The 138,643-nt window shown below is 37.9% G+C and overlaps 2 protein-coding genes across 2 annotated transcripts; both read right to left on the bottom strand.

Annotated features, from left to right (window-relative positions):
- Nucleotides 1-15,069: 15,069 nt before the first annotated feature.
- Nucleotides 15,070-113,846, bottom strand: CWF19L2 (CWF19 like cell cycle control factor 2). The gene is made up of 18 exons (XM_039322126.1): nt 113,702-113,846; nt 99,528-99,638; nt 85,968-86,075; nt 84,604-84,726; nt 79,911-80,030; nt 78,889-78,973; nt 77,641-77,756; nt 75,646-76,316; nt 74,035-74,131; nt 73,294-73,383; nt 47,628-47,753; nt 46,303-46,440; nt 34,508-34,720; nt 33,480-33,596; nt 21,084-21,239; nt 19,641-19,721; nt 16,300-16,401; nt 15,070-15,716 (listed from the first exon to the last, which is right to left on the bottom strand). The coding sequence occupies exons 1-18, from the start codon at nt 113,783-113,785 to the stop codon at nt 15,576-15,578; spliced, it is 2,679 nt and encodes an 892-aa protein (XP_039178060.1). The 5' UTR covers nt 113,786-113,846; the 3' UTR covers nt 15,070-15,575.
- Nucleotides 92,723-99,521, bottom strand: LOC120298392. Its single transcript, XM_039322135.1, has 2 exons — nt 94,804-99,521; nt 92,723-94,252 (listed from the first exon to the last, which is right to left on the bottom strand). Exon 1 carries the CDS (start codon nt 96,476-96,478, stop codon nt 95,309-95,311), a length of 1,170 nt encoding a protein of 389 aa, XP_039178069.1. The 5' UTR covers nt 96,479-99,521; the 3' UTR covers nt 92,723-94,252; nt 94,804-95,308.
- Nucleotides 113,847-138,643: the final 24,797 nt, after the last annotated feature.

The following is a 138,643-nucleotide window of genomic DNA, read 5'->3' on the forward strand; positions in this document are numbered from 1 at the left end:
AGTATTTTTTTAAAAAAAATAAGGGATAATTACAATCTACATACTATTACATACTAGTCACATCTTCTCACATTTCACAGGCAGTTTTAAAATAATGCATAGCCCAAGGATTCCTGCATCTACAATTATGTAGGAAATGTAGCCCACACTGCCCCATTCTGCCTGACCGTTAGCTAGCAAGAACATTGAAAAGCCACCTTTACACATGTCCTAGCACAAATTATAAAACTGACAGCAAATGAAATCAGCATTACAATTAAATGTCATATCTACCATTCATTCTGCTGCACCATTATGCTAAATGGTAATGACATTAGCAATCCATGTATCATATTAAAACACCAGCTGCCAGCTATTTGCTAACACCTGCTCTCTTCGCTCTTCTCTGCTGTCAAGGAACCAGAGGGGAAGAAAAACTTAACTTCCATTCAAAAACATCCAGCAAAATGGAACCTGAAACACTTCCATTACTTTTGACATTAATGTATATCCTTGTTAGGGCCACAGGGTTATTTGCAAAAAAAAAAAAAAATCCAGATAACCACTGGAGAGAAGCAAAAGAGATACAAAACTTAATCTTTACTTCTAGCTGACATCTTGGTTTTTGAAGTCCAGATGTAATACCTGTACTTTTCTTTGATCAATTTCTTAAATAGAGATGGTTTTCTGGAATTCAACATATGTAGCACTATGGATGGATATGTTGCAGAAAAGAAAGACAATAAATGTAATCAAAAGATATAAAGATAGAGGATATCCTCAGTTCAGACAATAATTAGAGAATTCCCATTCTTCCTAGCTGATGTTTAGGGCTGAATCGGCGGAACTGTATGCAGTGGTGGGATTTAAATATGTGACCAACCGGTTCTCTATGTGGATGCCACTTCCAGAAGTCCATTCTGGGCCTGGACAAGAAAAATTTAGCTACTGGTTCTGATGCAAACTGGCTGAATCCCACCACTGACTGTATGCTACGTGTCTGTCTTGTTTCGTAGTTTAAAGCTAAGGTAATTTTGTACAAGTGGGTTACAAGTCTAGAAACCAGGAGAATGTGTTTTCTGATTCCACCTTGGATACAAAGCCAGCAGGATAATCCTGGGCCAGTCAGTCTCTCTCAATCTAGGAAAGAACCAATGGCAAATCACTTTCAAAAAACCTTTCCAAGAAAACTGCAGGACCTTATCCAGATAGTCACCAGAAGTCAACATTGACTCAAAGGCAAAAATAGTAATAATTGATGACAAGTCTCTTTTTTGTATTCCACCTGAGATTTTTTTTTGATAATCAAAAGCAAATAACAAATTGGTTCTGATGATGATGAAAATAAATATAGTGCTGTCCAAATAATGTCATTTGTGATTGCTGCCACATTCCTTTCAATGGTCTTGAAACGTTGCTTGGTTCAATAATAGCTCTAGACAAATGCATTTCCTTAGACAAAATCTTTTCTACAATACTGGTTGAGACATTTCAATTTATCAGCAAAAGAGGGGAAAAAACTCCCTTGAAAAAGAGAATGCAAATTCATGTATTTCCTATAACTGCTGTTGTATCTTCTTAAAAATGGGGAGAAGGAACTGGGATGGGAAAATTAGTATTCATGTATGAAACTCCTGTCCTCCATTTTCTTCTAAGTTAGAAAAATCCATTAAATTGAGAACTTGCTAGCATCAGATAAAGCATGCTGGTTGAATTCTGGGAATTGAAGTCCACACATCTTAAAAATGGCTAATGTTGAGAAAAACTATAATCCTCTTTAGATGTTTAAAATAAGCACATGCCATCTTGCTTCTTCAAAATTATTGTATGGCAATCAAGAGCAAAGTAACATTTGAAAGTCTGTGAAAAATTTTCACATTTCCAAATGCTATATTTCTTGGTGAAGCATCCCAAAGGAAATATGCCACTCAAACTCCAGTTAGTATGTCAAAGCAAAAACAAAAAACAAAACATGTCCATCTCTTTATCATAAAACATCTGGATTGGATTACTGGCAATTTTTTAAAAGTATTTTAGTAATTTATATGATAAAAAATAATAATTGCAAAGCAGCAAGATAGGCTTGTTTGTATTAATTTGAAGAAGACCTTGATTGGACTTAAGTACTAGTCAGTATAGTTCCTCAAATGCATAGAATATATTGAATATAGGTAGAATAATGTAAGTTAATATTAAGCTTCAAAGTAATATAAATGGAAATGTGCCCAATTCTAACTATAATCAACGACTGATTTTCATATTACAGCTTGTCAATCCTATATTTACCATGCACACATAGAAGTCAAGCTACTTTCTGAGTCCACTAACTAGAGTGCCAGCAATTATCTCATAGGATTTTGCAGAACTGTCAAGAGAGGCCCATCCCATCAAAGTGTTCCTCAGATATGTTGGAACTGTATTCCCCCACTGTCCAGCCAGCATGACCAGTGAGATTTTCTTACTCTTTCTCTGGCTCCACTTAAGTGATCCTTTCTTAACATATTCTGTCATACAGCATCACAGTCTGGTTTAGAAGCATCACTGTTTCAGATAGGAAGGCAGTGCAGAGAGTGGTGAGGATCGCTGAAAAAATTATTGGCAGTTCCCTCCCTTCCATCCAGGACATAGCACATTGTCTGGGACACTACACGTCCTCTTCACAACCTGTTTTCCTTGTTACCTTCTGGGAGGAGGCTTTGTGGTATCCGAAGCAGAACATCCAGATTCAGTCACAGTTTTGTTCCATACAGTATTAACCTTGCGAACTCTCAAGCTTCCTCCTTCCGTTATGTATTCAAGATGGACAGTGATTAATATTGATATGTTACTTATATGTAAGGATGTAGGTCTATACATATGTTGCATATAGCATGTTTTAAATATGTGTTATGTATGTGTACACTTTGAGAGGAAGCAACTAAATTTCATTTTTAATGTGTGCCATTGTGCCCACAGGAAAAAATGACAATAAAGGTTATCTTTAAAAAACATATCATATTCTAGCAGCCATGAGGATGACTAATGCAGATTTACTGTTATTCCCTTGCTGAAAAATTACAGGTATAGGGAAACATATTGATTTTCAAAATTCAGAAGGAATCTGGCAGATATTTTGAGTTTTCAGGAATCTATGTCATATTAACCAATGATTCTGATTTGGGCATCACCAGCTTATTTTCTGTGGCACAGACTCAATAATTAAAGGGTTTGGGTAATTCTCATACTCCGGTTCCCTGCACTCTTGGTGAGGGAGAAAGATACGTGGGCCAAAAGCTGTCAAGACCATAGCAGGCTTCCTTTCTTCTTCAGCTGCTGCACTATTGAGGGTGTGTGTTCAACTAGAGCTTCTGTTTCAATTGCGTCAAAGCTTTCTGGTATTTGTCCTCAGGTGGAAAGCAGCCAGCAGGTCATCTTGCAAAAGAGGTGTTTACAAAGTGCCAGAAGGTCCAGTGTCACTCAAAATTTGGTTCCTAGCTTTAAATCAGAAGTGAAGGAAGAACCCTTTCATAGAAGACAGCAAGTTATTTTTAGAAAATATTTCAGGAGAGGCAATTCCCAGCCAGAATACGATTTTCTTTTCTAAAAAAAAAAAAACCAAAGAATTGACATTAAGCTTCTTTCTTAGATAATGTTTTATTTTCAGATCTGCATTACTGATAGAAGCCAGGCAAAGGCACCAAGATGCTAAATTCATTTCCTCTTATTCTGCAGAAAGTAGGTGGGGTAATAAAACAATTCAGGAAAAACTGAATATTAATTTGTGAAAGTACTGTTGATGAGACCCAACTGGGAAATGCAAGCAGTTTTAAATACTTGAGAAGCATCATCTTGAGGGTTTTGGATAGATTTGGAGAGGGCTGTGAGAATGGGTTGCATTCTTGCATCCTTTGGAAATCTCATTCTCCAAATCATGTAAAGTTTGCAGAGGGCTGTGAAGTGACTTCAGGAAAGAAGGCCTGGTGCAAAACATCTTAAGGTGAGAGGCACACAGCAGATTCTGGGGTGCCAGGATGCCAGAGGCAATTGCACAGTTTCTCAGTTTGTGCACCTTGGAGAACAGCACAAGGCAGCATTCCTAAGTGGCAGTGGTGCTCTATGGCTAAAGTTGAGGCTTGGGGGCAGTGGCCACGAGCTGAGACTGCTGAAGCTCTGGGCTTCTATTTCAGATTCATCCCAGTGCTGTGGCCAAGTGCTGCTCTGCAGGGTGGCCTAGATCAAGAGTGCGAAAAGCTGTGCACATTTCTCAGTGACTTCAGCCCTAGTGCTGCCTCTTCTTCAGTCCCAAGTCTGGCACTGTGGCCAAGTGCCACTATGCAGGGCAGCCTAGGTAGAGCAGAAAAAAGGGGTGGGAGGGGTTGAAGCATCTAAATTTTTATTACATGATGATGGGGGGGTGCTGCAACGGCCATAACTTCAGGCACAGGTCATAAGTCCCTTCGTTCAGCATCATCCTGCTTGCAAACAAATGGTCATAACTTGAAGATTACTTGTAGAATTACCATGCACGGTGTCACAGAATAACATACACAGTTATTATGATAATGGACTTCAAGTGGCTCTACTGTGCTAGACTTTAGTAGTTTTACAGCAGCATAATTTGCCATTTATTTTATTTATTTAATTATATTCTGCCTCTAAATAACTCAAAGTGGCTAACATATCTAATATTCCTCTCACCTCCTATCTTCCCAAAAACAACAACCCTGTCAGGTGAGTTGGCTGAAAGACAGTAGCTGGCCCAAAGTCACCTGACTAGCTTTCATGGCTTAAAGCAGGAATAGAGCTTAGGGTCTCTGGGTTTCTAGTCCTGTGCCTTAACCACTAGACCAGTGGTTCTCAACCTTTTTAATGCTGTGACCCCCAACCGGTCGTAAGTCGAGGACTACCCAACTGGTCGTAAGTTGAGGACTACCCAACCGGTCATAAGTCAAGGACTTTCCCTGCCCAGGAGCGCCACGCATGTGTGGTGCCGCCCCCTGCGCCGGCCGAGGCGTAGCTGGCAAGCGGCAGAGACGGCGCAGGCCGACCACCGGCTGGGCCACCAGCTGGCCCAGCCCAAGGGAGGTAAGGCACCTGCCGGGCCCCACACGTGCCAGCAACCCTCCCTGCACCCGCCAGCCTCCCACCTCCCACCCCTGGCCCTCTTTTATTTACATTTTTAGTAGTTGCTCAGCAGGGAGGGGTGGAAGATTCCAGACAGCTCGCCTTCGCTGCAGACAACTTGCAGCACCGTTTGCAGAATGGGACTTTTGGTGGGCTTAGCAGGGCAGAGACAGCCTGGACAATTCCTATTGGCTTTTGAAAGCCAATAGAATTAGACTCTATTCAAGAGAGTCTATTCTATTGGCTTTCAAAAGACAATAGAATAAAAGGGAGTAGCACAGCTAAGGAAAAGGGGGAAAAAATGGCGGACTGCGTTGTTTGGCGACCCCCGTGAAATGGTCGTTCGACCCCAAATGGGGTCCCGACCCACAGGTTGAGAACCACTGCACTAGACCAAAGTGGCTCTCTATAATGCTGAATGATAGTTGCAGAGAGTCAATATGATACTAACTCTCATTCAATTGACTTTTTATTTGGCTGAGGGAAGACACTTCCCACAATTACAAACACTACTTTCTTATTTATAACATAATAGCTGTATTTTATTTATTGTTCACATTTTTGACCCACCTGTCTCCCTCAGAGAGGGATCCTGAGCGATGTCCAATCAAATGTTAAATATAAAAATGGGATATAAAAATTAAAAATTTAGAAAATTTAAATTCAGGAGGCAATGGTGATTAAAAATTAATTTAAAAGGTGAAGGGAGGGGTCTCAGAGCACCAACCAGCCCCCTTCCCCACCCCCTTCGGCCTGACTGCCTGGTCCTCTGGGCTCACAAGGCCACAGAGCCATGTAGGAGTGAATAATAACTATATATTCATTAAATGTGTATGCTACTGGGTCTATTAAAATTATGGCTATCATACAATCCAAAATACAATACCATAACAATTGAGCCTAATAATAAATTATAATAAACATTTGATAAGCAAAAGTGAAAGCAAAAACAACAATAAATTACAGTAGTCAACACTAATTGGTTCATTTAAAGCAGTGTTTCTCAACCTTGACAATTTTAAGGCATGTGGACTTCAACTCCCAGAATTCCACAGCCAGAAATGCTGGCTGTGGAATTCTAGGAGTTGAAGACCACATGCCTTAAAATTGTCAAGGTTGAGAAACACTGATTTAAAGCCAATTATTAATGTCTTCTTTAAGTCTCGGAACTATTCCTCTGTGGTTTGAGAAGCAGAATGTGTGAAAACAAGGGAGACAAGAACAATAAATAAATGTTAGAAGAAAAAGTGTGCTGACAGGCCCAGCACATTGTATAAACCATGTCCCCTTTCTTGATCCTGACATCTTGATAGGTTTCCTGTGTCCTGCCCATAAGCCATTCTTTTTCCATCATAGACAGCTTCATACCGGCATCTCTCCTTTGCTCACTCTGTTTCTACAAGAAGATATGTCATAAAACAACTGTCTATATATTTGATTTCCTAGCTTTTCTAATATTGCTTGTCTGTTTTATAGAGATTTGCCAAAATGCTACTCTGTCATTTGTGATAGCATAATAGGCGTTAAAATCATTTGTGTGTCATCCCGTTGATTCTACACGGACAGGTTCAATCCTTTACCTAAACTGATGCCATAAACAGTGTTCTCTCTGTTTGAGACTTTCTTGTTGCTATTGGTTTCCCAAAATATTTACAAGCTAGTTCCTGAGATAACAGGTGATGAAATGTGCTTAGAAGGAGACATAAAAATTTCTGATATTCTCAACTTCTGAGAGATTCTAGAAATAGTTTCAGCAGCAGCTTGAGACCATTAATAAAGACAACATATTAAAACTGCATGAAAATTAAAACTATATTTTACTGACAATATTCTCTTTCTTTCTTTCTTTCTTTCTTTCTTTCTTTCTTTCTTTCTTTCTTTCTTTCTTTCTTTCTTTCTGGAATCCATGATTCAAGAAATATTGCTTTATGTTTTGAAAATTAATCTTTGTTGGAAAAGAGCGCAAAGGATGCATAGGTAATCATTTATTTATAAATATACAAAGAAAGCAGGCACTGTGGGTCTTTGCTGCTTGATGACTTCAAACATCAACACCCCTTTAGCTTGCATTCTCCATTATCTTCTGTCCTGTACATCATTTCTTATTTAGAAATACTTTTTAAATCTTAAAATAAGAGACAGGATCACACAGGGAAGCAAAGCGTGTTTGGCATCTCAGCCTATTGAAGTGACTCAGGATTGATCTCCAAACCACAGGATCTATGAAGGAAGCCTGGTGCTAGCACATCATCTCATTATCAGCCTTGCAATTTTTTAATTTCCATATAGCTGATTCTTTTCAGAATCTGTGGAGAGATAATATGCTGAAGCTTTAAACAGGAAGTTTACTTAGATGGAAACATTTTTGTATAATAAACAAGAAAAAAAAAGAAAATCTTCCAGAGAGCTAGGAGGGAATAAAGATTTGTTAGCAGCATATAGTATAGACAATTTCTAACAAAAATAATTGGCAGACAGCAGGCAAGTGTGTGGAGAAATAAAAAGAACTGCCAAGAAAAAAAGGATCATTTCAACGATGAACCTTAGTTTCCCCTTCTTGGACAAGGCAATATGATATTGGCCATATAGTTCCTGCAGCTAAGTCTTGATGTTCCATCAACAGGAATATCAACACCATGATTCTTTCCTTCTCTGTCTCCCAGTATGAAATCTACTCACCACTTTCTATAGTTCCCTGGAGTCATATTCTGTCAGGAACATTGAGGAAATCTGACACCAGAGAAGCTCTCAGACAACCAATGTAGAAGAGGACCAATCAGAATTAATTCTGGCCACTGAGCTCCCCTTAGACCTAGAGTCAATCCTTCTCGACATTGAAAAACACACATGCACACTTCCAAGCCAATCCATTGTGCAACTTTTTAGAAAAGCGTAGAGTGGATGCTGGTTAGTATTAATCTTTTTCAAGCCAAAAACAAACAAATCCGAACACTCTGATTTGGGGTTTTTAGATAAATGATTATAGCTCTTAATAGCTCTAGTTGCATGTACTTTTAGAGACTAGGACAAAATGTTGCATTCATCAGAGCTCCAATAAGGGCTGGTTTTAGGTAGTGGTCTTTCAACTGCTGTGAAAAAAATCAGATATTAAACAGGATCAATAGAAAATATAAAACAGAAGGATGTATTAAGACATTGGAAGGTCAATTTATTTGGATGAGTTTTATAGAATCAGTTCTGATGGGCTGCTGTTCAGTTTGTTATGCTTTAGTTATTTTGTACTGTCTTCTTAATTTACTGTTCCCTGCTCCAAATCTTCAGGATGAATTGTATTTATTGTTTAAAATAGTTATTTTTAAGTGTAGGGGATATATAGTCCTGGAGTTTTCCTCCATTCAGGCAGAAGGCCCTGTGGTGATACTGCAGGATCAGTGACTGCTGTGTTCAATTACTATGCTTTAACAACTTATTTAGGCCCTACCTGAGAAGCAGTGAAGTTCAAAATAGAATTACTGCAGGGTTTCAGATCTGCAGCTTCAAAAGTCTCCATCATGTGGATAGAGAAGAAATAAGAGATTACTTACCCACAACTATAATTCTCAGAGTGGCATTTTTACATTCACACATCTATTTTAAAGCTTAGTATGACCTACAACTGAAAGAAGAGCAAGACAGAAAGTTTAGAATACCTTTAAGCATCTGAGGTAAGAGGAATATAAGGTGAATTTAACTCCCACATCACTTTCAATGAATCTGTAGGAGACTGAATCCCTTCCTTTATCAAGGGCATCTGATGACATTTGCCTTGCACTGTTATAAATATCTTTTGCGAAAGTAGGCTTACTTTCCCACACATTCAAGCTTATCCTTGGACATTTATTTCAGTTAAGTTTTTCCCATAGCAATTGCATTCATGCAGCACAATCTTGGTTTATATTAATTTTGTGGTTTAAAGTGTTATGCAAACCCAGTGCAGCATGTTCTATAAACCCCCCAAAACAATTAATTCAGTAATGAATTTAAGACATTGTATGAACATAGCCAATACTTTTCCTCTCCTTAACTAACTGAAGTATTGGTTTTATTGCCATATCTGCTCATATGGGGTGGGTCTTATCATGAGAGAGAAGGCAAAGCAGATTCAAATTCCCAAAATCTGTCCAGTATCGTATTCCAAACTGGTCAATTAGATGCAACTGGGACACCCATAAACAAGATATGAATGCATTATTGCTCTCATTTGTATTTGCCAGTGGCTGCATTCCCACATTTATCTTGATTCCTGAATTAACATATTTTCTAACTTTGTTCAAGGCATTGACCCCTGGACTAACCAATGTAAACTACCACAACTAAATATTTAACTAAAATGTTTCAGTAAGGGGTGTGAGACAGTCAGTTTAGTGTGGTGATCGAAGCACCAGATTTGAAAGGGATAGCATAAGTTCTAATCCCATCTTAGGCCGAAAGTCACTTGAGTGACTTTGAGCCAGTGACTCTCTTTCAACTCTTGGAAGGGAGCAATGGCAAACCACTTCTAGGAAACCTTGCCAAGGAAACTGCAGGGACTTTTCTAGGCAGTTTCCAGAAGTCAAGACTGACTCAAAGGGACACACACACACAGTGATTTTAGAGTTGTTATGTACTGTATACTTATAAGAGATCTATAATTGGCCCATAAAACCTACTGAGATATATGAGTCCATTCATTGTAACATAATGTTGAAAATAGGTCACTCTGAGTTTTTTTTAATCAAGGTTTAAAAAATCCCAGCTGATTATGTGTAATGTTAGCCACTGTGGTTTGCAAAACATAGTGCTAAGCATATCCTGGGAACCTGACTGTGATTATCTCATACAATATTTTAAAGCAGGGATGTCAAACTTGCAACGTTACATGACATGTTGTGACATATTGTGACTTTTTTGCCATTGCCGGCAATGGGGTGGGTGCAGTTTCGCTATTATGCATCCGGCCCATGGACCGGCAGTTTGACACCCCTGCTTTAAAGCAACCACTCTTTAGAGGGATGTGTGAATCTTAGCCTAGTGCATTGACTAATTGCCTATGACCTCTGCTAGGATGTTAAGCATACTTTCTCAATCTAGACTTCACCAGAATATGTAGAACTATAATTAATACAACAGGAACTCCCAGTGTATCATGTGATCAAAATTTGGACATTTAGTAACTGACTCATAATTATGATGGTTGCAGAGTCCTGGGGACCTGTGATCATCTTTTGTGACCTGACAAGCAAAGTCAATGGAGAAGCCCGATTTACTTAACAACTGTGTTAATCAACTTTAAAACTGCATTGATTAACTTCACAACTGTGACAAGAAAAATTATAAAATGAGGCAAAACTCACTAAACAACTATCTTAGCAATGTAAATCTTGGGCTCAATTGTGGTTGTAAGTCCAGGATAACCTGCATTTGTAACAAAACTTGTAAAATGTTCCCACAACTCCCTTTATTATTCAATTTTCCTTTGAGTATTTTTTTTCTTAATTGGAAAAAAAAGAACATTTGTTTTTCACACACAGTTCAGCAGCCAGCTCCTCCAAGATCAGCGGCCATTTATTCCTACAGGTGTTAGATGAACACATAAAGATCTATTATTTTAATTCGCTACAAGATCATGCTCTCCTGAGAAATAAATGATTCAAATAGCAGAAGATGCTTTCTAATAGCAATCAAGAAAATGAGGAAGTTACTTGAGAAAAAAAGCAATCCTAGAATAGAATAGAATAGAATAGAATAGAATAGAATAGAATAGAATAGAATAGAATAGAATAGAATAGACCTTGGAGGTCTAATCCAGCCCCCTGCTCAAGCAGGAGAAACTTATACCATCTCAGACAGGTGATTGTCCAGTCTCTTCTTGAAAATTTCCAGTGATGGAGCATCCGCAATTTCTGGGAGTAAGCTGTTCCACTGGTTGATTGTCCTCACTCTCAGGAAGTTTCTCCTTAACTCCAGGTTGCTTCTCTCTTTGATCAGTTTCCAACCATTGTTTCTCATTCTTCCTTCTGGTGCTCTGGTGAACAACCTGGCCCCCTCTTCCTTGTGGCAGCCCTCACATACTGGAATACTGCTATCATGTCTCCCCTATTTCTTCTTTTTCTTTAGACTAGCCAAACCCAAATTCTACAGCTGTTCTTCGTATGTTTTGGTCTTCAGGCCTTTGATCATCTTAGTTGCTCTTCTCTGAATTTTTTCCAAACTCTCAACATCTTTTTTGTGATATGGTGACCAAAATTGGCTGCAGTATTCGAGGTGTGGTCTTACTAAGGGTTTATAAAGTGGTACTAATACTTCACATGATCTTGATTGTTTGTTTATACAACAAACAATTTATTGCCTGTTTATACAACCCAGGATTGTATTAGCTTTTTTGGTTGCTGCTGCACACTGCTGGCTCATAGTTAAGTGATCGTCCACTAGGACTCCAAGGTCTGTCTCACGATTACTGTTTTTAAGGCCAATCTGTATTTGTCCTTTGTTTTTTCCTGCCTAAGTGTAAGACTTTGCTTTTCGCCACATTGAAATTCATTTTGTTGGATAGGACCCATTGTTCAAGTTTGTCAAGATCTTTTTGGATCCCGAGTTTCTCTTCCGGGGTGTTGGCTACTCCTGTCAGTTTGGTGTCATCTGTGAATTTGATGAGTTCCCGTTCAATTCCCTCGTCTAAGTCATTTATGAAGATGTTGAAGAGTACTGGGCCTAAGACGGAATCTTGTGGTACCCCACTGCTTACTTCTCTCCATGTGGATGTAGTGCCCTTGAGGACTACTCATTGAGTATAGTTTGTTAGCCAGCTCCAGATCCATCTGGTGGTGATGTTGTCTATTCCACCTTTTTCTAGCTTACCAAGGAGTAGGTTGTGGTCCACTTTGTCAAATGCCTTACTGAAATCTAGGTATATTACGTCCACTGAGTTTTCCTGGTCTACTAGTTTGGTCACTATCAAAGAATGAGATAAGATTGGTTTGGCATGATCTGTTTTATACAAATTCGTGCTGGCTGCTAGTTATGACTGTTTGCTTCTAGTTGTTTGTATATTTGTTTTTTGATTATCTTTTCTAGGCTCTTCCCAGGTATTGATATTAAACTGATTGTTCTGTAGTTTCCTGAGTCTGTTTTTTTCCTTTTCTTGAAGATGGGAACATCAGCCCTTTTCCAGTCCTCCAGGATTTGTGAAAGATGTTGTGCAACAGTTCTGAGATAACATCTGCCAGCTCTTTCAGAACTCTGGGATGTAATCTGGTGATTTATATCCTCTGGAGGCAGAGCCCTCCAAAAATTCCAAGAAGAAATGCTGTTTTTACAGTTTCTATAGAGTATACACTGGTGTATCTCTTCAGAAGTTATTGTAATAATTGAGACTTAATTCCAAATAAGTATATGCAGAGGAATCCAAGTGCCTGTGTATGTAAGGACTGAATTAGATATAAAGGTTTCCAGGAAGATCTAATGATTTTGTGATGAGCTGCCTTCAGAAGTTGAAACCCAACCCAAAATATTCAGTTTCTCACCAGCTTTCCTATCTAATATTGAATTACATTTTTTGTTTTCTTTCCACACATCATTCCAAACAGGGCTACTCTGATTTACAATTTCACCATTCTGACTATGCCATCAGCATTAGCCACAGCATTGTTCCTGGTATTCACTCCATTACATTCCTTCAATCTTTTTATTCTTCTTCCTGGTCTCTCCATCAAGGCCATTCCATGGTCACAGAGTATGTTCAGTCTAAATTTAAGTTTAATTAAATTTGCACCTCACTTGGCGCTTACCAGGTGTACTTTCTGTACAAATGGGGCATAGTATTCACTCCTTAGTGTAACTACGGGATCCCATGTCAAATTGTAGATCACATTGTGACCAGCTGTAAGCTGAGAGCATTTACCGATCCAGTATCTGATATAAATGATGCTGTGCGTCAATGGATAGATGACCTAGACACTGGTAATCGAATATAGATCTTTTTAACATTTATATTTTATTGTGTTTTTAATCTAGATAAAATGTTAATATATATTGCAAATCCAGGTATAATAAGCCATATGCTAAATAAAATAAATTCTGTGCAAAGAATTGGCCTGCTATTCTCTGAGTCCATCATCAGAAATGTTATCTTATACTGTACATAATTAAGGCCAATTATCTCTGAAGCATCTAAAATCTTTTAGGGCATTTAGAAATGTGATGGATAAATTTGTTTTTTGCACACTTTAGAGCCCAAATATTAGAGCTCAATATTACATGTTCAGATCAAATCAGATTATGCATCTCACTGAAAAACTTTGCAGCATGTCTGGGTGCATATATACAAAACAGTGAAACGTGGAAGCTTACCAATCAAAAACTAGATGGTATAACAGAGACACAATACAGACTTTCTATGTAAAAGTCACTGGATCCCAAGCCCAAAGACGACGACAACAACAACAACAACAACAATAATAATATCTTCAGGAGGAACCTAAGAAAGATCTATCTCTTAAGTTCCTGGAGAAATATAGTTGGTACATATTGAACAACTAATGTGACTCACTTTTGTGCAGTGAAACTCAAAATGTAAATTCATATCATCATTAAAGGCAACCAGGATGTAACCTTAAAGCCAAATAGGAATGAAAAGGAACTAAAGCTTTTGGAGTAGATTCTATTAATATATACTATAGTAACAATCTATGAACAATCTATAGTAACAATTTATGAACCAGTTGCATGCAGGAGAAACAGGTATCTGTTAAAGTCAAATGGCCATTAAATCTGAATGTATGTAAAATTTACTAGCTTTATCCAGATTTATTACTAAACAGTGAGGATTATCCATTGTTTGGAGAAATATTCCACATTCAGATTTTATCTGTTTCATCTAAAGTCCATTGACTGTGTTTACTTGTGCAAAATTGAGGTTCTAGTATATATTTCTTTAGAGTTAGGTTAACTGCTTATTCATCTGGTAGACTTTAATTAGTGACTGCCTTGGGCAATGACTGTTCAGTTACATGATGGAAAAGTAACTTTCCATTTCCAGTCCAGATTTTCCTAGTAAAGACATAAATTTCATAAAAAAGGAGAAAAACTGCAAGTCATCAGACTGTAGCCAGTGTATAGGCCAAATGTAATGTAAATGAAGACGCAATGTATTTGAGCTCAGATGATCATTTAATGCAGACTATACATTAGAACAGGGGTCTTCAAACTTGGCAACTTTTAAGACTTGTGACTTCAACTCCCAGAATTCCTCAGCCAGCCTTAGCAACTGACTCATATTTATGATGGTTGCAGTGTCCTGGGATCATGTAATCACTTTTTGTGACCTTCTGACAAGCAAAATCAATGAGGAACCCAGATTCAGCTAGCAACCGTGTTACTAACTTAACAACTCCAATGATTGACTTAATAATTGTGGCAAGAAAAGTCATAAAAAATGGGGCAAAACTCACTTAACAAATGTTTCACCTAGCAACATAAATTTTGGGCTCAATTGTGATAGTAATTTGAGACTACTTGTATTCTATTGATTAGCTGTTCTCATTCTTAGAAAATTTCTTCTTAGGTTTATCTCTCTTTAACAAGCTTTCTTGTCTTGTCCTCTGGTGCTTTGGAGAATGAGTCAATCCCCTCCTCTCTGTGAGAGCCCCTCAACTACTGGAGGACAGTTATCATGTCCCCCCTAATTCTTTTCTTCAATAGGCTAGACCAGTGTTTCCCAAACTTGACAATTTTAAGGCATGAGGACTTCAACTCCCAGAATTCCACAGCCAGCAACGCTGGCTGTGGAATTCTGGGAGTTGAAGTCCACATGCCTTAAAATTGTCAAGTTTGGGAAACACTGGGCTAGACATTACCTAGCTCCCTCAACCATTCATTATGCTTTTATACTATCATACAATAATCTTTCTAAAAGTCTGTGGTTATGGGTCCATTTTAGGAGAGAAAATGCTACTTTTAATAATTACTCCCTTATTTGTTTAAAAAAAAAATAGGAAACAAGATTCCATACAAATGTAAACACAAATCTTTAGTAACCCTGACATTTTTAAGAAACAGTACTTTAGAAATATTGTCTTCCTTTGTGTTTAAGGGTTGGGATACATTTATTCAAAAGTTACACCATTATTTTCAAAAGAATTTACATTACATCAGTTTTCTTTTAAACTGCAATTGTGTACATTAGGCTTATATATAATGTAAAACAGAGAAATATTAAAGAATACACAGCAGGAATATTGCTAACAAGATACACTCATTATCCATTAAAATAAGGGCTTCACATTTTCTTCAAACACATATCTACATATTGTACATTGGACATGATTTATACATGACTCAAATATTTTAGCTTCTATCCATTTTTTGTCTTCCTTAAGATATTATTATCCCTTCCAGTATTCACTTTATAAAACATGTTTACTATTTTCAGCAGTTTTTCCATAAAAGGATTTTCGTAAATTGTGATGCCTCGTTAACTTTTCAGGATCGAAAATATCAGCATCTGCAGTATATTTTCATTCTTTACTTTTAGTGAAGTCATACAATTTCCACTTCTGAGCAAAATGCAACACTTTCTTCCTCTGGTCTTCAAAGTTTTCTCGTAGTCCTTTCCTCCAAAGCCGTGGTTCCAGATCTAGCATGCCACCAATTATTTCCTTTCAAAAAAAGGAAAGAATATTATTTTTCTTTAAATAACCAGAAAAACCCACACCTGTTCGAACAAAGAGTGTCAAGCAGAAGAAAATCATTCTAGCTTTTCATGTTAAGAAGAGATGAGTCATCTAACTGGCTACCACATTAAAATGTTTTATGCATGCTAGATCTCCCAAAGGCCATGGGAAGTTGGGGGTGGAATATAGATTTGAACTAAAATAATTCCCAGTTCATCACCTGCAGAACTAGGTAACATACCTGGAGTTATTCTATGAATCTATTCCTGACGCTTGTAGGAATAGAATATATTAGCTTTTTTAAAAAAAATAACAAACCCATATTAAAAAAAATTTTTTAAGGAAATACTTAACAGTTTTCACTTTGCTCAATTGGTTTGCTCAATTGCTTTAACAACCAATTAAACCCCAGATACAAGAAACAATGTTTGTATCCTCAGGTAATTCTAAAGAATATAGTTATAAAACTGTGGGGTGTAATCCTCCTGGCCCATATATACAGCAAATATCTTAAATAAATACATAGGAAACACTAATCTTAAGAAACAGAAACTGAACATTTTAATACCTTTCCGAAGTAATGAGGGAACTTGAATTGATTTTCAATGACATGAGCGAAACCACCTTGGAGGCCAAAATCTACACAGAAGTAAGGCAAACCTTTTGGCACCTAAATACAAAAAAATAAAACAAAAATCAGACAGCGTATTAGTTATTTCATTCAAACATATTCAGTTCCAAATCCTTAAAATGTTTAAATTAATGGCTGGCTTATTTATTTATGTGATTTATACATGACTCAAATATCTTAGCTTCTATCCACTTTTTGTCTTCCTTAAGATATTATTATCCCTTCCAGTATTCACTTTATAAAACATGTTTACTATTTTCAGTAGGAGTTTTTCCATAAAAGGACTTTCGTAGATTGTGATGATTCGTTAACTTTTCAGGATCAGCATCTGCAGTATATTTTCATTCTTTACTTTTAGTGAAGTCATACAATTTCCACTTCTGAGCAAAATGCAACACTTTCTTCCTCTGGTCTTCAAAATTTTCTCGTAGTCCTTTTCTCCAAAGCCATTTCCAAAGTTCTAAAGTTTCCAAATTTATTCAAGCTAAATCCCAAATGGGCAGGGCTTTTTATGAGTTTGCATGGGATGCCAGAGAAACTTTGGTTTTTGTCCATAAAAACATAATTTGTCATATAAACATTTAAAATACTGTATATTTTTGGAATATTGTTTTTAAATGTTCTTTATTGCACATAGTGTTCTATATAGCTGTGTTTGGCCTGTATTCCAACTATTCTTTGATGGAGTCAGGTAAGCAAAAATGTTGGACTCTCTGATAAAACTTGTGAGTAGAAGGAGGTCAATGTAGGATAGAGATTCCAGCCTAGCTTGCTAAAGCTAAAATTTTTCACTGTGGGCTTGGTCTCCTTAACAATCCATGACAAATGGGAGACACGGTGGAAGAAACCCCCAGTGGGCAAATTGCTCCTACATGGTCTATCATCAGAGCTTTCATCAGACAAATTTTTAAAAAAGAAGCTGTCTAGAATTATAATATAAAAAAATTCCAGAGTATTTCAGAAAATGTTGGGAACCAACAGCAAATAAAAATTGATTAATTCTTGAGTACTTCTAAACCTCTACCTATTTCAAAAATACAGGATGTCTTATCTATGGCCATCCTGTATTCTCAAGCAGTGCAAACATCCAATATTTATTTTTAAAGCAGGCTTAATGATATCAATAATCTGGGGAGGGTGTTCTAAGAATTCATCAACACTTTTAAGCACACACTCCCATTGCTGTACAAACAAAAGACATGTGCTTCTATTTTAAAGCTATGTTAGCTAGACATGTTACCATGCCTTCATTTCTTTTCCAAACCTTGAGTTTAAATTTGCTTTGCAAAATTCACCTTCCCATAGTCAATTTAATGTTGAAGAATAACCAGAGAAAGTAAATGGTAATATCAAACAAAGAAAAAAGAAACACAAATGATTTTATGGTAGAAGCATTAACCCCTGAAATTTAGTTCTGCAACTATAAAATGAAATGAAGGTTGATACTTTACTTTTTATTCTGAAAATAAATGAGCCTACCATTACTACATGCTTTTATGATTTAAGAGGTTAAATAACCCATTACATAACTCACCCATTTTTCTTCTATATAAAGTCAAATAACACAGGAGAACGTGCCAATAAAAATATTTTTAAAAATTTGCAGTAGATAGGACTCTGTATACTAAACTGGGAATAAGTAACATTTTTGCCCATCTTAATCTTGTACCTTTAATTTCTGTGATATTATTAATTGCTCCTTTCCCAGCCTAAGGTTGCTTAGTATGAAAGATAACAATAGAAATAAAGATACACTGCAAAGGAAAACATCTCCAGTATTATTTTTAATGATGTTTAATGATGTTTTTGTGACCAACATAAAGTATTATAAAAATAAAATCAGCACAGGAAAAAAAAGATAAAAGGTATGCTGGAATGAGAGGAGAGCATTCTATGGCTTGTAACACAATGATTCAGGTGGCAACCTCATTAATTTGCCTGCTAATAAACCGGTGGCTTTTTGGCAGACCTGTCAGCTATGAGGGCTTGTTGTAAATAGGCAAGTTCTGCGCATGTAAAAGTATCCGTGACATGCTTCCAAAATTACAAAATGTTGTTTAATCCTGAACTAGAAAGTCTGCTCTTTGTATGATTTCGAATCTTCTATTTTCTCAAAACCTCAAGACCATTGTATAGGGAGAGAGGGAGAGAAAGAGAGGAAGGGAGGGAGGGGGGGAGAGAAAGAATATGACTGATTGATTTTGGAGACCTCTGAATATTTAGTTGCCCTGAAGAAGAACTATGAATTAGGAGCTACAGAAAGATAAATAATAGCTGCTAGGTCTGTACAAACACTGGATGAGACATTTCAATTGACAGATTGCCATGGATCTAGTAATTAGATTTCCCTACCTAGTGAACTCCCAACAATGAATTCCCAACATAGTGGTTTAGGTGTTTGGACTAGATTTATTTATCCAATTTCTACATTGCCCATCTCACCTAAATGACTTTGGACAGTTTACAAATAAAAAAACATATAGCAATGTAAAAACAGAATTAAAAACAGAGTAAAAAATGAATTAAAACCAAGTTAAAATTAGAGGTTATAGATTTAAAGGTTACAAAGTTAAAGAGGCTTTGAAAAGTTAAAGATTCAAGGCCAGCCTCCACCATGGAAGCTAAGTAAGTGACTTTGGGCTAATCATTATTTCTTGATCCCAAATACCTCACAGAGTAGCTATTTAGAAAATAAAAATGAAAGATGTTCTCTATATAAGCAGCACTGAACCCCCGGAAGAAAGGCAGGATAATAAAGTTAAATAAAATAGCCTCTCTTCCCAATTCTGCATCATAGCTCTTCTGAAGGAAACAAACCATACAGCTGAAAATTTCAGCTAGAAAATTTTAAATTATTTCAACATATAACATATAACCCAATTCAAGTTCCCATAAGCCATTGCATATAAATGCAAGCCATACATCTTTCTCTAAACTCTTAGTGAACTTAATGGGACTTGATAGAGTAATTACATATGTTAAGACACATGGAATTGAAACAGTGAAAATCTGCCAATAAAGCTGATACCTTCAAGAACTTACAAGATAATTAAAAAGTATTCCCACTAATATATCTCAGAGTTTCCTTGAAATATACAAGTTACTATGGTTAGATTTAGCCTTGGAATTCAGATATGTTTTTTTCATCAATTTAATTTAATGTATTTTTCTATGTAGTCTTTTTATATATATATAAAAACACAGTCTTTTAAAGCATTGCTCACATTCACATGTAGAAATCAGCTTTGCATGACAAGAGACGAGCCTGGAATACATACCGATTTACGAACATCTTTTGAACCTAGATTAATTAGCTTTTTATTCATGGCCCATTCTTCATCTGATTCCATTATAGCTTTCTGGAAAAAAAAATATTGCAAGAATATATAAAACTTTCACAAAATGGCAAAGTATGACATAAAGTAGAATTCTATTTGGACCTCTCCCAATTCCCCAAATTGCAATCAGAAGGGAGACTGCAAGTTCTTTTTTTTTTTTTCCCCTGTTCAATTGTGTCAGATTCTCAGAGACTACAGGTTTTTTAGCAAGGTTTTACAGAAGTGGTTTGCCACGGCCTCCTCCATAACAGTGCGAGAGAAAATAACTGGGCCAAGGTCACCCAGCTGGCTTTGTGCTGACAGTGTCCTAATTTCTAGCTTGATACCTTAACCACTACACCAAACTGGCTCTCAGAAATTTCATTTGTACATATTAAATATATAATTCAATTTATGTATTAGATTAAAGCATAATGAAGACTGATGTAGTAATAACTTTACTCTGTACTTTTCTCTTTTTATTTTACAGTTTCAGAACTGCATTTTAACTTTAATCTGACATAAATGGTTTCAAAATAAGGTTCACTTTATGGAATTATAAATGCTATTGATCCTTAGTAATTGTGACAATTATGTGAACTCTACTTATGTGTATGCACACTCACACTCACCACTACTATCATCTCAAAAAAAAAAAAAGTAAATTCAGGCCAAAGAATCATAACATCAGTAAAAGCTCCCATATTTACTAATATCTTTACATGCAGTTTAAACTGCTTCAAAATGCACAGTATATAAAGACATTGTGGGTTTAACATGGCTGTTTGAACAAACATAACCAAAGCAACCATCTTTAAAAAAAATTGGTTTCCATTTTAAAACATCCTATATTTCACTTCTGCTGGTGGGTCTCATTCATGAAAAAAAAGTTTGCTTTTCATCTTTGTCCTGGGCAGTGGACCAAAGCAGATAATACCAACTCCACAGCTAGTTCAATATGACTATTTCCAGGTAGTGGCATACTTTAAAAATACTATATTGCCAAAAGAAAATGCTAATTATCATCAGCGAGCCATAATCTTTTTGCTGGTAGAAGGTCTTGTAAAAAATAAATAAATACAGTTTCTGGGAAGTACAATAAAGGGAAGTACAATAAAATGAGATATGCCTGTACTAGTTTTGGCTAACTTTCTTATAAAAACAAATCATTTAAGAACCTGAATACAATATTATCATGAGTAATTTCATACAATTCATTTTAGGGTTACTATTGCTTTAGCAGTAGGAGTGAGCTTAAATGGACTCCAGAAGATGGTAGAGGACAGAACGACCTGGAGGAACATTGTCCATGGGGTTGTGATGGGTCGGACACGACTTTGCAACTAACAACAACAACATTGCTTTAGGACTGAAAGAAAACTAAAGATGATAAAAAAAGATTACCTTGAAATAGATGGGAGCCATATCCCCCACTTCCTTTGGGAGAGGAATACATTCATATACCATGTGATATTGTTTGCTTATACTTAAATTTGTCTCCAAAAAGACACAATCTAGTTCTTCATCTTCAAACATCTTTACCAAGGTTTTTCTGAATACCTGGTACAAGAAAAAGTGGGATGGAGGGGAGGAAGCGTGTGAGAGAGAAGAAAACAACAGTTTCCAACCTTAACATTTTTAGGCAATGTGACTCTGCAAATGTCTGCAGTGAACTGAGAAGTCTTACGCTTTTCATAGGTTCATCTTGTTGCATGCAAAATAAGATATAATGAACTGATAATTGAACATAATGGATAATTTTAAATATTTATACAATATACAGAATGTCAAGAGGATCTTCTTGCGGATTTCCTTGATGCAGAGGGACTTCTTATATGTCAAAGGAAAGCCATACTGCAGTTCATTTATTGGGTAACATAAATGAAGGTAGAAACAACAGGAGGTCCTTTTAGGCACATTTATACAGAGGTTAATTTCTTGTCTTATACTGACTCCAAATGCCACCATTCTTCCACTCTGCCTTCCATTTACATAATTTGTCAAAATGTGATATTTTCATCAGACTTTATTGACCTTTAAGTGCAATAATAAAACTTCCTTAAAGAAAAGCAATCATCTTTCATTCATCTCTGTTCGGCAGACATTTATCCAACCTGTTAATTGTAACAGACTTGACCTTTGTTCACGTTCACTCATTCTCCTACATAGGATGGGATGTCACAAATCATTATGGCAGGGGTAGGCAACCCAAAACACTCAAAGAGCCACTTGAACCCGTTTCCCACCAAAAACAAAACACCGGGAGCCGCAAAACCCTTTTGATATCTAAAATGAAGATAACACTGCATATATCCTTTTTTATCTTTATTATAGGTGTGTGTGTGTGTGTGTGTGTGTGTGTGTGTGTGAGAGAGAGAGAGAGAGAGAGAGAGAGAGTGTGTTTGTGTATGTGTGTGTGTATACACACACACACACACACACACACATTAAAAATAAAAGTAAAAATATGACTCTTGGGAATATCCATACTATTAAAACAATGCTCACCGAGAGAATGCTTTAAGAGAATAAAATTACATACACACATAGGTAAAAAAAGGATATATGCAGTGTTATCTTCATTTTAGATGTCAAAAGGATCTCTCTCTCTCTGTCTCTCTCCCTCCCTCCCTCTCTGCCCTTGGTCTGCCACTCCTCTTCCCCCACTCTCTTTCTTTCTCTCTCTTTCCTCTCTCTCTCCCCCTCCCTCTCTCTCTCTCTCTTTCTCTCTCTCTCTTTCTCCCCCCCCCCCATCTGCTGCTCACCTGGCAAGCTTCAAGTTGTTCTCCAACAATCTCAGGGTAGGCAACCTCGTCTCTTTTATGACTCATGGACTTCAACTCCCAGAATTCCTGAGTCAGCCTAGCTGGGCTAGCTAGCTCTCTCCTGCCCTTCCTGCTTCCTGCAGAGACGCAACAAAGGGAGGAGCTCCGCCCAGTAAGCTTTTCAGCTCCTCGGAGAACAATGTGAGTGCACTCTCTTTTACACATACACACACACACACACACACACACACACACACACACACACACACAGAAGCAAGGAAGCGCAATTGCCTCTCTCTGTCTCTGTCTCTCTCTGCAAAGGCAGAGGAGGCAGGGAGCCACAGGGGAAGGCTCAAAGAGCCGCATGCGGCTCCGGAGCCGCAGGTTGCCGACCTGTGCATTATGGAGAGAATCAGTTTGTATCTGCCCTGGTGTTTGGAAACTGGGACTTTTTAGAAATAAATGGAAAAGGCGGAAATCACAGTCCAGATTTCCAGTAAATGAAAGATGAGTCTATAATCCAAACTTGAAATGTTGTAATAATATTCAGTAAAGAAGATGAAAGTGCTGAGAACTTGAGGTCTTCAAAATAATAACCATAAGTCTGTATCTGCTTGAATCACTGGCCAATTGTACAGCATCATATATTATAAAACTCACATTTCATAATATAAATAAGCCAAGTAAGATGAGGAAACGTACTATACTAACTCATGAAATACAGTTTCAAACTTTATTATTTAATTATAAAAGTAACTATTTATTGTGTAATACCAGATATGCAATGAGACGCAAATGAAACTTTTCGTACTTGCTGCTTAGGCCAAAACATCAATACAGAATAAAAGAAAAAATGAAAAGCAGTACATTCTTATAAAAAAATCAAATACTAATACATCTGATAAAGCCTAACCACAGAAGGTTGCATTGTTTATTTTCTTGCTAACAATTATGTAAATGTCTGAACTGCCTTATAATAAATCAGACCACTTGTCCTTCCAGAAAAACATTACATAGTTTGAAGGGCAGAAACGCTCCAGAGCCTTATGCAGAGTTCCCCCTAACATCCATTATTTGTTATTTGAACTATTATTATCTAGAGATGCCAGTTTGAACCTAGGACTTGCATATGTTCTGCCATAAGTTATGGTCACAAGAATCCCAGGATGAAAGGTGTCAGATCTTTTGTTTTCATAAAACACCAGAAACAATGACAAACCAAATAATTTAATAGCCTGATGCTGGCTGCCAAGATGCTTGGTGCTCCAATAAAGTAATACAGTGTTAGTGGCAGTGTTGAAAGAAAACAAAATACGACAAAAACCTAAGTAAGGCATGCTTTAAAAAGGAGACTGATGCAAAGTTTAGACTATATGCCAAGGCAAATCTCTGCAAAAAAAATATTTGGAGAAAATCTGAAGACAGCCAACCAACTTCCATTTCAGATTTTTGTTTCACTGTGCTTTGTCTTGAGAATTCTAATCAGCCTCAAGATTGTTGCAGAGATGGGCAAAGGCCGTCAAACAAAAATCCTGGCTTCAGAATGTTTGACTTTCAATGACAATTAAATGCAAAATAAACAGAAACAACCCCCTAGCCAGCATCTTCGAGAACCATTTAAAATTCCGCTTTGTCACAGCAGTTACTAGAACGAGGCTAGGTTATCATCCAGCACTATAGTAACAAGTACCAAGTTTAATTCTATAGAAGATTTAGGAGACAATTTTGATAGTTTTATAAATATTGCTTGAAGTTAGCAAAGCTGAAGTTGCCTAGATTCCCAGAGACTACTAAAAGTTGTTACTTATGTATTTTGTTTATGTATTTTGTATGGCTGCCACCTCACCAAATGACTCTGAGCAACAAACAAAACTTAAAGAATAAAGACAATTAAAATAATACAAATATTAAAATACATAGCAGCCGAGAATAAAGCATCCATCATAATGACTAAATTAATGACTTAAAATTGCTTGGCAAAGGAATCAATGTTCACCTGAAAAGCCCAGTAACATTAGCCATAGAGTAATATTTTAAATCAGATCGTCCTGTCAATATTTTTGAACTTAAGAACCAAACTGGAAACAAGAAATCCTGTCTCCCAAAATGTCATTTCCAAAGAGAAGTACACTCAGTGCAAGCAGAGACCAACCAGTGTAATTTTTAATTTTTACCAATTTCCCTTCCCTGTAGCCTTATCTGCCATTACCCAGACCAACATGTCTGGGAACACAGAGACAGCAAGAGTAAGAACAACAAACATTACATCTCCCAATTTACCAGCATCAATGTCACACAAGCCAAGTTTCTCCCTTGGGAAACTGACAAAATCCACAGCATAACAACATGACTGATGGAACGAGAGACTTAAGACTAAAATAGATCAAAGAGTAAAGCTTGACTTTTCAAAAGACATGGCTCGGCTCAGCTCTGAGGCAAAGACCTTTGCTAGGACTATCTGAGCTTAAAAAATCTGGATGACCTTTTGAAGGCGAGACAAAAAGCTATTTTATATTTCTTTCCTGCTACAGAGTGATCATCAAGATTTCTGCAACCAAGATCCAATAGCCCTCACTTGTTATAGATTTCATTAAACTTTCTCTGAGATTTTGTATTTCATACCTGTGATCAGAGTGCAATTGTTTATGGCTCAACTGCAAACTTCATATATTTCAGACTGAAATCAATAATGGCAGCATTCCAAAGGATATGTCTGACACCCATTTTTAATATTGCTTTTCCTATTTGTTTGACTACAACTAAAGAAAAAAAAACTACTGTCTTTCTTATTGTCTGCAATACATTAGAATCTGTTGGGCAAGCCGAGTACAAGAGGTGATTTTAAAAGATCTTTATTTTGTAAATAATATGGTTCTTGAATATTGCAGTTGACAAAACCAGGCTTTATTAACAGCAAGCTAATAAAGATTAAATAGTTACATGTCCAGTTTCTATGCCAAGTAAATGTGTCCGTTTCAAGCAAGAGGCGAAGGATGAACAGGGATTTGAGATTGAGAGAAATGCTCAGGATTCCCAGTTTTATGAAATTATTCAGTGCTCTCTCTACACTGGGGATGGATAACTTAATATAGATCAATTCGCATTGATCTGGAAATTGAAATATTATGTCATAACCCAGCCATGGCCGTGCCAATAATCATTTTGTAAGTGCTGTCCAAGATATTTTGGCATGGCACCAGGGGCACCCCTGGTTATACTATTAAAAACCAAATGTACAGGTATAGTATAGGGGGTACCTTGCTCAATAGTAGTAACTGTGAGAGGTACCTTGGAGTCCTAGTGGACAATCACTTAAATATGAGCCAGCAGTGTGCTGCAGCTGCCAAAAAGGCCAACACAGTACTAGGCTGCATTAACAGAGGGATAGAATCAAGATCACATGAAGTGTTAATACCACTTTACAAGGCCTTGGTAAGGCCACACTTGGAATACTGCATCCAGTTTTGGTCACCAAGATGTAAAAAAGATGCTGAGACTCTAGAAAGAGTACAGAGAAGAACAACAAAGATGATTAGGGGACTGGAGGCTAAAGCATATAAGGAAAGGCTGCTGGAATTGGGCATGTCTAGTTTAATGAAGAGAAGGATGAGGGGGGACATGATAACAGTACTACAGTATCTCCAGGGGCTGCCACAAAGAAGAGGGAGTCAAGCTATTTTCCAAGGAGCCTGAAGGCAGGACAAGAAGTAATAGATGGAAACTAATCAAGGACAGAAGCAACCTAGAACTAAGGAGAAACTTCCTGACAATTAGAACAATTAACCAATGGAACAACCTTCCTCCAGAAGCAGTGAATGCTCCAACACTGGAAGTTTTTAAAAAGAGACTGGACAGCTATTTGTCTGAAATGGTATAGGGTTTCCTGCCTGAGCAGGGGGTTGGACAAGATGACCTCAAAGGTCCCTTCCAACTTTTTATTATTATTATTATGGATCATCGCACAGTCAGCCAGATGTTCAGACTGGGTTTGGCATTTTGTCTACCTATCGAGTCCTTACCCAGGACCTGGGATAGGCAGATGTGGATGTTTCATGGTATTACAGATATCGTCGCAGGATGGAAGCAGTTCCTAGTAAGGCCGCCTTTTGCAATTGACTAATAGCAAATTTGTCAATGCCAATGGTGTTCAAGTGGTGCTCCAGTTGTTTTGGGATTGCACCCAAGGAGCCTATCACTATTGGTACTACCCTTGCTCGCTTTTGCCACAGTCTTTCTATTATTATTATGGATCATCGCACAGTCAGCCAGATGTTCAGACTGGATTTGGCATTTTGTCTACCTATCGAGCCCTTACCCAGGACCTGGGATAGGCAGATGTGGATGTTTGATGATGATGATGATGATGATGATGATGATGATGATGATTATTATTATTATTATTATTATTATTATCATTATCATTATTATTATTATTATATGTTGGATAGCACTTACAAAACCTGTGCACTGACAAAATTTCCATCTGTCAATTAAAAAGGCCACACTGCTTGGATCTGCACATATATTACATGCCAATAAGTTAGAACATCCTAGGTTCATCTACAGGAAGGCCAATATCAGCTAAAGAACTGGCAACTGTAATTTCATATTTTTCTGTATATGTGTGTAAAGCCGAAGAAACAGTGGAACACTTATTTAAGTGCTGCAACAAGATCAAACAGACTGATTAGAAACATGACAAAGAAGCAACAATGGTACATTGGAATATCAGGGACTGGTGGGACCACAAAATAGACAAAGTAATAGAAAATCAACACCACAGAGTTAACAATTGTTGATAAGAAAGACAAAAAAAAAAGGCTGGATAGGAGACATTGCAATACCTGGAAACAGCAGAATAGAAGAGAAACAACTGGAGAAAATCACAAAATATAAAGACTTGAAAATAGAAATAGAATGACTACGCCAAAATAAAGCAAAAATAGTACAATACAGGTGGTTCTCAACTTATAACCATCCTCACACTTACAACCATCACAGCAACATACAGTCACATCATGTCATCAAAATTTGGGCTCTTAGCAACTGGCATGTTACCTTAACAGCTCTTAGGTCATTGGTTAGGATTTGAACTGTTAAGATTGTGAATTGAATTGAATTGAAGATCAAATCAAAGGAAGGGAGGGAGGGATGGGGAGGGGGAGGAGGAGAAATCAATAATTAAAATCACAGAATATTTTAATCAAAAGATACATTTTTGGTCATCTAGTCCACCATCATACATGTGACAATCCAGCCCTTTAGAACATCTCAGATAAAGGGAAGACATGATATATCACACACTATCAAATATTTCCCAAATTAATTTGAGTCGACAATAGAATATTGTACTGAAACATGTTCAGCGTGCAAGTTGGATAGCTTGTTTTTCACATCTAAACACTTCTTTACCCCAATAAGAACAATGAAAGTATGTATTTGCTCAATGAATCCATAATTGGTGACACAACTTTGATAAAATTTCCTTGGTGGAATGGATAGATCTTTCAGTATATATGTAAATATTCAAGGGTTGCTACCATATTTGAGTATTTATATTTAGCTTTTCACTGAATTTCAGTTTCCTCTATCTGAGGAATATGAGGATTCTTTGAAGGCTCTTAAGGGCTTAAATGATCTCTAGTAAACACCATTAATCATCCCAAATAAATATTATCTCCAAAGATAAACTGTCTATTTTTTCAGTTCAATAAAAATAGATATCTGACTTGGTCCCTAGAACTATTACAAATCATCATTAGCAAGGTTATCATTGTGGCTTGTTTTGCCAAGGCCTTAAACTGAAAGATTTAAATTCTGAAACATTTTTATTTCAGTAACAGTGAGATTGTCAACAAATGCATTGTGATTTCTTTTGAGAAAACTGGTCTTCACAGAAGTCTGAAAAACTCCAGTAAAATACTTTTTTTTTGTCAAAAGCATTTTGGAAGAAAACAGACACACTACATATTTTACAGACCATATTCATGTTTTATTTATTATGTTTTCTCTCTTCTTCTAGAAGGGGCGTTGTCTTACCTGAATGCCGTTTCTCAGTACGGAGATGGAGAATCCACCAATGGGTTTTCTCTGTCTGCCTGCTCTTGAGACCAAATAGCCATACTTGACACACCCCCTCTTGCTAGGAGATCCAGTCTTGACGAGGGCGAAAGTGGCTGATACTAGTCGAGGTGTTGGCTCTCAACCCCTAATGCCAGCCTAACTGACCTTAAGGGCGGGTGTGGATTCTCCATCTCCGTACTGAGAAACGGCATTCAGGTAAGACAACGCCCCTTCTCCAGTACAGGAGATGGAGAATCCACCAATGGGACATACCAAAGCCTCACTGTCCCGATGGGTGGGAAACAAGGCCGGATCCACGTCCCCAGAGACCACCTGCTAGAGGACCCTCCGACCAAAGGAGGTGTCCGCTGAAGCGAAGCAGTCAATCCTATAGTGACGTATAAAAGGTGAGGGCGAAAACCATGTCACAGCCCTGCAAATCTCCTTGATGGAAGCCTGAGTGGCCCATGCCGCAGATGTCGCAGCGCTGCGAGTGGAATGGGCTGTGATATGACTTGGAGTCAGCAGGGAGGCAGAACGGTATGCCTCTGCTATACAGGCCCTGAACCACCTGCCTATAGTGCCAGTGGACACCTTCTGTCCCAGGGACCATCTTTCCCAGAAGCTGGGAGACTAAGACCAGTGGAACGGTGCGGTCCTTGTACACCCGGCAAGCCAGGTCCCTGATGCTGATCAACCACTCCTGGGAGAGATAGACTATGCAGTTTGTGGTGTCTATGATGGCTCCCAGGTGCAGAAGCCTGGATGAGGGAACCGTCTGGCTTTTTTGGAAGTTCACCAAGAACCTGTGCTGTTGGAGGATCTGAATAGTTAGTTCCAGGTCTGACTGGGCTGCCCGGAAGGAGGACGCTTGGATCAAGATGTCATCCAGGTAACACTGGACGCATACCGGTACCTTCCGTAAGTGGGCAGCTAGCACAGCCAGGATCTTGGTGAATACCCTGGGTGCCGAGGAGAGGCCAAACGGAAGGGCCTTGTACTGGAAGTGACGGCCCCTGTAACAGAACCTGAGGAACCGCCGGTGATCTGGATGGATAGGGATGTGGAGATACGCTTCTGTGACGTCTACTGACGCCAGGAAGTCTCCTTGTCTGATGCCTCCTAGGATGGAATGGAATGATTGCATTTTGAAATTTTGTATGTGATGTAATAGTTCAGACTCTTGAGGTCTAGGATTGCCCTCCCTCCCCCCCCCCCGAGGTCTTGGGGACCACGAAGAGGATGGAGTAGAATCCCCTTCCCCTGTGGTCCTGCGGTACCGGTTCTATGGCCTGAATCTCCAGAAGATGTTGAATGGCCTCCTGCATAAGTCCCTGTTTGGTTGGATCCCGAGAAGTGGGACAGGTGATGAAGCAACCCGGGGGGTTGGTCAGAAACTCCAGAGACAGGCCAAACTGGATTGTTTGTAAGACCCAAGCGTCCGTGGATGTGAGTTCCCACTGATGGAAGAAGTGGGCAAGTCTTCCCCCTATGGGAAGTGCGGTGTAAGAGTCACTTGGACCTCCTGTAGGGGCGTCCTGCCCCTCGAAATGGCCTCTTGGATTGGTTCTGCTGCCTGGGCCGAAAGGCCGACTTGTCATACAGAGGTTCATATGGCCTGTGCTGCCTGGGTGTGTATGAACGGGAGGGCTGGGTGGCTGTCGAATCTGCTGCCGGCCTAAAGGACTACCTGCGGAAATAGGGAGTGGCATGTTTGTCGGACCGTTTATTAAGATGAGCCATGAACCTCCGCTTGTCCTTGTTTTCCACAAGGTAGGGAGTCAGGGCCTCCCCAAAGAGATTGTTGCCCAGATATGGGGCATTTGCGAGATGCCATTTGCCCTTGGCGTCGGCCTGTCAGTGTTTCAGCCATAACATCCTTCTAGCTGTACTGTTGGAGGCTAGAGACCTGGAAGCAAAGGTGGCCTACTGAAGCGTCGCGTCCGCAGCATACTCAGGTGCCACCACCATTTTGCTTAGGTCCTGGTGAGTCCGAATGTCCTCAGAAGGGACTCTGGCCTGAAGCTGACGAAGCCATAAAAGGGTGATTCGGACAAAGAAGGACGCACAAGTGGCCGTTTTACTTGATGGGCCTTTCGGAAAGTTTGGTCCCATTTCCTGTCGTCCGCTTTAAGCGCCTCAGACACGTCCCCAGCGACCACAGTCTGGGACACCAGCGGGGTCCAGGCCTCGTCCACCTTGGGGACCTCTAGGGCCTCACTTAGGTCTGTAGAGATACTAAAAATCTTTTTATCTGTCCCACTTACAGAAGGAAATGAGGAAGGGGAGACCCATTGCTTTTTGATCCCTTTGAGAAATATAGAAGGGCAGGGAATGTGGTGCTGGGCTGCCACCGTTTCAAAGAATATCGGATTTGGACTGGAATCTGATGTGGCTTGCATCTGAGGGAACTGATCTGACCCAATGTTTGTTGTTGAGGTGGCCTTGCGAAGCAAGGGGAGAAACAGGGCTGGATTGAATAGACCTCCAGATGGGGAGGGTTCAGGGGGGAGTTCCTCTGATAGATTGAAATCTGGCTGATCCTCACCCTGCGGAGATGAGTATCCGCTTACTGAGGAGTGTGCAAGAGATGTGGGCTCCTAAAATAAAGGGATCCCCATAGGAGGGACATAAGGTGGCATAGCTGATGTGGAAGCCCCCTGTCCAGGTGCATGGAAAGATCGTTCTGTTAGAGCACAGCCCACAACCTTGGATAACAGGGCCAAGTCGGCTGTCAGAGAAAATGTCTCCAAGGTCTGGACCCCTGAGCCCTGCTGCAGGTGGTGTGAAGGTGGCCTCAGGAGCTGAACCCGAGGGAAGGGGTGGTAGACTGGTTGCTGTGCGCTGAAGTAGTCATAAGGGGGACAATGTGTGGCGGGGGTTTCTGTCAGGGACCACACGCCCTGAGCTGAGGTTGAAGGACCTAAAGGAAGGTCAAACTCAGGGGCCACCATTTGATCCGTCTCTAATCCTGCCTGTCTCTGCGCTCTGGAGAACTCCTTCTCCAAAGCCTGGTGCCTACGGCTGGCTTGCTTTTCTGCCAACTTGGAAGGCTTCTTGAGAGTGGCCTTAGCCTTGGTTTGAGCTTGCCTGCTGCCTCCTGTTTGGAGGTTTTGTGCCGGCCATAACTGGAGGATGGGGAGGCAGTGCTCACGGGTTGAGGCACCGTGGAGTCCTCCATTCTGGGTTGAGCTGTCTCAGGGAAACTGAGGTGGAGCTCTGGCAGGCAAGCGGTTGGCGGAAGCGAAATTGGAGCAAGTAACAAGGACTGCTTCCCTGACCACCTGACCGGAAAATCAAATCTATCTGGGCTTGGTCACGGCAATTGAGGCTGATGCCAAAGGCATGGTTGGGGACCCACTATGGGCTCCGCCCGGAGGCCTTAGGTGGCCAGTCAAGTTGCACCAGATAGCCCAATGAAGGGTGCAGAGGGCCTGAGGCAAGGCCTGGCAAGGAAAGGATGAGGACAAAGGTGGTCGAGCAATTTGGCGCAGTCTGTATCAAATAATATAGAACAAACGCTCCTCCAATGCAGCCTAGGCCTGTATGACTATAAGGCCCTGGCTTGATGAGGCCTAAAGAAGTGACCACGTGGCAATCAAAATGGTGGCCATCAGAGTTGGAAGAAATAATTAGAGTCCCTAGGGCTGTGTGCCCTAAGCAGGGACTTAAGTCCTGAAGGAATGGGGGTGATTGAGCCACAGGAGTAAGAATAAATGACTAGATCATACAAAGGAACCGTTTAACTCTTTGTTGCCTTAGGCGGCAACAAAATGGCGGCCGCAACTCGTTCTGCCGTCAAAAAATGGCCGCACCCACACAAGGGAAGTTTTGGCAACACTGAGGTAGCCGTGGCCGCAGCGCTAAGCGCTAAGCCGGGGGATAGTCCCCAAAATTGGCCTCCAATCGAAGAATGAAAACAGAGCCCTGGAATCAGTCTTTTAAACTTTGTTGCCTTAAACGGCAACCAAAATGGCGCCCGTGGCTCGCAAACGGCTCCGGAGGCCTGGGAATTGAAATTGTGCAGACCAAGGTGGAAGCACTGAATGCAGCTCCTCAGGTCCTAAGAGGGGAGGTGAAGACTGTTTTTAAGGTAGCTCTGTGAGCTACCCAAGAAATATTTTCCCCCAGAGCCCTGGGGAAAACAAAACGAATAAGAAGCAGTTGCCTCCCCCCCCCCCACCTCCCACAGTTCAAATCCTCCGATTTGAGGCAGTGCTGAACCCAGCACTGCAGGGGAACAGTAGGGAAGGATTCCTAGGCTGTGGTAAATTATCAAAATTATTGAGGGATATTGTTAAATAAGGGAGAATTCACCAATGGGTCTCTACCTGCTAATCTGCTGACACATCTTCAAGAGCTTAAGACCAAGTCAAGACTGGGTCTCTAGGAAGAGGGGGCGTGTCAAGTTTGGCTACTTGGTCTCAAGAGCAGGCAGACAGAGAAAACCCATTGGTGGATTCTTCATCTCCTGTACTGGAGAAGAGATAAGGATTCTTTATACACAGCTTTCAAGAAATGTCTAAACTTGCAGTCCTCATCTAGTGGACTACAAACTCTTAATCCTAAGAACGTAAGTTTCTTGCCAAACTTTCATAATTCAAAAAACTAATTCCACAATTTGGCAGAATATGAACTACAATACTACATCCATAGAAATTCAGAAGAAAGGGCACGTCAGCTCTTGTGTAAAGCAGCGGTCCCCAACCTTTCTGGCTTGGCAGAACGGCGGAGGCAGCAGGGCGGAACGGATGGTTTAGCACACGCATGTGCCACTTTCACAAATGCAGTTTCCCATGTGTTTGCCCACCACTTCTGCAACCCAGTTCCAAACAGGCTACGGCCCAGAATTGGGCCATGGCACAGGGGTTGGAGACCCCTGGCGTAAAGTACATACCAAAACCAAGCTTGGTACCATGATACATCTACAGCACATCATAAAAAGCTGGCTCAAACTAGAAGCTGAGCTCACCTGAATTTCCTCCCAAATGTCTTCATCTAGAAGTGTGGCAGCAGTGTAATGCTGCATAGGAATGATCAGGCAATGACCTTCGGTAAGAGACTGGTACCTTGGCACAGATAAGTACACCTAGAAAAGAAAATGCAACATTTTATCATTATTGCATATTGACCTTATGATTTCCATGAATCATTCTTGCCGAACTAGACATGATATAAAACTTGCTTAGAGGGACTCTCGTTTTAAAGGAACTAAAAGTTCCAACAGTGGGGAATCTGCTAAACAGTTTCCATATTCCACGGTTTTATATATCCATATAGGATAAGATCCATCTGGGTCAGGTTCCTGATGAGAAAAAGTGGCAAAACAGGAAACATTATTATTTCTCAGCTATAAGATTGTTCTGTTTGTATATAGAATCTGAAAAGATACGAAAGATTGCCATATCATCTAATTTGGACTGGAATCCCTTCATTGAATATATTCAAGCACAAGCTGAACGTCATTTGTCAAGGATGCTGGATTTGTCCAAGGACCAGAAGATTGAATGTGATGGCTTAAAATGGTTTCTTTCAACTCTTTGAAATTAATTCCAAATACATTTTATAAGGAGGATAGACTATAACCATTTTTTTAACATCCAAATGACTTTGTTTGTCTTTGTGCTTTTGTTTTTTCTACCAATTATAATTTCACCTTTCCTCTATAACTCTTCTCTTGCAACTCAACTCTGCTGTGGCCTCCTAATTATTTACTCTCCTTGTGCCACCTAAATATTCAGAACTTGTGTATCATTGCAAGAAGGTCATCAACAAATCTGAAGTACTGAAAATTAACTATTATCATTCAAGACATATTCGTATTTGCTGCATCCTTGAAGAGGTTTTTTCCTCTTAATGGAAGAGCCAGGGTTATTCAAAAGCAATCAGTCATGTCATAAGAAGCAATCTTAATTTTAATTTCATAATATCATGCACAAAAAGCAGCCCCCTTTTGGTTCGTCCATTTATATGTCAAAATAACTGATGCTGCTCCCTTACCTTGTTACCAATTGCAATGATTAGGTGTTTAGGAAGTTCAGAGCTACCAAAACAATGAGGGCATTTTTCCATGCATGCAGCAAGCCGTTGATGCTCACGGATCGCTTGGTTTCTCTCCCTTTCGTCCGCTTTTCCACTTTCCTCTCTCTTCGCTGCTTTGGAAACAAACATGTCATCCAGAGTGTAATAATCTCTATCAGTTTTGTCTGAAAACTAAGCAAAAGATAGTTCAAGTGAGCTGGAAAACTAAACTTGGATTATAAAATTTATTTGATGACTTCTAGACACTCACTACCTCTAAACATAACAACTAGCACTGTGGTGTTTTGCCAAGGGCAAAGGCACAAAGTGGAGTGGTGCTATGTGCACAACCTCCAAGTACTCAGACGATGCTGGGATTGCCATGAGGTGGCTGTATGTGCACTCACATACAAAGACAACATATGAAAACTCCAAAAGCAGTCATACTGAATGTTCAGGAAGATGCAATTGCTTCCAAGCTCAAAGGAATGTTTTTCAACCAGTAAACTCTATGAAGCTCCATTGGAGATATTTGCACAACCCCAATAAAAACAAAATCTCATTTCATTTTTATTAAGGCACTCTTCTTTTCATCAGTGGGAGTTGCTGCCTTAGATAAAGCCCATAGCTTGTCTTTATTCTTGTAATCTTCATTAGATGAAGGATCGGGGATAATGCAAATTTCAAGTAATGACAACAGCAGCAACTGGTTAAGCAACAGACACGATAGCTGCTCCAGTAATGGGAAAAATGAGTTCTTAGATGAGTGGAATCTATTAAATCAAATTTATATAGGGATATACAAGGCCAAACTCTGTTATGTTATTAGAACCATCCTATAGATTTGATAAGAAAGGCTGAGCATCAAAGAATTGAAGCCTTTGAACTATGGTGCTGGAGAAGACTCCTGCGAGTCCCTTGGACTGCAAGGCGATCAAACCAGTCAGTCCTAGAAGAGATCAACCCCGACTGCTCTTTAGAAAGCCAGATCCTGAAGTTGAAACTCAAATACTTTGGCCACCTAATGAGAAGGAAGGACTCACTGGAGAAGGACCTAATGCTGGGAAAGATTGAGGGCAATAGAAGAAAGGGAAGACAGAGAATGAGGTGACTGGATGGAGTCACTGAAGCAGCAGGTGTAAACTTAAATGGACTCCAGAAGATGGTAGAGGACAGGAAGACCTGGAGGAACGTTGTCCATGGGGTCGCGATGGGTCGGACACGACTTCGCAATTAACAACAACAACAACATAGATTTGAAATAGGAAATCTTTTTCTTTTCGTGTTTGGCATTCACAGCCCCCTCTCCTCTTGAGGAGGCCACCCAGCTGGCTTCATGCCCAAAATTGGACAAGAACTCACAATCTTCCAGTTTCTATCTTGATGCCTTAATCACTATAGTAAACTGGTCCTTTTATAAAACAAAAAAATATTTTTGTTATTGTGTGGTAATCTGAAGTATTTATGAAGCTAAGCTTGTAATTTCATGAACTGATTTTTTAAGTAGCGTTTTTGTAAAAGTTTAATTCTGGCATCATTTAGAATTCTACAAGTCACTGTCTTTTAATATATACTGACAGCATAACACTCGGTGACACTGAAAGTTAATATAAAACAATTGACAAAAGTCTTTGACAATATATCATACACAGAATGCTTTCTGTATTTTTTTCCTTGTACTAATTAATCTGAATAACACTGAATTTTAAATTAACTCACCTTATAAATTATTTTAAAAGAACATACAAAGGAAGAGAGCAGGTTTTAAACCTGGGTTTTCTTGTATATGCATTATGTTTTCATTCTGTTTATTTTACTTTTTTGTGCCTTTCAGGTTTCAGAAGTGGGTTTTTTGTTGTTGTTTTTGTTTGCCTCTTCGTTTTGTGTCTTTGAATCAGTACTGACTCCTAGCAACAGCATAGACAATTCTTTGCAGTATTCTTGGCAAGATTCTGGAAATGGTTTGCCATTACCTCCTTCCTCCTAGTGCTGAGACAGTGATTGGCCCAAAGTCACCCAATTGCCTTTGTGTCTAATGGGGGACTAGAATTCATGGTCTCCTGGTTTTGAATCCAGGGCCTTAACTGCTGCACTAAAGTAGCTCTCTTTTGTACACTAAAGCAACTTAAGAAACAGCAGTATTACTATTCCAACAATGAAATACTAGAAATCAAATATTCCTTGCACCCATCTGGTGAAAAAGCAATCACATGAAAAGTACTTTGCTTATTAATATACAAGACCCCTGCTGGATTAAAATATAGGCCTAGAGTAGCACCTTGTTTTTATGGTGACTAAACAGATACTTCTGGAAGTCCTATGAGGATATGGAATAAATCAGTAATATCACCGTAATAGATATGAAGAGGCATATAGCCATAACAGTTAATAGCCTCCAACTATTTTATCCTTCGTGAATTTCTTTAATCCCCTTTAAAGACTATCCAAATTACTATCATCATTTTAACACCATTCTGTTATGGAAGAAGAAAATCTCTCTCTTTTTTAATACTATGTATTATGCCCTCTCTCCATCCTATATTCTTTTCACCTTTCTCTTTTTTTAATGTGAACTATCTTTATTGAAAGTTACTGTTCTATCTACCTGTATTTCTATAGAAACCACACTCAATATTCCCAAGTTACAGTTCTGCAGTCTGGACAAGAACAGGACAAAGCTTCCACATTAATGGAGCCCAATTATAGGAAAAGTGCTGAATTCAAAGGCTCAGATCCAATTCTCAGAGGCTCATTATCCACTAGGAGAATGTATCTTACATGTCTTGAGGAATATATGCTGTGGAAAATTCCTAATGAACACTCACTGAACAATGTATACAGACTGCAAATGCTCCCTTTTTTCACAAGATCACTTGATGTTTGCCATCAAATCAGTGTCAACTCTTAGCAACATACAGATCCTTTCTAGGGTGAAATGTTGTACATAAATCCAACATTATTTTATAGGTGATGTCTTGCTGCCCAAATATGCTAATTATGACTATATCATATAGTGTGCTTGGCTTCTTCTGCCTCATTGATCCAGACTCAGGGCAGTGTTTCTCTCCATGTTCAATACAACCAGAATAAATCATGCAAACTAAGCAAAATATATACTATCTATTGGCTTGTAAGGCAATTTGAATATGAGTTACAGAATTCAAACTTTCTTAACATAGAATATTAAGTCTTATATTTAAAGCACAAATTATGACGAAACCATATTGCAGGATAGGTCAATTAGACTCAACATCTATCACTAACATCAGTTTTTTTCCTTACCAATACCATCTGTAACTGGAAAAAGAACCCCAAAACATACTTTAATAGGTCTGTAATGATGTGTGGGTTTAAAGAATTATAATTTTTGAGACAAAATATATTATCAATTTATTGTTTATTTCCCACTAGTGCTTGCTTTTGATACGGCAGTATAGTTTGACAGTATTTTTATACTATACTATTACTATAATTCGAATAGCATTATTTTTCAGGTCTTTAAGGTGATGCCGCCCCTTTTCATTTTCCTTAAAGTATCCAATATTCACTTTTCTTTAAAAAAAGTGTATGTTTTCAAACATTCATTCAGTCATTCATTTACAGGAAATATGAAAAGGTGGCTAACATAAAGAATTGTGTGTTTCCTAGAAATTCACCAGCCCATTAACATTGCTGCGGTTCATCTCTCAGAGGAAGATTTCTGCAATTCAATGCTATGTTTATGTTTGAAAGAAGAAAAATCTCAACTAAGTCACCCATAAAATTATTTCCACCAATATTGATAAGAAGCAGTCCTGAAGAAAGCTCATTAGAAGGTTCCCAAAATACATCGTCTTTTCACCAGGTTTTAATTTTATGTGAGAGGGTGTTGTTTATCTTCCTTTATTCCATTTGTTTCCAGCATTTTACAGATTGCAGGATGGCTTGGAAACACTATATTAGAGAATGACATGAGTGTGGTCAGTGTCTACAAAATGAACGTAAACCAGCACTAGTGAGATAGCTGCCAGAAGGACTAACGTGTTCTGGGATGCATTAGAAGAAGTATGGTAACAGGCATGTGAAGTCTGCACTGCACTGATATGATCACACCTGGACTTTAAACAATTCTATGTACTTCATTTCCAGAATATTGACAAGCTACAATGGTTTCAGAAGAGGATGATTAAGATGAAATAGACACTTTTAAAAATGCTCTGTGAAAGCAGGGTTGAGGAGGTCAGGGTGGAAGTACTTGAGATATTCAGCTTGGAGAAAATACACACACATACAAACACAAAGAGTAAAAAACAGAATCAATAATACCATTTAGATTTCCCTTCAGTTGCAAATTTTGTTTCTCCTCTCTGTGCAAAAATAAGATTCTAATTATGTCATGCTGACATATTTTATTCTACATTTATTGAGTTTTGAAAATAATTATGTAGGAAGAAGAGTTTTGAATTCCAGTGAGGAAATAGTTCAAAGTGGCGAGAATTGAAAGTACATTTCATTTTCTTGATTTTTCAGTCATCTATTACAGTTTATTATTTTGAAGCATCAGATAACACCTTAAAGCAAATTCTAGACTTGTTGAGACCGATCTATAAACAATGTCTGCTTTCAGAACAGACATAAGCAACTCAAAAACCAAACGTAAGGAGTCTCCATCAATCATAAACTATATGTGAATTTCCAAATGACACATGTGCACACCAAAAAACACACAGTGTCAGAATATGACTGATTTTCTACTGCAGCAATTGCATCTGTCAGAGACAAAGCTTTGAAAATTCTGGATTATCTTTATGCAGTCAATAATGCAATTATATGCGGTATTCTTTAAATACATCACAGTACACAGTGCTGAAAAATGTCTTCAGAGATCCCCAAAACAAAATAAAAGAGATCACCCTAAAACTGAGATAAATCTAATAGGAATGAGGAAGAACATTGTTATTTCAAGGAGTTTAGTGATGTATTTTGATTTCTCCTTTATATAAAGAAAAGTCTAAAAGTTTAGAGCTCATTGTGAGGTAATCTGCTTGTTTTTCAAAATGACAATCGTATTAGTTTATTGCAATGAGAAGGATAAACAGTTCTATAGCATTTTAAGGAAATCCAAAAAAATATATTATGGAATAGGCCTAGGATGACAATGTGCTTGCCAAAAAAGTACGTAAGTGTCTGCCCAACTCCCTACTCTATTTAATTATATTTGTTTAGATTCTTTTAATTAAAAATAAAAAATGAGAAGCTAACATGCTGAAACAAAGAAATAACATCAAGCACATCATGCATTTCTATCAAAGCCTTTGAGGACTATTTCCGTACCTGAGGAAATTGTTAGGAAAAAAAGGAAAGATGACTCTAGCTCAGTACTTTTGTTAGGCTTCAAGGTCATACTCTCCAAGCATCCATTTCAAGACAATGCCCTCAACTCTCAAAATGTCAGATCTGCTCACTGGTCCAAAAGTGTTGAGGACACCTGGCCTAAACTTTTAAAAAACACATTTCATTTTGTGAGAGTATCTGAAGCTGAAGATTTCCACTCTGAATCTCCAGTAAATCATTATTTGAGTTTTTTGTGAATTGTTTGAGGAACTGCTATCTTTAGGAGTTAATGGGAAAGAAAGCCTTGAGTGACAAGCAATTGCCTTGCAAAGGCCAAGTTCAATTATGTTAAGAGGGAAGGAGAGAGGGAGAGAACACTACTAAAATGTCTACTTTGGCAAAGTGTCTCAACATAGAAAAGGGAACAGTCAACAGAATTGTACAATCAAAATGTTGTCACAACATAAACTTCAGTAGTTAGTCTTTGCTTAACAACATACATTCAGCGACCATTGGAAGTTACGATGGTGCCGAACAAATGGCACTTATGCCCATCCCTTAAAGTTACAGCCAATGTAGGCACTCCCAGTCATATGATCAAAATTTGGGCACTTGGCAGCCTGTCCAAATGGGAACCTTTCAACTTCCCCCATTGGCCTATTTCACCCCCTCTCTGTCTTTTTGGCCTCCTGCCCTCCATGCCTCCAACTGACATTTGCTGTCTTTTTACTCCTGTTGCCGATGAGGCATGCCCAGCTTGGAAGCTCCTGGTTATGCAGGGCTTTCTTCCCAAGTCATACTCAGCAGTTTTCTCATGAGACCTGAGGAAGAAGGCTTTGCATATCCAGTGGCAGAGCAGAAGGCAGCAAAAAGACAGCAAAGGTCTTTTTGAGGATGAGCCCTGGAGCATAGGAGCGACTGTAGCTGTTTGCTGTTAGACAGGACTGGCATTAATGCAGTTTCATATGGTGCTGCTGTGGCAGCTATGGCTTTTTGATGCATGCAGCTCAAGGCCTTCTTGTAGCCCCAGAACCGTGGGACACCAAGAAGTCCCTGAGCTATAGTATCGCCAGCAACCCAAAACCCATATGGTTCCGGGGCTGCTTGGTGCCCCACAAGGCAGGGTGCATGACAGTCAAAAGGCCAGCGATTGCAGGGGAGTTGAAGGGGAGGCAGTCTCTTACCTTAGAAGAACTGAAGGTCAGGGCTGGGAGGGACCAAGCTGGGAATGGCTTGGATCAGGTGCTTAGCTAACAACCAATGGATTCTGTTAATGATGGCAACAGGGATTGGCAGGATTGCCATTGCTAAGCAATGAAGTTACATGATGTCAATCTACATAACCACACAGTTTAGCGATGAATGTTCTGATCCAAATTGATGTCATAATTTGCGGACTATTTATATTTGACTCTAAATATATTAGCAGTTTTTAAAATCATCTTCTGTGGGCTGTTTCCGTTCTTTCTTGTATTCATCTGGTGAACTAACATTTGTTCTGGTAATAACACTAATGCAATACCAATTCAAGATGCTCCTTCCACATGAATGCAAGAGTTACAGCTGCCGTGAAAAACTGCCAGAACAAAAAAGGTATACAGATTGTGTAAACTGTATCAATACGATTTTAAATTGCCATGGCAACACTGACATCATCCAATCTCAGAATATGTATTCCAAGAATGTTAGATTCCAAATATATTACAGAAAATAGGACATATGTGAAACAAAAGATTTTAGACAAATGGACCGTAAAAGCAAAAAAAGGAGTTTAAATGTACTTAATGTTATTTCATTCACATTAATAAAACAGAATATTTATCTTAATTAAATATTGCTTAATTTCATTACTCAAATCTCTTTATTAGTTTAAATCCTATCATACCTGTATGCACCTGAATTTGAATGAATAATGTCCATCAATAATTTGAAACAAAGTCAGAGAATTAATTTAATTTAATTAGAGCTATGGTGGCGCAGTGGTTAGAATGCAGTATTGCACGCTAGTTCTGCGGACTGCCAGCAGTTCAATTTTCACGGGCTCAAGGTTGACTCAGCCTTCCATCCCTCCAGGGTGGGTAAAATGAGGACCCAGATTGTTGGGAGCAATATTCTGATTCTGTAAACCACTTAGAGAGGGCCATAAAGCACTGTGAAATGGTATATAAGTCTAAGTGCTGTTGCTATTTTTAGATTATTATTAGATTATTTTGCATGATGATCATCTATAAACTGCTGGATCCAAATTACCAACAATAGAAAGAAAACAGATATTCCCAAATTATTTATAAAGAGCTCAGTTGATACTACATTGTACAGAATAAAATCTATAGGAGTTCTTTTATACGAGAAAAACTATTTCAATTTAATTTCACTTCTCTCACACGATAGAAGCAGAATAAATTTTCTGCATGGGACATCAGTATTTTTAAATGAACCTCAATATTATTAAATGAATTTATCACACAAATATATAAAATCAGTATCTTTGCAGAAATGAAATGAAACCAATAATCAAAAAATTAGATTATGTGGTTAAAGTTTATTGATTTCTTTCAGAAGTCTTTGTTCCTGCTTAGATGCTGACATACTGCTAAGAAATAGATTGAAAAAAATCAATTATTTTGGAGGATTTGCTATAGATGTCTTAGAAAAGACTATTTTTGAAAGGCTAATAGTTCAGTTGTCAGTACTGAAATATAGCACTCCCATACAAAATGTAGTTAAGACTGCTACTGGAAAATATTCCCAAAAGAAAACCTATAGCCCAGGGAGCCCCAAACCCTGGGCCATGGCCCACTACCAGGCTGTGGCCCACTAGGAACCAGGCTGTGTGCTGGGCACTGGCACTCACAGTCTCACTCATGTGAGCAGCAGGCATGCGCACCTGCTGCTCACACAAATGAAACTGATCATGTGTATGTGCGCACCTGCCCCTCGCACAAAAACATCCCCCTCTCTCTCCCCAGAAGGCCGCCACCCTGGAAACGTTGGGGAACGCTGCTATAGCCAACGGTGATTTACTTTTTAAAAAGGAGGATTAATTGAAATCACATAATGTGCAATAGCCAGTATGCACCTTCACAAAAAACTAAAAAAACTGAAATGGAAGCCAGAAATGAATAAAAATCTCCCAGAAAACTAGCTAATGGTGATCATCATATTTTACTTTTATTCTTTTTAAATAAGCTGTTAAATAATTACAGATAAACCTTCCGAAGGACAAGTTGTCCATCATTCCAATGTTCACATTCATTATGCAAAGAAAATCTATTCACTTGGAAAGGTTAACAGTTCCTAATAAATATGGCCAGTGGCTCCTACAAACTAAGGTTTTCAAATAGTTCTGTGACAGAGTTTCTGGAAAGAGAAGTAAAATTTCCTGAAGGCAGAAAAACTAAAATAATTAGCAATTGATAACTTTGGGGAGATTTGGCATTTTAAAGATTTGTCATGATTCCCAACAGAAAAATGGCCTTGGCTATTGACACTAGCCTACTAAAGGATGGCGAGGAGAAAAAAATTAAACAAACAATCTTGCTTGTTATTCCCACTTCATTTTTTCATTTATCATTTAGAACTAATTATTTTAAGATTATTTTCCCTGTGTGCCTTTGCCATTTTTATTCTAACATCCGTTTTTGAAGAGTCACTTTTCTCACTATCTAAGCCAGGGCTGGTTCAGGAATTCTGGGTATTGAAGTCCACAAGTCATAAAAGCGCCAAGGTTGCCTACCCCTGAACTAAGCAAAATATTATTTTCTGGCTTTTAACAATTTTTTATCTTTTTTAATCAACAAAGGTATTTTTTATTTCTCCCTCAAATGAAGATATCAAACAAGAAGTCATCCTGATCAGTCAATTCTGTACACATCATTAATAAAAATGAGGAAAAAAATTGAAGCAAAAATCCTTAAAATTAAACTATGAATACAGATTTCATATATTGTTATATATCATATAAATATAACTATATAACTATCTCTGTTTGTGTGTGTGTGTGCGCGCGCGCACAGATACACACACACAGACATATGCTGAAAGTCAATCTATTATACAGTATAGAATATTGGGGCTACTCTAAGAAATTCAATTCTTTATACAAAAGAAGAAGCCAATTCTTTGGATTAATCATCTTTCTCTAAGATGTTGTAAGGATTAAGAAGGCTTAATGGTTTTTACAGGGTTCAAAATTTTTAACCTTTTTCAAATATTGAACTAAATGTAAAATTAATCCATTCCTAAATTGTAAAAAAAAATTGGGACCAGTGGAAAAATTACTTTTCAGACCACTCTTTCATAAAAATGAAATTGTACTTTTAAAGTCAGATGAAAAACCTGTGGCCTACATATGGCCAAATTACCTTCAATGGTACCCATCCCCCTTGGAACTCAGACCATTTATTTATAACTGCAAACCTTGAAGAAACAGGAATTCAATTTTCATTTGCTTTGCTTTTGGCAGAACAGCAAATGAAACAGCACAAGACTCTAAAAAAAAAAAAAATCACACTATGACAGGTAACAGGAGGCCTTGCCTCTGTGTGAATCTGTCAGCAACACAAAGGCAGCCCAAATATCTAAATACACACTATATTCTAGCAAGTGGCTAACAGAATTAGTGAATAGCAGTTTGGTTTAGTTTCCCATAAGAAGATTGTCTCATGGGAAGGAGAAAGGTGTTAGAAAAGGATGATGGAATCTTTAAAACTAGGAGGAATATTGGGAAGAGAAAGTATATCTTAGAACAGTGGTTCTCAACCTTTTTAATGCCGCGATCCCCCAACCGGTCGTAAGTCGAGGACTACTCAACCGGTCGTAAGTCGAGGACTACTCAACTGGTGCAGCACCGTTTGCAGAATGGGACTTTTGGCGGGCTCAGCAGGGCAGAGACAGCCTGGACAATTCCTATTGGCTTTTGAAAGCCAATAGAATTAGACTCTATTCAAGAGAGTCTATTCTATTGGCTTTCAAAAGCCAATAGAATAAAAGGGAGTAGCACAGCTAAGGAAAAGGGGGAAAAAATGGCGGACTGCGTTGTTTGGCGACCCCCGTGAAATGGTCGTTCGACCCCAAATGGGGTCCCGACCCACAGGTTGTCTTAGGAGGAAGAGGTGGAGTGGCTGTTCAACAGACAACATTGGGCATTGAAAAAAAATATTATTTTTATTAAAGAGCAAGTTGTCTGGAGATGTGAAATGGGCTCTGCAGTTCTGATCTTCATTAGGAGTGCTAGTTCAAGGGGAGCCAGAAGACTGCTGAAGTGGAGCAGTGAACAGTTCAGACAGGTGTGCTGAAGAAAGGTGCAGACTAGTGTGGGAGAGCATTTACTCAGTGGATGGTGTCAAAGGAGGGAGAAACGTCATGTTCCACCAACCAAAATGTACTGCTGCTAGACCAAGAGACCAATGGTCAGTATCACAGTATCGTTGTTCAGTATCTTTAATCTTTTCTGAAGTTTACTTAAAGTCTTCAGAAATAGAACAGTATACTTATAAATTAAACCAACATTATAGTGTGCACACATAAACTATTAGAGAACATTTAAGCTGCGAGTTTAAGACACAAAAAAGTTCCCCCTGTTGTGCTTTTCAAACCTTGAGACGTGGCTTCAATGCTTTTCTGTTGGTTATCATTTAAACAGGCAAGACAAGCCATGAGAGCCCCAGTTGACATATCTAGTTGTAAATTACACTTGAGAAACTAGGTTGGAATAACCAAAAAGAAACACCTAATTGGAACACTTATATTGATTTTTCAACAAATCATTAGAACTCATAAAAGAACCATTACAGATGTTCCAACAATAACAAAGCTCAAAGCAGGAAATAAAAAAGAAGAAAGTGTAAGTCCACAAAGGCAAGGATAGATAAAGGAAAAAGAAGTGCTAGAACACATCTCCTTTGTATTTATGTTGGTATGTTGCAACATAAGAGGTGGATCTTGTATTATGACATCACAATGCATATTTCATCATTTTGACAAACCATACAACTGCTGAGATTTATGCAAATAGGTGTCATTTATCTGTCTGTAATCTGTAAATCAGTATTAACAATCCTAATTTTATAGCAACAGGGTTGTGATTTAACAATGCTATTGAGTTTAGTACCGTAACAAACTGAAAACTTTTTTTTCTGAGCCTAGCTTAGCATTGAAATTTTAGGAATCTATTATAAATCTATTGAAAATTAAAAGTATGGGCATAAGGAATATAAATACCACAATGGAACAGAAGCAATTGATATGCTTGCTCTTAAAAATGAAATTTTCTTACAGAATCTATTAAATGAAAGCCCTGTATCTAAAATATTACACTACTAAGCTAATTTCCTCAAAATTAAATTCTAACATAAGTCTAAAAACATGTTAGAATATATGAAATAATTATACTTAAAAAAAATAAAATATTGAAAATGTCCTTTTAATTTTTAGTAAGAATTCGGACTGTCAAGTCTTACCTTTGATGCCATTCTCATGAAAAGCTTATTTTGATCCTCTGATGTACTCATTTTTTCATTCCTGATCAAATCCTTCAGGTCCAAATTATCATCATCTTGAAAATATCGGACTCTTTCCTTATCCACATGAGTACGTATCTAATAAACAGTACCAAAAAAAATCAAGATTGTTGATATGATTGCCAACTTATTTTAAAACAAACCCATGAAAAATGTTATGAATCATGCTACCACAACCAACATCTGAAATTACAAGTAGTCTTTGACTTATGATCATTCAGGTCAGAACTTTTGATGGTGCTGAAAAAATTGACTTATAACCCATCCTCAAAGTTATGACTATTACAACACTCTCACAGTCATATGATCATGATTTAGCCACTTGGTAACTGGACCACTTTTACAACAGTTGCAGCATCCTGTGATAACACAATTGCAATTTGCAACCTTTCCAAGCCATTTTCCAACAAGCAAAGTCAATGGAGAAGCCAGCAGGAAATGTCTCACTTAATAATCATGGTAATTCACTTAACAACCATGGGGGGAAAAGTCATAAAATTGGGTGTAGTTCCATGATGTCTTAACTATCGCACTGTTTAATAATGAATTTTCTGGTCCCACTACAATCATAAGTTAAGGACTTCCTGTATAGAAAATCAGTTTCAAGAAAATGTAAATTGATAGAATGCATGGAGTAATATAATTTTCTTTTTGGTATGAGCAACAAAATAGGCATCTTGAAAAGGCTGTTCAAAATTATAGAAAAGCATCTTAAAGATGGCTTTTTTTTCTTAGAACATTTTTACAAATCATCATTCCTTCAAAGGGAAAACAAAAACAGGGACATATAAAGCATTCTATTCTATTCAAAATGGGACTATTCCAACCATTTCAAAAACCTTGTTCCTTCCCAAAACAGCTCAAGAAAATGTTTCAAGTTTGAAACAGGCATTTCAAATCTTGATCCTTTTCAAATTGGAATGTTTTGAAAGTTCCTAGAAAAAAGCAGATGAAATCTTAATTCCTATTGATGAGCTGGTGTGAACTCTACTATTCCACAGAGGTCATAATAAAAGAGACAAATGAAATAGCTAAGAATTTGCTTTTTATGGTACATGGACTTCAAGGTCACTATTGCTCTAATGCCACCTCACATAAGACAGGTTTAGGAGGTGTGAACTAATAAGACGTAGTCTACATATTACTTATTTTATTAATATATGTATGTATTAATAATGTATGTATGTATGTATGTATGTATGTATGTACGTACGTATGTATGTATGTATGTATGTATGTATGTATGTATGTATAAAAACACCCACCATTTGATTCTTCCGCCTTCTGCCTACATGATCCAATGTTTCTTCTGGAATATTAACAGGCCATGCTCTTCCAGATTTATCAGTTCTGACCAAGATCGCTTCGTGGTCTTCTTGAAAACCAGTTGTCTATTAAGATTTAAAAAATAAAACAGGGAGAGTTAACAAAATAGAAAACATTAAAGCAGGTGTTGCACCTTAATTTATAAACCCAACAACTGTTATATACTAAATATGCCATTTAAACAGAACTGATGAAATCCAGAAAATTCAAAACAATTTTTTTCTACTAAAATAAGCATAGAATTAAGATTCTTCCAAGAGCAAAATCTATACTCTACACATACAAAGACCTGTTTTATATAATTTCTCTCACTAAATGCTGATATTATAAGTAGACTTGAAAATATTTTAAAATTAATGGACATGCATACATTAAAAGATCGAACAGAATTTCACCACACTTCAAAGTTACAGACCAGTTAATATAGGTCAGGTTTTTTTTTGTTACTAACATGAAATGTTACCTTGAGCTGACAGGAAAGTGTCATGGAAAACCAAAATTACATGCCCATCAGAGCCCATTCAATCTTGGTAATATATGCCAGATTTTTGTGTTTATCCACTACCATGTGATCTTTACTGTGGAGGAAAAAACTGATTCACCACTCTCTACTCAGTGTGGGATTGAGATTAGGTTAAACGGACATAATCTGCATTAGGATTAATTTGGTCAAAAGTTTCTAAGCGAATCTGGAAATGGAATTGAGCCTCTTTTCTAAAGTAAGGATTTGTACTTTCACAACTAGCTAACCCTTTCTCAAGTGTTCTTTTTATTTGTACAAATAACTAAATAGCCATATCCAATAATGTCTGGAGTGTTTTACCAACTGACAGTAGTGGCGCAGTGGTGAGAATGCAGTATTCACGCTAACTCTGCCCACAGCCTGAAGTTCAATCCTGACACGGCTCAAGATCGACTCAGCCTTCTACCCTTCCAAGATCTGTAAAATGAGGAGCCAGATTATTGGGGGCAGTATGTAAACTGCTGGAGAGTAAACTGCCTGTAAAGCACTATGGGGTAGTATATAAATTAAAGTGCTATTACTTTTTGCTATTATTTTTTTCTCCTTATCACTAACTCTCAAATTCTATTCTGTACCATCTGTATTCCTACAATCAGTAATATATCAGGGTAGATTAAGTACGTGTTTAGTTTCTGTTCTTGGCATAATGAATGGCAATAGTGGCTACGTTTGTTTTGGTTCAACATGATAACTAAATTGTAAAAAATTAACTATGGACTAACATTGTGTCTATGTGTTTGTGCCTTTGAGTCAGTGTTGATTCCTGGTGTAGACGTCTTGGCAAGCTTTTGAAAGTGGTTTGCCATTCCCTTCTTCTTAGGATTAGGAGAGAGTCCAGGGACATCCAGCTGGCTTCATACTTAAGCTGAAACTCACACTGTCCAGGGGTCTCTAGCCCTGTGCTTTAAATACCAAACTGGTTTTTAACTTAATCTGCAAGGCTAGTCAAAGAATAATGAGTGCTAAAAAGAAGAAAAGAAGAGTTTCTTTCCTCATTCCACCAGTGAAAATTAGCAGGAATCAGATTCTTTCCTTATTTTTCAACAACATTGCTGCAAGTATAGCAAAATGTTGTAATCTTCCCCTCTTTTTCTACTACATCTATTCTTTAGATATGCTTATCCCGGTCTTCCATGAAAGCTTCATAGGGAAGCCTATCGCCACATAAAATAGAGCCTGAAATAATATTTTCAATTTTCCTGCAGGCCTTTCTTGTCTCCATAAGATGCAAATGTGTATTTCTATTTATAAGCTTTGGAAACAGAAATTAAGAGCAGAATATAAATTTTTCACTCAGTCATTAGAGAAGCAGCAGCTCACTGTCTGTTAATTGATTAAATTAACTCTAATAAGGGGACTGTCATCAACATTGGGCACATTAAAACTGACTTTGTCAACTTTGATGTAGGCTGAAATAAATCTCTATCCAAGTCATTTTCAGGCAAATAAACAAGGTGTCGAACTCACATCTGTTCTACAAATAAATGATAGCTCACACCCTGAAAATTCTAAGACTCACAAGAAAAAAAGTTCTGTAGTTATGGAACTATCAAAGCTCTAAGGGCTTAATTATATTCTTTAGAAAAACCAACACAGCAAAAATAAAGGAGTGGGGAAAAAACCCTGCAGATTTGTATATTTTGCCCATGCTATATTTTGCTCTGCAAACAACCTCCCTCTTTCTGCACAAAAGATTCATCATACATTTTGCATAAGCAAATCTTTTAGAAAAGTTAATAGTTCTTGGCAACTACTAAGTGATATTTTGTATTATTTCCAGATATGGGACATGCTTTAATTACTAAATATCGTACTTCGAATAAGAAGAGTCCCTGATTATGAATACAGTAGTTTATATTAATCAAAAATAAAAAAGGAAAATTTGGATATTGCCATCAACAGTATTCACATATTTGTTTGTAAAATTATGAGAATTTCTCATGGTCATGCAACTGAATTCCACGGAGCCTTTGAAAGATGTAATATTACAAATCCCTCATGCCCTGTAGATGTTTCATAATACTTTTATTAAAGCATTATACTGATGTATTGTTCATTGCTATTGGACAATTTTTCATACATGGTCCAAAAGGACTCTGATATTCCCTTTATAATAACTACTGTACTTTATATAAGTACTGTTTTAAAGGATTGCTTTATATAACTGTCCTATGAGAATTTCTCACTAATAGTACATAAAATTGAATTCCATGCAGCATCTAATGCCACAAATCCCTCATAACTTGCAGGTGTTTGTAAGTATTGTTATTAGTCCCCTCCCCCCCAAAAAAACAATCCTCTACGTTGCCATTGGACAACAATCTTCCATATAATGCTTAAGACACTGGTACCTTTAAATTGCTTATTTATTCTGAAATAAGTCAATGAAATATGCAGTAAGGTATACAAATAACTGTAGTTTAAAATACTTGTCAGTCAAAAAGCCTCATTCAAATTTTATAGAAGCTCCTTCATGAACTACTTTCATGAACTTACTATCTACATCAGGAGCTTATTTTATTATTTATTATTTGCACAAGATTAATGGCAGATTAATCTATGATATATGTCTGATTAACGAAACACTTCAAAGAACTTTCAGGCATTTTTTTAGCCTAAAAAGCCTTTATTAGTATTGCAGAGATGTCAGCACGGCATGGTGGAACTGCTAAGATCTTCCTTTGCACATAACATTCCAGGCATTTCCCCTCCCCTATTTTGGGGTCATGATTCACATCTTCCAATTAACTTGGAGGGCAAAGATTCACTTCCGTTTCTTTTTCCCGGGCTTTCCTTATATTCTCCTCCCCTTTCGCTGTCACCTGATTTAACTCTAAAAATACCAGACAGTTCTGCATATATTGTCAAAGCAAGAATATTCAATATTAGCTGTGTTGACATCCGCCCCCCCTTACAAAAAAGACAGATCCTGTAATGTAGACAAAGCATATGTTAATGACTAGTTCTCAGTTTGTTTGGGTATTTCATATGAAACCTTTTGACGAGCCTGTCAGCTTTCACCTCACTGGATTTCACCCAGGTGGCTTCAGACAACGGGTATCCCTTCCATTGTACTAGGTACTGCAATTTCCCTTTAAAAACTCTAGAGTCAAGAATACGTTTCACTTCATAGTGGGTCTCTCCCGCAACTACGAGGGCCCCAGGTGCCTTCTTCGGGGGAGGTCTTAGAGTGGAGCCCCAATAAGGTTCCAACAAGCTACAATGGATAACTGGGTGAATTTTCCCTAAACATCTAGGGAGTTTTAGTTCTACAGTGACTGGGTTGATGATCCTTACTATGGGGAAAGGCCCCAAGAATTTTGGTCCCAATTTCTTGCTGGGCAATTTGGTTGACAAATAAACCTTTTCCCCAACTTGGAATGTTCTTTGGGGAGCTCTCTTTCTATCGGCCTGTTTTTTATAGGTTTCAAAAGTCTTTGTTAAAGCAGTTTTTGTGTTTCTCCAAACTTTTTCCCATCCTCTCACCCATTGGTCAAGTGTCTGGGAATCGGAGGGCACCTGAGGGTATTCAGTTATTGGGCTGAACTCTTTTCCTGTGGCCACTCTGAAAGGCATGTAGCCAGTGCTGCTGTGCACAGAATTATTGTACGCCACCTCCGCAAAAGGGAGGAGGTCAGTCCAGTTTGTCTGCTGGTAAGAAACATAGCATCTAAGATATTGCTCCACCATTTTGTTAGCGGATTCTGCAGCCCCATTGGTGGCTGGATGAAAAGCAGAGGATAACCCTTGAGATGACCCAATAAATTTAAGAAAACTTCTCCAAAACTTCGCTGTGAACTGTACTCCCCTGTCTGAAATTATTCGCTTAGGGGTGCCATGCAGCCGGTAGATATGTTTCAGGAACAATTTGGTCAGTCATTGGGCAGATGGGAGTCCTTTGCAGGCGATGAAATGAACCTGCTTTGAGAACAGGTCTATTACAGTCCAGATGACAGTGTTTCAACTACTTTCAGGTAGGTCTACTATAAAGTCCATAGCTATTTCTTCCCATGGTTGAGAAGGGTCTGCTACGGGTTGCAGTAACCCAGGGGTTTTCATCATGGCTGTGTTTGAGAGCATTAAGACGGAGGGCTTCCGGCAAATATAGTTTCCCCCCTTTTTAAGCCAAGCCATCCATGCACGTTAGGGAGGTGTGAGTATCTTTGAACCATTGGTCGGTGAGGAGCTCTCGTTTTATTTTCTTTACTCCAGGGTCATCAGGATTGGGGACCCTGCGAGGTGTAAGTTGAGCGGCAGTTTGTGGTTTGGGGATAATTGCCTTGTTAACCTCCTCCCGTTCACTTTTGTATTGGGGTAACCGGGATAGCTCATCAGCTAGGAAGTTCTTTCCTCCTCGTATGTACTTTAGAGTGAAGTTGAAGCGGCAAAATTAGTTTTAAGAAGGCAGAATGGCATGTTGTTATTCTTTTAGAACCTGATTTTGAGTAAGATGTAGTATAATTTCAATATAATTTTAAAAGTATTCAGCTTTTGTGAAGAAAATCACTCATTAACTCGTTTAGAAATACACAGAGCATCAATAATACAACTGAATTTCAGCCACAACAGAAATGTCATCTGACTTAATTTAGAACCTGAAAAATTACAGGAATCCAGAAAATCACAGGAATTATGCAAACATTATTTCCAATCTTTAAAAAGGGAGTGGTTTCATGATTTGGAAGACTCCAATACTTACAGATAAATAAATGAACATATTAGAACAGAATGTTTCTTAATAGAGATGTCATGGTTCCGACTAATGAAACACTTCAAAGAACTTCCAGGCATGTTTATCCTAAAGCCTTTATTACCAGTGTTACAAATTGACGGCAATCATGGAGGTTTATGCCAGAATCTGAATTCCTCTTGCTGGCATCTAACTTTTCTTACTAAACCCCTCCCTTATCTTGCAGTCACAATTCCAATTAGCCCAGAGGGCAGAGATTCACCTTCGTTCCTTTCCCCTGGCTTTTGTTATTTCCTCTCCCTTTTCTCTGTCATCTGAATTAACTCTAAAAATATCAGACAGTTCTGCATATTTTGTCAAAGCAAGAATATTCAATATTAGCAGCGTTGACAAGAGAGAACTTACAGATAAATAAATGAACATATTAGAACAGAATGCTTCTTAATAGAGAGAACATGTTCACACTATGGGTTTCTGTAATATGAAAAATAGTAAGCTATGATTTACTAAACGTAGTAAATTTTCAGATGAATGGGACCCATTAATAAAACAAATACGTAAGAAATGCAGCAGCTACCTTACAGCAAATCTTATCAGAAGATTCCCATGGCAAACCCTTGACATGTTTCTTTTCATTAAGATAATTATTCTCTTTTTGAAGATATTAACTGTAGAAGGTTGGGAAGTAACCCAAGATCTATTACTAATGAACATGCATGTTTACATCTTCTATTATTTATGCATATATGTGCCTGCATCATTTCCCCTTCCTTTTTGGAATGTGTGGATATCAATGCATCTCTTTGTTTGCAGGGGTGACTCTCACTATTTGTTTGGTGGCTACCCTCCAGCATGTACTATCTAATAAAGTCTGCAGTGAGCCTTGATTATTTGTTTTGTGTCCTGTGTTTTGATTCCAAACATAAAAAAACTGTTTTGATTCCAAATATAAATAACTGATTTATATAACATATTAAATAAAATCAAACACACATTATGGCTTCATGCAATGCGTCAACATAGTTGATAATAATAATAATAATAATAATAATAATAATAATAATAATAATAATAATAATAATAATAATAATTTGTTGATAAGAAAGACAAAAAAATCTGGATAGTGGACGTGGCAGTGCTTGGAGACAGCAGAATAGAGGAGAAAGAACTGGAGAAGATAACAAAATACAAAGACTTACAAACAGAAATAGAAAGACTGTGGCAAAAGCAAGCAAAGGTAGTACCAATAGTAATAGGCTCCTTGGGTGCAATCCCAAAACAACTGGAGCACCACTTGAACACCATTGGCATTGACAAATTCGCTATTAGTCAATTGCAAAAGGCGGCCTTATTAGGAACTGCTTCGATCCTTCGACGATATTTGTAATACCATCAAACATCCACATCTGCCTATCCCAGGACCTGGGTAAGGACTCGATAGGTAGACAAAATGCCAAACCCAGTCTGAACATCTGGCTGACTGTGCGATGATCTATAATAATAATAACAACAACAACAACAATAATAATAATAAAGTTGGAAGGGACCTTGGAGGTCATCTAGTCCAACCCCCTGCTCAGGCAGGAAACCCTACACCAGTGGTTCTCAACCTTTTTAATGCCGCGACCCCCAACCGGTTGTAAGTCAAGGACTAAACTGGTCGTAAGTAGAGGACTAAACCGGTAGTAAGTAGAGGACTACCCAACCGCTCGTAAGTCAAGGACTTTCCCTGCCTGGGAGCGCTGCGCATGCGTGGTGCCACCGCCTGCGCTGGCCGAGGAGTAGCTGGCAAGCGGCAGAGACAGAGCAGGCCAACCACCGGCTGGGCCACCAGCTGGCCCTGCCCAAGGGAGGTAAAGCACCTGCCGGAAAAGGGGAAAAAATGGCGGACAGCCTTGCTTGGCGACCCCCATGAAATGGTCGATCAACCCCAAATGGGGTCGTGACCCATAGGTTGAGAACCGCTGCCCTACACCATTTTGGATAAATGGCTGTCCAGTCTCTTCTTAAAAACTTCCAGTGTTGGAGCATTCACCGCTTCTGGAGGCAGGTTGTTCCACTGGTTAATTGTTCTAACTGTCAAGAAGTTTCTCCTTAGTTCTAGGCTGCTTCTCTCCTTGATTAGTTTCCATCCGTTGCTTCTTGTCCTGCCTTCAGGCGCTTTGGAGAATAGCTTGACTCCCTCTTCTTTGTGACAGTCCTTGAGATATTGGAACACGGCTATCATGTCCCCCCTTGTCCTTCTCTTCATTAAACTAGACATGCCCAATTCCAGCAACCGTTCCTGCTCTAGATCAGATTTTAATTTTCTAATTTTGGACAGGAACTACATCTTTTGCATAAGATCACTCTCTTTATGGTAAAGGCATAAAATTAAGGCCAGTTCCTATGGATCAACATATCAGTATGGTAGTCCTTCAGGTTTGAAGGCATGCTATGGCTGTGGACATGGCTTGACAGTCCCATTTTGCCCTTGCCATGGATTCCCCAGCAGACGCTGTCAGCAACTGCAGCTTGTAGTTCCCTTGCTGGATGCCACAATGGAGTAGGATTTTTTTCACAACATTGACCCTGAGGTTTCTTCCCAAACTCCAGTACCTCTATAGGGCAACTAGCAAGGCATACGAAGGTTATCCTTTTTGATGACATGTCCTACTAATTTCATTTGGGCTCTGATAATCAGGGACTCAATGCCGATATACCTTACCAGTTTCTGGCAAGCCCTGTGCTATAAAGCTTCCATCGGTTTTGAAGGCAAGAGCTGCCAAAATCTGATATAAAACTGTGAACAGCATCACAGAATAACACCCAAGGTTACCACAACAATGGAGTTTCAGTGCTTCCATTGTGTTAGACTCTTCCAGGGTGGGACTGCAGAGCCACCTCTGTGTTCACAGATGAACTGCACATCAGAATTTAAACTTTAAAGACTAACATACGTAAAAAGCCTTCTTTTGGCACCAAAACAATTACCTTAAAATTATAAAGTACAAGAAATTGCATGCTGCACGTACTCTGTGACATAGATCATATGTATTTGATTAATCAAGCATCATGTATAATTATATCAATTGTATATGGAGATTACATAGTAGAAACTTTACCATCAATCCCTGCATTTTAATTCAACAAGCCACCTAACCCTAAAAGAGCCCTTGGTGGATGGCATGCTATGTAAAATAATGCTCTTAGGTAGACTGTTCCATAATTTCACATCAGAAACTGAAATGGTTCTACAATGCAGCATAATTGGAACACAACGCACAGCTGAGCAAAGCAGACTGATTACATGACGTCACTATCTATTAAAATGGCCCTGATTTTCAGTATTTATTGGGTAATTAATAGAATTTTAAGAATAAGGGAGAAGGGAGGAAAGGGAAAAATAATAATTCCTAAAAGACAAACATAAAACAAGCTGGGCTAATGAAAAACATGTGCACAGGTCCAATAGGGTGCAAAATAAATGTAGTTCTCTACTAAAACTAAACAAAATTAATCCAGATCGAGTATCACAAAAGAACAGCAATATTTAGATGAAGGAGTCATATAGCATTAATGAGCAGAGTAGAATGGAAATATTTAGACCAGGGGTTCCCAACCCTGCTCCATGGACCGGCACCAGTCTGCGGCATGCCAGCAATGGGGCAGCACAAACAAGCAAAGCCCCATCTGCAGGATGCAGGCAGTATGCAAAACCACACACCCTCCAGTCTGCGGGAAACCTCTCTCCACAGAACTGGTCCCTGGTGCCCAAAACACTGGCCTCTTCAGGTTTAGACCAAAAGATTTGAGACTATAAGGAGAGGTTCTGAGTAAAATTTATTAACTTATATATTGAAAGAAAATAAAAATAAATCAAGCCTGAAAAACAACCACACAAAATAATGTGTTCACCGACTTCATGGACTTCTGAATTAATTATTGTGCTCTGCAAAAAGGTTGGTGAGATCAAATTTTGAGGTTTTAGCAGTATATTGTACCCTGAGAGTGAAAATTAAATTTGGGGCAAAATGGGAGAACTCCCAACACTATATGCAAAAGTATCTGGAAAAGACAAAACAAAAATCTCCTTTTTCGAGACTTCCGGTGGTTAGCGACGATGATGGTGGCTACTTTGTAGCCGTCCTCCTGAGACGGTGTCAGATCTGCGGAGCACAGCATGCATCAGCTGGCCCGCGGCTCGAAATCCCCTTCCCGGGTGAAGGGAAGGGGTAGAGACTACACGAATAGAGGTAGAACCTCTTAACCCCCCCTGGATTTCTTTTTGGGGGGGGGTAGAAAGAGTGTTCCCTCGGAGTTCGTGCCTTCTCCGCCTCTCAGCTGTCTTTGTTTCTTCGGAAACAAAGTGAAACGCCGCTACCATCTCCGCGCTTAAATTTTTCTGGTGAGTGATTTTTAAAGCGGACAGAACTGTTTAAAGGATTTTACTTAGAGCTAGAGATTTATTTTTTCTTATTTCTTTTTTAGCTTATGTTGATTCTTTTTCTTTTGTTTTTTTTCTTTCGGGTGGAGAGTGAGAGTGAAAGTAAAATGGCGTTTTGAAAGTACTTTTTTTTTCCTATTTCCGGAAAGAAAAGACGGAGTTAAATGAAATGTAAGCTTAGCATTGTTTTTTTTCTCTTTTAAGTTTCTTTTTCTTTTTTCTTTTAAAGTGCTTTGGAAGTTTTTCTTTTTTTGCACTCTCCCTGGTCTTTTTTTAATTTTAAGGATTTTAGTATTTTCTTTTTTTAAAGGAGAAGGAAAGAGAGAATAAGATTTTTTAAAAAAAATGGCTTCGAAGAGACAACCAGCTTCCATAGTTTCTAAGGTGGTTTCTTCTCCTGTAATTGCAACTGTACAACAACAACTTAAAGTAACACCACCGGTGCAGCAACCTAAGGTTACACCTCCATCTTCTCCTCCCCCACCAGGCTTGTCTGCACAAGATATTAAAGATATAATGGGAAATGCTGTGTCCCAAATCAGGGAGGAAATGAAGCAACTTCTTGAACAGAGCAAGTCTGAAAGTAAAGAGGAAATGAAAGAGGAAATGAAGGAGATTTTAGTGCAGAATAATACTATTCTGAGGCAAGATATAGTTTCAGCTTTATCAGGATTGGCTTCTGTGGTCATGAAGTTGGACTCCAGAGTGGAAGAAGTTGAAGAGAAAGTAGATTTCCTTGAGTACAAATTCCAAGATATGGAAAAAAAAGATGGAAACCTCACAAGATGATAGTCTTATGTCTCAGTATAGACAAATGGAATATGCTTTGAGAATCAGGGGTCTTAAAGAAGACATGAATCAAGATCTGATGGAGATGGTGATTAATGATTTAGCTGTTGTTTTGAACATAGATAAAGATGAATTACGTAGAGAAGTGGAAAAAATTTACAGAGTTAACTCCTGGATTGCGAAACAAAAGAACCTGCCAAGAGATGTGGTGATTTACTTTGCCAAGAGGTCTCTGCGAAATGAGATTATACAAGCCTTTTATAACAAGAGGTTCCAGATTGCTGCCCAAGATGTCATCATTTTAAAGGAAAACCCATCTAAAATTTTAAGAAATAGAAAAGACTTTGCTTTTTTAGCTAATGAACTTAAAACAAGATTGATGCCATTCAGATGGGAGATTCCAATGGGTATTGTTTTGAGCCATGCGGGGACACGTTATAGACTTAATACGGTTGCTAAAGCTAAAGAATTTTATAATACGGTCCTGGAGCAGGCTCATCTTCTTCTATGACTCAGAAAGCTTTGAGTGGCAAAGAGGTGGAACAGCAGTCTGAAGGATTAGGTTTGATGGCTGCTGAACAGGTGGAATGGCTGCGTCAAGCAGAGGTCAAAGAGCAGAGAATGACCCATGCAGCACACAAACGTAAGGAAAAGGAACAACAGAAGAAAGAAGCTAAAGAGTCTTCTCATGAGAGTGTCTTGATGCCGGTGGGAGGAGCAAGACCCAAGAGTTCTGCAACACATTCTTCAGTGGCAGATCTTCAGGCAGTCTTCTCCAGGCTCCTGGTTGAGGGAGATGGCAAAGTTCCTGACCTGGAATGCTAACGGTCTCAATTCCCCGCAGAAAAGAAAGAAAATCTTTTATTATCTAAAGCAACATAATAATGATATTATCTGCTTGCAGGAAACTCATATTTTATTTAAAGATCAAAAATATTTAGCTAATGCTCGCTTGGGATCTCACTTTGTATCTCCTGCCCCTGGGAAAAAAGGGGGTGTGGTTATTTATGTTAAGCAAAGTCTACCAGCTTGTCTGGTAGAATCAGATCCTCAAGGAAGATATGTTATGATTGAACTTGGCTTATATGGTAAGAAAATACTTATAGTGGGATTGTACGCACCAAACCAGCAACAGGAACAATTTTATAGATTGTTACATCAGAAAATAACTTTGTTGGACTATAGGTCTGTGATATTAATGGGAGACTGGAATGGTGTTTTAGATACACAAAAGGACAAAAAAGGTTCTTCTACTTTTTTTAAACAGGCTAAACTACCTAAAGCCTTTTTTGATTTGAAAGAGGACTGGGAGTTGAGAGACTATTGGCATGAACGTAATCAAGAGGAAAGAGACTTCACCTTTTTTTCAGATAGACACCAATCTTTTTCAAGGATTGATTTCTTCTTGATTACAAATGATTTATATAATAGGGTGAAGAATGTAAAAATTTTTCCTAGGTCATTGACGGATCACAGTCCAGTCTGGATGGAATTGGCTGCTGAAAAAGAGGAGAGGAGATCTTGGAGGGTGAATGAGAACTTATTTAAACAAGAAAAAAATGTTCAAAAATTAAAGGAATGCTTAAAGGACTATTTTGCTTTAAATATGTATAAGGGAACATCAATGTCAATGGTATGGGACGCAGGTAAAGCCTTTATGCGTGGGATTTTGATAAAAATGAATAATGTTCATAGACAAAAGCAGACTCAGAAACGTAAAGAATTGGAAGATGAGATTAAACTAAAAGAGAAGTCTTTGATTTCAAACCCTTCAGATGAAAAGGTTAAAGAAGCTATAAAGTTGTTAAAAACACAATTTAATATGTTGATGGCTGACCAAGCCGCAACTAACCTAATGTTCATGAAACAAAATACATTTTGTAATGCTAATAAACCAGCGAGATGGTTGGCCTATCAATTAAGAAAGAAACAAAGACAGAGAATTATAGATAAAATAAATTATAATGGTAAATTGGTCTATCAGGATCTTACTTTACCTAAGAATTATAGGCCTATATCTCTCTTAAATGTGGATTATAAAATTTTTGCAAAAATTTTAGCTAATAGGTTTATGGGGGTTCTGCAGCAGCTTATACATAAGGATCAATCGGGCTTTATAACTGGAAGGTATATGAAAAATAATGTTAGACAAATTATTAATTTATTAGAATATTTAGATAAGAACAACCAAATCTCTGCAGGGCTGATATTTTTGGATGCTGAAAAAGCTTTTGACCAACTGAATTGGCAGTTTATGTTAAGATTAATTAAGGAGATGAATTTTGGAGAAAAAATATCACAAGCTTTATGTGCTATATATCAAAAACAAACGGCTCAACTTATTGTTAATGGGGGTTTGTCAGAGGTTTTTACAATAGAAAAAGGTACAAGACAGGGATGTCTATTATCACCGTTACTGTTTGTTTTAACATTGGAAATTTTGTTGACTAAAATTCGGGAGTCGCAAGAAATAAAAGGAATAGAAGTTAACAAAAAAGAATATAAGTTAAGAGCTTTTGCAGATGATTTGGTGGTTACTCTGTCTCAACCTACTTACTCTGTAGTAAAGTTATTACAATTGATTCACCAATATGGTTGTGTCTCGGGTTTTAAAATCAATAATAATAAGACTAAAATATTACCTAAAAATATGACTAATCGTGATAAGCAGATTTTGGTTAATTTAACAGATTTTGAAGTTGTTGATAAGGTAAAATATCTGGGGGTCACTTTATCTGTTTCTAATGCAAAACTGTATAAGAATAATTATGAAAAGTTGTGGATCAGGGTACAGAAGGATTTGAAGAATTGGGATAAGTTACAGTTATCTCTTATGGGTAGAATTTCAGTGATTAAAATGAATGTGCTACCAAAATTTCTTTTTTTGTTTCAAATGTTACCTATTTTAAAGAATGAGCTTAACTTAAATGAATGGCAGAAAGGCATTAATAAATTTATTTGGGCAGGGACAAAACCAAGGGTAAGGCTTAAAATTATGCAAGACTTTCGTGAGAGAGGTGGACTCAAGGTACCGAATTTGAAATTATATTATGATGCTGTGGTTTTAACATTGATTAGTGATTGGGTAAATTTAACAAATGTAGAAATACTCCATCTGGAGGGTTGGGATTTACTTTTTGGATGGCATGCCTATTTAATTTTTAATAAAAAAGTGGATCGAGTTTTTAAATCACATATTACAAGGATTTCTTTACTTCGGGTTTGGAGGAAGTATTATAAGAGTGATTTTAAAATACCTTTATGGGCCATACCTGGGCATGCGATAGAGGGGATAAGGAGAGGAGTTAAAATGGATAGGGTTTCTTATACACAACTACTTAGATGGGATGGTCAAAATTGGCAGTTAAAATCTTTGGAAGATTTAATACATGAAAATATTATCTATTCATGGTTTCAATATAGACAAATAGCGGACAGATGGAAGTTGGATTGTAATATGGGCTGGCTTAGAGAAGATGAAAATCTTTTTAAACAAGTAAAGGATCAAAGACAAACTCACATTAAGAGGGTTTACGGGGTTCTAGTGGAATTGGATTCAGAATCTGAATTAATCAAAGATTGTATGATTAAATGGGCACAAAATTTTGGTGAACCAATCCCACTGGATACCTGGGAAATTATTTGGGTGAGGAATGTTAAATTTACACAAGCCCAGAACTTAAGGGAGAATTTTTACAAAATGTTTTATAGATGGCACCTTGATCCACAAAAAAATGTCTCTTATGTACCCTGATTTACAGCCTAAATGTTGGAGATGTGGTTGTTTGGATGCCACCTATTATCATATTTGGTGGTCGTGTAAAAACATAAAAGCTTTTTGGATTAAGATATGGTGGAATATTCAAAGAATTTTTAAAAGGAGGATAAAATTTACTCCGCAATTATTTTTGTTAGGTATTGTTACTGATTGTGATGCTAAGGAGGTTATATTGATGTTAAATTTGATTACAGCCGCAAGGCTGTTAGTAGGGCAATATTGGAAGAAGGAATCTTTGCCTACTTTGCAAGAGTGGTTTTTTAAAGTTTCTTATTTGGCGGAAATGGCAAAGATTTCGGCTTTTTTAAAGGAACAATCGCAAGAGAAATTTTTTGTTGTATGGGAAAAATGGATAAATTTTATACAATATAAATTGGATATAAAAAAATATCATTTAGCTTTTTTATAACTTGTATATAATTTTTGATATTTTATAGATTGTTTTCTTTTTTTTCCTTTTTTTCTTTTTCCTATTTCTTTTCTTCTTTCTTTCTTTCTTCTTTTTTTTCTTTTTAAGTATTTTTTCTTTTTAATGTTTATGTCATATATATTTTATTATTAACTATTTTATAAGTTGTTAAAATTTGTTTAAAATTTTAATTAAGCCTATATTCAGTTCTGGGAAGCTCGGGGGGGGATGGAGGGGGTGGTTTGGGAGGGATTGGGTGAGGGTTGTTTTGTCTCTTTTTTGTTGTTATTTGTAAAAACTTTTAAAAATTTTCAATAAAAAAAAAATCTCCTTTTTCAGTTTTTCAATACATTTGCCTGCAACCTATTTAGCAACAAGGCATCAGCTTTTTGCAAAGAAGCAGTGATAGTTATTTTCCGAGGATTGTAATCCTAATATGATAGAAGGGATCAAAAGCTTCAATACTCTGAGAGCTACACCAGTAACAGCGTGAGTTCCTGATAGGGTCTCCGTTGCCAGTGATTGAAAAGAGAGGGAAGGAGAACTAAGAACAATCTACAGCAGAAATGAAGACTCATAGAGTTCTGCAGGTGTGAAGGAAGTGAACGCCATTTAGAAATTCAAAAATCAAATGTTGATCAAGGCAAGCCATTCTTTGGTTATGTGATTATAATTTGCAACTTTCCCAGCCAGCTTCTAACAAGCTAAGTCAATGGGGAAGCCAGCAGGGACAGTCACAAATTGCAATCTTATGATGTCTCACTTAATAACCATGGTATTTTTTTCTTTTTTCTTTTTTACTTTTCTTTTTTTTTCTGACAATCTTTCTCTTTTATTTCTTTCTTTTCTCCTATCTTACTCTATTTTAGTCTACATTAAATTTCTAGTCATTTTTAAAACTTTCAATAAAATTATATTTAAAAAAGATAATGCTAACACAGTAAGAAATAAAAAATGGAATCACAGAACTCAGTGAGTCTGGATACTTCCAGCTGCATATAGTCAAATAGAATGAATTGTCTCAAATATGAAGCTTAGACTTATAAATTGTCTCAAATATGAAGCTTAGAGTTATAAAATTACAGCATGCCAGCAAAATGTGATTTGAAGAATACAGCCAGAGGGATTATAAACTGACCAAAGAATGTTTGAGAGAACTTCTGAATATTCCTTTCCTATTCTAGACCAGTGTTTCCCAAACTTGACAATTTTAAGGCATGTGGACTTCAACTCCCAGAATTCCACAGCCAGCGTTGCTGGCTGTGGAATTCTGGGAGTTGAAGTCCTCATGCCTTAAAATTGTCAAGTTTGAGAAACACTGTTCTAGACCATGAAAAATGTCATCTACACTATCTGACAAACCACCATATGGAATGGCATTAGTCAGTAAAAACTTCAGCATGGTCTAGAGGGGGAAACAGAATGGTCCAGGGATCTGCAGAATATTCTCTTTCCAAATTGGTGAGTTTTGAACATCCATATGATGTACGATCAGTGTTAGGATTTAGTATGCATGTTTCCTTTTGCAAATATCAACCTGAAAAGCTGGAGGAAGAGATAAGAAACATTACCAGATCTAAAGCAAGCGCTGAAAAAGGCTCCAAATTTCAAAGAGAAGAAAGCTATTATGATAGCCAGAACAAGAGAAAAGATGGAAGTCTTAGACAACAAAAAGAACATATGACAACTGAATTCATGGCTTCACTATCAAACAAGGACAAGAGAGCTCAATCTAAAATGTCAACCAAAGAATACAACAGAACAAGAAAATTAGATCTTTTTAAAGACCAAAGAAATCATAAGACAATTTATAGCCTGAAGTAGGAATACTCAGGAGTAATGGAAAGATATATGGGAAGTTATTATTAGATAGATAGATAGATAGATAGATAGATAGATAGATAGATAGATAGATAGATAGATAGATAGACAGATAGATAATAGATGTATGTATGTATGTATGTATGTATGTATGTATGTTATATACTCCAATAAGTGGGTACAGGTAAACCTCAACTTACAACAATTGAGCCTAAAATTTATGTTGCTAAGTGAGAACTTTGTTAAGTGAGTTTTGCCCCATTTTACTACTTTTCTTGCCACATTTGTTAAGTGAATCACTGTAGTTGTTGAATTAGTAATGTGGTTGTTAATTGTTGTGAGCCCACAACAAGGATCATGTGGGTATGGCCACAAGCACCTACAACGAGGCTCGCGCAAGTGGGACCAAAAGCACCCACAACAAGGCATGAGCACTGGCCGGCCACTCATGTGGCCTAGTGGTGATTAGGCCATAGCCCAGTAATGGGAACCCCTATTCTAGTCCAACCCCAACTAGTTGGTTCCACCTACCCCTGTACTTCCCGTTTCCCCTCTGCTTATCTTTTTAATTTCATATTATAGTACTTCCATTTTTCATTTTTATTGTTTTATTCCTTTGCTATTATTATTTCTACATATTTTTATCATTTGTTTCTGTTTTATTGTTTAAGCCACTCGGAATATCCCCTCGATGAAATGGGTGGCTAAATAAATAAATAAAGTAAATAAGTAAGTAAGTAAGAAGCATCAATAAGATTTAAAAAGATAGAAAAGCTGGATTTTTTTTTACAAATGATAATATATTTGTGAGAGAGTGAATAATCAGGAACTAATTCCACAGGAAATTGAGGTACAATAGGCAATAGTCTAGCTGTTGAAGATGGAAGCACCAGAAGCAGATGAAATACCTACTGAACTGTTGAAAGTTACATAAGGAAGCAGAAGTTCTAACAATTCTACATTAACAAATATAAACAAGTCTGAGGCCAAATCAAAAACAGATTGGGATATAAGTTGAAAAAGGAGAATGCAAGAAAATATACCAATTATCATTCCTCATACTGGTAAAATTTTGCTTAAGATCTCACAAAACAGCAAAATACTAAATTAACACAAAGATTTCAGAAAAGCACATGAAATATAATTAGCTAAAATAACTTGGAGAAACCAAGCGGTTCAAAATATGCAAGGAAGTGAAGCAATATTTTTCCCTATATTAGTTTAACTTATATAGTTAACTTACATAATTATAGTAAAAGAATGACAACATTGGAAGATATAAAAAATGGAGTTTGAGATGTGCAGATATTACTTTGTTACCTAAGAGTAAAAACAACTTAGAACAATTTTTTATAAAACTAGAAGTGGAAAGTGAAAAAAAAATGGGTTAATGCTGATACTGAGAAAAATAGTTAATAACAACCTGTATGACTAATGAATAGATGACAGCGAATAAGCGAATGGGGTTTTTTTAGGCTCAAAAATGAAGCTGACAGTGTGCTGGAGAAGAATAAATTCTAGAAAGAAAAGCAATACAGATAGATCATTGTTTAGTGACTGCTTCATTTGGCAATTGCCATTATGACCATAATGAAAATGAAATTTTGCAAACAATCCTCACATTTGTGACCTTCACAGGTGTGTAACGCAAAAGGAAGCTTCACTTAATGATCAAACTGACAATCCCAATTGTGATTGCTAAGTAAGCACTACCTACAATTAACTTAAGGTCATGAGCATACATTTCTTATAACAATAAAGACTGAAATAGTTAAAGCAATGGTCTTTCCAATGGTAACGTATGGTCGTGAAGCTGCACAATAAGAAATACCAAGAGAAAAATGGAAAACACTTCCAGATTATGCACTTGGAACAAGTTACTATGAGTAGCATAAATGGGAGGAATCGCCATTCAAAAAATATGACTTACTCTCTTAAAGTAATCAATAAATAGAAAACCACATACTTTGAGTATTTGAGGCACTTGAATGATGGACCAGGAAAAACAATTATTATGCTTGACAAAGTTAAGGAAAATAGAAGAGAAAAACAATGCACAGAGTCAAGATTATTAGAAAGAAAACAATAGAGACAGGTCAAGTTAGTGAGTACTGACCACCAGATATCAAACCCTAGTTAATGACATTTGATTACTTGGTGGTAGCAGAAAAGTTTCTATATTAAGATAATCAGAATAGGATTTGACATTATTTCTTCCGGTCTGAAAGTCTTACAAAGATTATACATTTTCCAATATTAACTAGAGTATTCTTGAGAATATGATGTAACCTTGGAAAATAAAAATAGTTTCATACTGTAACTTTGATGAGAGCAATTTCAAGATAAATTATGCGTATATTCAGCTGGGTTGCAGAAACATGATCTCAGCTAATCCAAACAGGATTTCCTCTACTAACCTTTTATTTAGTTGGTATTGCAACTCTTCTACCATAAACTATTTTGTTATCTTGTGTATGGTTTCCATTCTTTGGTCATTAAGAGTCTTCAGGTATCTGAAACCCCTTCCTCTCAATCCAGAATGAATTAAGCAATCCACCCATCTGAAGGGAATGAGGTCATGAAAGTATCGAGTAAGTCCGTGGTGGCGAACCTATGGCACGGGTGCCAGAGGCAGCACTCAGAGCCCTCTCTGTGGGCACACGCACCATCGCCCTAGTCCTAGGCCTTCAGCTGGGTTTTATAAAACCTTTTTGCTTTAGGCCTCCAGCACCGTGTGCAAAAAAAAAAAAGGTTCAATCAATCAATCAATTTCAACTTCTCGTGGGAAAAAAAAAGATCTCACAAAGTTGGAATTGATTGATTGAACTTTTTAGTCCCACCCAGTCTGCCGTTACCACCACAGCCACGCCCACCCAATGGGCCACGCCACTCAATGGGCCACACCTACCCAATGGGCCACGCCCACCCAGCACCCGACGATACATAAGAGGGTTTTGGTTTGCAGTTTGGGCATTCAGTCTCTAAAGGGTTTGCCATCACTGGAATAAGTTAAGGATTTGTCTTATCTTAGACTTAGACATAAGATAAAAATTGTGGTCAATGAACACCAGCAAAAGCTTAACTTCCAGAATGTATATATATTCTAAAAGATATTTCAAATATTCCAGTCATTGGCACTGGGTACCATATAAATTTAATATATTATTGTATCTTGAAAAATATTCAGTTGAATTGTTGCAAACCTAGTGATACTAAAGAATCTGAATATCATATATGATGCCTGTCAGTTTCCTCCTTTACTGATCTCAGTCACCTAATTAAAAAAACAAAGGTTCCACCCGGTCCTATCATATTACTTCTCACTAAGGTTTAAAAAAAGTATAAAAATAACACAATGATCTAATCAACACACTTATGTACATATATGTTACAAACTTCCAATTAACTGAAAGACATCCATATTTCCCAGATGCAATGGCTGAAAGCCAAACATCTTTATTTAACGAATATAGTTTAATTACTCATCTTAAACTGTGTAATTAGTTGTATGATATCTTTTCTATACATTTTGGAGACCTCTGACTAACGACCTTTAGAACACCAATTACACATATGGTTATATTGATGAGTGTCTTATATAATTGCTTCTCAAAATTTAAACACCATTAATTGAATGACACTGAATGAGGGAAGAAGCAATTTTGGTTTAATTAATGCATATTTTAGATTTTGAAACTAAGCCAAACATGTGAATTTTATAACCCTTTCCAGCATAGGTTATGATGCTTGAGATGACAATGCATATAAAAACTAATGTCTTTTAGGTAATAAAACCAACTTTGGCTTATGAGCACAGAAAAACCCAAAGTTAATGGAGCTTTTTTAATCAAATCAGCACACTACATATCTGATGACGGATTTCCAAAGAAAAGTCAAAAGGGAAAAAAAATAAATCACCAAAATAATTTGAAAGGGGTTGCAACAATTTTCAAGTTCAGCCAGCATTTTCCTTTGCATCCCGAAAACATCTAATTTCTTCCTACAGGTAACATCTATACTGCATATGCTATCAATGGTACATTTCTGCACATCCTTCCTTGTTCCATCTGACTCATCAACACTGCTCCTATGAGCCCCAAAGTAATGCTCACATAGACTGGCCTTGCCTCCTTCCCATTACATAATTTGGCAGTTTCTGTTCATTAGCTATGATCTGAATGAAACAATTACTTCTATGCAAAGAGATATCTATTCATAGAGTACCAACCAGATCAGATTTAAAAGGATTAAATTAAAAACTTGGTCAATGAAAATGCTGAAAAAATGACTTGCACAGATTAACCGTACTTTATTTCTACCTTCAATATTAAAATAATAATATTTGTATTAAGGTTTTTGGCTCCATTTATTTAATGCAGTCATACATTATCATTTCTGGTAAAATCATCCTCTGCTATAACTGCACATTACTATATCTTTATAATATATCCTTATAATATCTTTTTTAATTGGCTGTTTGAAAAAGGCCTTTATGTTTTACTCTTCTGAAATAACTTCTCCTCTTTTCCACTGGTATCTATGGTACCCAGAATTAATTCCCAAACTTACATTTTTTAGGTGGTTTTGGATCATTGTACTTCCAATTACCCTGACTTTTACTGTTTCATGTAACTTTCTAACATATCTTTCAAGTGAAGAACTGTTGAAACTGTTCTTTGAAGTGCTATAAACCATAGCATCATAGTTTACTTATATTCGTGGCACATACGTGATCCTAAAAACATTCTGGAATTCATAAAAATTCAAATACTTATATCTTAGCTCAAATAAAAATTATTTGGCAACACATTAAATTTGATGGCTTTCTAATTTGCTGTTCTTTCTTGCCTGGTGTTTCTACTTACACTTATGATTACACTTTTCAATTTGGGACGTAGATTTAATATGCGCTGCCTAAATCAACTTGGAGTACCTTGAAATATGCTTAACTTTCAAATAGTTCCTATCACTTTTTTCCAATATGAAAAGATCATTCAATGACAGTAATTGTTGCCTTAAATCAAACATGTCAAACACAAGGCCCGGGGGCCGGATGCGGCCCGCGAAGTGGTTTCATGGGGCCTGTGAAGCCATCCTGGAAACAGTGAGGGAACACCCCCCCTCTGCCTTGGCCCTGGCCCAGGCCGGCCAGGAGCCAATGTACAATTTTGTGGTGGCCATCTATGGCCACCACAAAATTGATTTGAAACACATTCAGTCTTAGCTCCACAAGGCCATCTGGAAACAGTGAGGAACCAGCCTCTGCCCCTGGGTACATGCTGGAGAGGTGTCAGCTTTTGTGAGCAATGAAGAAATGCACCATTGCCTGGAAGTGGCCAGCAAATGGCCCTCGCCTATTTCACATATCTGGCTTGATGGGCTCCAGGGGAGGGGTTTCAGCAGGCAGCGGGACACTCTCCTCACAGCACCAAGAGACTGAGCCGGGTGACACAAATCCAAAAAGAAATGTGAGGTCGCCCGGCTCCCAGCCTGCCCGGTTTCAGCAGGCAGCAAGGTGCAAATCTGGTGAGCTTCACACCGTCCAGCTCAACCTCTCAGTGCTGTGAGGAGAGCGCCCTGCTGCCTGCTGAAACTGGGCAGGCTGAGGGCTGGGTGGCATCGTGCTTCTTTTTGGATTTGTGCCACCTGGTTCAGCCTCTTGGTGCTGTGAGGAAAGCACCCTGCTGCCTGCCGAAACCGGGCAGGCTTGGGGCTGGGCGGCATCGCACTTCTTTTTGGATTTTCGCCACCCAGTTCAGTCTCTTGGCACTGTGAGGAAAGCACCCTGCTGTCTGCCGAAACCGGGCAGACTGGGCAGCATTGCACAGCTAACATTGACTCTCACGTTGCTCATGGCATCCCCTCCCCCAGAGCCCACCAAGCCAGATATGTGAAGTAGGTGAGGCCCATGTGCTAGCCATTTCCAGGCGATGGTGCATTTCTTCATTCCTCACCTCCCCAGCTGCATTTCTTGCCTGTTTTTCTCCCTCCCTCATCTCAAATATTTTCCCACCACTCTGTACTTAGGACAGAAGGAAGGAAAGAAGGAAAGAAGGAGAGGGAGGATCTGAGGGAAGTCCTGCCTTAGTCCTGTCCTGCTGCCCTTTCAGCATCCCCTTTCTCCCTCCTCCTGGTCTTTCCTGTGGGTCTTCCATCCTATTGCTAAGGAAGCTTTGGATACAAAGCCGGGTCTCCTCCCTTGGAGAGGGAATGGGCCTTCCTCTGACTTTGCCCTTGTACCCATCATGAGCAACCTGGCTAAGGAGAGCAAGCACAGCAGCAGCAGCCTTGAGGAGGAGGTAAGTGCAGCTGGGCACCCCCTTGGGGAAGTGGGGCTGGGCTTGGTGCCGCGGGTGCTTGAGGACCAGGCTGGGCGTTTGACCTCTGCAGCCTGCACCATCCAGCCCCCCCCCCCCGCATGGCCTGAGAGGAACAGTGAGGCTCCTCCAGTGGACCATGCCTTGGCACTTGCCCTGGTCCCACCCCCTTCTGCAAGAGACCTTTAGATCTGTCCCACTCCTGCCCAGGCCCCCACAGGCACCCTTGACGCGAATGATGTAGAGCTGGCCACGCTCACCCAGTAGGCCGACCCACCCTGGCCACACCCACCCGGCCCAAGGGCAACCGCAACGCTGATGTGACCCCCAATAAAACTGAATTTGACATCCTTGCCTTAAATGAAAAAAATAATTAATATTATATCTACTGCATTTGAAGCTTCTAAAAGTAGAACAGCTGAAGTTTAACTAATTGGTATGGAATATTGTATGCATATAACTGATAAATGCACCAGGGTGATATTTTAGCAAGTTTAAAAGCCAGGAAATTGGCACAGAAGCACACAGCCCTTTGCTTTTTAAGTATACAGTTTTTATTGCAGCATTGATGTTAACTACAGCTTCTGTGCTTAATCAGAGCATAAAGGTGCTTGATTGCTTAATATGTACTTTTATTATTTACTGCCCAGAGTTATGTATTTAAGATAATCAGTTATATAATTTTTTAACTAAATAAACTTTCACTTCAAACATTCACTACTATCATGAAGGTATGAGTAAAATCAGATTCAAAGTAATTAGTAATTCATATTGGTAAACTATTTTTTTTTAATTTGGACTAAGGGTGGTCAACCCAGGATATTTTTTCCATACATACTTAGGTTCCCAAATCACATTACCATATTACCAAAATTCAGTTAATTACATTTAATGGCACCATTTTCCTTTTTGGCTTAATACACTGATGCTTTTACTGAAAAAAAGGAACCATTAACTTGACTTGAAAAACAGAAGAGAAAATGAGCAGAAATTATTATGAAACTGTCATCTAACCTCATTCCCTGCAATTACTGGCTTTTACAATTGTTTATGAGTAGCATTCTGAAGATAATTAAAGCAGTAAAACTTTACAGTCTAAATAATTATCAAATGCTTCTGTATATATTAGAATACAAAAGACAAAAGAATATACTTTTCTTCAGAATTTCTCATACAAGCCACAATCTTACAAAAATCTTTAAAAAATATTGTCACTTGCACAATGAATGCATTCACTAATTTTCTTAAGATCTCAAGTGAAGATACTCTTATAAGTCTAAACACATTTATTTCCAAATATGCCCCTTTCTGCTTTTAACAACTAAGAATACGTATATAGAATGCATTTAAATGTGAAAATACAAAGATTTTCTTACATTTAATTTCCATTTTTTCAGAAACCCTTCCTTTTAAAACTTTCATTCAGTTAATTTCTACTTTTATAACTCATACATAATTATTTAAGTACTGTCTGGCATGATTATACTGGAGCCAAGAGAAATCCAAAGCCTTTTGATAATACCTGTTCTGATAGAAAGAATACATCAATAGTATCAATGTAAATTGTAAATTTGGACTAGAAGACCTCCAAGGTCCCTTCCAGTTTTATTCTATTCTAAATTTCATAACATAATTATCCTTTTAAGATGGGCACAGTCCTACTTAGACACAAATATGAAGTCAGCCAGATATTCAGCTGCATCATCAAATCATCCAGAAAACTCTAGTGTCAGTACAAGTACTAACATCTTGCATAGAGAAGAAATATGGCTGGAATAAATCTTTAGACATTCAAAATGCTATGTTTTTAACAAGTTTCTCATCACCACCTCTTTGAAATCACACCTTGTTACAAATATGTTTTCACCATAAACCTTACCCACTGTTATTTTTAAAAAAAAAAAAAAATAGGGCTGGGAAGTTGACACATCTCAAAGCAAAGTGCTATTTCCAGAAAAATCTTTCTTTAGGAGTCACCACCAATAAACACCATCAATAAAAAGATTTTTTTTTTTTTTGTCCTAAAATGCATCACTGGATGCCTTCTTGCATTGAATCACATTTCTATTTTCATCAAAGTCAGGATTTTTTAATTTTTTTGCTCCTTTTGAAATTCTTCGCCTTTCCTTTGTTTCCTTTTGTTTTATTTTCATCGTTTCCTTTTGTTTTCTTCTGAAATGATTTGATTTTTATCAATAGTTTTGCTAGCTATCCTAATTCCAGTTCTTTTATGAACAAGTACATAAAACATCACCCCCTTTATAGCTCCTTGAAGCCACTTTCCTTCCATATTCTCATTGCATATATCAACAATTACTCATGAGAACTGCAAATCTGTTCTTGCCCTCTATTTTCTCAAGAAAAGTAAGTAATTATTTAAAACTACTGAGAAACTAACCAAGATTGTTGATAGAAACATGGCCTCAAAATCTTGAAGTAAGGCTTAAGGCAAACAAAAAGTCCATGCACCTTTAAAAGAAAATTAATTCCCAAGACTACAACATACCAAAATCAGAGAAAATTCTTGTATGTAGACTCTATACTTGTTTATGGCAAACTAACAATATATACTCTGAAATATAAGAGATAAGCAACTTTATGGAAATATTATTTAAAATTACCAAATAAGCCATCATTCTAAGGACCTGAGATTCTGAACAATGTCTTTTCACAGCTTTCCATCACAGGCTACCACACACTACAATTTCTAATTGTTTTGTAGGTATTCTCTGCCTATACTAGGAACTATATTTAACAGTGTCACAGCCTTAGGTGCTGCACACCTGTCATTAAATCTTTTGTTTCCAATGGCAGTAATCCAAAATGAATGCAAGATAATACATATCCCTTACCTCATCAGATTTTTTAGCTTCAGCTTGTGCTCCACTGTCTTTTAGCTTGCGTGCCTTATCAAGCCGAGACTGAAGTTTTGCAGCTAAATCCTTCAAGCAGAACAAATATTGCACAATGTAACTTTTTAAAAACATATAATGCATTTTATGCCAAAATATTCTATGAATAATTTTTCAAGCTTTACCTATAAAATAAAGGTTGATGCTGTGTCAACTGACACTTCATTAAAACTACCCAAAACTCTTTGATTACAACTAAACAATGTTTGTCAACAGGAAATCAAACATAATGAAATCAAGTGTAAAGTAGCTTCTAAAGATATTAATAGAATATTTTCATAAATCTATTTTTATTATTTTGGAGCTATGATAATAATATTGAATAATTAGATTTAAAGTGTGGAGCACAGTGGCTCTAGGATGCTAAGTCGACAATTTACAAGCCCATGTTTGAGACCCAAGCACTGCTGTGTAACGGGGTGAGCTCCCATCATTCGCTCCAGCTCCTGCCCACCTAGCAGTTTGAAAGTGTGTAAATGCAAGTAAATGAATAGGTACCACATCAATGGGCTCATTAATGAAAGGAGCCCTCAACTGGGTGTTCCAAAGTAACAATGATGTCATTGGCTAATCCTTTCCATCTAGAAGCACCTTGATGCTTCCAACACAAATATGACAATGAATCTTAAAGTGCTGTATTATATTTGTCTTTTAAAAAATCTAAATAAATCAATCACAAACCTTGTTTCCCATCAATTCTGCTTTTATAATCCTGGCCCCCAGCTTGTTCATTTCTTCGTCACTGAGAATAAGAGGAGTCTCGTCCTCTAAAACAGATCTGGTCAAATATAAACACAGGGCATTATGCATGGAGAAAAAGAGAATATGCCATTCACTGTCTCAGTTGGATAACTTAGCTGGAGAAAAGTGGCTTATGATAGTCCTGTAGGGAGGTCCATTCAGAAAATTCAGGCTAGGCCCTGAGTATTTTACATCAGACTACATTCACTTTTAAGTGTATGTAAAAAAAAACTTTAGAATTTGTTAAGAACATTTGCTACATTACTTGAAATCTCAAATTAGAGTTAGTTTTCCTAGTTTTGATGCTAATTTTGAAAGTTTACATGATCTCTGCCATAGCCTCAGGAAATACGCAAACATACTACATATTGTTGCAGAGCTCCATCTTCTTTATTCTACAAACTATATTCCATTGCAAATATAGGAAAGCTTTATTTTCTAGATATCGTTGAATGCAAATGCCATCATTACCAGCTTGTGTGAACAAATCACAGATGAAGAAGTTGTAGCTTGATATCTGAATGACAGGAATTATTCTTTACTTACATAATGTGGTCATTCGTTACTTACTATATTGTATATTTTAATAAGAAACAGTGCAGCATGCAAGATTAGCATGAATCCATAATAAAATCTAAAACTTAAAACCTACTAAACAAAATATTTTACATATTACTAAGAAAATCAAGCCATCTTCTCTTTAAAAGATACTCTCATACTACGTGATACATATCTCATAAAAAGTAACTAGAGTTTATATTTCCTTAACTGTGTAAACTATTTCCTTGCCTTTAGTCATCCATAAATTATTATGGAATTATCCCAGATGTTCTTTATTCTTGTAGCATTATAAATCATATACAGTGGATATATATGTAGGATGAAGTATCTAGACAAACTTCCAGTTCAGAACCTATTATAGGTAGTCCTCATTTAACAACCACAATTAGGAGTGGCAACTCCATTGCTAAGTGATGCAGTCATTACGTGAGACATCACTGATTCGCAATGGACTTACAACCTCATTTCCACTGCAGTTGTTAAACAAAACACCCATGATCATTAAAACAAGGCATTAGTCATTAATAAGGATGTAAGGAAACGAGCCAATTTTCTTAGAACTTAAAATTATGCTGGGCAGTAATTTTTTTTCCCTGACTTTAAGTAAAAAAAATGTTAATCATTTTTTGAACATTCAAGTTGTCCATGGTTGCCATTTTATGAGAATGCCCATAGCACGCTTGCAAAATTCCAAGCATATCTTAAGGTAGGTAGGTAAGTAAGCAGGCAGGCAGGCAGACAGAGATGGATGGGTGAGTAGGTAGGTAGGTAGGTAGGTAGATAGGATAGATAGATAGATAGATAGATAGATAGATAGATAGATAGATAGATAGATAGATAGATAGATAGATAGATAGATAGATAGATAGATAGACAGACAGACAGACAGACCGACAGACAGACAGACAGACAGACAGACAGACAGACAATAAAGCAATTGTGCAACTATAAAACCATCTTCTATTTCAAAACAAGAAGATATCTAAATACCCAGAACATGATGGTTTACTCTCCACCAGCTCCTTTTCTTCCACTGCAGTTTCTGAGATCTGCTCCCCTTTCTCCTTTGGCTCTTCCTCCTTCCTGGTAACAGCCTTATTCATTTCAGATGATTTTTCATTTAGAATTGCTTTTCCAATTTCATCCTTAGGTTGTGCTTTGCGCCATCTTGGGGTCACATCAGCATCATCAAAAGGTTTCCGGAAACCACAATTCATAAAACTAGAAGTCAATAATTGGGATGACGTTCTCGGCCGTCTGCCTCCTTCATCACCCTCACTGCTTGGTTTCAGAAACACAGCTTTCATAGAGCTTGAGAAAGGTTTCTCATAATGATTTAATTGATGAGGATCTTTTCTGATTGTACAAGTCCAGTCTGCTACTGCAGATTCTTTATTACTTGGCCTTGATTTTTTGGTTTCCATCCGTTCACTTCCTCTGTAATTTTTCGGCTCCTCAGAACATACTTTATTATACTCCTCTTTAAGTTGTTCTTTATGTGAAAACCTTTCTAGGTTGTTTTCCTCCTGCTTCTCTCTGCCATTTCTTGAAGTACGTTTGCTTTCCATATATCTGCATTTTCGCCAGTCCCTTGTATCACTTTCTTTTTGGACTGCAGCTGTCTCAGCTTCTCTTAACTTGGACTGAAATAGCTCCACTGACTACAAGACAGATGAAAAAGCACATATTGTTGTATAAAGAAAATACTATTAAGGTAAACACATGAAAGAAAAACCTGTAATGTTAACTTTGAAATGAACATCATTTGAAATCGCTGAGTTTCACAAACCTGATAATAGCTTATGAAACTCAGGATTTCAAGCACTCTTTTTATTTGTCAAATTACTAGTCCTTTGCAGATATGCCCTGTGAGCCTCATAGCTGAGCAGAGGGATTGGTTTACTTATCAATCAATTTAAGAGCTGGCTCAATCACTAAAGCAATTCTAGGTAACAAAATTAATAAGCATCGTTTAAAAATTGAAGAGTAAAACCATAACAACAGTAACATTAAACACCTTGTCATGGAAAATACCAGCAACTACAGTACTTTCTGGCATATAAGATGACTTTCGCGTTAAAATCGACGCCGAAGTCGGGGGTCGTCTTATACACCGAGTCGTCTTATACGCCAGAAATAACGGTAGTTTCTGGGGTATAAGATGACTTTCTAGGCATGCGACTCGGCGCCGAAGTCGGGGGTCGTCTTATACGCCGGGTCGCCTTATACGCCGGAATATACGGTACCCAATTAAATATCCAATCTTAGTTGCAGGAACACGTCAATTGTGCCAAATCTTAAAAAAACAGGCAGAAATATTTGGAGAGAAGCACATCTAACCTTACACTGCCTCAGTGATTGGGAGAAAAGCCAGTTCTTCAAGGTATTTCAGAAAGATACAGCCCCAGGGGAAAGAGTACAGGTGGTCCTTGAGTTACAGCCGCGTCAATTTGTGTTGCTAAGTGAAACATTTAAGTGAGTTTTGCCCCATTTTACAACTTTTCTTGCCACAGTTGTTAAGTGAATCACTGCAGTTGTTAAATTAGTAAGACGGTAGTTAAGTGAATTTGGCTTCCCCACTGACTTTGCTTGTCAGGTCTCAAAAGCCGATCACATGACCGCAGGACATTGCAACCGTCATAAATCTGGAACAACTGCTAAGCATCTGAATTTCAATCATGTGACCATGGGGATGCTGCAATGGTCATAAGTGTGAAAAATGATCATAAGTCATTAAATGAACTGTCACTAAATGAACTGTTGTAAGTCGAGGATTACCTGTATTAGGCATGAAGTACATTTTTTTAAGGTCTTGTTCTTTGTGATTTTGGTATTTGTGACGCAGCACTGTGACCATCCCCAAAAATGAAGACCATTTTTATTAGTGTATATTTTATTTAAGATGTTGATTTATGGAAGTTTCACTGAGGAGCTTCATTTTTTATCCTGCACAAATATTTTCACTATCATCCTCTCTCTACCTACCCCATATCTTTCAGCTACAATTTCTTCCAAGTCTCGTTTTTCTCTCTCAGACTGATCCTTCATTCTCTGATAGGATTTCTTTAGCCAGCTTAATCCACCATCTTCTACTGTTGTTGCTATAGAATAATAATAGTAAATATAATATTTGCAGAATGCAATTTAATACAATTACCTTAACAACCTTAGTACTAATTGCATATGCAACATATATTAATCCAGTCAGGAGTATTCTTAACAATGGTACATTTCTCCCATTTGTGTTCATGTTCTAACATGCATTTGAAAACCACGGTCCACCTAATAGTCTTTAAAAATTAGTCTTCTCCTGAAGGTGACAGAAAGACAGTGGAAGAAATGGATCCTGTAGTTTCTCATTAATCATTCTTATAGCATATTCAATGGATAACCACAGGGGGAAAATATTCTGTTTTTTTACTTGAATAACTAGGAACATATAATGGGAATGCATGGGGGAAAATCAGCAAGAAAGGTAGTTGTAATAAAATAAATCTTAGGGTCATTTCATGTTATAATGAATTTTTATTTGGAAGCATATCGAAACAGATAAAATTCAACTCTTGACACGTGCAATTTCAGTATTCCTTTCTTTCAGCATTTTGACATTTAAGTAACCTGAGTTGCAAACATTGTGAAGTTAGCCTTTTTTTTAAATAAGTGCTATTCCATCCTGCATCACTATTTGCCATTCAGCAAATATCTCTACCATTTAGCACACCAGAGAATTTCCATAATTTTATAGTTTGGGACACATACACATGCGTGCACACACACCCTTGTGTTTGCTCTTTCCACAAGGAGACCAAATAGCTTAATAGCTTCCACAAGGAGAGACATGAAAAACGATTACATAAATAATATTCTGCCCCAATAGCACCCTTGATGTATTTCATTTAAAATAGGATTCCCAAAGTTCAGCCCCTGAATATTTTAAAGCTGCAATTTGTATAATGGAATGAAACAGGCCAAATGAGATGACAACAATTCATCATGTCTTAGTACAATCTGGTTTCTTTTTTTAATTAGTTCATGATGGGCTCTGCTATAGAAACTGAAGGACAAGCTCTTAAGATTACAAGAAAAAGAAACAAGTTAAAATATTCTGCAAAGTTATGAGCTACAATTTTAATGACATTGTCATTACCAACTAATATTAATTTTATTTTCTTTTAACATGAACATATTAATGAAGAATTGCGAGACAGAGAATGTTATAGAAAAAGACGTTACCTTTCACTGATGCTGATACTTCTGATGGTAAGCCTGTACCACCATCTTTCCAATATGGGTTCAGCTCTCTTTCTGAAAGCAGCAGCTATTTAGCAATTCAAAAAAAAAAAAAGTTACAAGGTCAACAGTTTCATGGAAGTACCATTTGTGCCTCATCAAATTACTTTATTTCTATGGTCACTTGAAACAAATCCCAGAGCTACATATTTTATCTTTTCTGTATTTACTTAATTTGATAACATGGTGGCCACTAATTAATTTTAATTGATAGTCACCATGATACAAAAAAGAAGTTGAGCACTATGGACCTGTGTATAAGTCTAAATTGCTACTGCTATTGCTATTGCTAATTTTGTATGCTAACATTTTGAAAACTAAGATTGAAAAAGTACCCCAAAATTTTAACTTATTTCAGATAATAAATAATACATAAGAAAAAAATAGTTTGTCTACAATAGCAGTAAGTCAATTGTTAACAGAAAAGTGTTATTTGTTATATATGTGTAGCCATAAGGCATTCCACCCATTAATATAATGAATAATTAAAATACAGTTAAAAGTAAGAAATCACAATTTAACACTAGCCTCAAAGCCAGCAATACAATAATTCAGGCTTTTTAGTTTAAAAACAAACAGGAAACCAATTGTTACCTGCCAAAGTGATCTAATTAAAATTCAGCGAAGGTCCATGCATTTTGTTTGCAAAGAAATTTATTTAATGTTACTTTTACTAAAATCATTCTGTTTTTCTAATTCATATACATCATGAAAAGTATGGCTTCATTTGCTCCTAAGATTTTATTTTCATTTTTGGGCAAGAATCAATCAGACAAGCAGAATGCTCGTTACTGCTGAATGGAATACCCTATGGCTACATATATATTATAAATAAAGCTTGGGAATCCAAACTGGCTCTCAAGAGAATCAAATCCACAAATTGATATCTGATAACTGAAGAAATACACATTTTGGCTGTTGGCTAGTTCTTTGCAATCTTTTAATCAGTTAGTAACCAAACCTACCTGTTCATTTTCCTGGGCCTTCTGTTGCTTCAATATTTTTTCTTTCTCCTTTTCAGCTTTCAGTGATGCTGAAGACAGTGTTTTTACAGACATAAAATCTAAAGTCATCCATTCATCCCTCTACAAAAAAAAAAAAAGAAACATCTCTTTTTCTTATTAAAAGAGATCCAAATTCAGCAACAGATTATTTTGAGATAAGTGACAGAAAAAATGAAATTACGGGCTGTGGAATAAAGAAAGTTGATAGGTATTTTGAAGAAATTTAAAAAAAAATCACAATCTTAAAAGAAATTCATAAGCCTAGCCCAGGGGTAGGCAACCTTGGCTCTTTTATGACTCGTGCACTTCAACTCCCAGAATTCCTGAGCCAGCATGGCTCAGCTTGGAAACCTCTCCCTTTCCCCTCAGCATGGCTGGCTCAGGAATTCTGGGAGTTGAAGTCTGCCAGTCATAAAAGAGCCAAGGTTGCCTACCCCTGGCCTAGCCTATCCATCATTTTTTTTAATCCCATACATATGTTTAGAAGAATGCCCTTTAAGTAATGACAATACATCATGTTAGAATAGGAATATAGGCAAAAGTATATGAAAATTGGGAGTCTCATATTTTGACAATTTTACAAGATGCTGGTGGTACGCAATGCGCACCATTTCATTTATCTGTTTTATTCAATCAGGCATCATAGGTCAGGTGCATTATATTAATAATAATTTTTTTGTGGTCATAGATCAAAATACAAGTGCAACAAAAGAAAACACAAGAAAAATATAATCACAAACAATTAACACCAGAAGCCTTGGCTAAGGGGAATTACAACGTTCTCCTCTAAGTTACAGCTCTTAAAAGAAATTTAGAAACCTGAGAAGTAATATAGGAGGAGCCATCCCCTAGACAATATAAAACCAAATTACTAACATTAGAACCAGAGGGATCAATTCCAAGGAGAGGCAATAGTTTAGTTCTGGCTGTATTATACATAGAACAGTATAATAAGACATGCTCCACAGTTTCAACTTCAGCCTTATCACAGGGGCATAATCGCTCACTAAACGGGAGCCTCTTGAATCGCCCGTCAAGTAGTGCTGAGGGCAAGACATTGAAACAGGCTAGGGAAAAGACTCTTCTATATTTGGGGATGGTTAAAGTATAGAAATAAGAGGCCATCCTCAATCCATAATTATTAAAATGGCTAAAGATCAAAGAGGAGCAGGTTTTGTTGGATCTGGCTCTTAAGTATTGCAAATCTATGTCCACAAGCCGTTGGACTACCCTAAACTGGGCATCCTTGAGACCATAATCTCCCAGAGCATTCCCCGTAAAACCTATTAAGTGGAGTTTCTTAGTCAGCTCCCTCTCCCAATGAGAAGTATGAGAGTCAGCAAACACCAGGGAGAGGTAGCTACCAGGGGCTGCCGAAAAGAGCACCCGAAACCACCATTTGAAGGTGTTAATCCACGCCATGCATTCAACTGAACGAATGCCCAGTTCCAGGTACATCGAAGCAAATCCAACACAGGGAGGAAGACCCAGAAGTTTCCTAAGAAAAACAGCCTGGGTACTTTCAAAACAATCCTTGAAGCCTCGTATCCATATGGGAATTCCATAAAGAGTTTGGGCCAGGGTTTTGGCTTGATATATACGCAGAGCAGAAGGAATAAACTGGCCTCCTTGGGTAAAAAAAAATCTTATAATCTGCTGATGGCTACAGGAGGCCGAATTCAGCACCTGGGTTCGATGATTAGTCCAAGCACCAGTATTCTGAAATTGAATACCTAAATACTTAAAATGGAAAACCTGCCTAACAATATTACCATTGATAGCCCAGTTGTATGATTTCCGGGCTCTAGAGAACACCAATACTTTGGATTTGTCATAATTAATAGACAAATGGTTCTCAGCACAGTAGGACCCAAATGCAGAAAGTAATCTTTTTAGACCGAGCCTTGATTGTGATAGAAGGACCACATCGTCAGCATAAAGAAGAAGCGGAATCTTCGTATTTAACAACTTTGGGGCATGGGACTCAATGCGTTCAATGTAAGAGGCCAGGTCAGATAAGAATAGATTAAACAGAAGAGGGGCCAGGACACAACCCTGCCTAACTCCGCTCTCAATCGGAATAGGATTTGAAAGTTCTCCCTGCAAGCTGCAACTAACCTGGCTAGAGGCCTGATTATACAAAGATCTGATTAAGAACAAAAGACGTCTGTCAATAGAACTTTTGTGCAATTTTGACCACAACAGTTCCCTAGGGACTGAGTCAAACGCTGCCTTTAAATCGATAAAAGCAGTAAAGAGTTTGCCACCTGGTGTAATAGCATATTTATCAACCAGGTGTGCTAGGACAAAACAGTGGTCCAATGTGGCACAGCCCGCTTTAAACCCAATCTGCTCTGCACCAATAATGTTAGACTCCTCAACCCAAGTGAGGAGTTTAAGTTGAAGATATTTAGCATACTATTTCCCAATGATGAAAAGCAGGCTAATAGGGCGATAATGGCAGGGTTGTTCCTGTTTCCTCGTTTAAAAACTAGAATAATAATTGCTAGACTCCAAGAGATAGGAATCCTACCAGAGAAATTAATATGGGTGAAGAGTGTTGCCAAAAGAGGAATCCACCACTCGGGATTAGATTTTAGCAAAATGGGGGGTATAGCATCGGGGCCAGGGGCTTTGCCTGACTTAAGTTCTGAGATAAGCTCAGCGATTTCAGCATGAGTCACGGGTTGCCATATAGGAATTGCAAGAGGCAATTGTGACCCAAGCTCGGTCGAAATTATTGAAGCCTGAAAGATTGACAAAAAATGATTTTCCCAATCTCTGTTAGAAATACAGCAGAGAGGGAGTTCTTGGTAATCAGAGAGAGAGCTGGCAACAATTTGCCAGAATAGTCAGGTGTTCTTCTGCTGGATAGAGAAGAGAAGTAAATCCCACTTCTCTCTCTCAGGTGCATTATATACTTCTTACAACAGTTAAGTGCTCAAGCTGTCCAAGTGTCAGATGAACCATTAAGCTGAATTCAATAAATGTACATATTTGTTTGTGGCCCAGTTTGGATACTCTGAATAGTATTTGCATGTCATGGGCGATGTTGAAAGCCTTTCAAGAAAAACAGTTTTCCAGAACCACAGGATATAAAAATAGTATGAAATGGAGATCTGCCATACAAAATAAACACAGAAAATATTCATGACCCAGAGGAAAAGAATAATTAACAGATCTGCTCCCTTTATTATAATTAATAATTCCTATTCCCCAAAGTATTAAAATAATTAAAATAACTGCAATCCACAATAAACATTAAAGCATTATAATATCAGCAATTCATGCAATGCTTTGAAATGAACTCAACCTATTTACACTTTTGGCTAAGCAATACATGTACACTTGCCTTTGATAATCCTGCAAGGGCAGTCAAACACACAGGACTCAGCACTGACCCAGCAATTGTGAAAAATATTTCTTTTACAGGAAAAGAGTCAGCCTTAAATTTTCCCAAAAGCCCTGTAGAAATGTTTTATGAATAATACTTTTTAAAGGGATAAGCTAATAAAGAAATGGTTGATAAGCATATCCATGTAGGCTTACATTAATTGATTTTACTGATATTTTAAAATGTGTTACTAACCCCAAATAATTCCTGAAATGGAGCCAGAAATAAAATATAGTTTTTAAAAATCCGCCTTTACACTGAATTGCTGAAGGTTTTCTCAAATGCTTCTGCCACTGCGGAAGAAGCTCAAGTGGTAGAATCCTCATCCTCAAAACACTTGCCCTATTGTTTAATGTAAAAGGTTTGCTCTCTGCCCTTTTCAAGACTGAAAAGAATTTTTGCATAATGCTATCCTCATACCGCCAGAGTTAATGCACATTTCAGATTTAACTGTTTTACTTTCTTTAGGAAAAAAATCAGGGAGGGAGGGAGGGAGAGAGAGAGAGAGAGAGAGACAGAGACAGAGAGAGAGAGAGAGAGAATTTCCTGGTGTTTCCTGCAGCACTTTTTTTTCTCCAGAATATACCAATGTCCAGAATACTGTGAACCATTTTCTACTTTTAAAAAAATAGAGCTTAGTAGTTGATGGAAAACTATCAACTATCCTAAGAACACTAGGATCTGCATTGTACATTTTTTAAAAAAATCACCACCCCAGGGAAGTCTTAAACTTTCCTTCCCTGGACTGGTAATTTTTGTTTGCAATCATGATGAACTTTCAGCCACAATTGTGGGGAAAAAAACATAGAAATAATTTCCTGTCTCTTACTGATTTGTTTATTTTAATCAATGTATATGATCACTTGATCACAATGGCAACAAGCTAACATAAAGTTAAAAGCACAACTACAATCAATAGTAATACATATACATAGTGACAACCAAGTGCAGAGGAATAATCAGTATCACAGATGAAATTAACCTATCAACATCTGTACTCAGGAAAAGAGCCACATTTTTAAAGCTTTCCAAAATCTCTAAAGGAATGAAGCCAACTGAATCTCTTGAGGCATGATCACAAAAGTTGAATGATAAATCTTAAAATAGGATTAACGTTACTTTAAAAAAATCTTCCCAATCCAAGGAAAAACAAGAAATCCTGACACTGCAACGTTTGACATTTCCCTATTGATTGTAGACTTCTTTCCTCAAATGTTAAGTACAATTCCCATCTACAAAAAGATTGTCCTAGATGCTCACCTGAATTGATGTAGGATTTTTTTCTGTTTCTTCTTCAAATTGTTCTTCCTTCTTTAGCTTCCAAGACTGCTCAGTGATAGAAGACTGTGCAACAGGCACTTCTACCCATTCTTCTGAAGAACCCTAAGAACATATTTTCAAATAATCAAATGTGTTTTAGAGGATTGTAGAGACCTTTAAAGCTCAATGAAACAATGCAAAAGTCATTTTAAAAACTATTTTCTTTTCTATAAGAGTTAGCTTAGCTACCCAGAATGAGAGAATAAAGAGACTATTATAACATTATAATGGTCTTATTGGCAACTGCAGCTCTTTAAATGTATTTATAAGACTTGGCAATCAGATAAAAAGTAAGTACAGCTGATATTTATTACAGTCACTTTTTGCCACTGAAAATAGGCTACCAATTTGTTCACCTGTGTCCTATTATTAATAATACAGCGCTACATAAAAGGACAGGTTGTTACCTCTCAAAAGACTTTTCAAAGAAATTGCTTTTGCAGTCTTCCTGTTATAAATGACCATTTAAAATGCTAAAATAAAGCCAACACATTTTCCCAGCTGGAAGTCATATGATTGACAGAACTTGTGGAAATGATGAGAAGAAGCAACAATATAGCCTATGCACAATAACACAATTAGAAGAAAAATCCAAACAAAATGCAGACAACAGAATTGTTAACAACATTTGCTTCAAGTGAAATAATCGACCTTGATCATAAGCAGATCTATAGTTTAAGAAAAAGCATGCAGCCACCAGATATAAAACGCTGCTTTATATCAAACTGACTAATCCAACTGAGCATCAGGGACTTGAAATCCAATATTATCCGGAGGTTACTATATTATAGAAGGCTGAGAGACTTTCTACCATTGGAGAATCTTAAGCTAAATCTGTAAAATTGTGCATAGCATATCCAGTAATAATAGAGTCCAAATAACATTGCTGTCAAGTATTACAATAAACAGCATCAGTAGAAGCTATAATGAGACAAACAAGTACATATTTAACTTTTCAAGCTTGCAAATATTGTGTATGTTGTGTCTAATGATGCATTGTTATCCATGCTGCATATATATAGCATTATGAGAAAAGACCCAACAACTGAAATCTGGCTCTTTCTACAATGTTTGCTTTCTGTTTCTTCCATATTACATCAGATGTATGCTTCAAAATGAATGTTCATTTCTGACCTAGTGATCTATTTTGCATGCTTACCGTGTTTTTAAAAAATAGACTGATATTAAAGTGTACCAGCAATTATAAATTAAATTCCACGCTATTTATAAAACTAAGGCCTAAGTATAATCACTAATATAGGTAACAAATAGCTTTCTCTCAGCTATTGGATTTTAAAACTTACAGAGCTAGTATCAGATAAATCATCTTTTTTTTCTCTTTTAGTTGTTTTCTTCTTCTTTTCCCTTTTATGTTTTTTTGAATGCTTCTTCTTCTCTGTAACAGAATGTTCCTTAAAAAAAGCAACATTTGTATCAATCTGACAAGCCACATACCTAGAATTAGGAAATTACACAGTATTTTATCATTTTTAAATCACCACCCTGCTAAAAACATCCCAGGATACCTTGCTTAATAATTTATTTTATTATATATCACACCCAAAGCTTCTTGATAGAAAGATACTTAGCATGCGTTAGAAACATACATATAAAAGATGTATTCTACAATAACAAAGTTGATTTTACAAAACTACAATTATTATTATTGCCAACCAAGTGAAATTTTATTTGACTAAGCAACATGTCTCTTTGTTTGACATCATCATCGTTGATTCAATGTACTGACTAATAGCCAAAGAGATTCCACAAGCTTTATTACTGTAGATACCTTTTCTGTATGTGAAACTAAATGATAATCTGATTTGGCTGAGTATTGATTTACCCCATATTTTATACTCCATCACTGTGTTATATGCTCCAAACACCAGGAGACAGAAAGTACACAGGCTGATGCATCTGGACCAGGGGTAGGCAACCTTGGCTCTTTTATGACTCATGGACTTCAACTCCCAGAATTCCTGAGTCAGCTGACTCAGGAACTCTGGGAGTTGAAGTCCATGAGTCATAAAAGAGCCAAGGTTGCCTACCCCTGATCTGGACCAACTGTACTTTGCAAATACTCTTTAGGGGTAGCCCCAAGTAGGCCTCATTACAGTAGTCCAACTGGGTGGTGAGAAGAACATGCTGGCTCAGGAATTCTGGGAATTGAAGTCCACAAGTCATAAAAGAGCCAAGGTTGCCTACCCCTGTCCCAAGTAGACCAAGTGAAGCTGGGAATAGGCCCTGCTAGCCATGATTTCTACCTGCTGATCCAGGATGACCTGTAAGCCCAGAATGTTCTCCAAGTTCCCCTAGTCTCTGAAAGATAGTACTTGCCCATTAAGGAGTAAGTTTGGTGGCATCAGCACCTATACCTGTTTCAACCTCTAAGCATCAGGAAAGGATGCCAATTCCATGTCCTTCATGACTCAACATAACATATCCAATTGGGTATCTTCAGCATATTAATGATATTAAAAGCTGAACTATCGAGATGGTTGGCTTATCAATTGAGAAAGAAACAGAGACAGAGAATTATAGATAAAATAAATTATAAAGGTAAATTGGTGTACCAGAAGGAGTTGATCAAGAAATCTTTTTTAGATTATTATCAAAAATTATATAAGAGTACTAATGTACAAATTTTAGATATAAATAATTATTTAAGTGAAGCCAACTTTCCCAAATTAACAGAAGATCAGAAACAAGAAATTAATGTTTTAATTACCACTGAGGAAATTGTGACAGTGATTAAGGAATTAAAATTAGGTAAAGCACCGGGTACGGATGGCTTGACATCTATTTATTACAAAACTTTGTTAGAAGAGATGATTCAACCTTTATGTGAGCTTTTTAATAATATATTACAGGGTTTAGAGATTCCTCCGTCATGGGGCAGAGCTTTCATATCTTTAATTCCAAAAGAAGATCAAGATCTTACTTTACCAAAGAATTATAGACCTATATCTCTTTTAAATGTAGATTATAAGATTTTTGCAAAAATCTTAGCCAATAGGCTCATGAGGGTTTTCCACCAGCTTATACATGAGGACCAAACGGGTTTTATAACTGGCAGGTATATGAAGAATAACGTTAGACAAATTATTAACTTACTAGAATACTTAGATAAGAATAACCAAGTTTCCGCAGGACTTATATTTTTAGATGCTGAAAAAGCCTTTGACCAATTGAATTGGCAGTTTATGTTAAGATTAATTGAGGATATGAATTTTGGAGAAAAAAATTTACAAGCTCTTGGTGCTATATATCAAAAACAAACGGCACAACTTATAGTTAACGGGGGCTTGTCAGAGGTTTTCACAATAGAAAAAGGGACAAGACAGGGATGTCCATTGTCACCACTACTGTTTGTTTTAACTTTGGAAATTCTGCTGATTAAAGTTCGAGAATCCCAGGAAATAAAAGGAATAGAAGTTAATAAAAAAGAATATAAACTAAGAGCTTTTGCAGATGACTTGGTGGTTACCTTGTCTCAACCTACCTATTCTGTAGTAGAGTTGTTACAATTGATTTACCAATATGGACGGGTTTCGGGATTTAAAATTAATAATAATAAGACTAAAATATTACCCAAAAATATGACTAATTTGGATAAGCAGACTTTGGTTAACTTGACAGATTTTGAAGTTGTTGATAAGATAAAATATTTGGGGGTCACTTTATCTGTTTCTAACGCAAAGTTGTATAAAAATAATTATGAAAGGTTGTGGGTCAGGGTACAAAGAGACTTGAAAAATTGGGAGAAGTTGCAATTATCCCTTATGGGAAGAATTGCGGTGATTAAAATGAATGTCCTGCCAAAGTTTCTCTTTTTATTTCAAATGATACCTATCCTAAAGAATGAGGTTAACTTAAATGAATGGCAGAAAGGTATCAATAAATTTATTTGGGCAGGGAAAAAACCAAGAGTAAAGCTTAAAATTATGCAAGATATTCGTGAGAGAGGTGGACTCAAGGTACCGAATTTGAAATTGTATTATGATGCTGTGGCTTTAACATTACTTAGTGACTGGGTTAATTTAACAAATGTAGAAATACTCCACTTGGAAGGTTGGGATTTACTTTTTGGATGGCATGCCTATTTAATTTTTAATAAAAAAGTTGACCGGGTTTTTAAATCCCATATTATAAGGATTTCTTTACTTCGGGTTTGGAGGAAATATTATAAAAGTGATTTTAAAATACCATTATGGGCTATACCTTGGCATGCGATAGAGGGGATAAGGAGAGGAGTTAAGATGGATAGTGTTTCTTATGCACAATTACTCAGATGGGATGGTAAAAATTGGCACTTAAAATCTTTGGAAGATTTAGCACATGAAAATATTACATATTCATGGTTTCAGTATAGACAAATAGTGGATAGATGGAAGATAGATCGTAATATGGGTTTGCTTAGAGAAGATGAAAATCTTTTTAAACAAGTAAAAGACCAAAGACGAACTCATATTAAGAGAATCTATGGGGTGCTAGTAGAACTGGATTCAGAACCAGAATTAATTAAAGAATGTATGATTAAATGGGCACAAAATTTTGGTGAACCAGTTCTACTAGACACTTGGGAAACCATCTGGGTGAGGAATGTTAAATTTACACAAGCCCAGAACTTAAGGGAGAATTTTTACAAAATGTTTTATAGATGGCACCTTGATCCACAAAAAATGTCTCGTATGTATCCTGACTTACAGCCTAAATGTTGGAGATGTGGTTGTTTGGATGCTACTTATTATCATATTTGGTGGTCGTGTAAAAATATAAAAGCTTTTTGGATTAAGATATGGTGGAATATTCAAAGAATTTTTAGAAGGAGGGTAAAATTTACCCCACAATTGTTTTTGTTGGGTATTGTTACTGATTGTGATGTTAAGGAGGTTATACTGATGTTAAATTTAATCACAGCCGCAAGGTTGTTAGTAGGGCAATACTGGAAGAAGGAATCTTTGCCTACCTTGCAAGAATGGTTTTTTAAAGTTTCTTATTTGGCGGAAATGGCAAAGATTTCGGCTTTTTTAAAGGATCAATCGCAAGAGAAGTTTTTTGCGGTATGGGAAAAATGGATAGATTTTATACAACATAAGTTGGATATAAAAAAATATTACTTAGTTTTTCAATAACCTATATATAAATTTTAATATTTTATAGATTGTATTTTTTTCTCTTCTCTTTCCTTATATTTTTTATTTTTATCTCATCTTATTTTACTTCTTTTTATATATATATATATATCTTTTCTTCTTTCTTTTCTCTTTTATTCTCTTTCTTTTTAAGTAATTTTTTTTCTCTTTTTTTTAATATCTATGTTTTGTTTTGTTTTTACATATATATTATTGTTAATTATCTTATAAGCTTAGGTAATGTATTTAGATATATTAATGGTTTATATTTTTTTAATTTTTTTTAAGATTTTTAGAAATTTTAATCAAGCCTATATTCAGCTCTGGGAAGGTGGGGGGGATGGACTGGGAGGGTTGGGGTGGTTGGGTAGGGTTGTTTTTTGTTTTTTTATTTTTTTTCTCCTTATTTGTAAAAACTTTTAAAAATTTTCAATAAAAAAAAAAAGCTGAACTATCAAACAACCTCTCCAGACAGTTTACCAGTTTAGGCTCCCATTAGGAACCAGATTAGGTAGTGCAGTGGCTCCCAATCTTTTCTATACCCCACACCCCTAGAACGCTTCTGATATATTCTCACACCCCTTACAAAAGTTTGAAATAATGGCAACGAATTATTCATATAGACTATAATTTTCAAAACCCAAGTTTTCGCACCCCCTGGAATATCATCTTGCACCCCCAGGGAGTGCGAGCACCCTCAGTTGGGACCTGACGCAATGGTTAAAGCATCAAGCTAGAAACTGGAAGAGCACGAGCTCTAGTCCCACCCTAGGCACAAAGCCATTTGGCTGATCTTGGGCCAGTCCCTCTCTCTCTCTCTCAGCCCTAGGAAGCAGGCAGTGGCAAGCCATTTCTGAAATCTTGCTAAGAAAACTGCAGGGACTTGTCCAGGCAGTCACCAAGAGTCAAATCTGACTTGAAGGCACCACCAGAAAAAGACCTCTACATTTAGATGAACAGTTAGAATTTTATACTATGCAGCCAGTGACAAACTTCACTATATTTAGACATGAGATCTGCTGCAATATTGGATTTTGCATATTTTTCCTGTTCTGCTCATACTTCTGCCCCATTTTAACTACTACACCAGAATTGTGCCATTGTAAAATATATATTGTTATCACCCATACCATTATGATGGGATGAAAAGCTCCCGTCATACCCTTTGTAACTATAACTCATTATGCCCTATGTTATTTGAACTTCAGCTCTATTGTTTTAATGCTTATTTAATACAGTAAAGTGTCGCCTTCAGAACCAGTTATTTGGGAGATGAAGGGATTATATGTTCCCCTGAACAGCAAATCAAGTACATCAAGAAATGCAATGGGAAGGAAGAAATAATTGCTTGATAATGACCTTGGATAAAAAGAGAGGTAAAATAATTTCGCTTTGGCAAAATGTATCTCATCCTATTTCTTCCACTTCTGCAGAGCCTATCACTGCCAAATAAAGAGTTGAACTGTTTATTCTTATTATCAAAATTACTTTGGTCAGGTTGCTCCTGGCTGCAAATGTGCACTAGAACTAGGAATCACACTCACCAGTTATCTGGAGCCCTTGGGAGGAAGAGGGTTGCTGTAAGAAAAGCTCTGAATAATCACTTTCACTACTTGTAACAGGTTTTCTTTCAGGTAACCCTTCATTCCCTGCTCAGGACCCTTCAGCTGCATTTCTCCATTTTTTCATTCCTTATCAGCACCAGCAGCCAGTGAATTGGGAAATGTTATGTAGCAATTGGAGACAATTATATATATGTTATATATATATATATATATAACATATGACTGAAGCAACACAGAAGCATTTGTGATAAAGAAAAGGCATAAAGATAGTTTTCCACTCTTCTTTTTCAGATGACTACTTATGAGAATTTTTCTTTATTATAGTGGCATTGTTCATTCTTTCCTCCACTATCCCTCTAGCTTCTCCCACTTTCTGCTTTTGAATTTATCTCTAGTTTTAGAGAATGACATTCAACAATTTATAGAGAGCTCTCTTTATACTATTTCCCCATTCTCATTCTTTACCTTCCATTCTTTTTCTTTGTCTCATATGGAAGGATTGATGAACTGTTTTTTTAACTCTGGATTCTTTAAGTATGTTTGCAAAGCAAATATTCCTCATTACTAGCTGTGGAGGCAATGCAGAAGATCATTATTTTGAGGAGTTCACTGACATGTTGATTTTTCCTTCATATTAAGGAAAGTCTAGCAGTTTAGAGCACATTCTGAACTAGGCTACTTGTTTTTCACTCTTGCTTTCTGAATAAAAGGGAAGGGGGATCTTCATATAATTTCAAAGCTGCAAAAGTCTCAGACTTTCAATTCCCTTCCAGAAGTCATGTGCCAGTCAGTCAAGGTCAAGTCTTGCAGTTTCCTGACCACAGCAGGGTGATGAAACAGGTTTTGAAGATTTTTGGGGGGTGCATTGTGTGGAGCTTCTATAACAGTGGTTCTCAACCTTTTTAATGCCGCGACCCCCAACCGGTCCTAAGTCGAGGATTACTCAACCGGTCGTAAGTCGAGGACTACTCAACTAGTGCAGCACCGTTTGCAGAATGGGACTTTTGGCGGGCTCAGCAGGGCAGAGACAGCCTGGACAATTCCTATTGGCTTTTGAAAGCCAATAAAATTAGACTCTATTCAAGAGTCTATTCTATTGGCTTTCAAAAGCCAATAGAATAAAAGGGAGTAGCACAGCTAAGGAAAAGGGGAAAAAATGGTGGACTGCGTTGTTTGGCGACCCCCGTGAAATGGTTGTTCGACCCCAAATGGGGTCCTGACCCATAGGTTGAGAACCACTGTTCTATAATGACAGCACAAATGCCCCAAGGGAGGCCATTTTCTATAGTACCTAGCATTAGGTAGTATAGAAAATGGCCTCCCTTGGGGCATTTGTGCTATCATTAGTAAGGTGCTCCTGGCAGCTTATAAGAGGCAATTGTTCCTTTAGATCCAAAGACAACACCTCTCCTGCTTCTCCTGCCTCAGCGAAAGGCAGTCACTCAAAAAACCTGACCCATCCCATATACTGTATGGCTTTATAAGTCATTACCAGCACCTTGAATTGAAACTAGAAGCAAAGTAGCAATCACTGCTGCTCACAGAGCAGTGGTATAACATGTGCTGATTGAAGAACTCACATAACTGCCCATACCACTGCATTTTGAACCAGTTATAGATTCCAGATGCTCTTCAAGCACAATCCCTCATTGTATTTTAGCATTACAGTATAGCATTGCAGTAATCCATTCTGAAAGTGATCAGGCCACGAATGACTGAAAGTGAATCCTCCTGATGCAGGAATGGAAACAACTGGAAATACAATCTGAAACTGACCAAGGTTAACCTAGCCACAACTGCCACTCCTAGCCACTACTTGATTCATGTTCATAGGAACCTGGGCTCCCTTGCAGAGGAGATGCTATCGCTGTATGTCTTGGTTGTTCCATGTCTACATTATTTTAATAGTTTCTAATTTTCTCTCCTTCCTCTGAACTTATTCCAGAACAGTTTACCTTGGCTATTCCAATCTTTTCATTCTTATTCTCATATGTCAGTATAGCGCAGGGCTCTTCACTAGATATTAACTAGTAAGAGAGACTGATCACAAATTTCCCAATATCCACCTATACTTTTGTTCATTTTTTACATTCCTCTAATTCTCACTCTTTTTTCTCACTCCTAGGTGACTATCAGTTCCAGACCTTTGCCAATTCTTCTTCCTTTCATGTCTACAGAAAATTAATAACTTTTAAAAAGGGTTTTAAAATATGTTTAATTTAATTAATGATTTAGAGGAGGGGGGTCTAATAGATGACTATTGCAGATTAATACCTTTGTTAAATCATTACGTACATATCCTCAGCTCATTGTTTCAATTGGATTGTGTTGATCCTTTAGTGCTAATATTTGCTTACTGAGTTCTAAACTAATCTTATTTGGATTATTTGTAATTATTGGTGGCAAGAGGTATTTTGTACATCTTAATAATATGTAACAATTACATTGTCATTATCTATGCTGAACATCAATTCAACATTTCACAATTATTTCTTCCATTTGCTTTGATGTTCCAGAATTTGTTTTTAAATTCAAAAACTATTTATTTTTTGCTAACCCAACGGAAAATTCGTATCCTGGGACTTAGACTGAATTTGGCTTGTACTTCCTATTATCACATTTTGAAGCACTTGCCCCATTTTGCTTTTTCTAAAAATTCATTGTTAAAACCTGAAATTTTACAGAGCATGTATTTAAACTTGCTTGTTCTCTTGGATTTTTTTTCCCCGATTACAGAAAGATGATGAATGAAAAGGGGCGTTGTCTTACCTGAACGCCTTTTCTCAGCATGATGATGGATAATCCACGGATTGGGTTTCCTGAAGTCCCTTCTACCCAATTAGACTTGCAAGATAGCCATGCCTCTTGCTGGGTCACGTTTACCCAGTTCTGACAAGGGCGAAACAGCAGACAAAGTCAGACGCATTGGTACCCAGACTCCTGCCACAGTGCCCATCAATCATCAAAGGGCGGGAGTGGATTATCCATCATCATACTGAGAAAAGGCGTTCAGGTAAGACAACGCCCCTTCTCCAGCATGAGGATGGATAATCCACAGATTAGGACATACCAAAGCCTGCCTGTCCCTAGGGGGGGGTAACAGGCAGGGCCTGTGGTGCAGGAGATGCGACAACCCGCTGTAATACTCTAAGGCCAAAAGTAGCATCTGCCGAAGCAAACCTATCAATTCTATAGTGACGAATAAATGGGGAAGGGGATGACCAGGTCGCCGCCTGACAGATTTCGTCAATGAGTGGCCTAGGCCGCAGAGGTGGCCGCACTACAGGTAGAATGGGCCGTGATACGTGAAGGAATGGCTAAGGACTGTGATTGGTATGCCCTGGCAATACAAGCCTTAATCCACTGGGCAATAGTGGAAGATGAGACCCTGAGTCCCATAGAGGAAGGATTGAAGGAAAGGAAAAGTGCCTCTGACTTACAGAAAGTAGCAGTCCTTTTAAGATAAATGCGGAGTGCCCTGCGGACATCCAAGGTGTCCCAGCTGCGTTCCAAGTCATGGGGTGGTCTAGGGCAGAAGCTCGGCAACACCACCTCCTGGGACCAATGAAACAAGGAGTTCACCTTAGGAATGAAGGTGGGATCTAGTCGCAGTATTATGCAATCAAGCCAAAACAGGCAGAGATCCTCCCTGACCGAGAGGGCCGTCAGTTCAGATATGCGTCTGGCCGAAGTCATTGCTACCAGAAAGGCTACTTTCATGGATAAAATATTGAGATCATAAGATTGAAGCGGTTCGAAGGGCGACCCGGTAAGGGCCTGTAAAACCTTCGAAAGATCCCAAGAGGGGTACCGATGAATGGTTGGAGGTCTAGTATTAATTGCCCCTTTGATGAACGAATGGACCATCGGATGATGCGCTAGTGAGGAAGAGTCGTCACAAGAGAGTACCGTGGCCAAGGCCGCAACCTGCCTCTTGATGGTGATCTATTCCATCCAGTAAAAACTGTAGAACTTGAGGCACAGTGAGAGATGACAACTGGACCTGATGCTTGACATCCAAGATAGAAAACTCCTCCAAGTGGAGTCATAAACTCTATTTGTTGACGAACGTCTAGACGCTTGAATCATATCAATGACTCTCCGAGGGTAAGCTTCCTCAGTCAGACATCTCCGCTCAAGCACCATACGGTCAACTGTAGCCATTGAGGGTCGGGGTGCTGGAGCGCCCCTTGACTGAGTGTTACTAGGCCCGGAGGTATCTTCCACAGTGCCGATACTGACAGACTCATGAGATTGGCGAACCACGGATGCGTTGGCCAATGAGGAGCTATGAGAACCACCTCCGCCTTCTCTTGTAGAATCTTGCGGATGACAGCCGGAAGAAGGGGGAACGGAGGAAAAGCGTAGAGAAGGCCCCGGGGCCACGGTATGGGCAGAGCATCTACTCCCTCCAACTCCGGTGACGGGAATCGGGAAAAAAATCTTGGGAGTTGGGAGTTCACTGCTGAGGTGAACAAATCCAGAACTGGATGCCCCACTCTGTGAGATATTTCCAGGAACAGCTCTGGATCCAGACGCCACACTGAATGATCCACCGTCACCCTGCTGAGGGCATCTGCCTGCTGATTGATTGACCCCGAGATGTGATCCGCCTTGATTGAGGCTAGATTGGCCTCTGCCCAGGAACAGAGCAGTCTGGCTTCCGTCATCAGAGAACTTGACCTGGTTCCCCCTGGACGATTCACATGGGCTTTGGCTGCTATGTTGTCCGTTGAGGACAAGAACATGCTGACCTCTCACCTTGTGACTGAAATGACACAACGCCAGATGAATTGCCCTGAGTTCCAGCCAATTTATATTGTGTTTCAAATCCTCTTTAGACCATCTCCCCTGGGCTATCTGATACTGGAGGTGTGCCCCCCAACCGAAGAGACTGGTGTCTGTGGTGAGAACGATCCGTGACCGTTCTCTGAATTCTGAGCCCTGGCAATGGCCCGAGAACTCCACCATCTGAGTGACTTCGATACCAGGGGAGTCAACCTCACCTGCCTGTTGGAGGATGTTAGCTTTCGTCTCTGAAAGGGGAGAAGGAACCACTGAAGAGCTCTGGAGTGTAGTCTGCTTCCAGGGTACGATGGCAATGCAGGAGATCATATTGCCTAAAAGCTGGGAGAGAGTAAGGAGGGGAACCGTCCTGGTGGACCAAGGCCCTGAGACTGGCTATGCGATCTGGCGATAGGTAGACCATGCAGTGTATTGTATCTATCACTGCTCCCAAATGAAGGAGCCGCATGGATGGGATCAGCTGGCTCTTGAGGAAATTCACAGAAAACCCGTAGTTCTGTAGCACCTCTAGGGTACGGCCCACCTCCGACCGTGCAGCCGGGACAGACACTGACTGAATGAGGATATCATCCAGGTAACACTGGATCCGAATGGAATCCAGTCTGAGCTGAACTGCCAGAACCTCGGGGCAGATGAAAGGCCAAACGGAAGCGCTCTGTATTGATAGTGATAAGATCTGTAGCAGAATCTGAGAAACCTGCGATGTGGTGGAAATATTGGACTATGTAGGTACGCCTCCATGAGATCGATGGACATCAGGAGGTCGTTCCTTCGTATGCTGGCCAAAATGGATTGCAGGATTTGCATCTTTAATTTTTTGTATATCAGGTAATAATTTAACCATTTTAGATCCAGAATGGCCCTCCATCCTCCCGAGGTCTTTGGAACTATAAAGAGGATTGAGTAAAACCCTCGTCACCTCTGATCGGGAGGGACTGGTTCCATTGCATTTATTTCCATAAGATGGGAAATGGCCTCCTTCATGAGAATCCGTTTTGACGGGTTTGAAGGAGTTGGACACTGAATGAACTGGTTTGCCGGTTTTGAAAGAAACTCCAAGGTCAGGCCATTGGTGATGGTGGACAAGACCCAGCGTCAAGACCCAGCGTCGGTGGTAATGTGCTCCCAGTTCTGAGAGAACAGGGAGAGCCGGCCGCCTGTGGGGGGGTCCTTCCCCAGAGTCACTTATTCCTCCGATAGGGATGGCCCCCCGCGCCCCGAAAGGGCCGCTTAGCCTGTGGTTGTTGCCTGGGCTTTGGCACGAAGCAGTCCATTTGACGGTCCGATCTGGGAGGAAAAGAGCATGTGGGTTGTGGCCAATCAGAACCCTGGGTGTTGCCCTGGAACCCCTGTCTGCGATAGAAAGGGGCAGGCTTTCTGTCTGATCGTCTGGCCTGGTGAGCAAGAACCTTTTTCTTGTCCTTGTTCTCTATCAAATAGGGCTCCAGGACATCCCCGAATAATTTTCCACCAGAATAAGGGGCAGTGGTCAAGCATCCTTTGGATTTTAAATCCGCCTGCCATTGCTTCAGCCAAAGCATCTGCCTGGTAGAAACGTTGGCTGTGATCGCCCTGGCTGAAAATCTGGCGGCGTGCAACATGGTATCGGCCATGTATTCAACCGTCGCTAATAACTTACAAGTCTGGGAAAAGCGGTCCAATGTGAAACACTGGAAGGACTGGAAAAACCAGTATGGGCTCCTTGCAAGGGAGCTAGGCCTAAGACCTTTCAGCGCAAGTCTGAGAATGGGTCTGGGAAAAAAAGGTTAGGCGCTGAGGCCCAGTGTGAGACTGTAGAGCAGTGGTTCTCAACCTTTCTAATGCTGCGACCCCATAATACAGTTCCCCATGTTGTGGTGACCCCCAACCACTTATACATCACCGGGTGCCAGGGGCGTGGCCAAAGAAAAGGGGAAAAAATGGCGGACAGCCTTGTTTGGTGACCCCCGTGAAATGGTCGTTCGACCCCAAATGGGGTCCCGACCCACAGGTTGAGAACCACTGCTGTAGAGACTGGTAAGACCAGTATGTGAAATAAAAAGCTCCCAATGACAAGGCAATCCAATTTTACTGTCACAATATATTGCCAGAGGCAATGTCAGTGGGTGAGGCTGAGGTGGAAACAGATGTGATTGTGACTATTTTCACACACTCAGCCCTCCTGAAAAAATGGCGGCCTCAGCCGCGTGGTGAGGCCAGAAGTAATCAGAATCTTTCTCTTAAACTAAATGATTCACCCAAAATTAAAGCTCCCTTCACTTGTTCACTAATTTAATAGCAGAGAAATTTCATGAAAACAGGGAAAAAAACACTCAACTGATGATTGGCAGTCACGTGTAGCCTAGGCGCGGGCCTACAAAAATGGCGGCCGCCCACCACGTGTACACTCTCAAATGTCTGGAAGCACAGGCCTCAAAAACAAAATGGCGGACGCCAGCCATGCAATGCTCTGCCACTAGCCAATTCTCCGGTTAAGAAGCCCTGACAATCAGCTGTCCTTTGGCTCTCCACGGAGGCCCGCCGACCAGCTAAGGCAAACAGAAAGCCACGCGGCTTCTGAAAAAGCTCCCAAAAGATAACACAAGCCTCATGCTGAGGCTTGCAGGAGAAGCGGATCTGACCAAAATAGTGGCCGCCAGCCATGGGGCGATCCGCCGGTATCCGCAATCCTCCGGTAAGAAGCCCCGACAATCAGCTGTCGTTCGGGGTCTCCACGGAGGCCCACCGATCAGCTGAGGCAAGCAGAAAACTCCGTGGCTTCTGAAAAGGGCTCCTAAAAGAGAAACTCAAGCCTCGTGCTGAGGCTTGCAGCAATAGGGAGGGGGGGAAGTGGAATGGAGACGGAACAAGAAGCACAAGGATTCAGCAAACTTAAAGGTAAACTAAAGGGGAAAGGAATGATAATCCACGGATGGGGAAAATGGAAAATTTACAACCTGAATCTGGAGATCTGAACCAATGCGCCTTGTCTGGGTAAAGACTAAGTCGGAACTGGGTAAACATGACCCAGAAAGAGGCGTGGCTATCTCACAGACTTAATCTAATTGGTTAGAAGGGACTTCAGGAAACCCAATCCATGGATTATCCATCCTCATGCTGGAGAAGTATTTTGGTGATGGTAATAGCAATGCAGTCATTTCCGCATCATGTAATATTTCATCTCTTTTTAATTGAATTAAGCAATATTTTGATATTATTTTTAAATGACTGTTACCTGTTCAGCATAACTAGAATGGAAACAAGTGGGCAAATCTTTTGCTTATTCACAAATTAAAAATGATTGCAACAGCAATATCAGCAATCTTTTAAAACATGACTTTCCCAGAGTCATTAATATATTGCCCATTGCAAGTCTTACCTTTTTCATTTTTTCTAAACGCTCGTTCACATCATTCAGCATCCAAGTATCTTCCCCTCGCAATCGCTTCAGTTCCCTGCGTCTTTCATCTTTTTCATAATTAGCTTTTGCCTAAAGTGGAAAAAGGGACATGGATAATGCAGCAAATTGCAAATATGTGTATAAAGTAATACTTAGCTTTTCAGTGAAATACTCAATTTGGAATAAATCAGTGATGCTCCATTATATCTCAGAGATACTTGATTACACCAAATCAACAAAGCATAAGACTAGCCGGAGAGTTTTAAAAGAAAAAGAATTATAGTGAGTTTAATTTTGCTCTTATGATCTAGAAATTATAATACGCCTATGAATGCTTAAGGAAAAGAAAATTGAATTCCAAAACCTAAAGTAAATCATCCTATTTATCAAAGAATATGTTTACTGAAATCTAAATCTTCACAAGCTAAGACTTATTCAAATATTGTATTACATTCAGGCCCGTGTGCACACACACACACACACACACACACACACACACACAAATATAATTGTGGAATTGCACTGCTTGGAATCCTAGACTGGCATATTCTTTTTTCCTTTTTACTGTATATTTTTCTAATCATATGCATGCCTCCTAAATGATTTGCTATTGTTATTGTTTCCCATACCCATTGGGAACAATGTAATGACAATATCTTTGCTACACTATTCCAATTACTTTAGCCTCCCTAAAATATTTATGTTACCTAGATATGGCTTACCTAGTTTAAAATATGCTATTAGAATTTTTATTTTAGAATTTTTCCAAATGGGTCTGTTTTATTCTCAATTTAAAATAATTTAGTTATTTTTGCAAAACACAAAGCGCGTGAAATGGATACTTCTCAAAGCCCTATCCCTGTGCAGATATGGGCTTTGAGAAGAACCCAGTTTTGTACATATCACCATATCAAGGTTTAGGACTAAAATAAGTGCAACCCAAATATAGTTGCTCAAACAAACAGCTCTGGGCTACTGTCTTCTCTTCCCTCCTGTAAAGATAATCAGTAATAAAAAAAAGTATGGAGCCAGTTTAAGGTAGTATAGATTATTTCCAGTATCTTTCTATCACAGGCAATACCTTTAAGTTCTACTGTTCCAGGCACATGAGGAATGTTTAATAAGATGCTCAAATATAAATATACTCACATATCAATAAGAACATTCAGAAGGAAGATATCCTGTTTCTTAAAATCTCATGCCCACATGGCAACGGGCTAGTTTTCACTGAGTCAACAAATATAATTATGAATTATCATTTTCAAAACTGCAACTTCAGCATTCAATAACAGAAGGCTGTCCAGCACCATGTCCACCTCTTACTAAAAAGCCACAATAGATTAGCCCTTTTATTATAAATTAGCCATAGTTCACATTTACTAGTTAGGAATCTATATATTAATAGATGTCAGATCATACAGTTGACAGCTTGACAGAATTATGTATTTGGATTTAGCAACAGATCTCTGGATGATCTGCTGAAGAGAAAATCAGGGCAAAGTGTCCATTTCCAAAAGCTTCTTGTGTAGGAGGGTCCATTTGTGCTGTTCAGTTCTGGCACTCAAATCAAATATCTGGATATGAGATTCTTTATTCATAAATGCGTATCTGAAATACCTTATTTTGCATTCAAATCCAAAAAGGTGTTTTAGAGCATGAAGGGACACAAATGTACCACCATTCTGCATTTATTAACAGAGCTACATCTTTTTCTATGATTATGTAATCCTAAGAAAAGAAGCTATTCCCATGGTCCTTTGCACTCTGAAATGCCTTTTGTGGAGAAAATTCACAATTCCACACAGCTCTAGTATCTTATATACTAGGCTCAGCTAAATGGGTGTTAGTATAGATTTCTGCAAATTAAAAGTCTGCCCAAAACTTCTAAAATATAGGCAATGTCTGTCACCTGACACTGAATAGGAAATTACATGTACCCATTCTTTTAAATACACCAACTCTGTTAGCAAAAAATCTCTAGAAAGAAGGAAAGAAAATCTCCCATTTTATTTTCTTACAATATTCTAATTATTCATCCATGTATGTTTTAAAAATAACATTGTTAAATATCACAATGTAAATGAACAGGAAAATACTTTAAATAGAGTCTTCTTGAATAGTGATTTAAATTGACATCTTATAATTAAGTCCAAGTAAGTCATATGCCATGGTTCCAACAGATGAAACTCTTCAAAAGAACTTCGAGGCATTGTTTACCTTAAAGAATCTTTTATTCGAGAAACAAAGTATCCGCACTACATAGTTAAAGCCAAAAACTGAATTCCCCTCCTCTGGGCACAAAGTAACACAGCACAATTCCCTCCTCAAATTAACAGTCATAAATCACATTCCCCAATTAGCTTGAAGCATGGGCTTTCTCCCCAGCTTTCCAGCCCGCCAAATCTTTATCAACTCTGGACACAATAACCTTGGATTCCCATGGCTGAGTTATTATTGTTATGACTAACTGGACTCTCATCCACATTCCCCCTCCCAGGATCAACTAAGAGTAAAAAGAGTAAAATGGCTGCATTTCCATCTGTTGTCAAAGCAAGAACATCCGATGTTAGCATGCTGATATCATAAAGATACAGTTCTAAATATATTACTTATGAAAATGACCAATAAATTTATAAAGATAAATACAAAATAGATATGGTAAAATAACATTTTTCTTTTCTACATGTTTTAATATCTAATGTTTTAATATCACTTCAAAGTAAAGCTTCTCATTTACCAAAGTACTGTAATCAAATATGATAGAATCAATTCAACTGTGAATCACAAGTTTCAGGAGCATTCAAATATAATTGATTGATGGGAACTTCCACGTGGAACTTTCAAAGGACACAAGGTTCACAAGCCTTTCTGATCACTTTCAGAAATTGCTCATTAATTACTTCTAAGCTAATTACAGACCTTTGGAATACAAGTTTGAAAATGCTGAGTAAATCTGCTTTCAATCTTGAACGAAAGAAAATTTATTCATAAACTTAAGAATTTAAAGAATCTGAAATAAACAGCAAAAAAACTAAATAAGATTTTGATCTTAGAAAGTTATAAACAAACTAGGGGTCAAGCTAGAATTGGAATACTGAAATTTTTGTATATTTTGGAATGATAAAGTACAAACAACTTCTTATGAAAAATATATTGCTTTGGTTTTACAAGACAAAAGGAGGACAAGTAATTTCATGATTTCAAAATGTGGACACTAGAGGGAATTAAGTTTTTTCATCACAAGCCTTTAAAAAGTTGCAAAACATTGCAACAATAAAAAAACTGAAGGAGAATTTTGAAGAATGGGAATCAGAAAATAGCCACAGTATCAACAATGTCAGTAATGCCGTCTATGTCCAAAAGATGTTATTGAACAAATAACAGATGTACAACACATTTTATCCGACAAGATAAAATGGTATGGAAAGTGGGTTTACAACTGACAAGAGAATGACTTACAAAAGGATGTTTCACTTAATTTATAAAATAAACTGGATAAGGTTTTAAATTTTAAAAGGAAAATACAAATGATAAACCAAGAGAGTGACCTGAATAATTTTTGCTATGGGATTTTCCTATTGGGTTGTTAAAGCTTTGGAGAATTCTGACAAAGGGATAAAGAAGAAATGAAGAGAAATCAAGTCCTGTGACAATATTTGAATGAACTACATATTAAGACTATTAGCAGTAAAATAAATATAAAGTTGGTTTATTTGATCAAAATTAAAACAAAGTATGTTAATTCTGGCAACCCTTTTGGACCTTCTAACCCCCAACTGAAAATATGTTTTATGGATTTGTTTATGGATAAGAGATGGGATATGAAGAGATAAACATTTGTAATCTTAGAAGAGATGAAGAGTTATTAAATCTGTTTATACATAATAAAAGTTGGAAGTCACTTTATGTATTCTTTTTTCTTTATTATATTCTTACTTTTTCTTCTCTGTTATACTTTTTATTCCTTTCTATTCTCTTTTCTTGTCTTAAACCACAAAGTTTAGTTTGTATTAGATTTTACTATTATAATCAAAATCAATAAAAAATACATATATACATATATATAAAATCAATAAATCAATGACATAACTTTCTATAAAATAAATATAAAATATAAAAAATCTAAATGAAATAAATATTAGTTATGCCATAGAAGGAATGACAGTTCCACAGATGTGCCTCTAACATCCCCTCAGGCACCACCACTTTTTTCAAAAAATATCCCAGAATTTGCAGTTCTCCTAAACTAGTTTCTATTTTGATGACTGTCACAAATCAGTGAGCAGAACATAAGTAAGTCTTGTCACTCTCCTTTTCACATATTTCAATACTACTCTTCACAAGGACAGAGAGACCCTGTTCTAAATAGATTTTCCATAATTCCCTCTGGCAGTCAGCACTGAGGGAATTCATAAGTATAGTAACAAGACATCTTGTGCTGATTTAGCAATGTCCTTCAATGTTTGGCCCCATGTACTCTTCCATTTATCAGATATGATGGTTTCAACTTAAAAATTTAAACAGTTGTTGTTTTCTATCATACCATAATAACCAAGCAGATAGGCATATATGTTATGTGATTGTAGGACTTTTGCTGAAGATGGGCATCCTTTACTCACATTGTGATATTCTGATGATACGTGTCTCTATACATTATTCATAGAGTTTTCATTCCTGCCTAGCAACAGAGAATAATGAAACTCCAGATAATAAGACCTTGAAAAAGCTAACATCTGACATGCATAAAAGCCTGTCTGCCATTTTGCACAAAGTAAATCCCCCCCCCAAAATCCACTACCACCCAAGTTCACAAACATTTTATTTCAGATACCATGATCTGCTCTCTTTTTAGCCATAATAGATACATAAAATTAAGGCTAACAGGATTATGGATAAACAGTACTACTTAATTTCATTAGTTCCTAGTTGCGGAATGGCAAAAATGGGACATCACAAAATAAACACAAACTGATAACATAAAATTCTTACTCTATTTCCATGCTTCAATGCTACCCAAATCATCTGATAAGTCTCTAATTCAAAACAGATTTAGGAATGAGCTATTTAACCCAGTTAAAGTTACATACTGAAATACCTAAGGCTGGAAGAATTATTGAATTTACAATAGTGAATAAACTTTCCTTATCTTTTTCAATAGAGGCCAGGCTTAAAATTAACAAATAGGGCAAATGAATACATCCTATTACAATAACTACAACTATAAACATATTATATATAATAGGATTATGTTCTCCTAATAGCCTTGTTTTCATTTAATGCTATCTTGGGCAAATGAAATTCAATGCCTAATTTTAGATGTTGTTTACTTTTTCAGGGGCATAAATACTCGGTATTCAAAGTTTGTGCTCATTAATTTTTGAATACATATTTGAATTTCATTAAGAAGATACACAAACACACAGGGCACAGAGCCACCTTGAGTAGGAAGTGAATTATTTTAGAGTTGTTTGCTGTCAATCTATGTAACTTATTAATTGTAAAAAAGCTAGTAAACCATGAAGAACATACTTTTATTTATTATTATTTACACATATATAATATTAACACCTACTTAATATTAACTTTAAAATATTAGCTAAAATTGGTATGGTCCTGTTCATATAAGACTTGCTTGATTAGCTAATGACAAATGGTAACAGTTCAGGAACTAACTGCATCTATACCAGTGGTTCTCAATCTTTTTAGACTGGCGACCCCGGTCATAAGCAGGCGGCGCGCATGCGTGGTGCCGCCCCCTGCGTGGTGCGCATGTGCGGTGCCACCCCTGCGCAGCGCACATGCGTGGTGGCGCCCCATGTGCTGCCCCGTGTGGCACACATGCGTGGCAGCGCCCATGCGCCCATGCGCAGTGCGCATGTGCGGCGGGCCCCCCTGCGATGCCCCATGCGCGGCACGCATGCACGGCGGCGCTCCGTGGCGCCCCCTGCACGGCACGCATGCGCGACAGCGCCCCCTGCGCCGGCTGAGAAACAAATGGCGGATCACGTTGTTTGGCGACCCCCGTGAAATGGTCGTTCGACCCCAAATGGGGTCGCGACCCACAGGTTGAGAACCGCTGATCTATACAGTTCTGAACTACTCACAGTTTATCCACCCAACATTACTCTTTCCCCAGGATTTGGTTCAGGTTTCCAAAGAAAAGAAACTTCAATATTTCATTAGCTATATGGAAACAACCAGACTAGAGTAAAACGTTTTCATTTTCCTTTCCTAAGTAAGCTTCAGGAATAAATTTATCAAGCAATGCCAGCAATTATTTCGGGGTTACATCTGGACTGATTTAGGGTTAATTTGAGGTGATTTCATCATTTCTGGTTCATGTTGGATAATTGCTTCTTGATTCTAAAGTATAGTAAATATATAACTATTGATTGAAACACAAATAATAAAGATTAACTCAACAAGATACAAATCCACCATAAAACAAAGATCAGTATTCTCCAAATATGTGCGCTCTTCCCTCCAGCCAATATTTTAGAGTCACAACTGACATTATTCCCTATCAGCAGACATCTGGAAATTCAAAGAATAGGGTGGCAGGTTGATAATTGGTATCTGAAGGATACCAGGCTGGAGAAAACTGGCATTTTAGAAGTGCATTGTATTTATTTATTTGTTTGTTTGTTTGTTTGTTTGTTTGGCTGCCCATCTTATCATATCAAAATAAGAAAAATATAAACCTTTGAAATTTTTCTTAATTGACTCCCATTTAAGCAACTGTTAGAAAGCCCAATCACATTTCTAGCAATAGCACAGCATTATATGGTTTTTTCTAATGAACCATCCATATCAAGCAGCCTTGGTATTTTTTTTTTAAAGTCAATTAATTTACTGCCACTGCTAAGAGCCTCCAACATCTCCAAGTCTAGTTCTGTTGAGAGACCCTTGGTCTTCTAAGATATATTAATAGCGTTGCCAATCTTATTAAGAATTATTTATTCATCCATGTTATTCATTTGTGAGTATTGGAACAATATCTATACATATACCTAGCATTATCATACAAACATAAGCAGAATTATTTAGAAACACAAGAATATATGCTTACAATTACATGTTAGAATGGCCTTACAAGAAATGTAGAGAAGTTCGCTGTAGATTAGCACCTATGATATGGCTCAAGTCTCTCTCAAATAAAGCTTGATTCTTGGGACTTTACAGACAAAATGTAACTTGTTTGACAAGAATACAGAAATGATTTCCCATTATTCTCTTTGTGTTTTTTTATCTTCCTATTGAATCTTACAGCCCTGGATCTTCTGCAGGGTTTCCTATTCAAGTTATGATCAGGTCATGTGATCAAAACTGGGATGCTTAACAGCCCATCTACACTTACAATATTTAACTGTGTACTTCAACTCCCCCCAAAACTGGGATGCTTAACAGCCCATCTACACTTACAATATTTAACTGTGTACTTCAACTCCCCCCATCTCTGCCCTTTGGCATCTCTTCCGTACCCTGCCATTTCACACTCCACCCTGTACCAATGCTGCCCTACACTTCACTGCTCCTGCCACCCACAGCTGATCTTAGCTGTCTTCTTCCTCCCAGTGCTGATGAGATACATCTGACCTGGATCTTCACGAAAATGCAACATTATCAAAAAGTGCCTAACCACTCCATCCGCTACAGCACAACTAACACAAGCTATGAAAATAATACTACAAAAAAAAGCTCTGAAACAACCAACAGACTATTATAACTACACAGTATCACTGTAGCGCAGGGGTTCCCAACCTGTGGGCTGTGGCCACGAGTGGCTGGCCGGTGCTCACGTGTGTGTGTGTGTATCCACACAGCCCCGTTCATGCAAGCATCGCCACAAGCATCGTAGGTGTTTGCAGCCCCATTCACGTAAGCAATGGATGCTCATGTGCACGCACATGTGTGCATCCCCTGCACAAACATATCCCTTCTTTTCCCCCTTCCTCTGCTCTGGGCCGCCAACCCCAAGAAATTTTCAAAAAAAAAAAAACACCAAGAAAGTCCAGTTGCCTTTTGGAAAACGCACCTTTGGGACAATTATGACTTGGATAATTGAGAATTTACATAGACATAAACCAACTAAAACCCTCCAAAACATCCTAAGTGAAACCAAAACACAGTAACCTAAGAAGAAGAAAAAAACAGTGTCATCTACAACATTCAGTGTAAAGACCGTAACAACCTCTATGCAAGATGAATAAGCAGAATACTAGCAGAGTGTATCTGTGAACACCAACTAGCAGTCAGAAGACATGATGAAAACTGCTTAGTTTCACAACACAGAAACAGACTCACTCATAATTTTAACTGGGAAATTGTGAGCATCCTAGATCATGTTAAATCCAAAATTGCTAGGGAATTCCTAGAAGCTTGATATTCAGACAAATCAGCCATTAATAGACACATAAACATAAATCACATTTACATCCCATTCAAAAAGCACAATAAAAAAGCTTAAAAAGCCCAGGATACATCCTCTTCAGCAGCCTATTTGAGCAGCCCAGACAAGCAGGGATTAAACACCAGGTGAACAACCAAGCAGAAAACAATATCCTAATCAAGGAACTACCGTGTTTTCCCGAAAATAAGACCCGGTCTTTTTTCTTTTCTTTTCTTTTCTTTTCTTTTTTTTTTTTTTTGCCTTATAAAGAAGCACCAGGTTTTATTTTCAAGGGGCGTCTTTTCCACGGTCTCACCTTGCGGCAACGGCACCAACAGCCCTGCCCAGCTGGTCCACTTCTGCAGCTGAAAGAAATGCCTCTGCAGCTGAGAAGGAAATTCCAGCCTGCATTTCAGGCCTGCATTTCAGACCTCTGCAGCCGAGAACCAAGCTAAGGCCAGAGGCCGAAGGTCGAAGGCCTCTGGCAGTGAAATGCAGGCCAGAGCTCCATTCTCAGCTGCAGAGGCTTTCCTTTGGCCACAGAAGAAGTGAGCTGGCGAGGTGAGGTGAGGCAGGTGTTGAATCATGGGAGGTCTGGCTGCAACAGTAAGTGGTGCAGGTCATGTGGGGCAGCTCCACCCCCCAGCTTGATTTTTAGGCATGCACTTCATCCCAAAACTAGGCCTTATTTTGGGGGTAGGGCTTATATTAGGCCCATCCCCCAAAATCAAGCTAGGGCTTATTTTTAAGGTAGATCTTACTTTCGGGGAAACATGGTATTAAGGAGAAAACTATACCTTCCCCATACCAACACTGGCAGTGCAAGATACTCTACATCAGTGGTTCTCAGCCTTTTTATACGGTGACCCCGGTCATAAGGACGTGCCACGCATGCGCAGTGCCGCCCCATGCGCCACCCCATGCGCGTCGTGCATGCACGGTGCTGCCCCCATGCGCGGCGTGCATGTGCGATGGCACCCCGAGGGAAAAATGGCGGATCGCGTTGTTTGGCGACCCCCGTAAAATGGTCGTTCAATCCCAAATAGGGTCGCGACCTACAAGTTGAGAACCGCTGCTCTACATAAATGTGGAGACGCCTCACACTTACTAGCACTGATGATGTTACTTAGTTGGATAATGAAACATTTGCAAGCAAACAATAAAGGACAGAGAGCACCAAGATCCTTGCAGTTCAATTCTGGGCTACATATGTTCTACCTGCTCTTATTCATTCTTCACTTAACTGATCTTCAACATGTGTTACACTATTTTGAAATTACTGTACTTCACTTTGATTGCTGCTAGTTTTAATTTCTCCTGCCTTACAGTGGTTTCTATTCTTTTTGAACAACCTGCATCCTTCAATCATTATACTCCTATATAATGTGACAAAATGGCAACTGGCTAAATCTAACTTGCATGTGTTCTCTGGCTTTGTCTTTAATTGCTGTTCATATGATAGGATAAAAGGTTCAAACAACTGGAACCAGTCCCTGGTGCCCAAAAGGTTGGGGACCTCTGATCTAGTATATCCACAGATGACAAGGCAACTTGAAAGCAGGGCTGGGAGAAGATGTTTTCTCAAGGTGGCTCAACTGAATGTATGAATAAGTAGTGCTTTCTCATAGTTCCAATATGGAGCCTATCCTACATAAGTGTCCATTATACCTATTACATCATATTTCCATTTCTATAAAGATTCAAAATCATTTTACCTACTTACTGTATTCTGAATATGACAGAAAAATGTAGGCTGTATGACAGAAAAATACAGACTTTACTAGCTATCACTTTTCCTGATTTTCATTATTAGCTTAGAAGGCTGCATTACTGTAATGCTCTTGCTTCCTTTAAGAGCACGTCAGTCTTTATCTGAAGTATTCAAAGTTTTTGCTTTATATAAATCACTAATATTTCAGCCTTACAGTATTCTCATCACACACATGAAAATAGTTACTGGGGGCCCTTATCTAATCAAGCAGAATTCCAAGGTTTTCCCTGCAAAGTAACTATATTCCTGTATAATAAATTAAGTTTCAGGTCTGCTAATCATTTAGCAACAATTTTGTCATCACTGTTCAGTAAAGCTAAATTTTAAATAATGTTGATAGGAAGGTGTCTGTTTGGAAAACACACTGATACTTGAGTAAATAAAAGACAATAGAAAAAAAAGGATGTTGGAAGACAAAACAGCTTAATAGTATTTCTGATATGAACCATTGTTCAGTCACTTCTGATTCTTTGCAAGGATTTTCTGTCCATAATTGCTTCAAGTTCTTATAATCTCAAGCTCATATCAGAAATACTATTAAACTGTTTTGTCTTCCGACACCCTTTTTTCTATTGTCTTTGATTTCCTCAAGTATCAGTGTGTTTTCCAAACAGTCTTCATTACATATCAACATTTAAAATTTAGCTTTATTAATACATCCAGTGAACTGTCTAGTCTTCCCTCATATATTGAAATATTGATCCTTCAAGATATAATCAACAATTTTCTTCAGTATCACTGTTGGTTGACATTATCACCTGCAAAGGATAGGATAGGATAGGATAGGATAGAATAGGATAGGATAGGATAGGATAGGATAGGATAGGATACTTTATTGTCACTTTAAATGTACACTAATCAACATAAAAATGAAATTTCATTGCATTCAGCTCTCAAAAAATAGGATTATGCATATACACACATACACACATATGACAGAGAGAAATATCACAATCTAGTTCAAATGTATACATATACATGGCAAAAAAAAAAAAAATCCTGCGAATTTACAAGACGGATGCCATAGGGAACAAGCTATTACAGAATCTAGTAGTTCTGCTATAAATACTTCAAAACCTCCTTCCAGAGGGGAACAACAGAAACATCTGTGAAGTGGGTGTGTGGGGTCTCTAACAATGCTCCGAGCTCAAAGTACATAGCGCTTATAAGCAGTATCTTGAATAACGGGAAGCGAGCTTCGTACAATCTTCTCAGCTGTCCTTATCATTCTCTGTATGGACCTTCTCTCTGAGGCACTGCTACCACCAAACCGGAGAGTGATGCAGTTTGTTAAAACACTCTCAATCCTGCCTCTGTAAAATGTGGCCAGGACAGGAGAAAGATGTGCTTTCCTCATCCGACACAAGAAATGCAAACATAGGACTGCTAATTCTTTATCAACCATCTTAGTATAGTGGAATTCTGTGCTATTGATTCACACAGAAATTATTATATGCATTAGTGATCCTTGCTTTCCACAAGATTCTAAAAAATAGATTTTTCCATCATATTTTTGGCCTGAGTTCATTGTCTGTAATCTTACTTTGGTTTAGAATCTTTATTTTTATACTATTTCATTGTCCTTATTTCTGCTTTTTGTGAATTGCCAGAATCCTTTGGGATTGGAGTGGTCTACAATAAGTAAAACTACTACAATAATTTCACATCTCCTAATATAAGGATAGGAGCCATAAAATGCCCCCAAAATGTTTCTAATTTGTAGAACTTTTCCCACACTAATGGTGGGAAACCAACATAAAAAAAGAATTTCTTTCCATAAATAGTAATATTTTGCCAAAAATGAAACGATTATACCCTCTGGCTGCCTGAATTAATTATTCCCAAGTTTCCATGAGTGCATTCTTCTTTTTAGTTTTTTATAGACCCTCAAACTGATTCTTGAGCTAAACAATATTTGTGGAATAATCCTAAAGTACATTTTCTTATAATATCCCATTTTTTAATTTTTTTTTTAACTTGACACAGTTCTTGCAAACCGGTTGTGAAGTTTAAAACAGGTTCTGGCTCTCCTAATTTTCAATCTTACCAAGAATCTTATAGCTTGTGAATAAATATGTTGCAGGAGCTTAATAAAGGTTACAAATTCTGAATGCAATCATTTCTTTGGATCCTTTTCCACCTAAAGATACCACCTGACTTGCAAATAACACATATCTACATGTACATCAGAAGACACTTTCCCCTGACTCTAAGACCACCAAGGAGCAAAAAAGGAAATCATTTACTGATTGATATTTCTTACCCAACTTTTTGTTCAAAAACTCAAGTCCTTATAATTCCCTCCTTCCATTTTCCTTCACAGCAATAACTCTGTAAGGAAATAATAACCATCTATGGCAGATGGTGAACTTGTATCTGAATCCCTTTGTTCCCTGTACAAATTTCTCAGCCCATACTACTCTTTTGTCTTACACACAACTTAAAATGAACTATGAAATAAAAAAAACTAGGAGTACAAAAAAGGTAAGCATGATACTATGATAATCAATAAAGGAAAATATTTGTAGCTCAGGGTTGAAATGACAGGTCCTCAGTTCTCTCTGAGCTTGTTTTCTTGCAGATGTTTCATTACTCAAACTAGGTAACATCATCAGTACACTGAATAACAAAATAACAGAGTTGGAAAGGATCTTGGAGGTCTTCTAATCCAATCTTCTGCTCAAGCAGGAAACCCTTCTGCAGCATTCCAGACAAGTGGCTGTCCTTAAAAGCCTCTGAAGGCAAGCCATTCCACTGGTTAATTGTTTTCACTGTAAAGAAATTTCTCCATAGTTCTAGGTTGCTTCGCTCCTGGATTATTTTCCATCCATTGCTTCCTATCCTGCCTTCAGGTTCTTTGTGGCAGCCCCTCAAATATTGGAGCACTACTATCATGTCACCCCTAGTCCTTCTTTTCACTAGACTAGACAAACCCAATTCCTGCAGCTGTTCTTCATATGTTTTAGCCTCTAGCCCCCTAATAATCTTTGTTGCTCTTTTCTACACTCTTTCAAGAGTCTCTACATCTTTTTTATAATATAGTGACCAAAACTGAATGCAGTATTCTAAGTATGATCTTACCAAGGCTTTATAAAGCAATACTAGTACCTCACATGATCTTGATTCTATCGCTCTGTTAATGCAACTGAGGATTGTGTTGACTTTTTTGGCAGCTGCCACACCCTACTGGCTCATATTTAAGTGATTGTCCACTAAGACTCCAAGATACCTAGTTTGGGTAATGAAACATCTGCAGAAAACATGAAAACAACCAAGCTCAGAGGGCATCAAGGAACTCTCATTATGATACCCACTCAGAATGATTCAATGATGCATTAATACTTTGCCTACAATTTAAAGGGGACTTTGTACAAGACTAATTCTCTCATTTCCAATGAAATAGCAACAATCCAGTGGGAGAATTTAGTTGTAAATAAGACTAAACAGGTATTCGCAGATGCAAAAATACTTCCTTATGAAGATCCCTGAGAATGAAATAACAGTGGGTTTACTTTGATCATTTTACTTTGGTTACCACTCAGAGCATTTGGGTAGAGGGGGAGATCTATATTAATAAATGAATGGCCATTGCCTAGTCCTAGGGGGGTTCCCTGCCCCTCCCCGATTCCAAAACTGCCAGTGATTGCAATTCATGGGAGCATCTTTCTAGGAGCAATACGAGATGGCTTCATTGGTAAAACTACATTTCCCATAATTTCCGGGAAATGTTCGAAAAAAGATAAAGAAGCCCACTTATTACATCGGGCATCTAATCTGGCATAAGGCGCAGCCCTTCAAAACAAAGGATTTGTTTTTATGGCGACGTCTCCAAGCCGAGAGCCGAGGGGTCTAGACGGAAGGGCTCGGTCATGTCCTAAAGAGACAGCAAGGTAGGCGAGTCCCAAATCTGGAGTTTGCTTTAAAGATCAGAAACCCACGACTCCCCCAAGGAAGCCAGAGGAAGCGGAGCGAAAAGCCGAGCCGGTGGGTCACCTGCTGCAGCAGCGCCTCGCGCTGGCGACGCTTCTCTTCCTTACGCGCCGCTAAGACCCGCTCGCTTTCAAATCCAGTCGCCATGATAGTTTCGGGGGAAGGAGCTGCTACCGTAAAGGAAGCAAGCTAGTACGCCTGCGCAACGCGAAGTCGTCAAGCTCTCTAGAACCCATTATTGACTGCCTTTATTTCCGCGCATGCGTAGTCGGAATCTTCAGGACGTTAAGTAGTTGCTGATGCTTTTTCACCTTTTTGACAGCTACGGAGAATGGAATTGTTGCTACAGTATTCTGAAGTCTCTCCCTCGGTTCATTTTTATTTGTGGTGGCTTGATGTATTGTAGGCGTCCGTAATGTATTGTAAGAAGTATGGAAGTGGATATCACTACCGTTCAAACAATATATGATATATGACTTAGTGGCAGCCTTTAAAGTTTTTGCTTTGTCCATAGTACTACGTATAAAGTAGTCAAACAGTCCTATAGACTTTCCGTTTCTAGGAAAAGTATTTGAGACTAATAGTTCTGATTGGTAGACCGATGTTTCTGAATTGCAGCAACCTTAAGATGTGTGGCCTCCAACTCCCAGCCAACATGCTGGAGGCACTATAAAGGAATATATAAGTCTAAGTGTTACTGAAACCTACACAAAGTTGCTGAAGTTAAACTAACAGCATTTGCAATCTTGTCCATAATAGAATATCAAAATTGGAAGGGAGGTCTTCTAGTCCATCATACAGAACAGTTTTCCTTTTGGGGAAGAAAAAAAGAATTGGAATTAACATGACTCTGTTGGATAAACTTTTTAAAATTCAGTTGGAGTCCAGTTGAGAAATGTCTTTAAAGATGTGAAGCCAAAACAGCTCAGCGCACAAATCAAGCAGCGTGGCAGAATTTATCTTCATCTAAGAGAAAAAAATAGGACTAAATTTTGATAAACAGTTTGGTTAGACAGAACAAATGAGGGAAGGCTATGAATATTAATATTAATGACTGGATGGAGTCACTGAAGCAGTAGGTATGAACTTAAATGGACTCTAGAAGATGGTAGAGGACAGGAAGACCTGGAGGAACGTTGTCCATGAGGTCGCGATGGGTCGGATATGACTTCGGAATTAACAACAACAATGAATATTAATTATGATTATGACAAGCTAACTAAAGCTTGGCACATCAACTGGCACAATCGTAATTCTGTGTGCTGTAGTCTCAGTTTACCTGTTGGCATCACTCAGGAAGGGCTAGAGTAGAAACCTGGGTTCTACACTAGAACTGTAACATTCATGAAAATAGCTCTTCCATATTATTCATATAAAGTATTCTCATAATGGCTGGATTTGTGTGTTACATTAATCCATAACTGGTTTGCTTGATTTGGGTTTTGGGCCAATTCGGCTATTGTGTTTTTTAGCCATTGATTGTATGAACTATTCACTGTGATTTTTTCAATAATTCGTTGTGTGCATCACCCCATTGTGATTTACTGAATAAATGTTGATTAAGAAATCCAGTCATAATAGGCAATTATTGCAATCTATTCACTGTATTAGTAAAACAATGGTTAGGATCATCTAATGCAGATTAGAGATCTACCTTAAGGGAATATAGGGAAAGAGAAATGCCAGATATTCAAATTGTGACAACAGTAAAGAGAATTTCCAGGCATTCCTTTTCTTTGACCTGGCCCACCTGTAAGGACTATCAACACAGTCTTGGAAAGGTCCAAGGAATACAAAAAAGATTTTAATATATGCTTAATTGACTACAAAAAGGCCTTTAATTGTGTCAAACATATCAAATTATGGAATCTCTTTAGGAAGATGGGAATCCCAGAATATTTTCCTGCTGTTATGTGAAACCTATACACAGAGCAGAAGTCATAGTGAAACAGAATGCCTCTGGGTCGGTGAAGGAGTGAAACATGGCTGTATAATCTTTCCTTAATTATTTATTCAGTCTACATGCTGAATATGTATTAAAGGAAACTGGATTGGAAGAAGATGAGCATGGTTTTAAAAATAAAGGAAGAGACATCAATAGCCTACATTATGCTGATGACACTACTCTGATAGCTGAAAATGCAAATTATCTGCAAGCTTTAGTAATACAAGTCAGAGAGCTCAGTAGAAGAAAAACCAAGACTAAAATATAAAGAAAAGCAAACTAATAACAACAGGTATAGCAGCCAGCCTTAGAATTGACAGTGAATATAGCAAAGTGGTAGATAGCTTCTGCTTTTTACGATCAACCATCAAATATAAAAAAACAAGCATTCAAGAAATCTGTTGCATATTAATACTTGGTAGGGCAGCCATGAAAGTCTTGGGAAAGAGATTCAGATGCCTATAACAAAATTCTGAATAGTGCAAGCCATGGTTTTCCTGTGACACTCTAAAAAAATGAAAATTGGATTTTGAAGACGCAGGATAGGAAGAGTGTTGATTCTTTTAATTTTGGTATAGGAGAAGACTCCTGAGAATACCACAGGCAGCTGAGAAAGTAAACTAATGGTTCATCAAACAAATCAACTGTCACTAGAGGCACAAATGATCAGGCTCAAATTATTCTACTTTAGACATATTATGTGAAGGTACTGAGAAAGGGGAAAGAAGAGGATGACCAGCAGGAAAGAATAACGGGCAGTAAGAATAACTTTAAGGAACAGGAGAAAGAGCCACAACTAAGACAATGATTAGATAAAAGAAATCCAATTGTACACTATTGGAAGTGCTGAAAGATCAGATTGGGGCAGATCCTTATGGAGAAATGGTTGCTAAGAGTTAACAATGACCCGATGGCAATAACAGATTAAATCAATATATAAATAAAAAATTAATAAATCTCAAATAACTGCATTATTTGATTAATTAATCTTAAAATGAGATGCACAATTTTAAACATTGAATACAAATCTTCTATTTATATAGGCAGCTATCTAGAATTACTATGTTGGTATCACTAAAAAGTGGGACAAATAGTGAATAAAATAATTATTCAATAATTCTTCAAGATTCTCAGTTATTAATTTTTCATTCAATGTTATATCTCACATTTTAAAATGCCATTGATCCACAAAAGAATCAAAGGACGTTTTCCAGCAAATAACAAAAACTGAATTAATTTCTTATGTTTTATAACTGTTGAAGATCTTGGAAGACGGACAATAAAATTATAGCAGCATTAATTATTAAAGGCTGCTCTGTAATTTTCCAATTTCCCCAAAATATCTATAACCAAAATGAATATCTAAATGAGATTGCCACCAGATATAATCATGTATACGAATTTAATTACAATAGTACAATCTAGAGAGACTTTGATCAATATAATGCAGTTTTATAGTTATGTAGAATTATGAATTATTTTTATAATTAATTTTTAACTTAATAAATTCAAACAAATGTATTTCCTTTTATTTTTATTACTTCTAAATTCAAAAAACAGATTTTTGATATTAAGACATTAATATGTTAATATTACAGAGTACAGTAGTACTATTGTCCTGAAAACTATGTTGTTCATAGTATGTTTAGGTGTGTGTCATGTATGTGTTTCACTTTGAGAGCAGGCAACTAAATTTCATTTTTGTTGTGTGCCATTGTGCCCACAGTATAGAAATGACAATAAAGGTTATCTTATCTCTTATCTATCTTAAAAAAATGAATGAAAAATTAAATCCCAATCCCAAACATTAGCTGTATTTCCAATAATAAAATGTCTGTCTAATAAAGCAACTTTACCAATTTTCTGCCTTCTTTCATTTCATTCCACAGTTCCTCTGGCTCTTTATCAATGAAGTTTAATCATTTCAAAGCAAAGATTCCCAAACCCATTATAGTAGCCATTTTTGACAGATAAATAAGTAAATATAATTTATTACAGCTAAAGGCAAAATCTGATTAATGCCAAAGACATTGTCTCAAAATACTAATCAAGGAGGAACCAATCTAGAAATGATAAATTTCCTGACCGAACAATTAATCAATAGAATGGCTTGCCTTCAGATGCTGTGGATGCTCCATCTCTGGAAGTTTTTAAGAAGAGATTGGACAACCATTTGTTTGAAATGGTATGGGCGTCTCCTGCTTTCAGGGAATTAGACTAGAAGACCTTCAAGGTTCCTTCCAACTCTGATATTCTGTTATTCCCCTCCCCAAAAATTTAAACAGCTTTGCTATAAAGGGAATCAGGATTCTATCCAACCAGCCATGTTCTCCCAGAATATTCCATTCTATTCCATTCCAACCCAACTCATTCCATCCCATTAATAAGATTATTTTTTAAATTTTTCCTGTTGGAAGCAGGAGTAACAGAGAGATATCGGATGGCTGAGTTATTTTTACTAAACAATTGCTCTGCCTCCTAAGAAAGGTGCAGTGAGGACACTGGCTCGTTTCCAGTGTCGAAAGAACATAAAAATACTTGAGATTTTGTATAAATAATGGGGAGGCATTGCTTTGTCCTTTCCCTCAGTTATCTGTTTAAATTTCTGGGATTCTCTTGCCCTTAGCAGAGTTTATGGGTTATTCAGTTTTTAAGTACCCATTTAAACCAAAAAGTTCAATTTACCATTATAATTTTGAAGGTGTTTTGGGAGAAGACAAGTGTCACAAGGAAATGTCAAGGAGGATACCAAGCTGAAATGTTACGAAACAAGTAAGTATCTTTCAAGGAGATATCTACACCTATAAATACTTATCTTTTCACAAGCAAGCAATAAAATCCTAAATAAGAAAAGACAAATTTCCAAACCTCATCTCTCAACTGTATAAGCTGAGATGCTAAGGAAGATATATTTTATCCATGTACACTCTGCAGAAGAAAATAAATGTGATATGACAGAGTCAATAATTCAAAACCAATTACAGCATGATGTGTAGCCAAATACTGAATTTATTTCTACATAGAGAATATTTTTACAATATTTGCCCATATCAGCTTTCCATTTTGGAAATCATTTACAGTTCCTTGGGATTAATGGCCTCTTGGGCTGTCACAGAATTAGAATAGAGTCTTCTGTATTTGTGATGACAAATGGACCAGGCAAAGTGTTACTCTATTAAGGAAAAAATCCATTTTCAAAAATGATATATTCTGTGGGTTCCGAATTTGTATCTTGAATTTTATACTAGAGAATTGAGGTGGATGCTCCTTCTGAGTACAGAATTTAAAACAGCACAGGACACATATGTCAGTATGAGGTTTGATGTAAACACATTTTAAACACATTCCACAGTTTAATATAACCAACATAAGCAAGGGCCTTTCTATTATCAGTAAAGCACATATTGATATTTTTGGTATTCTTTCATGTTCCTCAGCTTTTTCTTAAGCCAGTTTGAACATCTGGTATCTATTTTCCATGTAAGGCTCTAATGTGTGTTTTATTTCATTAAACTTCTTCCCTCTTTATTTGATATTCTTTGAATCAGTTTGCTACCTGTTCATAGGCATACTTTAGCATTCCAGTTTGAGATTGGAACTTCTTCTGTGTTTAGAGAACTTTTGAAAGACTTTTTTTTTCCCATGGCTTATTTCCATTTCAAAGTCTGTACAGATGTTGTCATATTACTAATTGTCTCTTCTAACAGTTCTCTGAAACTCTTCGTTAAATTCCTTCCTAAGATTTTTATTTACTTTAGCTTCTCTTCTTGGCAATTTTCACAATTTGTTTTGACCTCCAATTTTGTGATATTTGGCAGTCTCTTTCCATTTTCATTCTTTCATCTATTTCTTTCATTTTATTCCACAGTTCTGTATCAACGAAGTTAAAGGACTTCAGAGCCATTTCTGATGTTCTCCTTGAAAGTGATGGATACAGGTAGTCCTCATTCACTAACCACTTGTTCAGCAACTGGTAAAATTTACAATGGAGCTGAAAAAGGAGATTTACAACTTGTCCTCAAAATTGCTGGTCGCAGTGTCTCTGTGGTCATGTGATTGCAATTCAGGTGCCTGGCAACTGGCACACATTTATGATGGTCATCGTGTCCTGCAATTACACGACCATTATTTATGATCTTCAGGGCCTCTTTCTTACAAGCAAATTCAATGGGGAAGCTGGTAGGAAGTTGCAAGTTGCAGTCATGTGGCCTTGCACTTAACAACCTTTAGTGATTTGCTGAACAACCACAGTCAGAACTGACTGTGGCATAGTCATGTGACTTTTCACTTCATAGCTATGTTGTTTACTGACAGAGTTGTCCAGTCCCAATTGCAGTCAGTGAAAGCTACCCGTATATCATGGAAACTGACTGGCTTTGCTGCTGCTATTTTAGCTTAACTTGGAAGTTGCAAATGAGCAATTTCTGTCCATAGTCAGAGTCAAACTTATGTCCTGGCCAAAAGTTTGATACTATAACTGAGCAATAATCTTATTTTAGCAATAATACAATTAATTTTATTAATTTTATTTCTATGTATTCTATCTGGTGATGCCCATGCATACAGGCAAAATTTGGTTTCTTAAAAGACCATATTAGCTGTGAAGATATTTTTGCATGGGCAGAAATTAATAAATCATTTGCTTGGTTCATATGGGTTTCCTAATCCATATAATCCAATTAAATTCATTAACCTCTTTTTCTACAGTCGAGACATAAGGTGAGACAGTTTTGGTATAGGCTAGAAACAGGAGACCATGAGTTCTAGTCCTGACTTAAGACAGAATCAGCTGGGTAACCTTGGGGCGGGAATGGGACAACTTGCCACAGTCAACTCGCTGTGGCCAACTTGCCATGGGACAACTCGTCACAGCCAACTTGCCATGGGACAATTCACCATGGAACAGTTTAACAATTCTATTTTATTATTCAAAATAAATTAAAAAATATTTTAATTTTTGTTGATCACATTTCATTCTGTCCCTCCTTTTGCATCCTTTTCCACAATTTCTTTGTTATTCTTTTGTCCAGCAACAAGTTATCCTATGGCAAGTTGGCCATGGTGAGTTGACCGTGGCAAGTTAACCATGGCAAGTTGGCCATGGTGAATTATCATAGACCCCCTTAAAGCAGTCCCTCTCTCTCAGTCTTAGGAAGGAGACAATGGAAAACTGCAGGGGCTAGTCCAGATAGTTGCCAGTAATCAACAGTGACTCGAAGGCAAGAAAACAACCTTGAATGATCATTGTATTAAAGAATATCCCAAACTTTAATTGATATTATTCAATCACTGATTAAACTATAGCAAGTGCTATGTTGCTACATCCTTCCGAACTATAAAAGCCATTCCTGTAATAAGCACTGCAATAGTCTGGCTGAAAATGTGAAATCCCAATACAATTCATCTACTGAGATTTAAATAAAACAAAATTGTGACAAAATTAGTGGATCAGTGACAAAATTAGTGGTTCAGTGACAAAATTAGTAGATCAGTGACAAAATTAGTGGATCAGAGGAATGTTGTGGATATAATTGACTTGTACTTCAGTAAGGTATTTAATAAAGCAGATCACAACCTACTAATCAATAAGACAGAAAAATGTGGGTTAGACAGAATCATCACCAGATGGATTCGTAGTGGGCTGACCAGCCATACTCAGCATATGGTCCTCAATGGAACCACATCTACATGGAGGAAAATGTGTAGTGGGGTGCCCCAGGGCTCTGTTCTGGGCCCAGTGCTCTTCAACACCTTCATCAACAATTTGGACCAGGGGATAGATGGGGAACTCATCAAATTTGCAGACGACACCAAGTTGGCAGGAATAGCCAACACTCCAGAAGACACGCTTAAGATACAGGAGGATCTGGACAGACTTGAACACTGGGCGCTATCTAACAAAATGAAATTCAATGGTGAAAAAAGTAAGGGTTTACATTTAGGCAAGAAAAACCAAATGTACAGGTATAGTATAGGGAGTACCTTGCTCAATAGTAGTAACTATTGTGATAAGGACCTCGGAGTCCTAGTGGACAATCACTTGAATATGAGCCAGCAGTGTGCTGCAGCTGCCAAAAAAGCCAACACAGTTCTGGGTTCCATTAACAGAGGGACAGAATCAAGATCACGTGAAGTATTAATACCACTTTACAATGCCTTGGGAAGGCCACACTTGGAATACCGCATCCAGTTTTGGTCACCACGATGTAAAAAAGATGTTGAGACTCTAGAAAGAGTACAGAGAAGAGCAACAAAGATGATTAGGGGATTGGAAACTAAAACATATAAGAAAGGTTGCTGGAATTGGGTATGTCTAGTTTAATAAAGAGAAGGACGAGGGGGGACATGATAGCAGTGTTTCAATATCTCAGGGGCTGCCACAAAGAAGAGGGAGTCAAGCTATTTTCAAAAGCGCCTGAAGGCAGGACAAGAAGCAACAGATGGAAACTAATCAAGGAAAGAAGCAACCTAGAACTAAGGAGAAACTTCCTGACAATTAGAACAATTAACCAGTGGAACAACCTGCCTCCAGAAGCGGTGAATGCTCCAACACTGGAAGTTTTTAAGAAGAGACTGGACAGCCATTTGTCCAAAATGGTATAAGGTTTCCTGCCTGAGCAGAGGGTTGGACTAGATGACCTCCAAGGTCCCTTCCAACATTATTATTATTATTATTATTATTATTATTATTATTATTATTAATAATAATAATAATAATAATAAAATTAAAATTAGGAAAGGAATTGTGGTGTAAGAGAAACCTGATCATGAATAGCAATGGGATAATTACCCAAGGCATTCCTAAAACATACGCTTCAGGAGGTGAGAAAGTCCTTATTTTTTTTTATTGAAAAGTTTTACAAAAGTTTACAATAAAATAACCCCAAACCCCCCCACCCCCTCCCCCTCCCCCACTTCCCAGAGCTGAATACAGGGTTACAAATATGACAATCATAATCTAAATAACATTAACCGACTATATAAAAAATAAATCCATAATACACTTTAACTCCCTTTTAACAAAAATAAACAAATTCTAAATAAGCATAATACATAAACAAATTAATATCCTAATTCTTAAACAATACGATAAAATAAAAATTCCACTATAATAAACTATTGATAATAATAATGATGATGATAATAATAATACTAGTAATAATAATAATACTCATTATTCAAAAAGTAAATGAAACTTTTTATTCCCGTATTTATTTTGAATATAGTCTATCCATCTTCTCCAAACCGAAATATATCTTTCTTGTGAATGGTCCTTCAAATAAGCAGAAATTTTTGCCATTTCTGCTAAATTAGACACCTTAAGAGTCCATTCTTCCATAGTGGGCAAAGAATCTTTCTTCCAATATTGCCCGACCAATAATCTTGCAGCTGTTACAAGATTCAACATCAAATTAATTCCTTATTTTTGTATTAGGAGAAATATACCTTAGAGAAAACATTTTTAAAATGAAGGCTAGAAAAAAAAAGAGCACTCTTCCACTTCTCTACTTTGAAAATGTTACCTAACTTTAGCTTCATATTTACAAGCAGACAATATTATCTCTTTGTTCTATAATCTTCCCTGGTAGCTGGGGGAAATGATCATGTTAATAAAAGGCAATGGTCTCAGATGACATGAACTCCAGCAGGAAGGCATTAACCTTTACAAAGTGAATCACCATTTCCCATTTAGCAGAGAATTTTAATGTTCTCCCTGATAGAAACAGCATGAGCCACTGGCAATTTCCACAGTGAGCAACTGCACATATATATATATTTTTAACATAAAAGACCATTGTAAAAGAAGATGGGATATTTAGGGAGGGGAGGGGGGGAACCAAAATTTCACAAGTGTGGCCAAAGTGAAAAACTTTTTTAAAAAAATATATTTTGGGAGCATTAAGAGAATGACAGGAAAATCTGGGATTTAATGAGTGAATTCTGGATGTCTCTGCCTGAGATTTCAGCCTGAATCGTAATACTATATTTCAGAAAGTATGGTATTCAGAGTCGTATCTCATAAGGCAGGAAAGCAATATGGAGAGAGACAGGTAATCCCTGTATTGAAAACCATCTGCCTCTCATTCTGTTATTTATATCGCCTTGTTTTAGCAAATCATTTCTCATTGAGTACTCTTGATCTTTTTCAAGGATCACAGAGATAGAAGTGGGAATATTATACACTGTGATTAAAGTAACAGTCTTGGGCCTGTGAGACATTGTGCAATAATAGCATAAAGGCAAAAAATTGAAAATGTACATCTATTCACTACTGCTTATAAACAGTTCCCTGAATTATGATTTTAACTGCCACAGCTGCTTTCAGTCATCTAGGTGAGATGAGATGCATTCATTTGATAGGCAGATAGCACTTCCAAAGGGGAATCTTGCAAATAATGATTATTTAAAAAAGAAAAAGAAAAAGAAACTTAGGCTAGGAGCACGACAGTGCTGCTAACATTCATTCATTCATTCAAACTTTTTGGTCACACAACTCCAATGGACTCTAGGTGGCCAAATAGCCTATTCTTTCAGTCCAGCAAGGTAGGGACCAGTCTAATCTCAGATGCTCAACTGTTACAGAAGATGGGGGCTGCCACTGAAAGGCATTCATTCATTCACTCGATTTCATTCTGCCTGACTCTCATTGATTCTGAGCAACATACAATTAAATAGAAAACCAATAGCAACAAGTATCAAAGAACATAGCCAACGTGAAGTATACTCCTTCTTGCAGGTCTAGTAGGCTGGATAGAGAGAATCAGAGAGAGATGGACTTTGAAGTATCTTGCCTCTATGCCCTGAAGGGCTTTGTAATGAACAGCTAACACCCTGAATATTAACCATAATAATTTGCTCATACCCCCTACTCTCACCCCAGAATCTGCCAGCTTGTTCTTCCAGTGATTTTTGTGCAACAATATCTTCTGAAGAATGCCTTCATATTAGAGTCCTACCGGTCCAAAAAGCCCAGACTGATCCATCAATGATAAGTAAAATTGGGCCCCACTGCTCCTACCCCCACCTCAGATTGGAAAGCCCACTAACTGGTGTGTAGGAATACCTAATTTAAAAAAAATCTAAATTAAAAAAATGTAAAATAAAGGAACCCACAGTTATGTTTGTAAGAAGATGGCACTCTGGCATAGATGGAGTTTTGTATGATATATAAATAATGTCATTTTAGGGGCTCCACCCACTTTCTTTTAATTTGGATTGGGTATAGTTTGGTTATGTTTATTTCTGTTTGTCACTCAGAATTCCTTAGATACAGAACATCAGCAGCAACATAAATTTGTTAAATAAGAGAGAAAGAAAACTGAGCCAAGTTGTTTGAGAGTTGGATGGTGCCTTGGTTAGGATCTGGACTTAACAGAAATAACAGAATGCAGAGTTGGAAGGGACCTTGGAGGTCTTCTAGTCCAAACCCCTGCTCAGACAGAAAACCCTAAACCGTTTCAGACAAAACGTTCTCCAATCTTTTCTTAAAAAATCTCTAGCGTTGGAGTACCCACAACTTCTGGAGGTAAGTCATTCCACTGACTAATTGTTCTATCTGTCAGGAAAATTATACTTGTAGGATGGAGATGGCGAAAAATAATGCTAGCTCCAGGTATAGAAAAGTTAACAAAAGCCTATACCTGCATTCTGCCACAATAAGACCTATCGGTATACACACATTAATGTCCCTCCCCCCCCTTTTCATATTGCTATTTTTAAGAGTCATTTTGCTATAGATATTCTCTAGATATTTTTCAAGCCTGCCATTACATATTAATGTGACAAGTGCTAGAAAAGTACAGTAAGTAATTTCCAGTTTAGTTTTAACCCCGGCACATACCCAGTCAATTCCAGATCAGAGCAAGCAGAAACAACACTCAATTAAGCTAGTGGAAAAAGAGGCATATAGCTTAAGGTTTTTTTTAATAAACATCAGCAAACATCAAAATATTTAATTGGTAGAACAAAGAAAGCAAAAAGCGGGCAGACACTAAGAAATAGAGAAATGCATAGCCAGAGGACTTAATATCAACAATCCAAATATTGTATCTATAACTACAAACATCATAGTACTTCCCAGGGTTACTGGAAATATACTGTGTGTATTACCATGGATAGATAGTCCTGAAGTTTGGTTATTCCAACTTTTGTGTACTGTAGCAGTAAAAGAGAGATGAAAGTAAGGACTTCTCTATAAAAGAAACAATTTGATGGACATGGATGATATACCCAACATCAAAAAAAACACCCCAGTGTTTTACTACAGAATCTAAAATCTAAGACTTATCTTAAAATCACAACTCTGATTATCTTTCCCTATTGGTTTCAATGTCTGAGGAAGTTGAAGTTCTCAACAGCGCAAGATTCTCATGTTTCTCACTATTGTATGTATTAATAAGATTATTGTCAAGAGTGTTTACTATAATATTGAGAACTGTACCAAAGGGAAATTATTGTCAGCTGAAGTTTGTTCCATCTTTGTAGTTGTGTAAGATGTAAAAACAAAACAAAACCCTCAACCCAGCAATACGGTTTCCTTTGTGTATAATTTTTGAATTCACTTACATTATGTCAAGAGTTGACAAATGGCAAGATGGACCCCTCAGATCCCTATTTCTAAGGCTGGCTATTTTTTTTTTCACCAGCAGGAAAATGCGTAAATCCTAAGAACAGTAGATGTAAGTGTATACCATATTTAAAATCTCCTGGAGAAGTAAGTGGAGAACATCCTTCCTTTTATGAGTCACACCATTTGGGAAAAATAACTGTGCTTTTCAGATATATTGATATACATAAGAAAGTGAGGTCAACATCTTCACAATTCAGAGACTTCATATGTACAACACTTTCACTAGAATATTTAAACAGATGGATTAAAACTTCACACTCCAGATGGCTTCAGGCATAGCCAATCATTACTAGGGAACAATGTTAACTTTTTCTGATTAAGATCAGAACCTTAATTTTTAAAAAAGATAGCCTTTATTATAGAAAAATATTTTATAGAAAAAATTCAAGTTAAATATCTCCCTATAATCTACCTGGAATATTTCTCTACCATAGTTTTATAAATGTTTTTGTTTATTTGTTTGTTTTTCTCTAACTAAATTTTCTGTTTTAATTACAATCTCTTAATTACAATCTCTCTAGTGCACACTTACCTGAGATTCATTGATAAAGCAGAATATTCCAGGATGAATCTCTGGTTAGAAAGAATCAGGGAAATGATGAGGAAGATCTGGGCTATGATCTGCCTTCAGATTACAAAGCTAGAAAGACAACACAAGGCAGTTTCTATCAGCACTTTATACCTGCTTATCTAAGGAAAATATGTACTTGCCTTGGGAGACTGGAGACAGCTAGTAGTGATATGTTATATCTTCATTAGTATCTGTCAGACATCCTAACCTGGGCTCAGCCATAAATTGCTGTTTCCACAACTTAGCTAGATTCCTTGGCTAGACTTCTCTGAAAAGCCTCATATGGGGTTCTGATAATTTAAGATCTTTATTGTAGAGAAGAACAAAATCTTATAAACCAATTGTTTGCCTACTGCTAATGCAAAAACATCAATAATTTAAATTCCAGTGTGTTTAAATTCAAGATTCTTTCTCCCACCCATATTGATGGGGCACTTGGCAGCCTTGAAGCTGAGTGGGATTGTTTTGTAATGGACATCCTTGATTTAGGGACTGCTAAATCCATCTTTACCATATAAGTGGTTAGGAACAACTATATTATATGGCATGCTTTTGAGTGGGGAAATATTTCTACATTTGTTCTGAGCAGATTTTTTTTGTTTTAAAAAAATGTTTTATTCATTCTTATTTAAGCAAGGTTTCATACCATGCTCCAGGAAAAGCCAAATCATCCATCACTGTGATAATTCAATATGTAGACTGATTCATTTATCTGGAATTATCCCATTAACAAGACCATTATTCCATTAACAAGAGCAATCATTTATTTGTGTTGCACAGATGATCAAATCATACTGTTAATTAATATACGGCTTCTGACCATAGATGGCATGTGCAGCTTCTCATTTATTTCAAGAAAGAATATGATATTATACATAAATGCAATCCCACATTTTTATGTCTGGCTTTCATTAGGAAAGATTGTTTCTTGGATCTGAACAACTCCAAATGTTTGTGAGTAAACCCCCCCCCCCTAAAAAATATGCCTCTGAATCCTGATTTTTCTCAGCAGTAGATGCTCTCTGAGACAGGGGTCTCCAATCTCCCATACTTTGACTGGCATCGGTCCATAGCATGCCAGAAACCAGGCTGCACAAACAAGTGAAGCCCCATCCATGGGATGCAGACAGCACATGAAACCGCCACCCCTGCAATCTGCAGAAAAACCTCTTTCCATGGAACCAGTCCCTGGTGCCCAAAAGGTTGGTGGGGATGCTGCTGTAAGATATACTCCCCAAAGTAGTAGTACGATCTTCTTTGCCACAATTGTTAAGCAAATCACTGCAGTTGTTAAGTGAATCATGCAGTCATTAAGCAATTCTGTTTCCCTCTCTTGACTTTGCTTGTTGGAATCGAGCTAGGAAGCTTACAAATGGTGATCACATGACCCCGGGACAGTGCAACTGTCACAAATACATGCCAGTTGCCAAGTGCCCGAATTTTTATGACGTGTCCATAGGAATACTGCAATGATGATAGGTGTGAAAACCAGTCATAAGTCACTATTTTCAGTGCCATTGTAAATTCAAACTAAACTAGTGGATGTAAGTTGAGGATTGTCTGTAAATACCTTTAAGAAGTCCATGAATGCAATAAATTATGAGTTCCTTAGATTTTATGTAATACAGCGGTTCTCAACCTGTGGGTTGCGACCTTTTTGGGGGTCGAACGACCATTTCACAGGGGTCGTTTAAGACCATCGGAAAACACATATTTCCGATGGTCTTAGGAACCATAACACCGCTCCACATCCGTCTGCACACGGTCTCCTCCGCCATTTGCACACACACACACACACACAGAGAGAGAGAGAGAGAGAGAGAGAGAGAGAGAGAGAGAGAGAGAGGCACTTTCGCTTCCCTTTTCTCTCTCTCTCTCTCTCAGGCAGACTTACCTCCTGCAGGGCTCCTGATTGGCCCTGCGCCCAGGTGTCCCACCCCCTGGGAGAAGCGCGGCCAGAGCCTCGTGGCCTTGGAGCCGCCTGGGGAAGCCCCGGGATCCCTGTTGGGAGCGGCCCACTGGAGGCTCTGCTGAGTGGGCCAGCCCTCCTGTAAGCCGTGGCCCAAGGGAGACCAGCCATTGCAATCCCTAGCCAGCCAGACTACTGGACCCGCTGGCCAGGAAGGTGCACCGGAGTCCAGGCTTCTGGGAAAGAAGAAGGAGATTCAGCAAAGGTAGGAGAGGAGAGCCGCCTCCTGGGGCCCAGCAACAGCAACAGCTTCCTTGCCATCCTCTTCCTCCTCCCCTTCTTCCTCCTACTGGCCCCAAGGTGGCTCGGGCCGGCGCCGGGACAAGAGAGGTGCCTGGGGGGGAGCAGCCGGGCTGGCGGAGGGGCTGATGGGCTGCGTGGCATCAGCCCCACCATGGCTCCATCGATGGACGGAGGACGAGGCTGGGCAGCGCAGGGGCAGCAGGGACCCCTGACAATGCAGCAGCGGTTGCCGCTGCCACTGCAACTGCTGCCTCCCATCCTGCTCCCCCTCCCCGCCCATTCAGTTGAGGACGCGGCAGAGGCCGGGGGGCAGCGGGGACCCCCGACGATGCTGCCATAAGAGAGAGAGAGAAAGAGAGGAAAGAGAGAGAAACAGAGGAAAAGAGAGGAAAGGGAGAGAGAAAGAGAGAGGGGAAAGAGAGAGAAAGGGAGGAAAGAGAAAAAGAGAGAAAGAGAGAAACGGGGAGAGGAAAGAAAAAGAGGAAAGATGGAAAGAGGGAGAGAGAAGAGAGAGAGGAAAGAGAAAGAGAAGAGAGAGAGAGGAAAGAGAAAGAGAGGAAAGAGAGAAACAAGAAAAGAGAAGAAAGAGAGAGGAAAGAGAAAGAGAGAGAGGAAAGAAAGAGAGAAAGAGAAACAGGAAAAGAGAAGAAAGAAAGAGAAAGAGGGAGGAAAGAGAGAGAGAAAGAGGAAAGAGAGAGGAAAGAGAAAGAGAAAGAGAGGAAAGAGAGAAAGAGGGCGAGGAATGGCGCTTCTCCAACCAGGCTGGGCAGAGCCGGCGGAGCGACCTTCCTGCCCCCCCCCTCCTGGCCAGCTGGATGTGGGGTTGGGGTCACCACAACATGAGGAACTGTATTAAAGGGTCGCGGCATTAGGAAGGTTGAGAACCACTTGTAATAGAACACTGCAAAGAGGAAAAAGAAGAAATATTAAAAATAAAAAGAGAAAATGCAATTACTAGCTAATTTGTAGGCATAAAGACTTTTTGTGCAAATCTAGATGCATATGCTAGATAGATGATGATGAAGAAAGAAAGAAAGAAAGAAAGAAAGAAAGAAAGAAAGAAAGAAAGAAAGAAAGAAAGAAAAAGAAAGAAAGAAAGAAAGAAAGAAAAAGAAAAAAGAAAGAAATGTGTCTGGTCATTTGTGCCCCAAGTGGGACTTCTGGGTTGATTTGTTTGATGATTCATTGGTTTCTTTCTTGGTTGTCTACAGAGCTGAAGAGGTTATCTCACAGGCTCAAGAATCTTCTTCAACAACCAAGTTTATTTGAATTTAGTTTATTCAGATGCTGTCTTTGCTGCTGCATAGCTTAAATTGCAATCAAAATGCTATTTTATCTAAATAACAGATTTTGCATTCCAATTAACACATGTTGCTTTTCAAAGTAAGATGGGTAGCATATAAATTTAATTAATTAAAGAAGTTTGGAAGAGCGATTTTTGTTTTCTTGCTGTTTGATAGTAGTCTTGCCAATTTTTCAACTAAGTCTATAGATATGGCAATAATAGGAACAGCTGTCAGACTATAAAAAAGCCTAAATATTGTAATTCAATTAAAAGCTACTTGTTGCTTTAGCTTCTTTATCTTGTTTTGCTCCAGGAAGCTGTCCATTGTAACAAAAACAGCATCTGGGAAGATCAGTTTAAGACCGATAAGCACAAATATGACAAATTCTGAAAAAAATAATGATAGCATAATATATAAAGATGCATGCATTAAACCACAATAAATGAAACATTGCAATATAATTGACTGTGGTAATTAAATCAGAATAAATGGTAGAAAGTAATCAAAGCATGATTAATGCAAAAAATATGAGTAATTCAAATGAAGAAATAGTAAACTTCTACTTAGCATACTGAGTATATGGAAAATATCATATTTAAGCAGAAAAAATATGAAGAAACTCAACATCCTTAAATGGTTTTCAGGTTCAGACGAAAAAGCCCAGAATGCTGAGAAAAGTTTGAGAATGTGAAGAAGACATTAAAAAGAAAAGGTTTTCTGTGTACTAATTTGGAAAATAAAGTAAAAATAACTAAAACAAACTTATTGTCAGTTTGTATATATTGATTATTTCTGTGGCATGAGATACAGTAGTTCATGCAACTTTCAAAGTTAGTGAAGCAAGATCAAATCACAGTTGAATCACTACGTTCTGTTAAAATAAACAAGTTTCTCTGTATCAAAGTAGCACATTCCTACAAAGCTATATAAGAAAAATAATTATACCTGAACAAGTCCAAGAATTAAATGCATTTAAGCAGCAGCAAAAGGCAATTTAGTATAGTGTAACCAATATTCGTCAGGAGACAATGAGTTCTAGTCCTGCCTTAGACATGGATGACTTTATCTCAAGCCAGTCACTTTATCTCAGCTCTAGGAAGGAGGCAGTGGCAACCAGTTCTGAAACCTTGCCAACAAAACTGCAGGGATTTCTCAATGCTGTCCCCAATAATTATACACGATTGAATAGAAGGGGGGGGAGCAGTAACACTGTAAATTCTTCTTAATGTTCTTTTTATTTGTTAATATCATAACTTCCAATAAGCTCTAACAAGTTCCATATTCAAACAGAGATGCCATAAAAGCACAAGTAATTTCATGGTTTTATTTGCCCTTTTTATTAGGATGCATTATCTTCACTCTTTTTCATGCATCTTCTAGCACTGTACATTTTGTGATTTATTGACCACCTTTCATAAATGAAATTCATGTCCTGTCTGGGCAAAAAGCACAAATAAATATCTAAGACATGAATTTAAAATAAGTAAGTCTACTAAAAGGAAGACGAAAAATTAAAATGAACCATTAATCAGAGTTAAAACCAGCCTGGTGCAACAAGAACTGAAGTTTCCAATGTTCTACTGAGGGGTTTGGGTTTTTTGGTTTTTTTTTTTTTAGCCTTTTGAAATATCAGAAATTGGTAGCCTGGTTTTGGGGGACTAACATGAGAAATGGGCTCCTCCCTGACTATCCAATTGTCTCTGCCCATCCCAACTTGGTGGACCTGCTCTGGGTCCCTTAAATTAAACAATGCAATCTCCTGGAATCCAGAAACATACCTTCTTTGTCTCCTTTTCTGTAAACAGTCCTGTCCTCCCCAGCCTCCTTCCCCTCCTCCTTCAATATTTGATCATCATAGAGCAATGATGGCGAACCTTTTAGAGACCAAGTGCCCCAAAACCGGCCCCACCCCCACTCCACCCCCTGCCCCGCCTCTGCTCTGCCCCCACCCCCCCTGCCCACAGGGCCACTTACCGCCTCCAGGCCTGCCGCAGATCGCCCAGCAGTGCCCTGGCAACCACGCCCTCTACCCGTGCCCTGCAGCATCAACTGTGCGTGATGGGGCATGAAGGCAGAGTCTTGTCTACGCTGTTTGGCTGCCATGTCCTTGACTGCACTGCTCTGTGTGAGCCATGCTCAGGGGCGAATCTTCTCCAGGAGGGCTGCTGGTAAGGAGGGTGTCATGGGGGGAGGCAAGGCTGGGGCAATGGCACATGTGCCCACAGAGAGGCTCCGAGTACTGCCACTGTCATAGAGTAACAACAGCACATTGAACTGAACTCAGAAAAATCTTGATAACCAACATAGTATCCACCAATAACCTTCACCAGCTAACAATGTGCCACTCTATTCTGTACCAAGTAAAGTTTTGGAGTGATCTTCAGAGCAGCCCCAAGTAGAAAGCTTTACAGTAGTGATCTAATCTATAATATGGACACGAGTAATTATTGTCTCCAAAGCTGAGCAAAGCTTCCCCTAGCCACTGATTGTACTGGTTGTTACAGAAGAAGCTATCAATAAAAAAAAAATTATGGATGTGTTGCTTCAACAGGATGTTGTAATAGTATGTGGGAATGGGCTTGGGAGACAGGAGGAAAAACTACTGCTGAGAGAAAGATCTGTTAAATGAAATTTGAGTCCAAAGAAGGAAGAGTGGCAAAAGCATTTCAGAAACTCTCTAGCTTTAGGGAATATAAAATCACGGATGGGATTGGTACTTTCAGACTTTCATGATTCTGTAACTTTACAACAATGGTAATGGTCCTGGGTGTGCTTATCTGGACTACATGGCAATGCAACCCCACCTGGAATTACTTCTGCTTACACTGCCCTTTTTGCCACTATGTAGGTTCATAGTAGTGATTGGGCGCATTCATCGTTTATCCTCTACTACCAGGGCTCTAGATGTCACTTCTGCTATTTCAGCTGCTGTGCCTGTTTAGATCTTTGGTTAGAGTTATATCACTTGGGTTCAGTCACTTGCAATGCCCTTATTTCCTCTGCATTTCAGAGGCAAAAATGAATGAGGTTGATAACTGATGTGCTTCTGAAATTACTAAGAAAATCCCCAAGAACTTGTTAGAACCCAGGCAGATCCATAAGAGATCTTCAAGATTTTTGCTCTAGAAAAGATTAGTTGTAGTGACCAGAAATTATCTGACGTTGAGATAGGACTAACTGCCCTGCCTTCTACCTTCTAATCATGCTCCATCTGCTCTAAAGTAGTGAGCAGTATGGGTTGGGCTAGATATCAACAGAGACAAACAAGTAGTTGCTATGAATCCATGAACTTCTGAGTCACTTTTTCTCCTTCTATTAGGGCATGGAGTTAGAAATCCTCCCCAGCACTGACATTCTGGAGTGTACAACAGTATTAAATCTTGTCAATATCTAAGTAAGATTTAGCACTCATGCCTAAACATTGAAAAATAGAAGGAATTATAATATTAATTTGCATAAGCAAAGAACCTCACCTGTTGATTTTGATAGATCAAAAGGCTGTTAGAAGCACAACAGATCTGGACTCCTTTTGTCCATTCTTCTTGGATATTCGCTTCATTTAAATGTAGGTCATACATAGCATTTAATTGTTATCATGAATTAATGGGATATTTTATGTCACTCACAAACAGGATGTATTAACACCCCAATTTTCAGATTTATGCCTGGCTGTGTGCAAACATATATCTATATTTTCTAAATCAGTGCTCAATGCACCTTTTCAGTCCCCAGCTACAATTTTTACAGACATTTGCAACTGTCTGCTTCCAACCGACTTGAGTGATCTCTTATTTGCCCATGTCAGGCAGAGTGATGGCTGTGCTTCTGTGCTATATTTAATATCTACCTATGGTCATTTATTTTAATTGCACTCATCATGCTTCCCATTCCACTGGGCTGACTCCAATTAATTGGCTACCATTTGTCTCAGCTTCCCACTGTCATGCTCATTTATCTGAAGCCATTGAACTCCTGCTGCAGTTGCATTAACCCAATTCTTTCACTTTATATCTTCTCCTGACCCTCCCAACTTTTCAACTAGTTAGTATGTTGTCTCATTACCTGCAGCTTTCTTTTCGACCTTCACCAAAGACATTGTCCTCAGCCAGTCTGCTCTGCACAAATGGATACACTTCTCAAACAGGTTTCCCTTTCATTTCCAACTTCTTCTGAATCTCAGTGCAATGCAAGAGTAGCATAATTAAAGGAAACAGACTTAGGTCTCAGCTAATTAAGTCGATCCTTTCTCCTGCAAGAAAGGAACAAAGACTGGGGGAGTTGGATAGGGAGCTAGTATTTATTCATATTAGCACATTCATATCAAGAGTTCAGAACAGCAACCAAACCCCATCTCCACTCCTATTAAAACTGATGCTGCCTCTTTCCTAAATTGCATTTACCTCATATTACTCCTGTTATGTGCTCCTGGCTACTTTCCTTCATGACCAGAGGCCAGCTCACCTGACCAATAACCAGCCAAGACACAGTGAAGGCCTTTTGTTTCGTTTATTGCAATAAGCAGGGAGAGAAGCTATCAAAGCTTGGTTCTCTCCAAAGTTTTAACCCAAAATATCTCCTTCTTTTATTCATCCCTATCACCGGCCGCTACAGCCCTCCTCTTTCCCCATTGGCTGAGGTAGTATGAGGTTACACTCTTTCCGTCCGCCTATACACATTTCCTGATAACATACTAAATCATATTCACATAGACATGTAAATGGTTATTTTAAACTTAGTATATATTTATATCTCCATTTTAAACAATAAGTTCTTTTCCTGCTTTTCAATTCAATGTGCCTCTCTTCTTATCTTATTCAGCTTATTTTCCTATTTTCCATTCAACCTTCCTGGCTAGCCATTTCCTTTAAAAAAACTATTTATCTATTTTATGACTTCCCTCTTCCTTTCTCAGACCCAACTATTTTTGCCTATATGGTTTATCTTACTTCCTTAATCTCTTCCTGACTCTCACCATCTGTATTTTTCTTATTCAATTAGTTTCCATTGTCTCTGAAGATTTATCATATTGATGTATATTTATCACGCCTGTGTCAGAACCCCTTAAAGTTAGAGAATTCTTGGTTTCTTCATCTAAAAACTCAGCAAATTTGAAATGTAGAATAATGGGATTTCCAAGTAAATGTGTTCAGAAGCTGGATGTAATTTCTATTTTAAATGCTGTGAAAGAAGGAGGTAATGTTTACAGATATGCAGTTTCTCATGTTGAATTATTTGTGTTAATTTCAAGTAGTTAAAAAAAAAACCAACCACCTGAAGGCCTGGAACATGTGTTTTTGTAACTTATTTATTCAATTTTTGTAGTTGCACTACATTTTCCTTGTTTTTATTTTTATCTCATCTTTATTATATAAATAATTCAAGATGGCAAAGATATCTAACTTACCTTCTTCCTCCTGTTTTCCTCACTACAAGAACCCTGTGAGATAGATTGGGCAAAGAGAAAAAGAGTGACTGACTCAAAGCCACCCAGCTAGCTTTCATGGCTGAGGCAGGTCTTGAACAGGGTAGGCAACCTTGGCTCTTTTATGACTCGTGGACTTCAATTCCCAGAATTCAACTCCCAGCTGGCTCAGGAATTCTGGGAGTTGAAGTCCACTAGTCATAAAAGAGCCAAGATTGCCTACCCCTGCACTAGACCAAACTGGCTCTCTTGCTTTCTGTTTCTTTTTGGAAATTTTGCTGAACCCCATCATTAAGACCTTCTAAGTTGGGTTGATTATTATTACATTTGTTATATTAATGCTAAACAGAGTTTTGACGAACACAGAACTTGAAAAAAAATTGAAACTTTGTTCTTATACTGTATTTGTTGACAGCAGCAAGAAACCTATATGTGAAAAGATGGAAAGACACACTAATTCCCACAATGGAAGAATGGGGATTAAAGGCGATACGAGTTAACAGAAATGGCAAAATTGATTGTTTTAATTAAAGAAAAGACCATATCTAGTTTGTATATGAGGAAAGATGGAAAGACACAGTAATATCCACAATGAAAGATGTGGAGATGCCAAAATTGTTTTAATTAAAGAAAAAAACATATCTAGTTTTGTTTCTATTTGGAAATTACTTCTGCTCGAGATGAAAAAAATGAAATGTTGATTTTAGGCTTTGATGATCAAAATGATTTTGTAATTATAGAATTGTGAAATTAAAGCAAAAGGTTGATGTATTTTTATTTATTTATTGCAGTCTACAGCACTGAAGAAAGTCAGAAGTCATCATTTTTCTCTCCTTTGCACTTTTTTCTTATTTTTAAGGTGACCAACTTTTTTACAATGAAAAGGAGGACACAAATAAATTGAAGAAAAAATATCGTAAATAAAAGAAACATTTTATTCATTGCAGCAATAATACAGACAACTTGCATGTGCAAAGTTTGCCAGCTGGGTGTTTTGGCACGCTAAGCAGCAATTCCTATTGGCTTTCAAAAGCCAATAGTGGGAGTAGCACAGCTCATGCAAAAGTTGAAAAAAAAAACCATCAAAAAAAGGTGCCAGAACACCGTTCTGAGTATTCTATGAGGGGAAAAAAAAGCCCTGCAGATTAGTCTTCAAATATCGAAAAGGAGGACATAAAGGAGGACACTTTTTGAGGGAGGACAGAACTTACAAAAGGAGAACTGTCCTTCGTAAAGGAGGACGGTTGGTCACCTTATTATTTTCCTAACTTTGTTTTCTTCTTTACTTTTATCTTGTAATGAAACTTAATAATGGCACCACGTGGCCTCTGTAGAGGAAGGTCATGTGGCAGATCGACTGCTTCTCTTTCTGAAAGGCAGTCTCTGGAAAGCGGGTGCCATTTGGGGAGTAATTGCAATTCTCAGATTGTGACAATTGTGGCTGCTTTCAAAATGGCACCCACTTCCAGAATGGCACCCACAGTTTCTGTATAGGAAGGCTGCTTCTCCTTGGAAAGGCAATCTTTGAAAAAGATTAGTAAAGAGCAAGGTGTGATCAGGGGAAAGAGCCCAAGGGGTGGGAGATTGTGCAAGGGGTGCCTTGGGTTGGGGACAGGCCTCATATGAGCTGGGGAAGTGTCACAGTGCTGACTGCAACAGGCCTCCCAGTGCCTTTTCTACCCCAAGACACTTCATGCTCCACTTAACAACTGCAACAGGGAGAGCTAGGATTGTGGTCATTAAGCAAAGTGATCACATGGGCATTAACGACCACTACAACCTATGACTATCATTCCAGGCAAGGACTATTTGCATTATCTTGCAGGATCTAACAATATAATTTACTTCCTTGCAGTCTGGTTCTGAATCTAATATAATTGATTGATTCATTGAATAGTAACAGGTATTGTGTTTTATTATTTCCATGGAAACTAATGGAGGTAAGATTGTTGAAACTTATTATATTATATTCACTTCTATTTATTATTTGAAAATGATAGGATACTTAGTTAACCGTATTTTGCCAGTTAGATTTAGCTTATTGGACTAGATTCATTTACTATGAATTGTGTTGAGGCCTAATTACCGTAAATGCCGGCGTATAAGGCGACTTCCGCGAGCGCTGAAATCGGCGCCAAAGACGGGGGTCGTCTTATACGCCGAGTCGTCTTATACGCCGTAAATACTGGTAGTTTCCGGAGTATAAGACGACGTTCTAGGAATGCGGCCCGGCTATAAAGACGGGGGTCGTCTTATACGCCGGGTCGCCTTGTACGCCGGCATTTACAGTAGATTTTAATTGTGTGTTTACTTTATTTTGCAAATGATATATTATGCGTCTTGTAACATATTTTACTAAAAGTTACTTTTTGGTAATAAAGATGCTACTATATTTTTTGAGTGGTGTTTCCTCTCCCCCCTCCCCCCAATTTTAAACGGTGCATCCGGGATTCTAAATTGCATAAAAATACCATACTCCTATTTAAGCAAGCTTTTTTGCTGTATCTACAGAGTACTGTACAAAAATTGTCATGTCTGTTTTGTAACTTTCAATTGGACAAAATTAGAAGGTATAGATCAATAATTATTGAACCGAGGTAACTCAAATAGACTAACTTTCTGAATGCCAGATGTATTACTGTTAAGGGAATGAAATTTGGGGAAGTTGTGACTGCTTCAGCATCACCTTAGTCAGCTACAATTATGTGATCTTCATTTCCAATGTTCCCTCATACCTTCCTGGTCACTTGTGCAATTTTTTTTTTTGCCTGCTGGAAAAAGGGAAGATCCATGTTCCCTGCCAGCTTCCCACAAGAAACCAAAAGGAAGGAAATTAGAAGTTGATCCCATTGCTTTTTTGCCTGCCATGGTTACTCTATTTCTCTATTTAGTTAAGAAAATATTTCTGAAACAATGACCCAATTGTCACAGGTTGTCTA

Source organism: Crotalus tigris, unplaced genomic scaffold (genome assembly GCF_016545835.1).
Source record: "Crotalus tigris isolate CLP2741 ecotype Arizona unplaced genomic scaffold, ASM1654583v1 scf7180000017607.2124824, whole genome shotgun sequence".
Lineage (NCBI taxonomy): Eukaryota > Metazoa > Chordata > Lepidosauria > Squamata > Viperidae > Crotalus > Crotalus tigris.

Coding starts and splice junctions, on each gene's coding strand:
- LOC120298392 (XM_039322135.1), bottom strand. CDS start 96,478: ATGATCTCCTGCATTGCCATCGTACCCTGGAAGCAGACTACACTCCAG.
- CWF19L2 (XM_039322126.1), bottom strand. CDS start 113,785: ATGGCGACTGGATTTGAAAGCGAGCGGGTCTTAGCGGCGCGTAAGGAA. Junction 86,076..99,527: donor GTTTAGAAAAAATGAAAAAG/GTAAGACTTGCA, acceptor GCTTTTTTTAAG/GAACATTCTGTTACAGAGAA. Junction 33,597..34,507: donor TCATTGCAATTGGTAACAAG/GTAAGGGAGCAG, acceptor TTTCTTTTCTAG/GTGTACTTATCTGTGCCAAG.